This window comes from Salvia splendens, chromosome 19 (assembly GCF_004379255.2).
Source record: "Salvia splendens isolate huo1 chromosome 19, SspV2, whole genome shotgun sequence".
In the NCBI taxonomy this organism is placed as follows: Eukaryota; Viridiplantae; Streptophyta; class Magnoliopsida; order Lamiales; family Lamiaceae; genus Salvia; species Salvia splendens.
Genome location: NC_056050.1, coordinates 15,337,660 through 15,481,838, shown reverse-complemented (window position 1 = coordinate 15,481,838; position 144,179 = coordinate 15,337,660). Strand labels below are relative to the sequence as shown.

The window sequence follows — 144,179 nt, the reverse complement described above, 5'->3', positions numbered from 1 at the left end:
TGAGAATTTTCTGAGTCCCACACCGTTGTAACCTGCTCTGATACCATCTTAAAGATGGTAATCGAGAGAGGCATTGTATTGAAGATAGAACATGGTGGCAAAGATATAGGAATAGCTAAGATTGTATTTTCTATTGTTCTGTTTTTGTTTGATACAAGTCATTCCCTTTTATAGGGAGATTACAACTCTTAGGAACTCCCAATAATTAATTGTATGCCTAGGTAAATACCACCTATTAAATATAAATGTAATTACCAAGTGATTGGTACTTGGTACTAGCCGTTTTTCTCATCTTGGTATTTGACAAAAACCACCTTAAAACGTTAGATTTAATACTTAATAACATGAATATATATTTAGAAGCTTTGATTTCATAAAAACAGTCGCTAATACTTAGTAAAACCAATGAGTAAGAACTTTCAGTTAAGGTTGTTCAACCGTTCAACGACTAAACAATTATTACTAATTGTCCTAGGACTTAATAGAATCATAGCTAAATTTAGCATAGACAAATAAGTCGTGTCTAGTCATGATTTTATATTTTCAAGTTACGTCCCTTCAGCTTGGTTCATTTAGCTACCGAGCTAGTTCACGAACTAACAAGCCGGATACTTGGCTCGTTTAGCTAACGAGCTTCACTAAATGAGCTTTTATCAAGCCAAGCTTGCATTAGCTCATGAGTAGCATGTTCATTTACAGCCGTAGCTCTGGATGCATCTTTCTACAGCAGAATGTGTTCACATATGCTTAGAGAGGTCTGGTCCTCTATTCCAATTAGTTTAACCTTGCAATCACATATTTTGTGATTATTTTCCTAGAATCCTGAATTAAGAAACATAATATAGGTTTTTTTGATAGGTATCTGTAGCTTTCACACATAAGCACTAAGGTGTTGGTTATGCAGGTATCATTTGGCTCAGAACTTAGTAACAGAGCTCCTACTTTTGACATGGACTTGTCTGAATATTTGGAAGATGGACATCCTATTTCATATCAGAAAGCAAGAGACTATTTTGCTCAGGACCCGGCACAGAAGTAATCCCATTTTTCATGTTTAGTTTACTGTTACTTGTTCTATAAAAACTAGTTTGTCACCATCCTAGGTGGGCAGCTTATGTTGCTGGTACAATTCTGGTATTGATGACTGAATTGGGCATTCAATTTGTGGACAGTATCAGCATACTGGTAAAGATCTGACGTTATTATTATACTCCTAATTGGGAAATGCTTTGTTGCATAACAACTGCTACAGGGAATGTTGTTTTCTGCTTCTGTGAACTGATGGTTTGAGTAGATTTATGGTAATAATGTCTGGCATACCATTATCAATACTAAGACATTTTTTGATAGTACAAAACAAAATTGTAGTACTGTCGGGTTTCTTTCTTGTAGTAAGTATGTAGCTATGTTTTGAACAAGACTGGCAACCATCATGTGTAGACGGTTAATAGGAAAAATGATATTTTATTTGATATAGATTCTCTTTAGGAATAATACCACTAGCAATGGGGTGGTAAGTCACATTTGAATGTTAGTAGGCTAACCGCTCTGTCCCTGTAGTTTTAAGAGGGTTGGTTTATGTTCAATATTCATTTAAATTCGTAAGCAGTTTATTTAAATATATAGTAGCATAACTGCGTAAGAAGACAATGGAATAAAATTGGTTAATGGAAAAAATAGTAAATATTACAGGGTCGGTTTCTGATGACCAAAAAGATCCACATGGAGCTAGAGAATTTTGCAACAGAAAACAAAGTTTCTGATTTTGCATCATGCTATAGTTGCTGACGATTTCTCTACTATGGTTTATTCTCTGTTTAAAATAGATGGAAAATGTTGTTTTCAGTTGATTCTGTTAATTTTTGTGGCCTCCGTGCAAGTAGAACTATCAGCAAAAGCTAAATTTGAAGGTGTCCCGGAGGGCAAAGGTGTATCATCTTCCACTGCAGTAGAAGTTGCAACAATGTCTGCTGTGGTAATGATAGATGCTACTTCTTCAGGGGTCAGATAGGAATAGTATGATCAGTCGAAGTCGAAGTCTTCATATGTTAGGCAATAACAACTTCAGTATTTACTGTTTGAATCCAATAGATCATTCATTCTGCTTATATGAATTTTGCAAGTGATGGTATCTTTTAGATAAAGTAGGCTATGAGCTTAATATCAATAAATATATGAATCAATCTTATACTCTAGAAGCTACTCGATGGCACTGTGTACTAACACTAACTTGTACATCAAGAGACATAGATCCATAAAACCTGAGTGTAGAAGATTACTAATTAACCCCTCCACATGACCCGTGAGCTGATCAAATTTTTAATTTTTATTATAGTTTTTCCCAGCCTTGTGAACGAATTATTTGACTGCTGTTCAATTTTTCAGGATTAGATATTGCACCAAGAGATCTTGCTTTGCTTTGTCAAAAGGCATGCTACGCTCCTAATCAATTTTCGTTGGAGTTCCTTTAAGTCTAAATATTTACACTGCTATTTACCGCTTAACATTGATCGAGTATCTCATGTAAAAGGTCGAGAATCATGTTGTTGGTGCTCCGTGTGGTGTGGTGAAGAAAACAAACTACTAGCAATGTTGTAGTAAAGCATGCTCTGTTCATCATAAATTAAGAAGCTATTGAACAACTGAATTGTTGTTTTCTTGTTGCTTCAGCCTGCTCAAGTCTTAGGTCATGTGGAAATCCCTCCTCACATACGATTTTGGGGGATAGACTCACGGAAATACATTTAGTGATGTACTTCTTACATCATTTCTGTAGTTAATATTTTGAGTTTTGTGTTCATGAACAACTTTTTGGCGTTCCAATTGTGCCCTCTATTGTTATAAAAACTGCCGCAAATATTCTGTTGTCTGGTGGTATTTGAGAAATACTCCATATGATTTGAATTTATGAAACATGTAATAATCTATAAGTTAATATTTTCTGATACTCCAACAAATAATGAGAAGATGAGCTATTGAGATCAATTTTTGGGCTTCGCTACAACTCTTGAACATATTAATCTGTCCTACTTTTAGTAATGAACTAAGTTATATAATTCTTATAAATAGGGCTATGATCTCTATTAGAAATGAGTCACTCACCCATTTCTAATATGGTATCAGAGCGGGCTCAAGTCAGTGATGGATTTTATCTCTTTATCTCTTCTCTTGCCTACCCACGTGATGGAAGTCCGATGTGTCATTCCGGCCGACACGTGCGGGGGCCTGTTAAATGTCTAAATCTTGTCCCACATCGACTTGGTGAAGATATAAGTGTGGATAACTCTCTCCCCTTATGAGGCCTTTTAATGGGTGAGCGGCCCATTTCTAATAATACCTACTTTACAGCGTTTAGAAAAAAAGTTTAGTTCAGCTACTTTGTCATGGTCTTTTTGAAGGATGGTTTCCTAGTCACAGGAGTAATTATCTTTTTATTTTATTTATTTCGTATCTCTGTTTCTTCATTATTATCATGTCAATTATGCGATATGCTTCGTATGCGTATTAGCGAATGCATATGGTACGCCTGCCTGTCACTCCGTATCATATTTCTTAACAGTCATTTATTCCATCAAAGTTACGGATGGAAAGAAATCACTGTTTCCTGCTGAGATCTTAATCAAATTGTTACTAACTACATTTGAAAGTTAATTATGGTTGTCACCAACCAATAGTTGTGAAAATTTACTAATGATTTTCAGAAGGCATTGCAAAAGAATCTGAAGTATGCATTTTATAGTCTTGATATGGGAATGGTTGGGTAGAGATTGAGTTCTATTTATTTTAGGCGGCAATTGAATGTACTCCATTTCAAGCTTCTTCTCAAATAGACATCATATCCGTGATGCATATTGCAGTCACATATTATGACATATTAGTCCATCATCGACTTGGTAAAGATTGTGTTTTAGTAGTATATAAGATGGACAGCCCTCTCCTCTTATAAACCATTACAAGGATATAATGGGCCCAATCCTAAAATGGTATCAAAGCAGGTTAAAGTCGTCGATGTGGATATGTTTGGTCATGTGTGCTAATAGTATGTTTGTCTCACGTCGGTTTGGCGAAAGTCATGTTTTCTCCCACATTGACTTGGCAAAAATCCTGCAAGTTAGTTTTATTAATACGGAGTACATTTTTCACTAGCAAACAGAATGTTATGGCACGCACCGTTCTAATTCATTCCCTTTTTTACTATAAAATGCTACAGTGTGGGAGGTGCAGATTATGGATCTGTAAGAATTGGCACCTTTATTGGTAGAAAGATGATTAAATCCATGGCATTTCATAATAATGGAAAGGGTGAAGATGGCATGGAGTTACTTAAAGCTGAAGCTGCAATGGATTATCTATCCAACATATCCCCACACCGGTTATATTCACTTTACTTTTGATACTAACACAAATTATTTTCTTATGAAAATGTTAATGTGAGCTTATTAAGTTTTTCTTTTTTCTTACAAGGTATGAGGAACGTTATGTATCTGGCAATGAATTTATCGAGAATTATGGCCATCGTGATGATCCCGTTACAATAATTGATAGGAAGCTTAGTTATGCAGTAGGAGCAGACATCCAATCTATGGAAATTTTCGAGTCAAGGTCAGTAAGTTATACAGAATGCGCTTCCTGTATATGAATGAATATGAGAAACTCTTATCATTTCAGTATTGCATTTGTTTTGCCTATCTAAACAGTATGGAATCTCAATGAGAATTTCTTTAGAAAACCAGGTTTTCTTAACCAAATCACTTAATTAGAAATGTTATAGACACTCTATTTAGTGCCCCTTTGTGACTTTTTCGGTTTTAGTCTTTTACTCTGTTGGCAATTGAAACTAAAAATAATACTCCCTCCGTTCCACAATAGTTGAGTCATTTTTCAATTTCGGGACGTTCCATCATAGTAGAGTCATTTCCTTATTTAGCAAAAAGTAACACTTATTCCCTCACTTTATTCCCTCTACTTTTCTCTCTTTCCTACTTTATTATCTCTTCACTTAATATATTTAATATTTCTTTCTTAATCTCCATGCTGAAAAGAAGAGACTCTACTAATATGGCACGGAGAGAGTATATATAACTATCCCACATAGGTATAAAGATTAAATAGAGAACGGAAACCACTATATAAGTCTCATGTGCTATTACTCCTATCACCAATTGGTATTAGGATGGAACCCCATGAGTTTTTATCTTGGTATCAGAGCGTGGCGCCGACTATGAGCCAATTTAACTGTCCAAGTAGTATACTTGGACTGGAACTGAAAAATGACTAGCCCAATAACTGGGCCATAAATTTGGACCAGTTTGATAGGGTTTAGGGCTGGTCCAACCCGATCAGAAAAAAAGTCCAATCTCTTTAAACTTCACCTTAAAGGTTTTAGGGAGGGTGTTGACAATTAAAACTAGAATAACATATAACAATCCCATATCAGTTTAGTTACAACAGTATATCATATGCTATTTTTTTTATTTCTTTTAATGGTATAATCACTTCTTGGATCACATATGAGTTGATTATTATTACCTACACAATGTGGTATGATCCATTGATAATTTGCCATGTATTTCTGTTTAGGCTTTCAAAGCATTGTTATCTGCTGCTCCTTCCGATGATCAACTCTCTGCACTTGGAGAGCTCATTTATCAGGTATCTTTAACTATTGACCACATTCTTTTATTGATGCAAGGATTTGGAACTTCATTTCACATTGGGCATTTCCTCGTATTACAAAATCCCAACTGTTAATGTGAACAGCCCTGCATGTAGATCTATTGTTCTTCGCCTTATCAAAATAAATACTTTCTTTGAATGATACAAGCATATACAAGAAGTATGAAGTTAAATTTACTAAATTAGAATTGATCATTTCTTCACTAACATAAATCATACATACAATAGTGTCACTACAGCTACAATGGTTCAGATGGGACGGATAAGTTAGGACTCTATTTGGGGCGAAGATTACTGGCGGAGGTTCCGGAGGAACAGTTTGTATCTTGGGGAAAAACATATCAAGAAGTGGAGAGCAAATTGCTAAGGTATCTTTCAAGTATTCTTTTATACTAGTTTACAACATATCTAGCTGATTTCCATTCTTTACAAACTGCACGTGTGACATTTTATTGTCTCATTTTATGAACAACACTATCTTTACATGTATATGGTTCATTTCTTGGCTGAAGCTGTACTTACTACTACTAAATTGGTTCATTAATCATAAGCTGAAACCTTTGCAACTGTATACTCTTCCTGATAGAATTGGTGGTCCTATAAAACCAATATTCGACTGGCTCTGCCAATGATACTGCACCATTACCTTGCCCCCTATTTAAGTCTAAATTCGAGGTGGTTGATAGGATAAATTTCTCCTTCTCACTTACTTACGCCTGGAAAATACACCATAACACTGCCAAGTTTTTCTCTCTATTACAGTTGCTTAGTTTTCCGGATCCCAAAATGTTGGTATTATGCAATGAAGCAACTATGGTTAAGTAAAATTACCAAAATGGCCGTTGCGATATTGTTCTAACCTCGAACAACAATTAGTTTTGACCCTTTAACTTCCTATTTGTCAAGTTGCATGATGTGCATCACACATCAGGATGAAAAGCATTTGATATTTTGTTCTAGCCACCATTTTTTCCAAGTATTACAAAGTTTATGCCGGTGTGCAGATTCAGCAGAGGTACATAGCAAGCACTGTGATACGAGACATATCTCCCATATCTCGCATATATTAGTAATTAATATCTTTACATGATATTTTGCTTAGTTGGTTAAGATTAGATTAGATCTCTTTCTTTTAGGATTCCACATTATAAATATGTGGGATTGTTTCATATTATTCAATCAAGAAATATGAAATTATCTTTTTAGCTTTTATCGTATTTTATCTTTTTGCAATCCTAAATCTTAGTTTGATCGACCGGCAAAGCTCCGGCGACTGCCTTTTATCGTGTTAAGGGAACTTCACCCTTAACAATTGGCGCTTTCATTGACGAACTCACTGTTCAATGGCGAATTGTGGGGTGGAACGCACGGAACCGATCGTCAATTCATCCGCCGGCGTCTTCCGCGGTCATGATTCTGTGCTCGCGACGAGCGACTCCATGGATGCGCAGGCGCTGGCCTTCAACCATGTCCTTGCGTCGCTGGCCCGCATCGAGGCCCTTCTGGACGCGGCGGAACGGCGATCCGCCACCACGCAGCCGCCGCCGCGACCTGAACCTGATCCGCCGTATCACGATTGGCATAGAGGGCGACACGACGCCCCTCGTCCGTTGGTGACATCTTCAACTACGTGCATGAATCAACCCCAATTAGGGTTTGGCAGGCCGCATCTACCCATGAATCAACCTCATCGGCCGCATCTCTCGGATCCACATCCGTGGGGGAGTATCGGCATCAACAGCACCGGAAATCAGTGTAGGCATCCGACGACATGGGATAACCCCGCCCATCGGCAGGAGGATCACGGTGGTAGGAACGCGACAGCGTGGGACAGCCCATGGGGCAGACGTGACGGCGAGGGTTATTTCGACCAGCACCGTTATGATCAACCCCGATCGGAGAAGCCACGTTATGAGGAGATGAAGCGCAGGGTAGCAGCAACGCACTCTCTGCTCCGGCCCGAACCTGATCCACCCTCGCAGCCGCTGCCCCACCCTTCCTCCGACGATGAAGACGACTCCGGATCTGAAACGGAGTCTGAGTCCGACGCTCCGGAAGTCAGGTCACTCGCCGCGAAGTCAGTCGGAGAGACTCCGAAATCAAACAGGAAGACCAAAGCCAAGCCCGCCGTGGATCCCGTCACTCCGGGGAAATCCGCCGCCGCTTCGAAACGCCCCGCTGAGGACACGACCAGTAAGGATGCAAAGAAGCCGAAGAAGAGCCCTGCCGTCGAGCCGGAGATGGCGGAGAAAAAGTCGAATATGTTCCAGAGGCTGTGGAGCGAGAAGGAGGAGATCGTGATTTTAGAAGGGATGATAGAGTGTCAGAACAAGTTCAAAGTCGATCCGTTGGCGAATCTGGTTGATGAAGGGAGACGTTCAGCTGTTCGTTGTGCGTTTGATCCAGGAGGAGACGTTTCTCAACAATTTTTGGGGCTTTCAACTCTAGTCGTTGCTTCGTGGTTTCCACCTTGAGGACAAGGTGGATTTCAACCGTGGGGGAGTTGATACGAGACATATCTCCCATATCTCGCATATATTAGTAATTAATATCTTTACATGATATTTTGCTTAGTTGGTTAAGATTAGATTAGATCTATTTCTTTTAGGATTCAACATTATAAATATGTGGGATTGTTTCATATTATTCAATCAAGAAATATGAAATTATCTTTTTAGCTTTTATCGTATTTTATCTTTTTGCAATCCTAAATCTTGGTTTGATCGACCGACAAAGCTTCGGCGACTGCCTTTTATCGTGTTAAGGGAACTTCACCCTTAACACACTGGCTTCTTGCCTCATGTCTTTGAGGGCTCTTCACCCGGTGCTAGCAAGTTTGGCTATCTGAAAATACGCCTCAGATCGCGTTCGACCTAGAATATGGAACGTGGCTGCCTCGTTTTGCAAACATTAGTTTCGTGCCAGCACAGTTTGCAGATACGTGAAACTGCTACTGATGCCTCAACCTTTTGAATATTAATAGTCTGTGATTTAGATCATGAATAACTCTTCAATTGCATTATTATTTGAGTCAAATGATAACCATTGTATAGAATGATACTACTTCATCTTTACTTCATATTTTACCTTTTTTTCATTTCATGCGCCATTATTCAAAAACATTAGATTCAAGTGAGCGTTTGTATCTTTGACGGAAAATGGTGGAAACATATGTTTTTATCTCTTTTTGCATTCATTTCACACATTCTGTATTATGCATGATTGTTGATGATATTATATTTTTCATTCTTCGATTAGGAATCCCAGGCTGCCATTTTGGTCCGTCTGCAATTAAGTGTTTCTATTCATTTTTACTATAAATGGTAAATAGGTCACACATTCCGCTAACTTATTTCACACATATTTAATTATAAAATGAATACTCCTCTCTTCTCAGGGTAGTTGAGTTGTATTCCTTAATTCCTTTTGGGCTCGTCCCATGGTAGTCGAGTCAATTTTTTTTTAGAAAAAAACTTTATTATTTCTCATACTTTATTCTCTTTCCACTTCAACTTTTAAACATCAATTTCTTAAATCACATACCAAAAAAATGCCTCAATTGACTTGGGATGGAGGTAGTTGATAAGACCTATTTCATGAATCGGTTTAGGGGTAAAAAGTACGCTACTTGATCGGTTTATCGCGCAAAAGCAAGTGTTAATTGTGCAAGAATGCCACTTGACCAAGGCAACAATGCCAAACTGATCAAGCAAGTACGACAAGCGAAAAAGGCCAAAAATCGGGGGAGTTGATCAAGGGGAGTAATCAAGCAGTTAAGGAGGGGAACACGTGAGGCTAATGAGCTGGATGGCTAGAAGAGGACACGTGCTGATACATGAGACGCAAGGACGGAGCTGAGTCATCAATCTGTTATTGAAAAACGTCGTCATTTTAGAAGGAAAGCACGTAGCAATCGATGAGTCGCTCGCTCACACCGTGAGCGAATATCCTCTGCCAAGATCGTTATCCAGCTCGAGATTGCCTGAAGTGCCTATAAATAGAGGATGTGCCACCATAGCTGAGGGCGTTCTTTTTACAGTTCTTCTTTTAGTTTAGTTTTAGTTTAGCTCAGTTCCAGAGATAGCTTAGATATAGAAGTTTTTAGTTAGAAATGGCGACCGAAGGAAGCGCTACAAAATTCTCGATATCTGCCGGCGTAATCTCAAGTTTCTCACCGAGGACCTCTCAGTTTTACTTGCTTTCGTATTCTCCCAAGTGTTAGCTTAGTTTAATTCGCATGTTCGCTGTACTGTTCTGAGTTCTTAGTATAAAATCGAGTTGTTTTGTTTTTGCTCTCACGTTTACTGTTTTCAAGTTCAGTTTAGCTTTTTACTCTTTGATCAAGTGTTCAATCGTTTTGAGTGGCAAGATGCTTCATGTTTTCCGTAGCTTGCTTAGTTAGTTGAGTTCTTATTTTCAGCCTGTCATTACTTGATCCAGTAGTAATCAGTGACTTGATTCAGTAGATAGTTTACTTTTTGTCTAGTGTAAACTCAGTAGTTAAAACTCTCAAAATTAAAGCGTGGCAGCAACCGAACCTTATTCACTACGCACACAATCGATAAACCTGCTTCTCTATGGGATCCACCCCGAACTTGCCGCTTTACTGTTAAAGTAAAGCAAAATTGGGAGTTATATAAATTACATTGGTTGGCTAGCGAGAGTGTGAACGACTTGATCAAGTGGCAACGACATTTGCTAACTGATACATCTGGTTCAGTTATCTTCCATATAGCTTGATTCAATCCTAAATCCGTGCTCGCTCTCGTCCCCTTCTAAAATGGCGCCGTTGCCGGGGAAGCATGGTGTTATTTTATGTTTGTGTGTAGCGCATAGGTGTAAATAGTTTTGTTTTCTTATTTTTCTCATTTGTTTTTCTTTCTGTTCATGAGAAGGTACCAACGCGGTGGACACTGGAATCATCCCTTCGTATACAGAGATACGAACGCGCATTGGAGAATCCAGGAAGTCGGTGTTGTTACCACGCGATACCAAGCCACACTAGCAGCAGCAGCAGCTGCTGCTGAACAACTGACCAGCGAAGAAGAAGGTGAGCAGAACGTACCACCCCAGCCACCACCACTCGAACAAGCAAAAGCAGAGATGGCCCTCGTCGATAACGACTCAGGAATTAGCTCTCTGCACGCTCATGACGAAAAAGAGCCCCCCCATGCCATCGCCATTACTCCTGGGATGCGAACCATCTCAATCAAGTCAGGAGTACTGGCCGTTTTGTCCCATTTGTATGGCCTCTCGAAGGAGTGTCCTTACGCCTTCTGGAGGAATTCTGCAGATACTACGACATCCAACCTGTGCCGACTGGATCTACATCTGAAGACTATAGGCTGAAGGCTATCCCCTTCGTCTTGAAGGGCGATGCGGGAGTCTGGCTTTCAAGGTTGCCAGAGGGATGAATCAGGACCTGGGCCGAGTTCCGGATGATATTTTTAGATCGCTTCTTCCCAGCGTCGAAGACAAGTGCCCTCAAAAGAGAGATTACAGAAGCCAGACAGGAGTATGACCACAAAATGGGAGAAAAGAAAATCTACTCAACCTTCTACGGAGGACTCACTGTGGATAGCAAGAACGATCTAAACCTAGCAGCCCAAGGAGATTTCTCAAAGACCCCATTCAACCAAGCCAAAAACATCGTGGAGAGACTAATTGAAGCCAATAGGTCGTACGGGATGTCCTGTGGCCAGTACCGGAGAGGTGCAGTGCACGCAGCGGAGGCGCGCAGTGATGAAAAGTTAGAGGCTCGATTTGAGCAAATAGAGAAGGAGCTGCTGGAGGCAGTCGAGAAGTCTAGAGCACCTCCGCCGCCTGCACCGAAGGAAAAGCAATTTGTGCCGCCGCCACCGCTGCCAGAAGAGCACCACTATTATTATTGCGAGTTTCCCCCTGAAGTGGACCGCAACCTCAGGTGAATGCTGTCGGCCAATGGAATGCAAATGGTAACTGGATCCAGGGGAAGCAAAGGGACGCCCCATGGAGAGACCACCCCAACTTTAGGTGGACTGATCAGAGTCAAAGCAACCCGCCTCAATCATCGATAGAACAGATACAACCCTTTGAAGGGCAGCCCAACTGGGCCGCTCGAAATCCAGAAAGATCAAACAATAGAGGAAACAGAATGCAGGGAGGTCAAGGCAGTTGGTCAGGTGGACCTCAACAAAACTGGTCCAGTGGAGGGCAGCCAAACTAGTCAAGCCGACATAATGAAGGAAACTGGGGGTACAGACAACAAGGCCCCAGTCAAGCAACCAGGGCAGGCAACCGGGAAACCAGATGGTAAGTTATATCCCACCACACCAGAGAGGCAACCAACAGTACACCCAGCCGCATTACCAGCAAGAGCACTACGGACAATCCGACTACTCACAGCCCAACCACGCTGGGAGGATTCCGAATCAACGATATAATCGACACCCACCAGGAGATATGATAGTCCCGCATCAACCAAATGATGCGATGTGGGAAATTCAAGAGGCTCAGAAGGAGCAGAGGGCCGCGTTGGATATGCTCACGAAGCAACTGTCTCAAGTTGCGATGTCACTGGGAGATCTAAGGGACAATGAAGGAAAGATCCTTGCTACTGTGCAGCCCCCTGGCCGTGAAAACATCAGTGAAATGTCCCTGAGGTCAGGGAAGGTTTACCAAAACCCTAGCCCACCTGCAGTGCCCCCGATGTGTGTGCCCGAGCAGAGCCAGAGTGAAGAGGAAGGAGAATTCAGTGGGGTGGATAAAGCAAAAGGGAATGAGAAAGTCAAAGTGAAAGTGGGAGGTGAATCCTTAGAAGGAAGTCAGAAAGAAGAAGCAGAGAAAGTAAAGCTATATCCGTACCGAGGAACTGTGACAAGGAAAAGAGACACCACGATTGACGTCGCTAATATGTTCAAGGAAGTGGAAGTGAAGGTGCCGCTCTTGACGGCCTTAAAGATGCCCCAGATCAGTAAATTCGTCAAGGATTACCTGGCGGGAAAAATTAACGAAGAAGGGAGACTGATCACAGAGGAGAATGTCTCTGCTGTGATCCAGAGAAGCGACCTCCCTTCCAAGAAGGCTGATCCATGAATGTTCACGCTCCCAATTTCGATTGGGGAAATTCAAGTGGAGCACGCGATGTGCGATCTCGGGGCGTCGATCAATGTTTTGCCATACTCGATCTATAAGAAGTTGGGAGCGGCCAAGCTCGTCGACACTGACATCATGATCCAATTGGCCGACAGATCGTGTATTCACCCAGAGGGTTTCTGGAAGATGTGGTCGTTAAGGTGAATAACTTTCTGTACCCAACTGATTTTTTCGTAATCAAAATGACAGAGCCAGCAGCAAGGGAATCAAGTGGAGTCCTACTGGGGAGGCCGTTCTTGTCTACGGCCAGCACTATAATAGACTTCTGTAATGGGACGATAAGCCTCGACTTCAATGGAGAGCCGTTCACGTTCAATATCGATGAAGCCATGAAGAGGCCAGCCGACAGCGAGAACATATACTCAGTAGATGTGACGGAGCCCTTAGTACAGGAATTTTTGGAGGAAGAATTCCTAAAAAGGCAGTTCACTAACTCCACTGTAGATGAAGAGGTCGAGAAAGAAGTTGCAGAGTGGTATGAGACCATGAATGTTGGAGAAATGGACGACCAAGTCATCGCGAAAGCGATAATGGATTTTTGTGAGCACCCAAGACCAGCTGGGTCAAGTGGGAAAGCTCAAGTATCCAACCTAGAGAAATGACTTGATCAAGGAAAACTACTGGAGAGAGAAGCGGCAGAAAACCCTCTGCCTACTGAAGAGCCAAAGCCCGCGAAGGAATTGAAGCCACTTCCTGCACATCTAAAGTATTCCTACCTGGGAGAGGAAGAAATTAAGCCCGTCATCATCAACAGTCAGTTGACCCAAGAGCAGGAAGATAGATTGTTGGAGGTGTTAAGAAAGAATTAGAAAGCTATTGGCTGGAAACTAACAGACCTGGTGGGCATCAGTCCAGACTTATGTATGCATCACATCCGACTGGAAGAAGGAGCCAAACCACATCGCGACCAACAACGTAAGCTCAACCACAACATGAGGGAAGAGGTGCTCAAAGAAATTGTCAAATTGGTCTCAATCAGAATTATCTACTCCATTCTAGACAGTAACTGGGTCAGCCCAGTGCACATGGTGCCAAAGAAAGGGGGGATTCAAGTAGTGAAAAATGAGAAAAACGAATTGATCCCGACAAGGCCAGTTACTGGGTGGAGAATGTGCATTGATTATAGGAAGCTGAACGCAACAACAAAGAAGGATAACCTTTCACTGCCATTCATTGATCAGATGTTGGAGAAGTTGGCAGGGAATCAGTACTTCAGCTTCCTGGATGGTTATAGTGGCTACTTTCAGATAGCGGTTAATCCAGTAGACCAAGAGAAGACTACGTTCACATGTCCCTTCGGTACATACACTTAACGAAGGATGCCGTTTGCCCTCTATAATGCCCTAGGCACTTTCCAAAGATGCATGATGAGCATTTTCTCTGACCTGTTGAAAGACTGTATTGATATCTTCATGGACGACTTCACTGTCTATGGAGACACATTCGATCAAGGGCTGCATAGCCTGAACAGAGTGCTGGAAAGATGCCGCCAAAAGGACTTGGTATTAAACTTTGAGAAATGCCATTTTATGGTTACTGAAGGAATCGGCCTAGGGCATGTGGCGTCGAGCAGGGGAATAGAGGTCGACCAAGCGAAGATAGCGGTCATTGCAATACTCCCGTATCCCACCAACCAGAAGGAGATTAGAGCATTTTTGGGCCACGCTGGGTTTTATAGAAGATTTATCAAGGATTTTGCAAAGATAGCCCAGCCCCAAACGAGGCTACTCAAGAATGAGGTGGAGTTTGAATTCTCCGATGAATGCAAGGCCACGTTCCAACTGCTGAAGGACAGGCTGATAAGCTCTCCAATTATACGTGACCCCGGCTGGAGTCACCCATTTGAGGTGATGTGCGATGCTAGCGACTATGCTGTGGGGGCAGTATTAGGTCAGAAGATTGAAGGGAAAAGTTACGTAATCTTCTATGCTTCCAAAACTCTAAATCAAGCACAGAAGAATTACGACACGAATGAAAAGGAGATGCTATCGGTGGTCTACGCCTTTGAGAAGTTCAGGCCATACCTGCTTGGGTCCAAAGTGATAGTCTATACTGACCATGCGGCCATTAAATACTTAATGGCAAAGAAGGAATCAAAGCCGCGAATGATTACATGGTTCATCCTCCTGCAAGAGTTTGATTGGGAAGTAGTGGATAAAAAGAGGAGCGAAAACAGAGTGGCTGACCATTTGAGCCGGATTTTGCAAGAAGACAACGGAGAGGCGATCTCTGACGCTTTCCCTGAACAACATCTCTATCTGATCAAGTCAACGTCTGAATGTCAGTGGATCAACCAAGTGGAAGGGGTTGATCAAGCCAGCCAAGGAATGGATGCATTTGTGGTGGACGACATTCCACTACTCATGTCTAACTCTCGCCACTGAGCAGGTAAAAGGAGTGATCGGAAACTCATTGGTAGTCTGCTTTATCAAGCGACAATTTCTTAAACTATTAAATTGATCAAGTGACGTCCTAGGGGAACCCAGTCAAGTTCTTAGTAATTAGTGTAAATAGTTTTCATGTGTTAGTTTTTAAATCTTAGGTAATTAAAAAGTCGGAAGTGGAAGGAAACTGATCAAGTGGGACTATTTGAGTTTTCATCTGGAATTAACTGTCCACTTGATCAGTGCAATTTGAATTTAATTGGTGGTACAGTGTTTACATGGATCAGGGCAGGTGGTGAAAGGACGTGCGCAGTCATTGAAGAGGTTCAGGAGGCTCCAACTGCTGCATTGGACAAGACAGTACTGGAGAGAAGAGGCGTATCGGAGAAGTTAAGCCAGCTAGCATTCTGAAAATGCGCGCCTGTACGTGAAGAGTCACAGGGATCGCAACAGTCAGGATCTCAACAGTCGGGATATCAGTATAAAAGGCAGCCTTCAGATCCGTATACCATTTTTATCCAAACCGCCTACAGTACTTTCCTTTTACTCTCCCATACCGCTAAGAGATTCAAACCTTTGCCCAAGTTATCATCATTTTCACCGAAACCCACCACCATTCCAGTAAAAATATTGATTGAGCAACTGTCCACTTCATCCTCATCCTCCGACGCCGGCACCGTCAGTGGTGACCGGAAAATCCCTTCCCCAGCCCATACAGAAAACCCTAGCCCATCTTCTCAGCCCCCACCACAAACCAGCGCCGCCGCTCCACTGCCTGAAGTGGATGAAGAGGCCATAAGGCGTTTAGATAGAATCCTCTGGAGTATGCCCTCCGAGATGGACACTGCGACGGTGTACACCACCCAAAAAGCCCAACTTGGAATTTCTTGGTCGCGGAACCCCGTGACAACCTCCGCACCCCAAAACCCTCCATCTTCCTCCCAAACACAAGCCCCCCTTCATGCGCCTGAACCTGCACCCACGTTCCCACTGGTACAATACAGTGGGGATTCTGACGAAGAAGAGGGAGGGGCGCAGCCTGCCACCACTCCGGCCGACGAAGCAGAACCCGTGCCGCCGCCACATGCAGAGGGCACAACTGCTCAAAATGCCCCGTCACCACCGAGTGACGGGAGTTCTACCTCCCCTCTCCAAGGGCCGTCACAACCGATAGAGGTTGTGACCATAGACGATGACCCCGCGGAGGACCTTCAGCCGCCTCCCAGCGATATCCTACTACAACTGAGGGAGACTGACTTGGTTTTCCACCAAGCGGTGGAGAATGAGCCAGAGGAGAGGGAAGAACAGTTGCGCCGCCGGACGCGTCAGAGGCACATGGCGCGGATGATAGAAGAGGTAGAGGCCAGGACGGCCGATCTGATGAAGACGGAGGAGGAGCCGGAGCAGAGGCCCCGCGTAGTGCAGCGGCTGGTAGATAAGCCGGAGGAGGCAATCCAAGGAGTCGGGGAGGCCGGTTAGGGGAGAGGGGCTGTTAAGGACAGCCCCGTGAGAGTCGTGAGAGAAAGAAAGAGGAAGGGGAAGGGAATTGTTCTTCGATAAGGGCAACGAATCTGAGGCTGGAGAGCTTCGATGGGCCCAAACATCCCGTAGGCAACAAGAAAGGCCTGCAACACCCCCCACCGCTGATTATTCCAACACCACTGTGGTGCTGACCACGGACCTCCTCCAGCGGATGCTGGAATTTGATAACCCCAAGTGGAACGAGGAGGTCCACCTGAGGGTAATCCCTCAGAAGCGGCTAAAGGCCGACAAGAAACTCCACCAGCCAGCCCTGGAGACTATCCGGGTCGAGGTGAAATTTACCCAGTATATCACTGGGATTAGTTTTGACTGGCCGCTGGAGATTGAGGAGACCTTCGTGCCGGAGGCCCTGGCCAAGGAATTTTTCACTTCTTTCCGGTTCACCGGGAGCACAGACTTGGAGGCCAGGAGCGTCTCCTTTAGGGTGTTCAACCGTGCCCAGACAATGAGCTTGAACGAGTTCTCCATAAGAATGGGACTCCACACAGAGGAACAGGTCGCCAGCGGGGAGTGGTTCGGCTGTGACATTAGCCTTCCTCAAAGGAAGCCGGAGTTTAATCAGCAGGCCGTCTGGCAGGCCTTGTACAATGGACGTGCCCTCGACTTTAAAGCCTCTGAGTCTAGAGGTACCCACATTGCTAATCCGGCCCTCCGCCTTCCCAGGTCTAACGCAGCTGGTGGAGAACTCACACGCCCAGCTGGTCGCTCAGGCCAGGATTCTGGAGGCTATCTGCCAGCAGACCCTTGCTAGGCAACCACCACCTCCCTCTACAAGCTCTCCTCCATCCCGGCGCCCATCGTCCTCCAGGCCACCCTCAGCATCCCCCGGTCAACCTCCCAGGAAGCACTAAGTACAACCCCCCATCTCAGTTTATTTCGAGTTCAAACAATTTTACTTTTATTTGTTTTTGGTTTGTATAACTGATATTCTGCTCCACCTCACACTTAGACCTGTGTTGGGTATAAGTGTGAGAAGTTATGCATGCTTTTGTTGGTTTCTATCTGCCCTTACATTTTGGTTCTGTTTTTCTGTGTTTGTTGGCATGTTTTGATTGTTGGCACTATCTCCCACTTAGCCCAGTGCCTGGTCTAAGTGTGAAAAGTTTTCCTTGGTTTTGTTTGTGGTGCCGTTGCCTGTACCTAACCCTTTCTCCACTGCATCTAGTCCCTCGAGGACGAGTTCATATGCAGTGGGAGGGGGAGGGTTAGTTCCAGTTGAAATCATACATGTCAAGTTTAGAAAAAATATACAAATATCAGTTAGTAATAATTAGGGCAGTATGCATGAAATTGGATAAATGAAAGACTTGATTGCTTTGGGAAGAGTTAGAAAAATGACTCAGTATGCTTACATGAAGAAACTTGACTGCAAAAACTTGATCAGTTTGAACGACGCAAGTATGATGGAAACGCTCAATTTTAAAAACATCTGTGAAGCCTCTCTACATGTGAGTTATAATCCAAAAGCAGAACACTTTCTACTATTTTTACAAAGAAATTTTTTTTACGAGAGGCTACTTTTTAATATTTAGATGAAAATTGCACAAGTAGTAAGGACTAAAGGCATTAGGACTTAACCAATTGAGCCTTTTTTTCTTTCGCTCCACGAACCCGCCTCGTCAAATAAGGCACCCCCCTAGTTAAACAAATTGAGCCATATACACTCTTACTCGTTCCTTTGAAACCAAATCCAACTTCCATATACTTTTTTTATAAACACATGAGGAAAATGGGTTAGAGAGATGAGTCAATTTCAAAGAAAAGGGGGATACCGATAGAAAATCAAAATAAAAGGGTAGTCGGGTTGAGCAAGTTAGTCAATTAGGTTGATCAAGTTAGACATCAAGTCGAAAAAAAGTAAAAAAAAAAAACATGTCGGAAAAAAAGAGTTGAGAAAAGTTTGAGAAAAAGAGTGCTGGAAGAGGAAATTGTAGCCTGACCCAGTAAACCGAAAGTTAGAGAATAAAGATAAAAATTAAAGGCTAGAAGTCATCAGTTATCCAGTGGCAAAATAAATAGTTCAGATCTTTGGTCTCTTGACTCATGTGTTTAATAAAGACCTTAAGGAACTATCTTGTGCAGGCCGATTTGAGGTATTAAATTTGTGGCAAGACCGAGTGAACAATCCTAACATCTCTGGTGAGAAATGAGTGACTGAGTGAATCCAACAGTGGTTTAAAAAATTGAGCAATCTTGAAAAACTGACACCTTAATCAAGTGAACGCGAAAGGGAAGAAACATAAGCTGCTGGCAAATGGATTGACCTCGACCTCGGGTATGATTGTTGGAAGTTTATTCGGTCTAATGCATCTATGTGAATATGTGTTTTTGTTTTGAATATGTTTTTTTCTTGTCGTCTTCTTTTACTCTCTTGAAATGAGTAAACCATGCCTGAAATTTGCCTTACCTTTTTCTGTTCTTTTTCTTTATACTTGGGGACAAGTATGTTTTAAGTGTGAGCAGTTTGATAAGACCTATTTCATGCATCGGTTTAGGGAAAAAAAGTACGCTACTTGATTGGTTTATCGCGCAAAAGCAAGTGTTAATTGTGCAGGAATGCCACTTGACCAAGGCAACAAGGCCAAAAATCGAGGGAGTTGATCAAGGCCAAAAATCAGGGGAGTTGATCAAGGGGAGTAATCAAGCAGTTAAGGAGGGAACCACTGGCTTCCAGAAGAATGACACGTGAGGCTAATGAGCTGGATGGTGCGCATCATTTTGTTAGCAAGGACGACGTTATAGAAGAGGACACATGCTGATACATAAGACGCAAGGACGGAGCTGAGTCATCAATCTGTTATTAAAAAGCGTCGTCATTCTAGAAGGAAAACACGTAGAAATCGATGAGTCGCTCGCTCACAGCGTGAGCGAACATCTTCTGCCAAGATCGTTATCCAGCTGGAAATTGCGTGAAGTGCCTATAAATAGAGGATGTGCCACCACAGCTGAGGGCGTTCTTTTTACAGTTCTTCTTTTAGTTTAGTTTTAGTTTTAGTTTAGCTCAGTTCCAGAGATAGCTTAGATAGAGAAGTTTTTAGCTAGAAAGGGCGACCGAAGGAAGCGGTACAGAATTCTCGATATCTGTCGGCGTAATCTCAAGTTTCTCTTCGAGGACCTCTCGGTTTTACTTGCTTTCATTTTCTCCCAAGTGTTAGCTTAGTTTAATTCGCATGTTCGCTGTACTGTTCTGAGTTCTTAGTATAAAATCGAGTTGTTTTGTTTCTGTTCTCACGTTTACTGTTTTCAAGTTCAGTTTAGCTTTTTACTCTTGACCAAGTGTTCAATCGTGTTGAGTGGCAAGATGCTTCATGTTTTCCGTAGCTTGCTTAGTTAGTTGAGTTCTTATTTTCAGCCTGTCATTATTTGATCCAGTAGTAATCAGTGACTTGATCCAGTAGATAGTTTACTTTTTGCCTAGTGTAAACTCAGTAGTTAAAACTCCTAAAATTAAAGCTTGGTAGCGGCTGAACCCTATTCACTACGCACAAATCGATACACCCGCTTCTCTGTGGGATCGACCCCGAACTTGCCGCTTTACTGTTAAAGTAGTGCAAAATTGTGAGTTATATAAATTACATTGGTTGGCTAGCGAGAGTGTGAACGACTTGATCAAGTGGCAACGACATTTGCTAACTGATCCATCCGGTTCAGTTATCTTCCATATGGCTTGATCCAATCCTAAATCCGCGCTCGCTCTCGTCCCCTTCCAGTAGTATATAAAATGAAACTCACATTCCTGTATCTTTTCCACCTTCTTTCCTTTATATTTCTTAAAACTAATGTGGAACTTAACCGGGACACGTAATCACGGACATGGGGAGTACGTAATAGTTAATGCACACTAGTAACACCATTTCCAAATAGATTTTCCCAGTTAAGAATACAAATCAATCACTAGATCAAAATTTAAGCACACTAGTAACACCATCCGGGGAAGCATGGTGTTATTTTATGTTTGTGTGTAGCGCATAAGTGTAAATAGTTTTGTTTTCTTATTTTTCTCATTTGTTTTTCTTTCTGTTCATGAGAAGGTACCAACGCGGTGGACACTGGAATCATCCCTTCGTATACAGAGATACGAACGCGCATTGGAGAATCCAGGAAGCCGGTGTTGTTACCACGCGATACCAAGCCACACTAGCAGCAGCAGCAGCAGCACCCGCTGAACAACTGACCAGCGAAGAAGAAGGAGAGCAAAACGTACCACCCCAGCCACCACCACTTGAACAAGCAAAAGCAAAGATGGCCCTCGTCGATAACGACTTAGGAATTAGCTCTCTGCACGCTCATGATGAAAAAGAGCCCACCCATGCTATTGCCATTACTCCTGGGATGCGAACCATCGCAATCAAGTCAGGAGTACTGGAGGAATTTTGCAGATACTACGACATCCAACCTATGCCGGCTGGATCTACATCTGAAGACTATAGGCTGAAGGCTATCCCCTTCGTCCTTAAGGGCGATGCGGGAGTCTGGATTTCAAGGTTGCCAGAGGGATCAATCAGGACCTGGACCGAGTTCCGGGTGATATTTTTAGATCGCTTCTTCCCAGCGTCGAAGACAAGCGCCCTCAAAAGAGAGATTACAGAAGCCAGACAGGAGTATGACGAACCCCTCGGCCAATACTGAGATAGATTCCAAGGGTTGCTTCAAGCATGCCCCAACCACAAAATGGGAGAATAGGAAGTCTACTCAACCTTCTACGGAGGACTCATTGTGGATAGCAAGAACGATCTAAACCTAGCAGCCCAAGGGGATTTCTCAAAGACCCCATTAAGCCAAGCCAAAAAAATCCTGGATAGACTAATTGAAGCCAAGAGGTCGTATGAGACGTCCCGTGGCCTGTACCGGAGAGGTGCAGTGCACGCAGCAGAGGATCGCAGTGATGAAAAGGTAGAGGCTCGATTCGAGCAAATGGAGAAGAAGCTGTTGGAGGCAGTCGAGAAGTCTAGAGCTCCTCCGCCGCCTGCACCGAAGGAAAAGCAATTTGTGCCGCCACCACCGCCGCCAGAAGAGCACCACTATTATTATTGCGAGTTTCCCCCTGAAATGGAACCGCAACCTCAGGTGAATGCTGTCGGCCACTGGAATGCAAATGGTAACTGGATCAGGGGGAGCAAAGGGACGCCCCATGGAGAGACCACCCCAACTTTAGGTGGACTGATAAGAGTCAAAGCAACCCGCCTCAATCATCGACACAGGAGATACAACCCTCTGAAGGGCAGCCCAACTGGGCCGCTCGAAATCCAGAAAGATCAAACAATGGAGGAAACAGAATGCAGGGAGGTCATGGCAGTTGGTCAGGTGGACCTCAACAAAGTTGGTCCAGTGGAGGGCAGCCAAACTGGTCAAGCTGACAGAATGAAGGAAACTGGGGGCAACCAGGGCAGGCAACCGGGCAACCAGATGGTAAGTTATGTCCTACCACACCAGAGAGGCAACCAACAGTACACCCAGCCGCATTACCAGCAAGAGCACTACAGACAATCCGACTACTCATAGCCTAACCACGCTTGGGGAGCCCCCGAATCAACGATAGAATCGGCACCCCAACGAAGGACCAGGAGATATGATAGTCCTGCATCAACCAAATGATGCGATGCGGGAAATTCAAAAGGCTCAGAAGGAGCAGAGGGCCGCGTTGGATATGCTCACGAAGCAACTGTCTCATGTTGCGATGTCACTGGGAGAGCTAAGGGGCAATGAAGGAAAGATCCCTGCTACTGTGCAGTCCCCTAGTCGTGAAAACATCAGTGAAGTGTCCCTGAGGTCAGGGAAGGTTTACCAAAACCCTAGCCCACCTGCAGTGCCCCCGATGTGTGTACCCGGGCAGAGCCAGAGTAAAGAGGAAGGAGAATCCAGTGGGGTGGATAAAGCAAAAGGAAGTGAGAAAGGCAAAGCGAAAGTGGGAGGTGAATCCTCGGAAGGAAGTCAGAAAGAAGAAGCAGAGAAAGTAAAGCCATATCTGTACCGAGGAATTGTGACAAGGAAAATAGATGCCACGATTGACGTGGCTAATATGTTCAAGGAAGTGGAAGTGAAGGTTCCGCTGTTGACGGCCTTAAAGATGCCCCCGATCAGTAAATTCGTCAAGGATTACGTGGTGGGAAAAATTAACGAAGAAGGGAGAGTGATCACAGAGGAGAATGTCACTGCCATGATCCAGAGAAGCGACCTCCCTTCCAAGAAGACTGATCTAGGAATGTTCACGCTCCCAATTTCGATTGGGGAAATTCAAGTGGAGCACGCGATGTGCGATCTTGGGGCGTCGATCAATGTTTTGCCATACTCGATCTATAAGAAGCTGGGAGCGGCCAAGCTCGTCTACACTGACATCATGATCCAATAGGCCGACAGATTGTGAATTCATTCAGAGGGAATTCGGAAGATGTGGTTGTTAAGGTGAATAACTTTCTGTACCCAGCTGATTTTTTCGAAATCAAAATGACGGAGCCAGCAGCAAGGGAATCAAGTGGAGTCTTATTGGGGAGGCCGTTCCTGTCTACGGCCAGCACCATAATTCGTAATGGGACGATAAACCTAGACTTCAATGGAGAGAAGTTCACGTTTAATATCGATGAAGCCATGAAGAGGCCAGCCGAAAGCGAGAACATATACTCAGTAGATGTGACGGAGCCCTTAGTACATGAATTTTTGGAGGAAGAATTCCTAAAAAGGCAGTTCACTGACTCCACTGTTGATGAAGGGGTTGAGAAAGAAGTTGCAGAGTGGTATGAGACCATGAATGTCGGAGAAATGGACGATCAAGTCATCGCGAAAGCGAGAATGGATTTTTGTGAGCACCCGAGACCAGCTGGGTCAAGTGGGAAAGCTCAAGTATCCAGCCTAGAGAAGTGGCTTGATCAAAGAAAGCTACTGGAGAGAGAAGCGGTAGAAAACCCTCTGCCTACTGAAGAGCCAAAGCCTGCGAAGGAATTGAAGCCACTTCCGGCACATCTAAAGTATGCCTACCTGGGAGAGGAAGAAACAATGCCTGTCATCATCAACAGTCAGTTGACCTAGGAGCAGGAAGATAGATTGCTGGAGGTGTTAAGAAAGAATCAGAAAGCTATTGGTTGGAAACTAACAGACCTGGTGGGCATCAGCCCAGACTTATGTATGCATCACATCCGACTGGAAGAAGGAGCCAAACCACATCGCGATCAACAACGTAATCTCAACCCCAACATGAGGGAAGAGGTGCTCAAAGAAATTGTCAAATTGGTCTCAATCAGAATTATCTACTCCATTCCGGACAGTAACTGGGTCAGCCCAGTGCACATGGTGCCGAAGAAAGGGGGGATTCAAGTATTGAAAAATGAGAAAAACGAATTGATTCCGACAAGGCCAGTTACTGGGTGGAGAATGTGCATTGACTATAGGAAGCTGAACGCATCAACAAAGAAGGATCACTTTCCTCTGCCATTTATTGATCAAATGTTGGAGAAGTTGGCAGGGAAGCAGTACTTCAGCTTCCTGGATGGTTATAGTGGCTACTTCCAGATAGCGGTTAATCCAGAAGACCAAGAGAAGACTACGTTCACATGTCCCTTCGGCACATACGCTTATCGAAGGATTCCGTTTGGCCTCTGTAATGCCCCAGGCACTTTCCAAAGATGCATGATGAGCATTTTCTCTGACCTATTGGAAGACTATATTGATATCTTCATGGACGACTTCACTGTCTATGGAGACACATTCGATCAAGGGCTGCATAGCCTAAACAGAGTGCTGGAAAGATGCCGCCAAAAGGACTTGGTATTAAACTTTGAGAAATGCCATTTTATGGTTACTGAAGGAATCGTCCTAGGGCATGTGGTGTCGAGCAGGGGAATAAAAGTCGACCAAGCAAAGATAACGGCCATTGCAAAACTCCCGTATCCCACCAACCAGAAGGAGATCAGAGCTTTTTTGGGCAACGCTGGGTTTTATAGAAGATTTATCAAGGATTTTGCAAAGATAGCCCAGCCCCTGACGACGCTACTTAAGAATGCGGTGGAGTTTGAATTCTCCGATGAATGCAAGGCCGCGTTCCAACTGCTGAAGGACAGGCTGATAAGCTCTCCAATTATACGTGCCCCCGACTGGAGTCACCCCTTTGAGGTGATGTGCGATGCTAGCGACTATGCTGTTGGGGCAGTATTAGGTCAGAAGATTGAAGGGAAAAGTTACATAATCTTCTATACTTCCAACACTCTAAATCAAGGGCAATATTAGGTCTATTATTGAAGGTGTAGGCTCTCGGTGTCGTGTTAAGTAAGGGTGTATCCACCTGATCAGGATAGAAATCCCAGCCAACCTGAACCTGGTATCAATAATATTCCTCAACCCACTTCTACTGGTTAGTAGTGGAGGTAAGGGTCAAATCTCACAGAGATGGACGCGCTTGGGTAATTGTGGTGATAATCTGGAGGGGTTTGGTTAGCTACCACGCTTGGGTTGAGATTCTACCTAGACAGGAATTAAAGGTGGTACTCTACTGACTGGGTGGTGTGAAAGTGATTGACATGTAGCTGTGTACGTGAGAGTGGGGGATACAGTGTTTCAGGGATATATGGAAAGTAGACAGTTATTATAAAAGGCTAAACGGAATATCGGAGAATAGGTGGTGGGTTGGTGGCTGCACTGTCAGGTCTGTAGGGTACTAGCAAGAAAAGTAAAGGACAAAAGCAAAAAGTAACTAAAAAACAAAAATGGTCCCAAAATTGGATGTGGATGTTGTCGTCTTCAACAAGTATGCACAAAATCAAACAAACTCGGATGAACACTCTAAAATTCACATCCACAAATGAACCCTCTAGTATTCACAATTCAGATCCACTCTAGTATTCACAATTTAAACTCGGATGAACACTCTAGTATTCACAATTCAGATCCACAAATGAACACTCTAAAATTCGAAGATTAATCGAGTGAAATCAAGAATTACACTTATTGGGCGACATGCAAGGTGACAGAATTCACGTAAACTCGGATTTCGCACTTAATCACTTCGGAAACTAAATCTAAACAACAAACTTAACTAACAATCTCAGATCGAGCAACTCCAAATGAAATCATGCTTTCAACAATTAGAAATTACCGCGACAACTAGATCTAAGCTACCTAGGCAGAATGAAACAACTTCAAACCGAAAGAGATGCATAAAAACAACTTCATTGCATAAAACGTTTGGATCCCAACAAAACACTTCAAAAGATAACAAGTACTGAATATGCAACAGATCCAACGAAAGGAAAACAAGTAAAGATTAACTAGGAAAGCGAATAAAGATTGTTTTGCCACTCCGGGCGATGAAACTTCTACGACTACGAAATGAACTGGCTGGAATGATGGAATACGACTCTCCGGTGGACTTATGGAACTTCAGGTGACCATGGCTGTGGTGAGGGAAGAGAAGATTTTGGACGATGCTGAAAGAATTTTCTACCGAGAGAGAGGACTCTAACTAAGTGTGAATGTTGATGCACATTCTCTCTCCAAATGGCTTCCTTTTATAGGGAGGTCTGCCCTTGCTTTTTTAGGGTAGACTCTCTTCATGAAATGACTCTTTTGCCCTTGTTTGTGGTTGATCCTTCACAGCAATCCTTCTTTTCTATCTCGAGCCTTTTTTGGCATGCATCCTGGTCAGTATTGCACCTTTCTGGCGCTTTTTTCACCCCGAGTTATCCGAACTCTTTCGTACTGACTGGTACCCTTTCCCTACACACTTTAGCAACTATTTTGCAAATATAATCCAATTAAGCACGTTATACTGACCAGTAACCGAGGCCTAGAATTTGACTTATCAAACTGCTCACACTTACCACATACTTGTCCTCAAGTGTGAAGAACAAACAAAAAGAAATAAGTCGAATTCTAGCCTGGTTATACCCCTGACCCACCCTATTCTAAACTAGATTCTAAACTTTGACGCAAAGAAAAACACATAAATGACGGACAAACACATATAAACAGACACACAAGTACTTAAACACATTGATCGGGCTATATTTTCAACCATTCCTCCCCTTGGGATCGGGTGCAATCCGGCCTTAGACAGCCTTGAACTTTTGCCGCCCCCCTTTTCCTTCCCAATCAGTATATCTGCTCGTCAAGATCACCCAAACTCTCGGCCAGACACCAGATTCGCTCTGTCACTCATTCCTCACCGGGGATGTTAGGACTGTTTTCTCTCAAAATGCTGAACCACAGATGCTTCGGACTCAGATCTCACGTGCGGCTCCTGAAGGGCTTTAAGGTTATTAATGGGACTATTGGTTTGTAGTGTTTGGGGTGGATGTTCCTAAGGCTCTAAGGTTCAAAAACTACTATTTTATTTTGATGTGGGGAACTGTGTGCATTTGGGCTCTTGGCTGTTGCTTCTCTTCGGCTGGGCGTTTTCTGATATTGACCGCCATCTACTCAGTAGCTTCCTTGTGGCTTCGCCACCCTTATTCCTTCTTTTTGTGGTCAAGTGTTTTCGACCATTTTCTTCAACTTTCTCTTTTTTTTGGACCTGGAATTTTTCCTGGTCGATTTTCTCATTGCCTCTCGACTTCTTTCTCCAGTTGGTTTTCCTGTAAGTCCTCCTGGTCAGTCGCCTTCTTGCCTTATGCCTCGCGCGCACACAGTCCCAGTGGTTAGTGGGTTATATCTGAGTATAGATTTGGCTAGAAAGGGGGGTTCTAAGGGATGGTTTTTTTTTCGGATGGGGGTTTCCTATTGCCTTCAGGACTTGCTACACGCGGTTACCTTACCCTATGCATCATGTGGCAGCCACTCTTTTCTTTTCTAAACTGGTGGAAAGTGGTTCCACTTAGACTTACCATTTAAGAGGGCTTTTGTATCTGGCTCTAAGGATGGGTTTTTCTCTCACACTTGCATTATCTATACTGACTAGGAGATACTAGGGGGAGGGGTGGTTTCCATTGTCCAGCATGCCTTATCTCCCTCAATTCCCCTCACCGTCAGTTCGAGGCAGTTAAGTTTTAAGCCCATTCATAAACACATATATACAAATCATAGACTTAAACAAACACTAGCACATACAGTTAACACAGACCACACATATATACACGTCATACTGGCCATTGTCTCCCCCCTCCCACTTCACAAGTGTCTGCCCTCAGACATGGCTGTGAAGTGGAAAATGGGAATGGCTAGTATGGCCGACATACAGATGCATTAACAAAACATGAACAAAACATACTTAGTCTAAGAACTTCTCACACTTAGACTATGTAATAGGCTAAGTGGGAGGGTTGAAGACTTAAACAGAACTCAACAAACACAAACATATATATACATAAACTTTTCACACTTAGACTATGCAATCGGCTAAGTGTAAGTTAACATGCATACGATAAGAACACAGATATATACACATGCACCAAAGTAGCAAACCCTGTACTTCTCACACTTAGACTATTGGATAGGCTAAGTGTTGTGAATGGGGTTTGCACACACATACTACACATAATTACTCTACCTAAAACAAACAGAACAACAAATAAAAAAAACTAAAACTGAAAAAGATAAAAAAAACTAATTCGTCATTAGGGTGGGTGGTCACATATTCCTCCTACTCCTCCGCGGGTTAGGGCTGGGTGCAGGTGATTCCTCGGGTTCCTCCTCCTCGGACTCAGAGTGGTTCTCCTCAGACTCTTCTGGTACATCGATACCTTCTTCCTCCGGTTCTCCTTCTTCCTTCTCTGCTACCGGTGGTTCACCATTCTGGCCTCCATGGCCATTAGTTCCAGCTCCGTCAGCTGTCCTTCCTCTTGCTAACTCCTTCAGTATGCTCTCCATTACCTTCGCCAGACGGGTCAACTCTGCTCTTGCTTGCCTGCTCTCCTCTGCTAATCCAGCAACCACCCTCTCCAGGTTCGCTTGCCTCTGAGCTTGAACCTGTGCGCCTTGGCCTGCTGCTACTTGCCCAGCAGGGATAGCCTCTTCACCCATGGCGTAAAAATGCGGGGCTCCTTCCCTAATATAGACGGTGTTTGTGCGGACGAAGAAAGGTGTATCAAATGGGCCAGGAGGGTCCACCATGGACAAGGGAGACAAATCTTCGACTTCCACAATGGTTATGTTGTTCCTCATAAAGGCTCCCAATATGTGGCAGAGGGATAGATTCCTTGCAGGGTGTGTGGCAATAAGGTGGCATTTATAGGCGGTCCAGAACGCAAGATGCATTCTCCTCCCGCGTTTAGCGCACCAGAGTAGGTAGAGTTCGGTCATGGATGTCCGGACGACAGAGTTTGATTGCCCTAGTAGATTAAAATCCAGGTAGAGTTGGACGAAGCGCAAGATGGGGTTGTTGAAATGAATAGAGCGGGATATGGTAGACGCAAACTGCCCAGCAGCTGGGTGAGTCAGTCCCTCCCACGCTTCCTGGGGGTCAAATTCAACATGTCTTCGGGGAATCCCCCTCTCCCTACTCCTCCATTCTGGCCCTATTGCCTCTTCTAGGCTGCACATGCCCAACCTAACCGTCCACTCTATTAGGCTTATCCTCACTTTTCTCCCGAATACCCGAAAGGTTATCGACTCCTCATCCAGGTCAGTAGTAACCCTAAATCTAAAGATGCTAAAAAATTCTTTTGCTATCCTAATAGGTATACTCGGGTCCCTATTTTTCAACAACCAGTCAAACCCCAACGCACGCATATGTGACAAGAAGGGCTCGCGGGAATTCATTTCATCAAGAGAGGGGAAATAGAGTACCTTCCCGCTCTTAATTTGTTTGCTGCCATCGTCTTTATCATCGAATGCATCCTGAAGTTTTTTGGTACTGAAATGCTTCATGTCTTCTATCAGCTCGTCCGTGAGCTCCACTTTCCAATGCCTGTACTTCAGCCTTTCCACCAGAGGATGTATTAACTCACGGTGGTCGTGTGGCTGCTGTTCGCCATATTCCTCGTCTTCTAAGGAGACGTCGCTGTCTAACTCTGATTCCTCACTGGCGGTGTACTCTCTGTCACTTAGCTCCCATTGGCGTGGTGGGACTCTCTGTTTTGGCTTTTTTATTACGACGTCGGTGTTGCCCGTACGTTGTTTTTTGCTGCTCTGCTTCTTAGCGACAGAGGCCTTCCCCTTCCTTTTCCTCTCCTGGAGGTTTCTATCTTCATCTTCGTCTTCCTCTAGTCTCTCATTTGTTGGTGTCGAAGGCTCCTTCTGGGCAGTAGGCTTGGTCACCATGCAGATAATGGTGTTGTCATCTACTGGTTCTTCATGACCTACTAACTTCGATGCGAGGTCCAGACCCTCAGCCATCTCATCAGTTTCTTCTTTTCGGTCACTCGGCGTGGGTGAGATCATCTCTGTTGCTGTTGAGGTGTCTTGCAGGTTGGTAGCTGACAAGGATTTCCTCACTAGAGATCTCCACTGCCTCTACTGCCGTGTTTGCTCCTACCTTACTGGATGTCCATCTCCCCAGGCACATTTGCGACACTCTCTTTGGCTTCGGCCTTTCTGCCTTGGGATCATTCTTCATCACCAATCTCCTTTTTATTGCCTTTGGTTTCGACACTGGTGGCACCACTGGCTCTGGTTCCTTGGGTTGTACTTCGGTCTCCTTTTCTTCGATGTGTTTATCACCCTCCCCTACTTCTGACCGGGGGGTCACTGACTTCGGACTTTCTTCTTCGGTCTGCTTCTACTCCACATCGGCTACTGGTTGGTGGACTAGGCCGTCTGACTCGTTCACTATGCCAAATTCTCCACTTCCTCCTACTGCCATCGATTCGAGGTCCAGACCCTCAGCCACCTCGGCAGTGTCTACTTCCATCCTGTTCACCCCGTCTAAAAGCGACTAGAATTCGTCATCAGTCATAAGGCCTTGCTTCCTGGTCGTCTCGTTCAGATCTATCTCATCTCTTTCATTCTCTTGGGAAACGGGCTATGCGACTGGTGTGTTCTCTGAATTATCCCCTCCCCCTCGCTCTTCTTCTCTTCGCTTTCTTTTCCCTCGGTTTCCCCTAGGTCAGGGTCATGGTAGGCGGAAAGGGGGCTGACATCCAGTGGTTCGATTTGTTGGTAAATCGGGGAGGGTTTCGAGAATGCCGATGGTGTGGTTATCGAGGGAGACTGCTTTTATGGTGGGGGTGTTGAGGAAGTCGGGACAGAGGTTGGTGGGTTCACCGTAGCCAGAACATCTGTTTCTGGGGTTGGTATCACCGGTGTCCCTCTGACCATGCTTGATCCGCCTCCGGTTGACTAAAATCCGCCAATGAAGCCGCCCAATCTTTATTTCGGTCTTGTTGCCTGAGAAACTCCGCCAGTTTGTTTAAGGGAACCATCGCTGGAGCTTGAGGTATTGACGCTTGCGGTTGTGGTTGTGGGCTTGGCGGCCGCTCTTCAGTCGGCGGTTGGATTTCCGGGGTTTCATCTCGGAGAGATGAAGGGGGTCTCACCGAGGCTTGTTTGTTGGCCGCTTTCTTCTTCCCCATGGTTTGAGTCAGTGGCGGTTTTTGGTGGTGGTGTGGGTGTTGGTTTCGAGAATAATGGATGGTTACTTTGGGTGAGAGAATGCAGGTGAAGTGGGGGTCTTCGCTCGACTCTAATGTCGAATGACTAGACTCAGGAGTAAGCGAGTGTGCACATATGAGAATTAATGCAAAGCTCGGTCCAGACACAACGCTCCTTAAATCCACTGGATCACTGGGTCCAGGAACTCTAGAGAACTACAGTGTTTTTGTCGTTGGACACACTCGACTCCCCTTCAAAAATAAATCCCTCAACCAGAATACTATGAATTAGTATGGGGAAGTGGGGTCGATCCCACAGAGATGGATTCGCAAAGTAGTGCTAAGAGACTATGGAAACAAACGGCTGCTGCCACACAAAGGGGTTGAGATTTAAACTACCACTAGATCTAGGCAAGAAATGTAAACCCTAGACCTAGGACACAGAAAACTTACTGGATTCAGACATCAATACCGAAAGACACAATTACTCCCTAGACTAAGCAAACGACTACCTAATCTAGCTAAACAGTAAGCAAATAACAGTGGGGACCATATTTCCAGAAATAGCAAGTACGGTAAAAAGCTGCAGATAACCAACCCATGCTCCAGCTAACTACGACATGTACCTTCGCAACTAAACTAAACTCGCAGATGAAGAAAACAGAGCACACTCCTAGATTCAAACAGAATATAAAGATTTAGACGCCGGAAACTTGCTATGAATCGGAAATACATCAGATCTACATAAACTAGGCGAAATGAAATGAAAACACGTAAGCTAGGCATAAAATTAAAACACTCCTGCTCAGAATCACTTCAGACGCTTAATCCACTCCGGATCCAAGCCATCCGAACTCAACAACCAACAAAATCAACTCTATAACTCCGATTCTCACAGATCTGCTCCGATCAACTCCAAATTCCAACAATCACAAACAACTCCACAACATCAGCAAAACAAAACTCCGATTCATCCACAAATAAACTCCATTCTTCCAGATCTCACCATTAACCTGCAATAATCCAGAAAATAACCACGAAAACAACCAACTCCAACAATCCAACTCCAGAATTCAAGTAAACACAATCAATCAACAAAGCCTTCTAGATTCTTCGTAGAAATCCCTATTCTACCCTTCAGCTTGCATGCTTCTTCCTTTTATAGATGCGGACATAGCCTTCTAGATTCTTCGTAGAAATCCCTATTCTACCCTTCAACTCCGAGGCTTCCTCCGTCAAGCAATTTCTTTCATAATGTCCGCTCTTTCGCCAGTTTCCTAGGACTATGCAAGCGTCCTCTTCTTTTCCTGGATCTAGCGAAAACCTTCATACACCTGGCTTAAAACATGCGTTAGACCCAGTAATTTCACGAAATAAAACCCCTAGACCGATGCATGAAATTAGCCTTATCAAACTGCTCATACTTAAACCATGCTTGTCCTCAAGTATGAAAGACAAGAGAAAGAAATAAGGCGAATTTCAATGCACGGTCCCCAAGAACGACTCTACAAAAAAAAACAAAAACAGACTCCTGGACCTAGACAACTGGCAAAATAAAAAAAACAGACTTATAAAAGAAAACAACACAAAGAATCAAAACATAAACAAGCATGAACTAGGTTCGACTTTTTAGGCAACCGTCCCCACAAGCTTAAGTTCAATCCGATCGTCTACAGTCTTCAAATCTTCCCCCTTCCCTCTTCTACCTAAACGGTCCGTCAGTTTGTCAAGATAGCCTATTGACACCCCAGCTGTTAGGTTCGCTCGATCACTCATTCCTCACCAGGTATGTTAGGATCAAAACGCTCCCCAGTTAAAGTTATGCCACTGATGCGTTGGGTTATTAGAGTTTTACCCTTCTTACTTCTCTTTTTTTTTTCCCATTGATTTTCCTGGGTTAGGTTGAAATTGCTTCCTGCCCTTGAGGATACTAATATTATATTTATTTATTTTTTTATTTTTTTCTGTATTATATCCCCTTTTCCCCTGGACTTCGTCCAGCTTATACCTCCAAATTTTTTATTTTTTATTTACTCCCCCCCTGGACTTCGTCCAGCTAATTCCACCTTTTCCTGGACTTCGTCCAGCTTATACCTCCGAAACCCATTTTTTTCTCCTTCATACTATACTCCCTAAGCATCAAGTGGCAGCCCAATTTACATGTTAGCACAAAAAAGTGTTTAGGCTTATAACTCGCTCTTATAGTAGGGCTGCACAGCTGGGTTAACTAAGGCTTTTTCCATCGTCCCAACTTCATTCAGACCGCCTTTGGTTTATTAAGGAAGAAGGTGTCAAAGTTGACATGCATTCTCTCTTCAATCGCTCTCACTAAGGGAAACCTGCCTTATTATCTCACTAGCTCATGCGAAACACACATCCTAAAGACTCTTAAAACAGAAAGAACACAAACACCATACTTACACCCCCCCCTCCCACTTCACTCAAGCTTGTCCCCAAGCTATCCTAGTGAAGGGGGGAAAAGGAAGTAAGAATAGCAGACAACAGACACAAACACAAACAAAGCACAAAAACAAAACAAACTTCTCACACTTAGACCGAACATCGGGCTAAGTGGGAGAAAGCGCAACATACAAACCAAAACAAAACAACCCCTTCTCACACTTAGACCAAAAATTGGGCTAAGTGTAGGAAGGTATAACACATATATACAGAACGATGCATGCTGGCACATAAAAACACAAGCGAAAGAAAAACGAAAAGTAAAAGACAGAAAAGTAAAAGTTACTTGGTTCTGGGGGAAATTCAATTCGGGTACTGGCCCACGCGGGAGCCAGACTTGGGTGGCACTGTCTGTTGGGTCACTTTAACTTTCTTTCTTGCCGATGACTCCGGCGTCTCCTTCTGATCTTCTGTGGGTCGGGGCACGGTTTTCTTCAAAAGCACGGGCCTGGAGGAAGACGGGGTGGTCTGAGCCCTTTGGGCTTGTGGCGGCTTCTGCACAGCTAGACTCCCTTGACCCGGCGTCTTGGAACCGCTGCTAGGTTCAGGAAGTCCCTTCGGTGTCTCGGGGAACTTCGCTTGAAGCCACTTCGTCATCTTCATCATCAGTGTGACGGCCTCCGCCATCTTGTCGGAACGCCTTGACGATTCTGCCACTAGGTCGGTGATACGCCCCTTCAGGGCTACGACCTCCTCTCTACTTCTCCCAATTTCCCTCCGTATCTCCGTCACTTCTTTTCGTACACCGATTACCTCCTTCCTCACATTCTCTACTTCGTTTCTCACTTCCTCAACTAACTTTCTGACTTCTGCATCCTCAGCACTGTCCCTTCCTTTACCCCGTAGGGCCACAATCCCCTCCAAAACCATTTTCATCTCTGACCTCATCCATCCAACCTCTTTCCTTACTTCTTCTACTTCTATCCTGGCTCCGACTTCCATGTCAGCAGTATCCTTCGCCTCCACCATCTCAGGCTCCTGCTTCGTCTGCGCCTCCGACTGACCGACCTCATAAAAGCACACGTCCCTTCCCTGTGTAATGAGCAGCCCCTTATTGAAAAAGTAGTCCACGTTGAACACCTCCGGGGGTAGACACATCTTCACTTCTCTGCAGGACTTGTGGATTTTCATAATAACGTTGCGTTGCAGGTAAGCCCCTAGAAGGTGGCATGTGTAAAGATGTCGGGAAGGGTTGGCTGTCACTTGATGGCAGACTTGGGCTAACCAATAGCCCAAGTGAACACGTACTCCCTTGGCCATGCACCAAGTAAAGTACAAGTCGGGGGTCGTCAGAGCGTTGTTGGCTGTGCCCATCAGGTTGTAGCTAATGAAGGTCTGGGCGAATCGCAAGACCCTGTTCTCAATATGGTGGGCCTTCGACCAGCTGGTTTTTAACTGACCTACCCTAGGGTGAGCCACAAACTCCCATGCGTTCTGCGTCTTGAATCCAGCGTCAGCTTCGGTGGACCAATCATTCTCTCGCTCCACAAACCCTCATCATCCTCTGTGCGCGTAAGCAGTCCCATCCGTAGAGTCCATTCACGGATGCTCATCACATGCTCTTCATTGAAGAGCCAGAATTTGATGGAGTCAGCATTCAGATCGGTGGTGGACTTAAATCGGAAGGTGGAGAAGAATTCCCTTGCCAGGTCGATTGGAACTTCGGTGGTGCTGTGCTTGAGCAACCAATCAAAGCCGATTGCGTCGATATAAGTTCGGAATTCATCATTGCAAGCGATCTGCTTGAGCTCCGATGAGCTGTACATTTTTCCAGACTTAGCGTACTTGCCCTGGGCACTCTTCTCCTTGTGGATGGTTGCGCGTTTCGGGTCGTCAAACTTTCTCATCTCGTCCAGGAGCTCTCTTGTAATCCAGATCTCAGTTGGCTCAAAGTTGAGCTCCTCTTCTTGTTCTTCTTCAGAGTCATTAGACCCAGCAGAATCCTCGGGCTCTGCAGCGTATGGTACCTTGGCAGGTCGAGGAAGTGGGGATTCAGTGGATTTCCCTTTCGCCTTCTTGGTCTTGGAATGAGCAATTTGTTTCCCATTCCTTTTCTTCTCGGCCGCGTGGCGGCGTTCCTCTGCATCACTCTCCCCTCTGCTCGGTTTGGGAGATTCTGCCTGCTCAGGTGCTGTGGCTTCTGGACCCAGCATTTCTTCCTCCGTCTGCTGGACGGTTTCATCTATCTCATCAAGCAGGCTCCGACGAGCCTGTCTCCGCGCTTCCCTTGCGTTAACCGGTGAATCGGTCCCTTCGGGGACATCAGTCAGATCCACTATCAAATCCAACCCGACATCGACGGGTTCTTGGACATTCTCAGCACCGAGGGCTTCTCCTTCCTTGTTCAACAATGGGGTTGCCCCTGAAAAATAAACAGGGGTCACTATCCCCTCCAAACCTTCTCCAACGTGGGTTTCTATACCCACAGACTTCTCAGGGGTTTCCTCCTCTCTGACATCTTCCTCAGTAATTAGGGCTTCGCCGCCCCCAACCACTTCTGGGGTTTCCCCCTCCACATCTCTTTCAGCATCTAGGGCTTCGTTGCCCTCTGGAATTTCAACTCTATCAACAGGGGTTTCCCCCTCAACAAACTCCTCCAAAACAGGGGTTTCCCCCTCAACACGGCTATCAGTAACAGGGGTTTCCCCCTCAGAAACACCAACCACTCTATCCTATAAAACAGGGGTTTCCCCCTTAGTGGCAGATCCTAACCTGGGTGCACTTACGGCCAACAACTCCAACCCCGCGACCAGATCTGCTTCGTCTTCGCGAGTTTCTGCAGCGGTTGGTTCTGAAACGGCGGCAGTGGGTTCTGCGACGGCCTCCGGCTCAGCGGTGGTTTCTTGAACGGTCTCTGGTGGTGGTGCGGAGGATGTTGAGGCGGTTGGTACGGATTTCCCCATTACAGCCGCGAACATGGCAAACGCCTCTATCGCCTTTTCTGGTCCCCCAAATTTTTGTAGCATGTATGCCATAAACGCCGCCGCACTTGAATCGGCGGATCCTGAGGTGTTCCCGGCACTTTGCTTGTTATCCATGGAGAATTCTGCAGAAATTTTTTTTTTTGACAAAGACTTGGACGGAAACTTCTTTGATTAGGGTTAGAAAAGAAAACCTAGAGAGAATTTGCGATGTAGAGAGATAGAGTAAGTAAGTAAAAATAAAAGAACACGGTTATTGTCCGATAAGTATGGGCGAGGACTGTTTTTGCAGGCGGGTTGCAGGCATGACGCCAGCTACTGTACGGCTCCCATAAAGGTGTCTTTTGAAATCTGAACCGGTGCCAACTCCCTCCAAAATTTTACTTCTCAATTACCTGCCCAAGTAACTTCCTTCTGCAAAATCACACTTGGAGAAAAACATTAAACTAAAAAAAAAATGAAACGCCAGACTCCCCGGGTCTAGGGTATGACAGTATCAAAAACATTCCTTAAGGAGTCTAGTATTTCGAAAATATTTTTGGAAGATTATTTTTTTTCTGATTTGTTTGGGTTTTTCTTGATTTTAAAGAAAGCGATTAAATATTTACATTTTATGTTCAAGTGTTCTCAAGATTCCCTAGGTCAGGACATGTTAAAACTTCTTGGATGCTGGACCTAGGAAATTCTCTAAGAACACTCACTTCCCAGACCGATTAGGCGATATCAGGGAGTGCGCGTAGTGGCATTTCGTCCACTACACACATCTCCGAATTATCCCTAAATACCTTCACCCTATGGCCATTGACAAGAAATGGAGTAGAGATTGGAGCACTTCCCTGGATCTCTACTGCTCCATTTGCACGAAGACTCACAACAGTGTATGGTCCGACCCATTTGGACTTCAGCTTACCAGGCATCAACTTGAGCCGGGATTGGAATAGGAGAACTTTCTGCCCAACTTGCAATTCCTTGACTCGGAGGTTCTTGTCATGCCAAAGTCTTGTTTTCTCTTTGTACCACATTGCCGATTCATATGACTCCAGCCTTAGCTCCTCCAACTCCTGCAGCTGCAATTTCCTCTCTTCCTCGCAAGATTCGGGTCTCATGTTTATCTCCTTGACCGCCCAATATGCTCGGTGTTCTACTCCCACGGGCAAGTGACACATTTTGCCGAACACAAGCCTATATGGTGACATCCCAATAGGCGTCTTGTATGCCGTCCGGTAAGCCCATAGTGCGTCTCCAAGCCTCTTACTCCAGTCTTTTCTAGACGGATTAACCGTCTTTTCCAGTATAGCCTTTATCTCTCTGTTGGATATTTCCGCCTGGCCGTTATATTGAGGATGATAAGGTGTAGACAGTCGGTGGTGGACGCCATACTTTCTCATCAAAGCTTCAATAGTCCGGTTGCGGAAATGCGTCCCATTGTCAGATATTATAGCTCTGGGCACTCCGTACCGATTGAAGATATTAGCTCTAAGAAACTTCGATACCTCCTTAGCTTCGCAAGATGTGGTCGACTTGGCTTCTATCCATTTCGAAACATAATCCACTGCCACTAGTATGTATGTATTCCCGTATGAAGATGGAAATGGACCCATGAAGTCCATTCCCCAAACATCGAAAATTTCACAAACGATCACCGGGACTTGCGGCATTTCATCTCTTCTGGAGATTCCCCCAGTCTGTTGACACCTCTCACAATTCTGACAAAACTCGAACGCATCCTTATGCAATGTAGGCCAGTAAAAACCACTATCTAACACCTTCCTTGCGGTCTTCCTAGGTCTAAAGTGACCTCCACAAGCTAGGGCATGGCAATGATTCAGCACATCCCTCTGTTCACACTCCGGAATACACCTCCGGATTACTTGGTCGGCTCCCATTCGCCACAAATACGGGTCATCCCAAAAATAGTTCTTGGCCTCGCTTTTCAATTTCATCTTCTGGGCCCAGGAAATTACTTGCGAACTGGGCACCTCTCCAGTGACTAAGTAATTTGCCAGGTCTGCGAACCATGGCTCAGCGTTTTGATGACATTTCCCTTTTTCGGCATCCCCTGGACCTGTTAACACCATAATCTCTTCCCAGCTGATAGGTCGAGGATTTTTTTTTACGTAGTACAAATGTTCCTCTGGGAATGCATCCGGTATTGCTTCCTCGGTCTCCCCTTGAAATATCCTGCTCAGATGATCGGCTACTTTATTTTCTATTCCCTTTTTGTCTCTGACTTCCCAATCGAATTCCTGCAAAAGCAACACCCATCGGATTAATCTCGGCTTGGATTCTTTCTTTGCCAACAGGTACTTTATAGCTGCGTGGTCGGTGAAGACTATCACCCTCGACCCAAGCAAGTACGGGCGAAATTTCTCAAATGAGTATACTACCGCCAGCATTTCTTTTTCAGTAGTGTCATAATTTCTCTGAGCTTGATTCAGCGTGTTTGAAGCATAAAAGATCACATAGCTTTTCCCATCAACTCTTTGGCCTAGCACCGCTCCCACGGCATAATCTCTTGCGTCACACATAATCTCAAAGGGTAGATTCTAGTCGGGCGCTCTAATAATAGGCGCAGATACTAGCCTGTCTTTTAACAACTGAAAAGCCTTTTTGCATTCCTCATCAAAGACAAAATCAACATCGTTATGCAACAAGTGGGTGAGTGGCTGAGCAATTTTTGCAAAATCTTTTATGAACCTCCTATAGAATCCTGCATGCCCTAGGAATCCTCTCACCTCCTTCTGATTCGTCGGGTAAGGCAGTTTTGAGATCACCTCAATCTTTGCCTGGTCTACCTGTATACCTCTTTCCGAGACTACGTGCCCTAGGACAATTCCCTCAGGGACCATAAAGTGGCATTTCTCGAAGTTCACCTTCTCAATACTATATCCAAACTAGCCAAACATGAGTCAAATGAATTCCCGTACACAGTGAAGTCGTCCATAAAAATCTCGATGCAGTCCTCCAAAAGATCCGAGAAGATACTCATCATACACCGCTGAAAAGTGCCTGGCGCATTGCACAGGCCAAACGGCATCCTCTTGTAAGCGTACGTGCCGAAAGGACACATGAAAGTTGTCTTCTCCTGGTCCTCGGGATCCACATAGATTTGAAAATACCCACTATACCCGTCTAGGAAACAGAAGTATTGTTTGCCTGCTAGCCTCTCCAGCATCTGGTCAATGAAAGGTAGAGGGAAATGGTCTTTCTTGGTCGCTTCATTTAACTTCCTATAATCGATGCACATCCTCCACCCAGTAACTAGTCTGGTGGGCACCAATTCATTCTTGTCGTTCTTGACCACCTGTATTCCTGACTTCTTGGGTACCATATGGACTGGACTCACCCATTCACTGTCTGGTATGGAATAAATGATTCCTAGGGAGAGTAGTTTCAATACTCCTTTCAGCACTTCCTCCCTCATGTTAGGATTCAATTTGCGTTGAGGATCTCTGCAGGCTTTTGCTCCTTCCTCCAAGCGGATGTGATGCATGCACAAATCTGGACTAATTCCTACCAGGTCAGAGAGTGTCCACCCAATAGCCTTCTTGTTTCTTCGGATTACCTTCAGCAGTCCCTCTTCTTGTCCCTCGGTCAAGCTACTGTTGATAATCACAGGGAAAGTTTCGTTCTCCTCTAGATAAGCATACTTCAGGCCTGGTGGAAGTGTTTTCAACTCTTTCTTGGGAACATCTTTGTCCTGGGGCAAGGGATTTTTCTCTGTTACTTCCGTTGTCATTCCCTTCCTCGACCCAGCAGAACCTTCCACACTCGCCACATAAGGTGTATTCCTTGACCTAGCTAGCTCCGGATTTGCACAGAATTTTAGAATTGCTTCAGCTAGCTCCTCATCTGATAACTCGCTTGTGTTCATTGCTTGACACCAACTGGCCACTTCTCTATCAATGGCATGACTCATCCCGGAGTTCTGAATCTGTTCCTGCATTAATTCCGTCTCAAGGTATTCTTGGACCAAAGGTTTAATAACATCTGTAGCATGCAAATTTTCAACTTCAAGAGGTTTCTTCATTGCCTCATCAATGCTGAATGTGTATTTCTCCCCATTATAATCAAGGCAAATTGTTCCATAAAAAACATCAATGATAGTCTTAGCGGTACGTAGGAAGGGTCTCCCTAAAAGTACTCCGCCCGACTCTGCAGACTCATTATCACTCATCTTAATCAAATGGAAATCAGCAGGGTACAAGAAGTCATGTACCTTGACTATCACATTCTCAAGCACCCCTTCAGGACAGATGCATAACCTGTCCGCCAGTTGAATCACAACCCTCGCGTCTACCATGCCTACCCCCACTAATTTCTTGTATATGGAAAGTGGTAACACATTTATCGACGCACCCAAATCACACATAGCGTGCTCGATTCTCACATCACCAATAGAGATGGGCAAGGTGAACATACCTGGGTCATTGCATTTTGAAGGCATCTTCCTCTTCTGAATCACTGCGGAGACGTTCTCGCCTATCAGAATTTTCCCACTGGGCCTAGCCTTCCCAGCTATAAATTCCTTGATGAACTTGCTAAAGACTGGCATCTTCAGGGCCTGTAAGAATGGCAGATTGATTTCCAACTTCCCAAAAATGTCCATGAAGTCTACCGGTTCTTCCTTCTGTTTCTTGGCTTCCCCTAGACTCGGAAAGGGTTTCAGTCGCTTCCCTGCTCCGGTAGAACTTTCAGCTGATAACTCTCCAGTTTCTTTTCCCACTGCCTCATCTTCCAACTCCGGCTCTGGATCGAGGAAGAATGGTTCAGTTGATCTAGGCAAAGGTTTCCCTAAATCTCCTGTCTTAAGGTCATCCTTGACCAAGGGACTTCCTCCCTCCAAGTGTCTTGGCCTAGGAATTGTATCCTCTTCTTCCCTGTCTTCCTTGGGATCTGTCACCTCCTTTGTTCTTACCACTGGCCCATCATATCCCTTCCCGGATCTCAAGGTAATCTGACTTATATTAGCTCTGCCCGGTGGCCTTACGGAGGCGGGAATCTTCCCTTAATTTCCCCTCATATCACACAAAGAAGTAGCTATCTGGGACAATTGCTTAGCCAGCATATCCATGGCTGCTTTCTGCTCCTGTTGAGCATCTTGAAGCTTGTGCACTACGTCATTGTTCGATTGCAGGTTGTTTTGCATATGTTGCTGAGAACTGACGAGGTCGTGCACCATATCATCGATACTTTTTGGTGGTTTCGGTGGCTGACTGGGTCCTGGGCCGATACTTAGAGTCGGTCCACTTGCTTGATTCTGACGAGCGTTTCCTTGACCGCCTGAAGAGTTATTGTATTGATTTCCTTGGCCCTGGTAATTGTTCTGAAAATTCCTTTGGTGTGGGGGTACATAAGAGTTCCCTTGACTGCTCTGATTCCTGTTTCCCCAGCTCGAGTGGTCTCCTTGGTTCCGATTAATCCAGTTACCCTGCCCCTCTTGATTCCTTCCTGACCAATTACCTTGTCTTTCGGGCTGAGGTGCAAACTGCTGACTTTGTTGCGGTGCCGGCTGATTCTGTTCATTGTCAGTCCATCTGAAATTTGGATGGTTTCTCCAGGGCGCATCTCTCTGTCTCCTTGGATTCCAGCTCCCATCGGGATTCCAACTTCCCATTGCATTGACCTGGGCCTGATAATCTCCTTCCGGGGTCCCGTAATATTGTTGAATTTGATTATCTCCTGGACCAGGAGATTTCTCCTTCCCTTGTGAAGCCAGTGGAATCGCCTTTTCAATCGCGTTCAAAAGAGCCTTCTCGAGCCTATCAATCCTTGCTTCGACTTTGTCATCTTCTTGTTCTCTCACAGCATGCACCGATCCTCTTCTCACTGCATTCCTAGGGTTATCGTACGCCTTCTTAGCGTCAATCAACTTCCCTAGGATCTCTCTTGCCTCACTTCCCCTTTTTCTTATGAAATTTTCCCCACTCGAGGAATTCATTAAGTCCTTTGACTCGGGAGTGGCTCCTTCGTAAAACAGAGAGTAGGTCTCTGCCTCTATCATTCGGTGATTCGGGCATGCATCCAATAACCCCTTAAATCTCGACCAATACTGACTCAACGATTCATCGTAATCTTGCTTACACTCTAGTATTTCTTTCTTAAGTGCATTCGTCTTGTTGGATGGGAAGAAATAATCTAAGAATTCTAACTTGAAGTCCCTCCACGTGCGGATAGAATCCGGAGGCAACCTCAATAGCCACGTATTAGCTTCTCCCTTCAAGGTAAACGGAATCGCTCGTAGGCAATAATCCTCCTCTGTTGCATCATTCGGCCTCTTCTGAATACCACATAACTTACTGAATTCATTTAAGAACTCATACGGACACTCATTTCTACGCCCAGAGAACTTCGGCAAGATGCCGAGTACGTTTGTCTTGATGACGTCCAAGATTCGTCGCTAGTAAATTCACTCGGAAACGGACCTCCCGTGGTGAACCCTGATCTGGTGGTCACAGTAGAGACTGTATCCTTAACCCGCCAATCAAACTGGCCGTGTTTCCACCCATATGAGTTGCTCCAGTAGGTAGGTCTTGAGCCTCTGCTCATAAACTGCAAACAAAAGAGAAAGAAAACAAATCAAAACTATTTACACCACAGACTCTGAACACTAACACTAAGCACGCCATCCATCCCCGGCAACGGCGCCATTTGAAGTGGGGGTCTTCGCTCGACTCTAATGTCGAATGACTAGACTCAGGAGTAAGCGAGTGTGCACATATGAGAATTAATGCAAAGCTCGGTCCAGACACAACGCTCCTTAAATCCACTGGATCACTGGGTCCAGGAACTCTAGAGAACTACAGTGTTTTTATCGTTGGACACACTCAACTCCCCTTCAAAAATAAATCCCTCAACCCGAATACTATGAATTAGTATAGGGAAGTGGGGTCGATCCCACAGAGATGGATTCGCAAAGTAGTGCTAAGAGACTATGGAAACAAACGGCTGCTGCCACACAAAGGGGTTGAGATTTAAACTACCACTAGATCTAGGCAAGAAATGTAAACGCTAGACCTAGGACACAGAAAACTTACTGGATTCAGACATCAATACCGAAAGACACAATTACTCCCTAGACTGAGCAAACGACTACCTAATCTAGCTAAACAGTAAGCAAATAACAGTGGGGACCATATTTCCAGAAATAGCAAGTAGGGTAAAAAGCTGCAGATAACCAACCCATGCTCCAACTAACTACGACATGTACCTTCGCAACTAAACTAAACTCGCAGATGAAGAAAACAGAGCACACTCCTAGATTCAAACAGAATATAAAGATTTGGACGCCGGAAACTTGCTATGAATCGGAAATACATCAGATCTACATAAACTAGGCGAAATGAAATGAAAACACGTAAGCTAGGCATAAAATTAAAACACTCCTGCTCAGAATCACTTCAGACGCTTAATCCACTCCGGATCCAAGCCATCCGAACTCAACAACCAACAAAATCAACTCCATAACTCCGATTCTCACAGATCTGCTCCGATCAACTCCAAATTCCAACAATCACAAACAACTCCACAACATCAGCAAAACAAAACCCCGATTCATCCACAAACAAACTCCATTCTTCCAGATCTCACCATTAACCTGCATTAATCCAGAAAATAACCACGAAAACAACCAACTCCAACAATCCAACTCCAGAATTCAAGTAAACACAACCAATCAACAAAAATCATCACGAAAATGAAACTTGCATAAAAGTAGAGAAATATCCAGAAACAAAAGAGGACCGAGCTTCGAACAGCGAAGCTCGGCGAATTCAGCAGAAACAACAAAAACAGAAATAAATTATTTCTTCGCCCCAAAGAAGGACGGTGTTACAACCCACAAACACTATCGAAAAGCTAAAGGTGAACTCCAGCGCGAACCCGAGATCCTGAAAAGTGAACTGAGCAACAGGCTGTTCGTGAGGCCTCCACCGAGAAGGTCCCTCCAGCTTGCATGCTTCTTCCTTTTATAGATGCGGACATAGCCTTCTAGAGTCTTCGTAGAAATCCCTATTCTACCCTTCAACTCCGAGGCTTCCTCCGTCAAGCAATTTCTTTCATAATGTCCGCTCTTTCGCCAGTTTCCTAGGACTATGCAAGTGTCCTCTTCTTTTCCTGGATCTAGCGAAAACCTTCACACACCTGGCTTAAAACATGCGTTAGACCCAGTAATTTCACGAAATAAAACCCCTAGACCGATGCATGAAATTAGCCTTATCAGCAGGTAAGGGTTGTGAGGTGAACGGGAATAGGCAGTTGGGCTTTTAGAGTGGAATTGGGCAGTTGAGGGTTTTGACCGGCAGTAGGCGGTTTCCAGGTTGCGACGCTTCGGGTGGAAGACGGTTGAGAGAACTCGCTTATGATCGGACGTCGCCTGTCATGTCTCTGCACCACGCGCCATCCTAGTCACTGTCCCCTCCTGCAAAGCTACACCCAACGCCAAATTCAAATTTCACTCTATCTTTTCCAAATCTCTCCCTTAACATTTTCCCCCCTATATTTTCTAAGTATGGAAATAAAGAGAAAGGACACTTAAATACAATTAGGAGTTTCACCGAATTGGTATTCTTGTGGTCAGTACGTACTCCAAATTAATATTTAAGGTTCGAAAATATTTTTTGGATTTTAATTTTTTTAATTGCATGCAGAAATTTAACTATTAACTACCAAGTATTTACAATATTTACATTTTACTGTAGGTAATTTGGAATTCCACTTGGCCATCATATGCAAACTTTGCCAAAAAGAAAACTAGCCCGGTGGAACTCCAAATTCTCATCCTACTGGTCATTACGCGACCTTAGTATGTGATTGTAGTGGAATCTCTTCCACTACACACATATCAGTATTATCCCTAAACACCTTCAGCCTATGTCCATTTACGATTAAAGGTTCAGAGTTAGGAGTACTCCCTGAAATCTCCACCACTCCATTAGAACGGAATGCGGTTATGACATATGGTCCTGTCCACTTCTACTTGAGCTTCCCAGGCATTAGCTTCAATCTTGACTGGAAGAGTAGTACTTTCTGGCCAACATGGAGGTCTTTGGTCCTTAGATTTTTATCGTGCCACAATTTAGTTCTCTCTTTATACCACATAGCAGAATCGAATGACTCCAATCTAAGTTCCTCTAACTCCTGTAGCTGCAGCTTCCTTTCCTGCTCACAAGCCTTATGTAGCACCCCGAAAAATTGTGATTTTTTTAATTTTTTTATTTGATGGCTTATTTTTTTATTTAATGTGGATGTTGAATAAGAATTTCTTTTGTGGAAATTGAGTCTCTATGTGTTTGAGTTAATTATGTAAAATTAGTTGTTGTGGGTTATGTGAATTAATGTGATTAAGCTTCCAATGTGTGAATTAAGTTAAGTGGGATCATGCATATATTTCTAGCCATATTATTTGGAATTTTCGGCCCTCCTATCCATTGGGAATAATACTTTCTTTCTTGGATTTAATTAATTGCTTTGGGATATTTATCTAAATTAAATCCAAACCAAATTATCCCTATGCTATTCTACATAATTTTCGCCCATATGTCTTTCAATTACTTGTGGGATTAATTTATTTGTTACCTATTTTGTGGGAGTCTTTTCCTACAAGAAATTACCAATTTATATCCTATTTCTATTTAATTGAGGATTTAAATATATATTTTTTAAAATACTCCCCTGGTACATGTCCCTTTTCCCTATTTTCACTCCACAATTTGTTTTATTTTTTATTTTTGTTTATTTAAGTGGGGAATTAATCCTAGAATATAAAAAGGGAGAAACCCAAACCCTAGCCCCATTATTTCAACGCCTTTTTCTCTCCCTCTCATCTCTCCCACACGTTTTTCCCTTTCTCCCTTTCCTTCTCCACCAATCCTTCACAAATTCTCCAATCTTGCTTCGTTTTTGGAGTTGGAGGAAACCCAAGAATCATTGAAGAATCGAGCCATTCGTTGTTTCTACCGATTATTTTTCAAGAGAAAAGTATACTTTGAATCATCCTTTTCATTCTTATCATTGAATCCATAAATTTTGAACCTCTCATGCATATAGTGAGTGTAGAGATCATAGATCTCAAAGTTAATCGGTTGGGATTGAGGGTTACATGAGAAAATATATGTGTATGCGTTTATTGATGTGGATGAATGAACTTGTGGATGATTCGTTGGTGAATAATATGTTAATATATGAGAACATGATGGTGAGATCTTTTTAAAGCATGATTATGTGTTGGAAGCATGAATATATGTGTTTGGATGAATGATAGATAAACCCTAATTGTGAAGCATGAAAACTGTGGTGTTCGGACAGTAGATTCCGACGTGTGTTTGACTGACCAAACGATCTTATTTTGGTACGAATTTTTAACTTATTAAAGTTTGAGATGTCTTCTGTGTTTTGTATAAATTTCAACCTCTTTTGACGAAAGATGAATTTTAAATGAATTTTTAAAGTTAACTACGCAGTTCTGTCAGAAATTGTATTCTCGTCCAGTGAGTTTCGTTTTTGATTTGACCGACCTAAAGATGTGATTTTGATGTGAAATTTTAATTTTATAATTTTTGATGTGTCTACTGTGTTGTGGTAAAATTTCAGCCCCAACGGAGGTCGGATGGATTTTTAATGATTTTTACGAAACGACTGCGCAATTCTGCCAGATTTCTGTCATATTAAAATAATACTTGTTGTCAAGTTTTGAGTGAATAAATGATACGTGTGTGATTAAGGAACGTATCATATGGCGTGGTTATGTGTTATACGTTGAGGTATACTATGGGGTGTTTCCTTATGTTGGTGAACGTTTGGGATGTGTAATTTAAGAAAACGATGAAAGGAACGATAGGACATGCATGATAAATTGTATTGATGGAAGGCTGATTGTATTGTATTATGTGGTTATGATGTTGATAAAGGTTGTGGTGCGTACGTGGGTACGAAGAGCATGGATTTCAATAAAGTTGTGAACCGTGTTTGTAAGCAATCGAGGTGGGCTTTCTTTACTAAACTCTTTTACGTTTCAAAAGTATGATTGTGTAGCTATAAGGGTGGTTTAAAGTGTTATGTCATGCCGTGATTGTTTTGATGTTGAGATTGTTGCCTGATGCCTAGTTCATTTGAGCTTGCTCCGTTAGGCTATAGGGCTATGTGTGAAACGAATTCGGGTCTGAGTACCGCAAACCCTATCAGGCTGTGTAGACAGAGGGGATCGTGAGCCGTCCTTGCTAGTCGACCAGTCTCGTGGGCGAATAGTGTGACCACACTTTCGTCGCAATATGGTAAGAGGATGTGAATGATTGATTGTTGAGAAAATGGGGAGATTGTTTTGCCTGGCCAGGCTAAGAAAATGTTTTGTGATACTCGATGATATTTCTTTTCTAAAATGTTAAAACTCGAGTTCACTATGGTATGGATGACATAACTTTTATCAAATATTTTGGCGTGTGTTCACTGAGTATATCAAATACTCAGCCCTGCATATGTTTTCTTTATGTGCAGGTTGAGCGGGGTGTTGCGATGGATGTTGAGTCGGCTTAGGAAATTTGGATGCGTTGTGTCTTCATACATAGGCGTCATCCTATGACTCTCGTTGATAACTTATTTCCGCTGCTACTTTTGAAAACCGAAGTCACAAGAGTTTACTTCACTTCGTATGACTTTATTGTGTCAAATACTTTGAGACTTTATTCCGCTGCTTACTTTTGATAAACAAAAATGTTTTTGTAGACTAAAGTATTTTCTCTTTTGGAAGTTAATCAAATTTTTGCATTAAGTGTCAACTTTCATTGTTTTCCCCTTCTTCTTCCCCGCTCCTTAGTCCCTTCCCTAGTCACGATTTCCCCGTCCTTGCTATCCTTAGTAAGGGCGGCCGTGACACCTTAGCATCCATATTAACTTACTGTACTGCCCAGTATGCTCGATGGTCGATCACCACTGGTAAATGGCACATCTTCCCAAAAATGATTCGGTATGGGGACATTCCTATGGGTGTTTTGTAGGTTGTCCGGTACGTCCAGAGAGCATCTTCTAACCTCACACTTCAGTCCTTCCTGGAAGGGTTGATAGTTTTTTTCCAGAATGTTCTTTATCTCTGGGTTAGAGATCTCCGCTTGACCATTCGCTTGTGGGTGGTAAGGGCTAGATAATCTGTGGTGAACACCGTACTTCTTCATCAAGGCTTCGATAGTGCAGTTACAAAAGTGGGTTCCCTGATCGGATATGATGGCCATTGGTACTCCGAACCGGCTAAAAATATTGCTCTTGAGGAACTTGGCCACCTCTTTTGCCTCGCACGTGCTCGTGGCCTTGGCTTCTACCCACTTAGAGACGTAGTCGACTGCGACTAAAATATACAGGTTTCCATAGGACGAGGGAAAAGGACCCATAAAGTCCATCCCCCATATGTCGAACAACTCACAAATAATAACCGGTACTTGTGGCATTTCATCTCATGCAGAGATCCCACCGGTCAGTTGGCAACGTTCACAGCTTATACAGAATTCATAAGCATCTTTGTTGAGAGTTGGCCAATAGAATCCCCTGTCCAGAATCTTCCTTGCCGTTTTCTTGGGACCGAAGTGTCCTCCACATGCCAAGGAGTGGCAATGTGTCAGTACGTCCCTCTGTTCCCAGTCAGGAACGCATCTTCTTATCACTTGATTTGCTCCTACTTTCCACAGGTATGGGTCGTCCCTAAAGTAGTATTTCGCCTCACTTCTGATCTTCATTCTTTGAGCCTTGGTGACGTTTGGAATTTTTAGAAGTTCTCCTGTCGCTAGGTAGTTGGCTACGTCCGCAAACCATGGCTCCTGCCCTACTTTTTCTTTCCCTTTTGTTGTTATATCCTGGCCAGTGAGCTTCATTACCTCTTCCCAATCAATTTTTCTAACGGAAAAAATCACTTCTCATAAGTGTTCCTCCGGAAACCGGTCGTGCACCTCCTCGCTGCTCCCATCTTGCACTATTCTGCTCAAATGATCCGCTACCTTATTTTCGACTCATTTTTTGTCTTCCACCTCCCAATCGAATTCTTGTAGCAGGAGTACCCATCGGATCAGTCGGGGCTTTGATTCCTTCTTGGCAATCAGGTACTTAATTGCAGCATAGTAAGTATAGACGATGACCTTGGATCCTAACAAGTACTGCCGGAACTTCTCGAATGAATACACCACGGCCAATATCTCCTTCTCAGTGGTGTCATAATTCCGTTGAGCCTGATTCAAGGTCTTGGATGCATAGAAAATCACGTACCTTTTTCCTTCGATTTTCTGACCCAGAACAGCTCCCACTGCATAGTCGCTGGCATCACACATCACCTCGAAAGGATGATCCCAGTCAGGAGCCCGGATGATTGGCGTGGATATCAGCTTTTCTTTGAGAAGGTTGAAAGCGGTTTTGCACTGTTCATCAAAGAAGAACTCCACCTCGTTTTGTAGGAGTCTGGTAAGGGGTTGGGCGATTTTGGCGAAGTCCTTAATAAATCGTCGATAAAACCCTGCACGCCCCCAGAAAGCCCCTTATTTCCTTCTGGTCAGTAGGGAATGGCAACTTGGATATGACGTCCACTTTGGCTTGATCCACCTGGATACCTCTCTCCGACACCACGTGTCCTAGGACGATCCCTTCTGTGACCATAAAATGGCACTTTTCGAAATTCAAGACTAGGCTCTTTGCTTGACACCTCTCCAGGACTACGTCCAAGTGATGAAGGCATGAGTCTAAAGAGTCTCCGTAGACCGTAAAGTCATCCATGAATATCTCTATACAATCCTCGATCAGATCGGAAAAAATGCTCATCATGCATCGTTGAAATGTACCCGAGGCGTTGCACAGACCGAATGTCATGCGTCTATACGCGTAGATTCCAAATGGGCAAGTGAAGGTGGTTTTGTCTTGGTCTTCAGGGTCCACGTAGATTTGGAAATATCCGTTGTACCCATCTAAAAAACAGAAGTATTTCTTCCCAGCCAGTCGCTCCAACATCTGATCGATGAATGACAGGGGGAAGTGGTCCTTCCTGGTTGCGGCATTCAGTTTGCGGTAGTCTATGCACATCCGCCAACCAGTGACTAGCCTTGTTGGTATCAGCTCATTCCTCTCATTTTGAACCACTTGGATCCCTGACTTCTTTGGGACCATGTGAATGTGGCTGACCCACTCGCTGTCGGGCACAGAATAGATAATTCCCAATGACAGCAATTTCAAAATTTCCTTCAGTATCTCCTCCCGCATGTTAGGGTTCACCTTCCTTTGCGAGTCTCGATGTGCTTTCGCTCCTTCTTCTAGCCTGATGTGGTGCATACAGACATCGGGGCTTATTCCCACCAAATCTGTAAGGCGCCATCCAATTGCTCTTTTGTTCTTGCTCAGCATAGTCAGTAGTTTCGCCTCTTGTTCTTTCGGAAGGCTGCTGCTGATAATCACCGGGTATGAGTCTTCCTCCCCGAGGAAGGCATACTTTAGGTTTGCTGGCAGTTTCTTTAAATGAACTTGTGGAGGAAGTGTGTCTGCGGGTAGAAGGTTTTTTGCAGCATCCCCCTCTTTTTTCTAATTCACCATCTGAGAATTCCTCTGTACTGGCTGGTAGTTGAGCCCATGCGGCTCCAATAAATTCTGATTTCTGACAAACGTCCTTAATCGCTCCTTCTATCTGTTCATCAGTCAACCCTTGGCTGCTGATCAGATCGCACCATGCAGCTGCTTCTACATCAGCCTGTCCATACACATCCAACGCTTGGAGTTTTTCCAGCAATAATTCGGTCTCAAGAAAATCTTGGTATAGGGGGTCAATTACATCAACATATCATAGATTTTCAGAATCGATAGGCTTTTTCATGGCCTCATTGCTATCAAAAGTGAATTTCTCTCCATGAAAATCAATGCAGATTGTCTTAGTTGTTCTAAAAAACGGTCTCCCTAACAATATACCGCTAGACTCCCTAGCTTCAAACTCACTCATCTTGATCACATAAAAGTCAGCAGGGTAAGTAAAATCATGCACTCTCACCAATACATTTTCCAACACGCCCTCAGGATTTATGCATGACCTATCAGCCAGTTGGATTAACACCATAGTGTTTGACAACTTTATTCCCTTCAACCGATTATAGATTGATAATGGCATAACATTTATGGATGCTCCCAGATCACACATCGCATGCTCGATTTTTACATCTCCGATAGTTATAGGTAAAGTGAACATACCTGGGTCGGCTCTTTTGGGCGGTAGCTTCTCCTGCACAATTGCTGACGCTATCCCTTCCACCATAATTTTTCCATCTTCCTGGGCCTTCCCGGCTATGAACTCCTTGATGAATTTCCCAAGCGGGGGTAGCTTCTCTGTATGGAGAAATGGTATGGTGACATCCAGCTTCCCAAAAATGGACATGTAGTCCACTGGGTTCTCCTTCTTCCTCCTTGTCACGAAACGGTAAGGAAATGGTTTTTTCCCTTTCGCCTCTTCTACCGATTCTTCAACAGCCTTCCTGGAGACTTTCTTGGGCACATACTAGGCTGGAGTCTCTGTCGTGCTGATAAGGTTCATTTCATGCATCGGTTTAAGGGTAAAATGTATACTACTTGATCGGTTTATCGCGCAAAACAAGTGTTAAAATGTGCAGAAATGCTACTTGACCAAGGCAGCAAGGCTGAACTGATCAAGCAAGTACAAAAGACGAAAAAGGGCCAAGAATCGGGGGAGTTGATCAAGGGGGAGCGATCAAGCAGTTAGGTGGGGATCACTGGCTTCTAGAAAAAGAACACATGAGGAAATGAGCTCGATATGGCGCACCATTCTGTTATCAAGGACGACGTTCTAGAAGGGGACATGTGCCGGAATATGAGAACGCAAGGACGAAGCTGTTATACGAATATGTTACCAAAAAGCATCGTCATTCTAGAAGAACAGCACGTAGCAATCAATGAGTCGCTCACTCTCAGAATGAGCGAATATTCCCTGTCAAGATTGTTATCCAGCTAGGAGTCGAATCGAGCTTATAAATAGATGATGTGCCACCACAAGAAGGGGGATCCGACACTTTACTTTCCGTCTAGTTTAGGTTAGCTTAGTTATCTAGCGTAGTTCAGCTCTTTAGCTTAGTTTAGTTAAGCTCTCTAGCTTAGTTTAGTTCAGTTCTCAAGCTTAGCTTAGATAGCTTAGTTAAAAGGGCGTTCGAAGGGAGCGCTGCAGAATACTCATTTCAATTAGCGTTATCTTAAGTTCCCCGTTGAGATTCTTCTCAGTTCTTACCGCTTTCTTAGCTTCCGAAGTGTTAGCTTAGTTTAAATTTCACGCTGTACTCAGTTTTTAGTTTAATCAAAGTTATTTTCGTTTACATTCTCGCATTTACTTTTCTGCTGTTAACTGCAATTTACTTGACCCAGTAGTTAAAGTTCCATTGATCAAGCTAGCTAGTTGAATTCTGCCTAGAGTAAAGACAATAGTTAAAAACTCTCAAGTTAAAGCGTGGCAGTAGCCAACCCCCCTGTTCACTACTCACACACTCGACACACCAACTTCTCTGTTGGATCGACCCTGAACTTGCCGCTTTACTGTTAAAGTTGTGCAAAATTGGAAGTTATAAATATTTTCTTGCGTGAGTCGGTTTGAGGATTGATTTGATTAAGTGGCAACGATAATTTGCTAACTGATCCGACCGGTTCGGTTATCTTCTATATAACTTGATCCAATTCCAATCCGTTGATCTCGAGCTCACCAAAATGGCGCCGCTGCTGGGGAAGCATGGTGTTATTTTATGTTTGTGTGTAGTGCGTAGGAGTAAATAGTTTTATTTCTTTCTTTTCTCATTTGTTGTTCCTGCTGTTGATGAGAAGGTACCACCAAGGCGATTACTGAAATCATCCCTTTATATACAGAAGAACTAACACTCAGTGGAGAATCCAGGAAGCCGGCGTAGTTACCACTCGTTACAAAGCCGCACATGCAGCAGCAGCCATCGAGCAGAACACAAACCCACCACCACCCGAACAAGCAGAAGTAAAAATGGCCCTTGTCCCTGACGAGTCGGGAAACGACTCTCTACACGCTCATGATGAGAGAGAGCCCACACATGCCATCGCTGCTACTCTTGGGATGCGAACCATCGCAATCAAATCAGGAGTACTGGCCGTTTTGTCCCACTTCTACGGCCTTTCGAAGGAGTGTTCGTATGCTTTTCTGGAGGAATTCTGCCGATACTGTGATATTCAGCCCGTGCCAGCTGGATCCACATCCGAAGATTACAGGCTTAAGGCTATTCCCTTCGGTTTGAAGGGGGACGCGGGTGTCTGCTGTCTATGCTGCTAGAAGGATCCATCAGGACTTGGGCCGAATTCCGCATGATTTCCTCGATCGTTTCTTTCCAGCATCGAAAACAAGTGACCTGAAAAGGGAAATTACAGAAGCCAGATAGGAGTATGATGAGCCCCTCGGCCAGTACTGGGATAGGTTCCAAGGGCTGCTTCAAGCATGCCCTAACCACAAGCTGGGAGAGAAGGAGATCTACTCGATCATCTATGACGGACTCACGGTGGACAGCAAGAACGACCTCAACCTTGCAGCTCAAGGGGATTTCTCCAAAACCCTATTCAGCCAAGCCAAGAATATCCTGGAGAGGCTAATTGAAGCCAAGCGGTCGTACGAAATATCTCGAGGGCAGTACAGGAGAGGAGCAGTGCACGCGGCTGAGGCGCGCAACGATGAGAAGCTAGATGCTCGTTTTGAGCAAATGGAGAAAAAGCTGCTGGAGGCAGTGGAGAAAGCCAGGCCGCCACCACAACCTGCACCGAAGGAAACGCAGTATGTGCCGCAACAGCCCCCACCAGAAAAACATCACTATTACTATTGCGAATTTCCCCCTGAGGTGGAACCGCAGGCCCAAGTGAATGTTGTTGGCAACTGGATCCAAGGGAAGCAGAGAGATGCTCCATGGAGGAACCACCCCAACTTCAGATGGACTGATCAGAATCAAAGCCAACCACAACTAACCGTGACACAACAGGTACAGCCCTCTGACGGGCAGTCCAACTGGCCAGCTCGAATCCTGGATAGACCAAACATCGGAGGGAATAGAATGCAGGGAGGTCAGACAGGTTGGTCAAGTGGACCTCAAGGGAACTAGTCAAGTGAAGGACAACCTAACTGGTCAAGCCGACAACAGGAAGGAGAATAGGGGTACCAACACCAAGCCCCTCAGTATAGCAACCAGGGAAGGCAACCAAGTAATCAAATGGTGAGTTATATTCCGCAGTACCAACAAAATCATCTTTCCCAAGACCAACCAGGACAGTATGGACCATCCAGTTTCTACCAACAAGGCCATGTGGGAGGCCGATTTAATCAGAGAAATAACAGGCAGCAAAATGAAGGTCCAGGGGATATGATGATCCCACACCAGCCCCATGATGCTGTGCGAGCAATATAGGAAGCCCAGAGAGAACAGAGAGCTGCATTGGAAATGCTTACGAAGCAGTTATCTCAGGTCGCCATGTCACTGGGCGAGCTGAGAGGTAATAAAGGAAAGGTTCCGGCTACAGTGCAACCTCCAGCAAAGCTAGAGAATGTCAACACAGTCTCTTTGAAATCAAAAGGAGTTTATCAGAGCTCGACTGCAAGTTTTCCAGCACCCAGGACCAGTCTTAATAAAAGCCTTGAATCCAGCGCCCTTGATCAAGTCACAGCAAAAGAAGAGTCTAACATTTGTAAACAAGGTGCTGAAAAGAGGAGAAGGGTCGAAGCAGAAAAAGTGACCGGTATGATCCAATCTGGTGATCTCCCCCGCAAGAGAACTGACCCAGGGGTATTTATGCTCCCAATTTCCATCAGAAACGTTCAGATAGAGCACGCAATGTGCGACCTAGGGGTTTCCATCAATATTATGCCATATTCTATATATAAGAAACTGGAGAATGCTAAGCTCGTCAAAACCAATATGGAAATACAGCTAGCAGACGGGTCATGCATTTACCCCGAGGGAGTTCTGGAAGATGAAATCATCAAGGTGAATAGATTTATGTATCCCGCCGACTACTTTGTTATAAAAATGACGGAACCAGGAGCGGATGAGTCTATTGGAATCCTTTTGGGGAGACCTTTCCTATCCACCGCCAACACAGTCATTGACGTCTGCCATGGGACAATTAATCTGGAGTTTAAAGGAGAGCGACTTACAGTCGGCATTAATGAAGCTGCAAGAAGGCGCCACAGGACAGAGAGAGCATACAAACAGTAGACGCTATCAGCCCTCGGAAACAGAAGTATTCGAAAAAGGAATCCTTCAAAGAGCCACCCTCTGTTCCGCTGAAGGTGAACAGCTCAAGAGAGAGGCAGCAGAATGGTTTGATACGACAATGACTGGAGCAATGGATGATCAAGCCATTAGAAGGGCAATTATGGAATTTTGCCAGCCGTCACAACCAGACGAGGCAAGAGAGATTACTCAAACGAGAAGGGTCGAGAAACCACCTGACCAAGCCACCCCATTAAAAGGAATGTTGAAGAAGGATCCCTCGCTTACAAGATAACTACTTTCCGTACCAGGATCGCCGATGGCTTTCAAGAACCTGTCCAGCCAGACAGATCACAAACCAGTCGAACCAAGATTGCAGAAACAGGAATAACTACTCTTCCAACATCAACTCCAGCTGATGTCCAAGAAGCGAAGTTCAAACTGGTCGGACCCTCGAACAGTCATGGCAAGGCACACACATGTGGCAAAACTTCCATACCCTATTAACCAGGAGGAGATCAGAGCCTTGTTAAGGCACGCTGAGGCCCATGGAGGACTCATCAAGGATTTCGCCGGGAGAGCCCAGATCCTGACGAAGCTTCCCCAGGATGACGTAAAGTTTAAATTTTCTGATGTCTGCAAGGCCGTGTTCCCATTTCTGAAAGATCAATTGATGAGTTATTCTATAATGCACGGCCCTGACTGGAATCACTCCTTTGAGGTGATGTGTGAGACTAGTAACTATGCTGTGAGAGCAATACTAAGTCAGAAAATCCAGGGGAAAAGTTATGTTGTCCTCTACGCATCAAAAACATTGGGTCAGGCGCAAAGGAACTATGATGTGACCGAAAAAGAAATGCTATCAGTAGTCTTTGCATTTGGGGAGTTCAGACAGCACCTACTTGGTTCCAAAGTGATGGTGTATACAAACCATGCGGCCATCAAATACCTATCGTCGAAGAGGAGATCAAACCCGCATTTGATCAGATGGTTGCTCCTTCTACTGGAGTTTGAGTGGGAAGCAGTTGATAGGAAAGGATGTGAAAACATAGAGACGAGTCACCTGCGCCGAATTCTGCAAAAAGAAAATAGGGAAGCCATTCCAGACAAGTTCCCTGAAGGGCACCTGCATCTGATCAAGTCGAAGTCTGAGGGACAGCGGATCTGCCAGGAAAGAAGGATTGATCAAAGTAAACAGAGAAGCTGGGAGCAACTTGCACCTAAAAGGGCAAAGTTCGCAGGAAGGACCGACAGTTTGGAGGAAAGCGAGTTACCCGATAGGAACGGAATGGAGGCGTTTGTAGTGAACGACATTTCACTACCAATGCCTAGCTCACGCCAGTAAACAGGTAGAAGGAGTGATCGGGTATTCATGGATAGTCTGCTTGATCAAGCGACAAATTCTAAATCTCTTAATTTGATCAAGTGACATTCCAAGGAAACCCGGTCAAATCCTTGTTAGTGTAAATAGTTTTTTTTAGTGTGTTAAGTTTTTCTTAGTTAATCAAAAGTCGGACGTGGAGGAAAGAAACTGGTCAAGTGGAATTATGTGAGTTTTCATTGGGATTTAATGGTCCACGTGATCAGTGCAATTTGAATTTAATTGGTGGTGTAGTGATTGAATTGATAAGAACAGGTGATGATAAGACGTGCGCAGTAATTTGAGAGGTGTCAGGCGGCGCCGACTGTTGAAATGAAAGGACGTCCTGGAGAGAGGAAGTAAGCGTATCGGAGAAGCTTTTCCACCTGGTACTCTAAAAAGGTGCGCCTGCACGTGAAGAGTCGCACTAATCTGAACAAACGCAGAGATCTCAAACAGGCAGGAATCTCAACAGTCGGGGCTGCAATGTAAAAAGGGGCTTCCGGATCTCACTTTCCATCATCTACCTTCAGAACCTTTGTGATATCCTCATCTAATCTCTCCAAATTCAAATCACCAGCAAACATAATCAGAAAGAAATGCAGGGCAATCAACTCGAGACATCCAATACATCTTTTTTTTCTTCAGGAGCCGGCATCAATAGTGATAATCAGTGGTCCTTGTTACCATCCAGTCCACCAACCACCAGAACCCCATTATTGCCTCCTAGATTCATCGGCCCGCTCCAATATGTGGACCTGGCTAACATAAGGCGTGTGGACTCCGTACTCAGAAGTTTTCCGCCGGCGCTGACCCCATGGAGATTTACACTGCCCTAAAAGCTCGCCTAAGAATTTCTCGGTCTAAGGACCCTGCTCCGCCACCACCAACAGAAGGGCTACCTCTTCCAAGTGATTTCCTTCTACAACGAAAGGAGGCAGAATTTAACCTTTCTTCGACTATAGAGGAAGACTCCATCCCGAGAAGGACGCGCCACCAGACAATGAACCAGCTGCTTCTTGAAGCTGATGGTTCAAGGCAGCAAGCGGATGAGGAGAAAACCAAGGGACCGGAGCAGTCATTGAAGCAAGCAAGACTGTGGAGAGCAACCAGGTGAGAGCAGAGGAAGGGAACAAGAGGAAGGGGGAAGAAAGTATCCTTCCTTCCCCTAAAATGGGCCACCATACCAACCAAGGTATGGGGCTTACTAACGCTGCCAGCATGCTTCTCCCCACGAAGGAGAAAAAGAATTAAAATACCAAGGAGAAGGAGCTCTGATAAACGCGAAGCCTTAGAGGCAATAAGGAAGGCCTGTGTAATGGAGGCGATAAGGAAGACGCGCAACATTCCTCTGATTCAACAATCTAGAAGGCAGTAGTATCACCCTTAACCCTATTTCTTTGTGTAAATTGTATTTTTGACTCCGTTCTCACACTTAATCCTGTGTCTGGACTAAGTGTGAGAAGTTTATGGAAGTTATTGTTTGTTTTTCCTATGTGTTATGTTTTTTCTATATTAGCATGTGTTGATTGCTGGCACTGTCTCACACTTAGCCCAGTATCTAGTCTAGGTGTGAGAAGTTTCCCTTGTTGTGCCGTCGCCTGTGCCTAACCCATTTTTTCCACTACATCCAGTCCCTCGAGGACGAGTTCATATACAGTGGGGAGGGGGAATGGGTTAGTTACAGTAGAATCATACATGCTAAATTGTTTTAAAAATAACAAACTCCAGATAGTAATGAGATAGGCAATATGCATGAAATTGGATAAATAGAAGACTTGATTACTTTTTGGGAGAGTTAGAAAAATGATTCAGTATGCTCACATGTAAACCTTGATTGCAAAAACTTGATCAATTTGAACGACGCAAGTATGATGGAAACGATCAATTTCTAAACCAACTGTGAAGCCTCTCTATATGTGAGTTATAAGCCAAAAATAGAAAACTTTCTACTATTTTTACAAAAGAAAAAATTTACGAGAGGCTGACTTTTAATATTGAGATGAAAATTGCACAAGTAGTAAGGACTAAAGGCACTAGAACTTAGCCTTTTGAGCCGTTTTCTTCCTTCGATTCCACAACCCCGCCTCATTAATCAAGGCACCCCTTAGTTAACCACTTTGAGCCCAAACACCCTTACCCATTCTTTGAAGCCTTAAAACCAAATACAAGTTCATATCACATGAGAAAAGAGGGTCGAAGAGATGAAGTTTGTCAAGGAAACAAAAGGGGATAACAATAGAATGATCAAAATAAAGGGTAGCCTGGTTGATCAAGTTAGACAATCGGGTTGATCATATAAAAAAATGATGAAAAGGTCTAATGCATATATATGAGAGTACGTGTTTTTATCTTGAGGTCTTGTTTTTTCTTTTCGTTTTTTTCCTTTTACTTGTGAAATAAGTAAACCATGCCTGAAATTTACCTTATCTTTTTCTTTTCTTTTTCTTTATACTTGAGGATAGGTATGTTTTAAGTGTGAGCAGTTTGATAAGGCTCATTTCATGCATCGGTTTAAGGGTAAAATGTATACTACTTGATCGGTTTATCACGCAAAACAAGTGTTAAAATGTGCAAAAATACTACTTGACCAAGGCAGCAAGGCCGAACTGATCAAGCGAGTACAAAAGGCGAAAAAGGGCCAAGAATCGGGGGAGTTGATCAAGGGGGAGCGATCAAGCAGTTAGGTGGGGACCGCTGGCTTCTAGAAGAAGAACAAGTGAGGAAATGAGCTGGATATGGCGCACCATTCTGTTATCAAGGACGATGTTCTAGAAGGGGACACGTGCCGGAATATGAGAACGCAAGGACGACGCTGTTATACGAATCTATTACCAAAAAGCATCGTCATTCCAGAAGAACAACACGTAGCAATCAATGAGTCGCTCACTCTCAGAATGAACGAATATTCCCTGTCAAGATTGTTATCCAGCTGGGAGACGAATCGAGCTTATAAATATATGATGTGCCACCACAAGAAGGGGGATCCGACATTTTACTTTCCGTCTAGTTTAGCTTAGCTTAGTTATCTAGCGTAGTTCAGCTCTCTAGCTTAGTTTAGTTCAGCTCACTAGCTTAGTTTTGTTCAGTTCTCTAGCTTAGCTTAGATAGCTTAGTTAAAAGGACGACCGAAGAGAGCGCTACAGAATACTCATTTCTGTTAGCGTTATCTTCAGTTCCCCACTGAGATTCTTCTCAGTTCTTACCGCTTTCTTAGCTTCCGAAGTGTTAGCTTAGTTTAAATTTCAAGCTGTACTCAGTTTTTAGTTTAATCAAAGTTATTTTCGTTTATATTCTCGCATTTACTTTTCAGCTGTTAACTGCAATTCACTTGACCCAGTAGTTAAAGTTCCATTGATCAAGCTAGCTAGTTAAATTCTGCCTAGAGTAAAGACAATAGTTAAAAACTCCCAAGTTAAAGCGTGGCAGCAGCCAACCCCCCTATTCACTACTCACACACTCGACACAACAACTTCTCTATGGGATCGACCCCGAACTTGCCGCTTTACTGTTAAAGTTGTACAAAATTGGGAGTTATAAATATTTTCTTGCGTGAGTCAGTTTGAGGATTGATTTGATTAAGTGGCAGCGACAATTTGCTAACTGATCCGACCGGTTCGGTTATCTTCCATATAACTTGATCCAATTCCAATCCGCCGATCTCAAGCCCACCACGTGGGTTCCGTTTCTTTGGGAGGGTCTTCCCTGGTCCGTACGCCCTTGGTTTCATCTTTTTCCAATGGTGCTTCATCCAAGAAAAATGGATCCTGCATCTGAGGCAGAGGTCTGTTGAGCTCTCCCACCGAGATGATGTCGCTCAGTACCTTCGTTTCACTGGGCTCTCCACTGGGTTTCTTCGGTTGGGGTCCATTATAGGCAGTTTCGGACCGCAGTGTGACCTTACTCACGTTTGCCTTTTCAGGTACATAGACTGTAAATGGGAGTTTCCCTGAATTCCCCTTCAATTCACCCATCGAATCCGCCAGCTGGGCTAATTGCTTATTCATCATATCCATGTTCTCCTTATGCTCCTTCTGGGCATTCTGCATCCCCTGCACTACTTCATTATTGGACTGCAATTCACCTTTGATACTCTTATGCGAAGCGAGCATTTCTCCCATCATGTCCTCCATAGATCTCATTGACCTGTTAGGATATTGGAACTGATTTGGTCCTTGGTGCTAGTTATACTGGGGGTTTTGGTTGTGCTGGTAATTCTAGAAGTTTTGCTGATTCGGGTTAGGTGGGTGTTGGTAATACTGGGCAGGAGGGTTGTATTGGTCTTGGTGATATTGACTCTGGTTCTGGTTCTAGAACTGATTCTGGTTCTGTTGGTGTTGGGGACCTTGATTATGCTGATTCTGGTAATTTTGGTAGTTCCTCTGGTGTGGTGGCACATAAACAGGGTTTGAGTTTTGGTTCTATGGGTTTTGGTTGTGGGGTTGTTGGTTCCTCCCTGACTAGTTGTATTAGTTCTGACCTTGACCTTGGTTTTGATTTTGGTTCCCATCTCCCCTTCGAAAATTTGGATGGTCCCTCCATGGTGTTTCCCGTTGTCTCCCTGTAATCCAATTCCCACTAGAGTTATAGTATCATGCAGCATTGACTTGCTCCATATTGACCAAGTCATTCGGCTGATCGTAGGTTTGCCCTTGATTTCCCTGCTCTGCACCCTTGTAGCTCCCAGTTGGGGAAGGCGGTGGCGTGTTCTTCTCGATCGCGCTCAGGAGCGTCTTTTTCAGCTCTTCCATCCTCAAGTCCATCTTCTGCTCTATCTTCTGCTCCTGGTCAGTGGACGAAGCACTCGTAATCCTTTCTCTGCTGTATCCATCCCTAGAATTGTCGTACTCCTTCTTCGTGCTCAAAAGCTTCCCTAGGACCTTTTTCGCTTCACTGACCCTTAGTTGCGTGAAGCTTCCTCCTAACGATGAGTTTGCCAGATCCTTTGTTGCCTTATTTATCCCCTCATAAAAGGTGTGATGTATCTCCATTTCTGCCATATGATGGTTTGGACACGCATCCAAAAGGCTCATATATTTTGCCCAATAATCACTCAGGGGTTCATCGTACTCTTGCTTCACACTGGTTATCTCTCTCTTCAGCGCACTCATCTTCGATGACGGGAAAAATTCACCTAGGAAGGCTGACTTGAAATCGGCCCAACTCTCAATGGAGTTGGGTGGCAGGGGCATGAACCATGTGTTGGCCTCCCCCTTTAGGACGAAAGGCAAGGCCTTCAATCTGTAGTCACCCTCGGTCGCCCCCGTTGGCCTTCTCTGTGCCTTACAAATCTTACAGAACTCATGAAGGAACTCGTAGGACCCTTCATAGCTCTTCCCACAGTACGTGGGTAGAATTGCGATAGCATGGGGCTTCACATCACAGGCTGTCTGTCCCGGGGTGACAACTATGGCTTGCGGTGGTTCTCCGTCGGCATGCACGTTCAGCGATCCGATCTTTGGGTCATCGTCTACTTGGGCATCCATCCTCTTTGGGTTACCTTCCAATTGTAGCACCGGTTCTGGTATTCCTCCTTCTATGGTGTCTTGCTCTTCGTTACTACTCGTGCCTAGGTCAGACATGGCTTTCGACAGGCCAGAACGAGTGGTCACGAGTATAGTCCCTCATTGGAGTATCTTCGGCTTCCAATGGTCAGGAGCCGAACTACTTCACATAAACTGAAATAAAAAGAAGAAAAATTATGCACAATATATACACCAAAATATCACGCACAATAGCAGTTAATAACGCCATCCATCCCCGGCAACGGCGCCATTTGAAGGTGCAGGCTCTCGGTGTCGTGTTAAGCAATGGTGTATCCCACCTGATCAGGATAGAAATCTCAGCCAACCTGAACCTGGTATAAATAATATTCCTCAACCCACTTCTACTGGTTAGTATAGTGGAGGTAAGGGTGGAATTCCACAGAGATGGACGAGCTTGGGTAATTGTGGTGATAATCTTGAGGGGTTAGGTTAGCTACCATGCTTGGGTTGAGATTCTACCTAGACAGGAATTAAAGGTAGTACTCTACTGACTGGGTGGTGTGAAAGTGATTGACATGTAGCTGTGTACGTGAGAGTGGGGGACACGGTGTTTTAGGGATATATGGAAAGTAGATAGTTACTATAAAAGGCTAAACGGAATATCAGAGAATAGGTGGTGGGTTGGTGGCTGCACTGTCAGGTCTGTAGGGTACCAGCAGGAAAAGTAAAGGACAAAAGCAAAAAGTAACTAAAAAGCAAAAGTGGTCCCAAAGTTAGATGTGGATGTTGTCTTCTTCAACAAGTATGCACAAAATCAAACAAACTCAGATTCCATGGATGACACTTACAGATTAACAACTTCACAATTCAGATCCACAAATGAACACTCTAAAATTCAAAGATTAATCGAGTGAAATCTAGAATTACACTTACTGGGCGACATGCAAGGTGGCAGAATTCACGTAAACTCGGATTTCGCACTTAATCACTTCGGAAACTAAATCTAAACAACAAACTTAAATAACAATCTCAGATCGAGCAACTCCAAATGAAATCATGCTTTCAACACTTAGAAATTACTGCGACAACTAGATCTAAGCTACCTAGGCAGAATGAAACAACTTCAAACCGAAAGAGATGCATAAAAATAACTTCATTGCATAAAACGTTTGGATCCCAACAAAACACTTCAAAAGATAACAAGTACTGAATATGCAACAGATCCAACGAAAGGAAAACAAGTAAAGATTAACTAGGAAAGCAAATAAAGATTGTTTTGCCACTCCGGGCAATGAAACTGCTTCGACTACGAAATGAACTGGCTGGAAGGATGGAAGGCGACTCTCCGGTAGACTTATGGAACTTCAGGTGACCATGGTTGTGGTGAGGGAAGAGAAGATTTTGGACGATGCTGAAAGAATTTTCTACCGAGAGAGAGGACTCTAACTAAGTGTGAATGTCGATGCACATTCTCTCTCCAAGTGACTTCCTTTTATAGGGAGGCCTGCCCTTACTTTTTTAGGGTAGACTCTCTTCGTGAAATGACTCTTTTTCCCTTGTTTGTGGTTGATCCTTCACAGCAATCCTTCTTCTCTATCTCGAGCCTTTTTGGCATGCATCCTGGTCAGTATTGCACCTTTCTGGCACTTTTTTCACCCAATTTATCCAAACCCTTTCGTACTGACTGGTACCCTTTCCCTGCACACTTTAGCAACTATTTTGCAGATATAATCCAATTAAGCACGTTATACTGACCAGTAACCGAGGCCTAGAATGCGACTTATCAGGTACTCATGGGTAGTCTGCTTGATCAAGCGACAATTTCTTAAACTATTAACCTGATCATGTGACGTCCTAGGGGAACCCGGTCAAGTCCTTAGTAATTAGTGTAAATAGTTTTCATGTGTTAGTTTTTAAATCTTAGGTAATTAAAAAGTCGGAAGTGGAAGGAAACTGATCAAGTGGAACTATTTGAATTTTCATCTAGAATTAACTGTCCACTTGATCAGTGCAATTTGAATTTAATTGGTGGTACAGTGTTTACATGGATCAGGGCAGGTGATGAAAGGACTTGCGCAGTCATTGAAGAGGTGTCAGGAGGCGCCAACTGCTGCATTGGACAAAACAATACTGGAGAGAAGAGGCGTATCGGAGAAGCTAAGCCAGCTGGCACTCTGAAAATGTGCGCCTGTACGTGAAGAGTCGCAGGGATCGCAACAGTCAGGATCTCAACAGTTGGGATATCAGTATAAAAGGCAGTCTTCAGATCCGTATACCACTTTTATCCAAACCGCCTACAGTACTTTCCTTTTACTCTCCCATACCGCTCAGAGATTCAGACCTTTGCCCAAGTGATCTCATCCTCCGACGCCGGCACCGTCAGTGGTGACCGGGAAATCCCTTCCCCAGCCCATACAGAAAACCCTAGCCCATCTTCTCAGCCCCCACCACAAACCAGCGCCACCGTTCCACTGCCTGAAGTGGATGAAGAGGCCATAAGGCGTTTAGATAGAATCCTCCGGAGTATGCCCTCCGAGATTGACACCGCGACGGTGTACGCCACCCTAAAAGCCCGACATGAAATTTCCCGGTCGCGGAACCCCGCTACAACCTCCTCACCCCAAAACCCTCCATCTTCCTCCCAAACACAAGCCCCCCCTCATGCGCCTGAACCTGCACCCACGTTCCCACTGGTACAGTATAGTGGGGATTCTGACGAAGAAGTGGGAGGAGCGCAGCCTGCCGCCACTCCGGCCGACGAGGTAGAACCCGTGCCGCCGCCACATGCAGAGGGCACAGTTGCTCAAAATGCCTTGTCACCACCGAGTGACGGGAGTTCTACCTCCCCCCTCCAAGGGCCGTCACAACCGATAGATGTTGTGACCATAGACGACGACTCCGCGGAGGACCTTCAGCCACCTCCCAGCGACATCCTACTACAACCGAGGGAGGCTGACTGGATTTTCCAGAAAGCTGTGGAGAATGAGCCAGAGGAGAGGGAAGAGCAGCCGCTACGCCGCCGGACGCGCCGGAGGCACATAGCGCGGATGATAGAAGAAGTAGAGGCCAGGACGGCCGATCTGATGAGGACGGAGGAGGAGCTGGAGTAGAGGCCTCGCGTAGTGCGGCGGCTGGTGGATGAGCCGGAGTAGGCAAACCAAGGGACCGGGGAGGCCGGTGAGGAGAGAGGGGCTGTTGAGGACAGCCCCGTGAGAGCCTAGAGAGAAAGAAAGAGGAAGGGGAAGGGAATTGTTCTTCCTCCTCCGAAGAGGATGCGCCCTACCACCCAGGGCATGGTGATTGCTGACGCGGACCAACCTTCCGCCTCACAAGAAGGGGATGAGGGCAGTGAATATGAGGCTGGAGAGCTTCGATGGGCCCGAACATCCCGTAGGCAACAAGGAAGGCCTGCAACACCCCCCACCGCTGATTATTCCAACACCACTGTGGTGCTGACCACGGACCTCCTCCAGCGGATGCTGGAATTTGATAACCCCAAGTGGTACGAGGAGGTCCACTGAGGGTAACCCCCCAGAAGCGGCTATATTCCGGCAAGAAACTCCACCAGCCAGCCCTGGAGACTATCCGGGTCTAGGCAAAATTTACCCAGTATATCACTCGGATTGGTTTTGACTGGTTGCTGGAGATTGAGGAGACCTTCGTGCCGGAGGCCCTGGCCAAGGAATATTTCACTTTTTTCCGGTTCACCGGGAGCACAAACTTGGAGGCCAGGAGCGTCTCCTTAAGGGTGTTCGGCCATGCCCAGATGATGAGCTTGAACGAGTTCTCCATAAGAATGGGAGTCCACACAAAGGCATAGGTCGCCAGCGGGGAGTGGTTCGGCTGCGACATTGGCCTTCCTCAAAGGAAGCCGGAGTTTAATCAACAGGCCGTCTGGCAGGCCATGTGCAACGGACGTGCCCTCGACTTAAAGCCTCTGAGTCCAGAGGTACCCACATTGTTGATCCGGCCCTCCGCCTTACCCAGGTCTACCTAGCCTGTAATCTCCTTGGCCAAGCCAATACACTGGCGATCATTACTCTGGCCGAGCTCTACTTTATGTGGAGCATGAAGGAGTAGAGGAGGGTGCTCCTTGGCTACTGGCTTGCTTACTCGATAAATCAGATCGCCACTCGCCCTGCCCGCCACCTCAATGTCTGCCACCTGCTTGGAGCCTACTTAAGGCGCAATTGGACCCTGGTTTTCCAGGAGGAAGTAGAGCATCCCAGCTGTTGCCCCAAGCCCGAATTATTTGACCTGGATTTCTTTGTGAGAATACAGGTATTTGAACGGCTGCCCAGCGGGAAACTTCACTTCTACTCAAAGGCTCGGCAGGAGAGGCTGAAGGAGCGGCAGGAGGAAAGGAGGAGGCCAGCTGATCGCCCGGCGAGCCCCGAGAGGTAACAAAGGCAAAGGCTGGAGATGGTGCCCATACCGAGTACAGAGCCAGAGGAGGCTGCACGCGCTGACCGCGGATGGAAGCTCCGCATGGAGCAGATGCTAACGCAGCTGGTGGAGAACTCACACGCCCAGCTGGTCGCTCAGGCCAGGATTCTGGAGGCTATCTGCCAGCAGACCCTTGCTAGACAACCACCACCTCCCACTACAAGCTCTCCTCCAACCTGGCGCCCATCGTCCTCCAGGCCATCCTCAGCATTCCCTGGTCAACCTCCCAGGAAGCACTAAGTACAACCCCCCATCTCAGTTTATTTCGAGTTCAAACAATTTTACTTTTATTTGTTTTTGGTTTGTATAACTGATATTCTTATCCACCTCACACTTAGACATATGTTGGGTCTAAGTGTGAGAAGTTATGCATGCTTTTGTTGGTTTCTATCTGCCCAGCGCTTGGTCTAAGTGTGAGAAGTTTTCCTTGGTTTTGTTTGAGGTGTCGTTGCCTGTACCTAACCCTTTTTCCACTGCATCCAGTCCCTCGAGGACGAGTTCATATGCAGTGGAAGGGGGGAGGGTTAGTTCCAGTTGAAATCATACATGTCAAGTTTTGAAAAAAATAAAAATATCAGTTAGTAATAATTAGGGCAATATGCATGAAATTGGGTAAATGAAAGACTTGATTGCTTTGGGAAGAGTTAGAAAAATGACTCACTATGCTTACATGAAGAAACTTGATTGCAAAAACTTGATCAGTTTGAACAACGCAAGTATGATGGAAACGCTCAATTTTAAAAACATCTGTGAAGCCTCTCTATATGTGAGTTATAAGCCAAAAGTAGAACACTTTCTACTATTTTTACAAAGAAATTTTTTTTTTACGAAAGGCTACTTTTTAATATTTAGATGAAAATTGCAGAAGTAGTAAGGACTAAAGGCATTAGGACTTAACTAATTGAGCCTTTTCTATTTTCGCTCCACGAACCCGCCTCGTCAAATAAGGCACCCCCTAGTTGACCAAATTGAGCCATATACACTCATACTCGTTCCTTTTAAACCAAATCCAACTTCCATATACTTTTTTTTATAAAACGTGAGGAAAAGGGGTCAGAGAAATAAGTCAATTTCAAAGAAAAGGGGGATACCGATAGAAAGTCAAATTAAAAGGGTAGCCGGGTTGAGCAAGTTAGTCAATCAGGTTGATCAAGTTAGACATCAAGTCGAAAAAAAAAAGTAAAAAAAAAATTGTCGGAAAAAAAGAGTTGAGAAAAGGTTGAGAAAAAGAGGGCAGGAAGAGAAAATTGTAGCCTGACCCAGTAAACCGAAAGTTAGAGAATAAAGCCAAAAATTAAAGGCTAGAAGTCGCCACTTGACCAAGTAAGTTATCCAGTGGCAAAATAAATAGTTCGGATCTTTGGTCTCTTGACTCATGTGTTTTTCTTTTTTTTACAGTTTATATATTTTAAACTTAGAACTCTAGGACCTTACCCTAATACACTACTACCCTTAAGCCCCATTACACCCGAAATAAAGACCTTAAGGAACTATCTTGTGCAGTCCGATTCGAGGTATTAAATTTGTGGCAATACCGAGTGAACAGTCCTAACATCTCTGGTGAGAAATGAGTGACTGAGTGAATCCAATAGTGGTTTAAAAAATTGAGCAATCTTGACAAACTGACACCTTAATCAAGTGAACGCGAAAAGAAAGAAATATAAGCTGCTGGCAAATGGATTGACCTCGACCTCGGGTATGATTGTTGGAAGTTTATTCGGTCTAATGCATCTATGTGAATATGTGTTTTTGTTTTGAGTCTGTTTTTTTTCTTGTCGTCTTCTTTTACTTTCTTGAAATGAGTAAACCATGCCTGAATTTGCCTTATCTTTTTCTTTTCTTTTTCTTTATACTTGGGGACAAATATGTTTTAAGTGTGAGCAGTTTGATAAGGCCTATTTCATGCATCAGTTTAGGGGTAAAAAGTACGCTACTTCATCGGTTTATCGCGCAAAAGCAAGTGTTAATTGTGCAGGAATGCCACTAGACCAAGGCAACAAGGCCAAACTGATCAAGCAAGTACGATAGGCGAAAAAAGGCTAAAAATCAGGGGAGTTGATCAAGGGGAGTAATCAAGTAGTTAAGGAGGGGACCACTGGCTTCCAGAAGAAGGACACATGAGGCTAATGAGCTGGATGGTGCGCATCATTTTGTTAGCAAGGATGACGTTCTAGAAGAGGACACATGCTGATACATGAGACGCAAGGACGGAGCTGAGTCATCAATCTGTTATTGAAAAGGGTCATCGTTCTAGAAGGAAAGCACATAGCAATCGATGAGTCGCTCGCTCACAGCGTGAGCGAATATCCTCTGCCAAGATCGTTATCCAGCTGGAGATTACGTGAAGTGCCTATAAATAGAGGATGTGCCACCATAGCTGAGGGCGTTCTTTTTACAGTTCTTCTTTTAGTTTAGTTTTAGTTTTAGTTTTAGTTTAGCTCAGTTCCAGAGATAGCTTAGATATAGAAGTTTTTAGTTAGAAAGGGCGACCGAAGGAAGCGCTACAAAATTCTCGATATCTGTCGGCGTAATCTCAAGTTTCCCGCCGATGACCTCTGGGTTTTACTTGCTTTCGTATTCTCCCAAGTGTTAGCTTAGTTTAATTCGCATGTTCGTTGTACTGTTCTGAGTTCTTAGTATAAAATCGAGTTGTTTTATATTTTGTTCTCGCGTTTACTGTTTTCAAGTTCAGTTTAGCTTTTTACTCTTTGAGCAAGTATTCAATCGTGTTAAGTGCCAAGATGCTTTATGTTTTCCATAGCTTGCTTAGTTAGTTGAGTTTTTATTTTCAGCCTGTCATTACTTGATCCAGTAGTAATCAGTGACTTGATCCAGTAGATAGTTTACTTTTTGCCTATTGTAAACTCAGTAGTTAAAACTCCCAAAATTAAAGCATGGCAGCAGCCGAACCCTATTCACTACGCACACACTCGATACACCCGCTTCTCTGTGTGATCCACCCCGAACTTGCCGCTTTACTGTTAAAGTAGTGCAAAATTGGGAGTTATATAAATTACATTGGTTGGCTAGCGAGAGCGTGAACGACTTGATCAATTGGCAATGACATTTACTAACTGATCCATCCGGTTCAGTTATCTTCCATATAGCTTGATCCAATCCTAAATCCGCCCTCGCTCTCATCCCCTTCCAGTAGTATATAAAATGAAACTCACATTCCCGTATCTTTTCCACCTTCTTTCCTTTATATTTCTTAAAACTCATGTGGAACTTAACCGGGACGCGTAATCACGGACATGGGGAGTACGTAATAGTTAATGCACACTAGTAGCACCATTTCCAAATAGATTTTCCCAGTTAAGAATACAAATCAATCACTAGATCAAAATTTAAGCACAGATAAATATTACAAGAGCAAATGAGAATATCTATCAACGTAAGTAAATTTTGTGATATATAAATTGATGGATTTGGAATCCTGAGATTATCCTCTTGATGATCGCATGTCACTTTCGCTGGCATATGATGATACGAAATCATCATTGAATTCCTTGTCTTTGATCTCCTCCACCATCTCAACCACCTCTTTAATCTCTGGCCGCCTCTCGAGGTTGGCCTGGCAGCAGCTCAACCCTATTTTCAATAGCTTCATCATGTCACCCATCACAGCCATCTCCTGATCAAACACCGACGCGCTAGTGCCGGAGGTTTTCAGCCAGGTGGCGACGTCGACATCAGGCTGTTGGTCTATGACGGAGGATCTCCCGGTGAGGATTTCGAGTATCAAATGTCCGAAGCACCAGACGTCGGTTTTCTTGGTGAGTTTGGCAGTTTCCTTGTACTCAGGCGACTTGTAAGCGATCATGTGGTGTTTTGCATGGTCTTTCTTGAGTATGGGGATTAAGCCGTAGTCGGTGAGGAGGGGGTTGAAGTCAGCGTCGAGGAGCACGTTGGACGCCTTGAGGTGGCCGTGTGCTGGAGTGAGGCTGGGTAGCTCATTGTGCAGGTAGAGAAGCCCTTTCGCCACCCCTTTCACGATTTTCAGCCGCGTCCTCCACTCTAGTGATTGATTTCCTGATCATAAAAATTTACCGAATTAGGGTTGGTCGTCGATTATAGGTGACACGCTTTCCTTTTTTTGGATATGTCATTCTAATGACACATTTCCTTAAATGGAAATATCATCACTACTTTATTCTCTCTTCTTTCAACTCACAAAACATAACTGTATAAAATCTCGTGCCCAAAAGAAAATGATCCACTTAGAGTGAGACAAGAGAGTAGTTTTCTTTTATTATTTCAATCTATTCCACAAAATTTTCACCACATATTAAACTATTAATAAGGTGGGTCCACCACCTACTAACACTAGTTCAATTACTTTTCTCTTTATCTATCATACCTTACCAATTTCGCATTAAAACTCAGTATTCTTAGATATACAAACATACCGTGTCTTGGAGTGGCGATATTGCCGTTGTGGACAAAGTCGGCTACGAAGAGCTTCTCCTCCTTCTTGTAGTAGAAGGCGAGAATAGGGTGCACATTGCGATGGTTGATACGGCCGAGCCTCCTCATGTGCTCGTTGAAATCTTCCTTGCTTAGTTGGTTCATGTGCTTGAATCTCTTGACAGTCATCTTCTTCCCCTTGAGACCCGCCTTGTATGTCGATCCGAACACGCTGCTGCTTAGAATCTCGGCCGACGACTTCAGCAGCTCCTGCATGTCGAACCTCTCCGTCTCTTCTTTCAGGAAAGTCAGCAGCCTCACGCTTGGCTTCCCGCCTTCGGGCGATGCACTTCCAGTGCTTCTTACCATTTGGTTTAACTCCGGGCTGCCCCTTTCCATTCGGTTTAACTCCGGGCTGCCTCTTTCCATTTGGTTTAACTCTGGGATGCCTCCTTGCTGTTTCTTGCGACACATAAGGAAGATGCAAACTTCTAAAAGGGATACGAGGGCTGCCCCGGCGACGACACCAATTGTCGTCTCCGGGAACAGGTGCTGGAAGCTCTCGTCGTTGTTTGCGGAGCATGATTCAAGCGGCGCTCCACACAGCTCTTTGTTTCCTGATTGCCACAAATATAACGTTATTATTTCATTCTATTATCGTTAAAAGGAGTGAATGAACTAACTCCCCCTGTCAAACGATTAAGTATCATAAGTTGACTCAGACTTGGGTTTCAAGAAATATAATGGAAAGTAGATAGAAAAAATTAGCAGAGCGTGGTCTTACTATTTTATACTCCATTAGTTTTATAATAAAATGTGAGTGGGATATATAGTCAAATGTAGAGTTCATTACCAAAAGTAGTAAAAATTAAATGACATTTCATTATGGACAGATAAAAAAAACCTTGAAGACGCTTAATCGTAAACGGAGGGAGTAATTTATAAAATTACTATTCTAAAGCTAAAAATAGATATGCTTACAAATTTTATACTCTTATCGTTGCAAGGTTCAACAATGCATTCCCAAATTACATAATAGTAATATGAAATTTGAGTTTTGTTCTTGGGACATTTCCCAAATGGCCAAATACTAATAGAGTATTAGCTGCTTGCTAGCACATTTTCTAATTTTTTGGATGGTTTGAACCCAACAATTCACAAGCACAAGCTTTTTAGTTATAAATTGCTTGCCATATTTTGCTTTGTAGTATGTAGTCATGATTCATGAATTTAGAACAAACCAATACTTTTATCCCTAAAATTGCTTCGTTTTTAAAAAAAATCTTTGTAGCTATATATGTGCTATATTTATACTACCAAAATTCATATTTTGATATCTTTGCTCTTATTTCTAAAGGTAAAGGAAAATGAAAACAGAAGGAAGAAAATTTTACCAGAAAACGAGGAAGCATGTAGACGGCTGAGGACTTGAGGGATTTGGCCAGCCAATCTGTTATTTGATACATTGAATTTTATCAATCCTTGCTGCTGGAAATTGGGTATTTCTCCTTCAAACTCATTGTCTTCGAGCGCCAATTCTACCAACCTAGGCACCGTTGCCAATGTAGCTGGTATATGGCCGGAGAACTTGTTGTTAGCCAAGTGAAGCTTCTTCAATGACCGCATTCCATAGAAGGCATTGTCCGGGATCTCGCCAGAAAACTTGTTGTTGGACAAAAATACGGTCTTTAGCGCGCCATGGAGCGTGAGGTTGGGCAAGGAGCCCTTGAAATCATTGTTCTTGAAGCTCACACTTCTCAAATTGGGCAATTTGGCTAGGGTTTCAACATCGATCACGCCATGCAAGCCCATATTCTCGAGCTGCAAGCCCCACACGTGGCCCCGGTCGCACAAGACGCCTTTCCAACCGTTGCATGGGGGTTTGGAGACGGTCCAATTGGCCAAGGCGGCCGTGTTTTCAAGGGAGGCTTTAAACTTGAGGAGGACATTGCTATCTAATTCACCGTGTGAGGTGGCGAAAAGGAGGAGGAAGAGGAGAATCGGGGTGGCCTGCAAAAGGACGTCGCGCTGAACCATCAAGAGTTGTGGTGGCGGCGCGCACTTCTCATGAGTGCGCGCCCTTGTGAGTGGGACGCCTAAAACTCAGAATGTCCTCTTTGAGGGCAAAAAGAATGAGGAAATTGTAATGAAATTTGGGAAATATGGTGGTTAAAATTTGTGGATGGGAGAGAGGTTACCAAGAATAGTGTGTAATGTAATGTCCATTATCTCATTGCATAGTTTTTGCATGAGATATTTGCGTTTTGCCTTTACTTTTGTTTAGATTAGGGTTTAAGATTGGTTGGAATGAATGATTTATATCCAGATTGTTTACTCGATTTTCTTCAAATTAAAGTCCACACAACGTCACTTTTAATTTATTATGCATTTTGCATTAAAATCTTCGAAATTTGTTTTTTCTTCTGTCAATAAACTTCAGTTTAGAATCATAAATAAAAAATCACAATATAAGAATCGTCGTGTCTTAGTAACAATAGAGAAAGGTAGAGAGAAAAAATATTTTAAAGTATTATTAGTGGAGAATAGGTCCGACAAATTCATGTTTTAACCGGTGTAATTGGTGTGTCGAGGGCTAAATGTCGAGTTTGTCACTCGAAATTGTCTATGCCCAGCCAATTATTCTATCTTTTAGAGCTTTATGTGTTTGTTGAGTGTTAGGAAAAACAGATGAAAAAAGAGACAAAATACGACTGCGAGTGCAAAAGGGGTAGCAAGCCCTTAAAAAGCTTCACCTGGCCGGGTGAATTTCACCTTATTAATTTCTCCAAGCCAGGTAGAGTGGTTGCAGCGTTGGAAGTCCAGAATGGGGTTGAAAAGCTTCACCCGGCTGGGTACGGTGTTTTGGCGAATTTATTTTGCTGAAACACGATTTTGAAGAATAAGAAGAGAAAATGAGATCTAGGTTTGATCATTCTACAACCTACCACCTACCACACTCACACACACTCCCAAGAACACTTTGGAAGATAGATTTGAAGATTGAAGACTACAAATCGGAAGATTGAAGTTTCCATTCCATAGGAGTATCTAGTTTGCTTTTATTATGTATTTGATTGAATCCTTTGTTTGGTTTTCATGAAGAACATGAGTGGTTAAACTTATTGTGGACTTTTGGTGAAGACTACAATGGATGTTTTGATTAATTCAATAATTTTTTTAGATTGCTTAGCTCTTGTGGTTTCTTTGTTCTTTCTTGTGCTTCATTAATTCAATTGCTTAGATACCAATTGGGTTTGTTTATCTAGATAGTGGTAATCGAGAGATACCTAACTAGGGGTGATAAAAGAGTGAACCTCACTTAGATAATCTACACTCGAGAGAGAGGATCCTTTGTGAGGGCTTGGGTCTTTTGTTCCGTGGAGTTAATTTAAACGTATTAGAAGGAGACTTCAATATCAAGGGTTAATCAACAGGGTGAGTGCACTTGAGAGCGGGCTCAACCTAGACTAGCGACTTTCCTAGTAATCCTAGAGACAAAAAATGGGTAATCGAAGTTGTTGAACTAATTGCATGACATTTCCGTTGTAGTTGGATCCAAAACACTACCTTACTTCTTTTTTGTTACTTTTGATTCCTTTTACTTCTTATATAATACGATACTCTTGCTTGCTAGTTGCTACACTAGCCTTATACACTTGCGGGTATTACTTGTGGATTATGAAACCGTAAGCTTGACTGAGAATTGTAGTGCAATCATCCAACAAAAGATGCCGGCAAAAATGAAAGATCTTGGGAACTTCAATATTTCTTGTGTGATTGGGAACGATAGGCAGACTAAAGCCTTGTGTGACTTGGGGGCAAGCATTAATCTCATGCACCTAAGCTTCTTCCGGAAGTTGAAGTTCAGTGTTTTGAAGCCGGCCACTATCATTCTTCAAATGGCGAATAAAACAGTCAAGTTCCCTAATTGAATCCTCGAGAATGTATTGGTGAGGGTGAATGATTTTATCTTCCTCGTGGATTTTGTAGTTTTGGGTATGAATGAGGATCCAAATGTCCCTCTCATCCTTGAAAGGTGATTTCTTGCTACGGGGAAGGCTCTAATTGATGCTACTACGGGAGAACTTACCCTTCGACATGGAAATAACACAACCATCCTCTCTAGTTGGACAAGATGAAAAGCCAATAGATTGAAGAATCCAAGTGGGTGGAAGTTAAGTCTTTTGAAGTTGAAGAATGCAAGGTGATACATGTACCTTATGTGAAAGCTAAGGATGAGAAAGTTGAGAAACCTTTGGAGGAGGTATCTAACCCCAAACGGTTGTTGGAGCTTGAGGATAGACCCAGTGTGGAAAAGCAAAAGAAGGAGGTTGCCACCTTGGCATGTGGTGCATCCAAGGAGATTGTGGTTGAAAAAAAATGTATCGCCTATTTGGTGGAAGAAACGCATGAACAAGCTTTATTTGGGCACACGAGCTAAGACAGGCCCCGATGACATTATCCAAATAAGGTTGGACCATTGATATAAATCTTGGAAGACGTCGAGCATACGACTGTAAAAAGTTGCGCTATGGGGGAGGCAACCCCTAGTAGGTAATTTTATTGGTTTTGTGTGTGGATGTGTTTTATTGTTATTGGCATGTTTCCCTTTTTCCTTTTGCATATGTGCATGTGTTGAGTTATATCCTTGTTAGGTTTGAGTGTGTTTTCTCTCTAGTTCGTATGTTATTTTCTAGCTTTTAATAGAAGTAAACCTTGATTTTGGTGCAGGGATTTGAAATTGCATGGCTGGGGCAACAAAAAGACAAATTTAGCAGAAATCGCCAAAAGACCTGGTCGGGTGAATTTTCTAATGAACAATTCCACCCGGTCGCGTACTCAACTAGAAGAAGAAAAATTCCAAAACAGGACTCAGCAGGAGTCTGGATTAGACTATTATGGGACCAAGATACAACGGCTGCAAACTCAGGGCCATGCTAGATGGGCAGAGGAGCATGCCTTCTATCGGTCCTACTATGTGAGGTTCTCTTCAAACTTATTCAAGGTCTCACCTCATTAAAGATAAAAGAGTTTCCAAAATTAAAAAGTACATATTCTTGTAGAACGAAGGGAGTATCTTAGTTAATACGACCCCACGTGACGGGCCCATGACAAGGTTCATGATGAGGCGGCTACGAGAGGGGCTTTCCATGCTCATTCAAAAGGCCATGAGGGAGGAGTCTTTGAAGACGGAGGGGCCAAGGCTGAGGATCGTGTTGGAGAATGAAGGCTGACCCGAGGGCGCATAGAACAGCGAGGCAGAAGGAACGCCCGATCGGGCGTTTTGTCCTTGAAAATTGCCCGATCGGGCAAACTGGCGGAGTGCTCCAGAAGGAACGCCCGGCTAGGCGTTTCTCACTCTAAAAAACTCCCGACCGGGCGAAACGGTGCTGCATTCCAGAAAGTTCGCCCAGCCGGGCATTTCGCGCCTCTCAGAATGCCCGATCGGGCTTTTCTCCCGAACTTAGATTTTGTGGGACATTTTCCTTGGTTTTTGAGCCTAGACTATAAATAGCAAACTTTATCTTTTTATTCCTTAGATTTTGCTGTAATTAAGTGCTTGAGAGATTTGTTTCCTCTTGAGTAGTGTTTTTTCCAATTCCTAAGTTTAGGTTGCTTGATAATCAATTGATCCAATCAAGTATAATCAAGTAAAGGTAAGCATTAAAGGTTTTGTGAATTCCTTTGAGTAGTGGAGCCATTAGTTGAATCTAGCATGTTGAAGATTGCTTAGAGTGTTTTCTATATCAATGGATTTAGCTAATATCAAATTCACTTTTCTTCATCTCTTGTCTTCCATCAATTCCTTTTGGGCCTAGTTTTTGAAGGTTATATCTACTCTATCCTTTATTGTTTTTGTGTTTTTATGTTGCAATTGAAGATCAAACATCATCAAAGGATATAGCTTGAGATAATGGATCACAATAAATATGGATCCTTATCATTTGGTATCTAGAGCCTAGTACCAACTAGGTGTTAGATCTTTTGTGCCTTTGAATTTTTTTTCTTGTTTTAGCCTTTTGTGTGTTTTCCTTGTTTTTGGTCTTTATGTGAGTGATAAGTCGTATTCTAGGTCTTGGTTACTGGTCAGTATGATGTGCATATTTGAACTTTATCTGCAAAACAAGTTGCTTAAGCGTGCAGGTTGAGTGTTCTAGCCAATAGGCAAAGCTTCAAATACTTCAGGTGGAAAGGGCGTCAGGACGATTATGTACTGACCAGTATACATGCAAAAATGGCTCAAGATTAAGGGCAAAGAAGTCATCTCACCACAAGGTTTTACCCTAAAATCAAGGGTAAGCCTCCCTATAAAAGGAAGCCACTTGAAGAGAGAAAGGAGACATCTATTTTTTTCATCATCATCACTCTTAGGTAGAATTCTCTCGGTAGTTCAGTCCTTCAGCCCAGTCCAGAGTCTCGTTCCTCGCCACTGCCATGGTCACTTCAAGATCAAGAAGTTCCCAGAGTTCCAGACGTTCTCATCCAGTCAGCAAGATCGTAGTTAGAAGTTTCATCGCCCGGCGTGGCAAAATACTTTTATTTCGCTTTCGTAGTTAAATTGCTTGTTTTTCCTTACGCTGGATCTTTGTTTAGTTTTGAATTTCACTGCCTAGAAGTACTTTGTTTGAAGATCCAAACATGTTTTATGCTATGAAGTTGTTTTCTGTTCAGTTTACTTCGCCGATCTCTTTTCCTTCTGCCTAGTTAGCTTAGATCTAGAGTTTCTGGTCGTTTTGAGTATCGAATCGTGTGTTTCCAGTTAGTAGTTTATTTCTTCGAGTTAGAATAATCTGCTTACTTTCATTTCATAGAGGTTGTTTCATGCAAGGTGCAGTTATGTGTTTCTTGTTTTCTTCCATGCTGATCAGTAGGCGGGATTTCAGTTTCGATGTTTGATTTTCGATTTGGATTTTTTTTATTGTAGATCTGTGTTCGTGAGTTATTAATCTGTGTTTTTGTGGTGCTGAATCTGGTTTGTTTTTCTGATTTTAGTTTGTGTTTGTTGAAGAAGATGATGTCCATATCCAAGTTTGGGACCACTTTACTTTTTAGACGCTCTTTGCTTTTTGTCCTTCACCTTTAGTACTCCCTGCAAATCTGTCAGCCTAGTCACAACAACTACCACTTATTCTCTGCTTTCTGTTTAGCCTTTTATAGAAACCTAGTACTTTCCGCATATTTTTTGTTACACCGCATCCACCATAATTCCACGTACACCACTACATGTCGACCACCATTCACCCTTCCTAGTCAGTAGGACACCATCTTAATTTCCCGTCTAGGTAGAGACTCAACCCAAGCGTGGTAGCTAACCAAACCATCCAAAATATCACCGCAATCTGTCCAACCGTCACCATCTCTATGGGATTCGACCCCTACCTTCACTATACTACCCAGTAGAAGAGGGTTGAGGATTCTTTGAAAGAAGGTTCTAGGCTTGCGGGGATTCTTATACTGATCAGTAGGATAGATCCTTGCTTGAGCGACACCTACGCAAATCATGCTCTTTCAAATGGCGCCGTTGCCGGGGATGGATGTCGTTATTTGAAGCTATTGTGTGTGATACTTTGGCGTATATATTGTGCATAACGTTTTCCTTTTCTTTTTATTTCAGTATATGAGAAGCAGCTCAGCTCCTGACCAGTGGAGGCCGAAGATACTTCAGCGAGGATCTATATTCGTAACCACTCGATCCGGTTTGTCGACGGCTCTGTCTGACTTAGGTTCGAGTAGCGACGAAGAGCAATACACCATAGAAGGACCAATACCAGAAGAGATACCACTGTTGGAAGGCAACCCAGGGGAGATGGCTGCCAACGGAGATGATGATCCAGAGATCGGTACCCTGAACGCGCATACCGAGGGAGAACCAACGCAAGCCATTGTAGTCACCCCGGGGCAGACTGCCTGTGATGTGAAGCCCCATGTTATCGCAATTCTGCCTACATACTGCGGAAAGAGCTATGAAGGACCTTACGAGTTCCTGCATGAGTTTTGTAAGATTTGTAGGGCGCAAAGGAGGCCAGCAGGGGCGACCGAGGATGACTATAGATTGAAGGCTTTGCCGTTTGTTCTAAAAGGGGAAGCCAACACTTGGTTCATGCGTCTGCCACCCAACTCTATTGAGAGTTGGGCCGATTTCAAGTCAGCATTCTTAGGCGAGTTTTTCCCATCGTCGAAGACAAGTGCGCTGAAGAGAGAGATAACTAATGTGAAGCAAGGGTATGATGAGCCTTTGAGTGATTACTGGGCGAAATATTGAAGTACACCATGACTTTTATGAAGGGATGAACAAAGCAACAAAGGATCTAGCGAATTCCTCGTCAGGAGGAAGCTTCACGCAGCTAAGGGTCAGCGAAGCCAAAAGGGTCCTAGGGAAACTGTTGAGCGCAAAAAAGGAGTATGACAATTCCAGAGATGGTTACAGCAGAGAAAGAATTGCCAGCGCCTTGTCTACTGACCAGAAGCAGAAGATAGAACAGAAGATGGATTTGAAGATGGACGAATTGAAGAAGACGCTCTTGAGCGCAATCGAGAAAAATACGCCACCAACTTCTCCAGCTGGAAACTACAAGGGTGTAGAACAAGGGAACCAAGGGCCGAGCTATGATCAGCCCAATGACTTCGTGAATATGGAGCAAGTCAACGCTGCTGGGTATTACAATTCTAGTGGGCATTGGATCCAAGGGAGACAACGGGATGCACCATGGAGGGATCATCCGAATTTTCGATGGGGAGATGGGAGTCAAAATCAAAACCAAGGTCAAGGTCAGAACCAATACAACCCCCACCCGAACTAGAATTTCAACCGTGGCCCGGAAAATCCAAACAACCAGTTCAACTGGTCAGGAAGGAACCAACAACCCCACAGTCAACAACCTCAAAACCAACACCCACAAAACCCAAACCCTGTTTATGTACCACCCCACCAGAGGAACTTTCAAAATTATCAGAGTCAACCTAACCAAGGACCACCACCTCAGCAAAATCCAACCAAGTTCCAAAACCAGAACCAGAACCAATATCATACTGACCAGTACAACCCTCCTGGCCAGTATAACCAATACCCTCCTAACCCAAACCAGCAAAATTTCCAAAATTCCCAGTATAACCAGCACCAAGGGCCGAATCAATCCCAATATCCTAGCAGGTCAAGGAGATCTATGGAGGACATGATGGGAGAATTGCTCGCATCGCAGCAAGGTATCAAGGGTGAGTTACAATCCCATAATGAAGTAGTGCACGGGATGCAGAGTGCCCAGAAGGAGCATAAGGCGAACATGGATATGATGAATAGGCAGTTGGCCCAACTGGCCAGTTCGATGGGTGAAATGAAAGGAAACTCAGGGAAACTCCCGTCCACAGTCCATGTGCCTGAAAATGCGAATGTGAGCAAAGTCACACTACGATTCGGCACTACCTATGAAGGACCCCAGCCAAAGAAGTCTAGTGGAGAACCAAGTGGAGCAACATTATTGGGGGACGTTGTCTCGGAAGAAGAGCTACGCAGACCTCTACCCCAGATGCAGGACCCATTTTTCTTGGGAGAAACACCATGTGGAAAAGGCGAGCCCGAGAACGTACTGGTCAGGAAGGAACCCCATCAAGAGGTAGAATCCAGAACGAAGGAAACTCAGACCCAGAATCTGCCCAAGGAAGGTCCCAAGAAGGTTGCTGAGGGACCGGTAGAGGAGAGAAAGGGGGAGAAACCATTCCCTTACCGTTTCGTAACTAAGAGGAAGAAGGAAAACCCAGTGGATTACTTGTCAATTTTTTGGAAGCTGGATGTTACCATACCATTCCTCCAAGCCGTGAAGATACCCCCACTTGGGAAATTTATTAAGGAGTTCATAGCCGAGAAAGCCCAGGAGGATGGAAAAATTATGGTAGAAGGGATCGCGTCAGCAATAGTGCAAGAGAAGCTACCGCCCAAGAGGGCCGATCCAGGTATGTTCACCCTGCCTATAACTATAGGAGATGTGAAAGTCGAGCATGCAATGTGTGATCTTGGCGCTTCTATTAATGTCATGCCTTTGTCGATCTATAACCAATTGAAGGGGGTTAGATTGTCGAGTACTAGGGTGTTGATCCAACTGGCTGATAGGTCATGCGTAAGTCCTGAGGGTGTTTTAGAGAATGTGTTGGTCAGAGTGCATGAGTTTACCTACCCTGCTGACTTTTATGTGATCAAAATGAGTGAGTCCGAGGCTAGGGAATCTAGTGGAATATTGTTAGGTAGGCCATTTTTTAGAACGGCCAAGACGATAGTAGACATGGCTGAGGGACCAATTTGCATTGATTTTCATGGGGAGAAGTTTACTTTTGATATTAATGATGCCATGAAAAAGCCTATCGATTCTGAAAATTTATTCCATGTTGATGTGATTGACCCCTTAGTCCAAGATTTTCTTGAGACCGAACTATTGCAGGAAAAGCTCCAAGCTCTAGATGTCTATGAGCAAGCTGACGTAGAAGCCGCTGCATGGTGTGATCTGATGAAGAGATAGAAGGAGCAATTAAGGACTGCCAGAAATCAGAGTTCATTGGAGCCGCAGGGGCTCAGCTACCAGTCAGTATAGAGGAATCTCCAGAGGGAGAATTAGAGAAAGGAGGAGAGGCTGAGAAAAACCCTCTACCCGAAGACACGCTTCCACCCCAAGTTGAGCTGAAGCAACTGCCATCGAATTTGAAGTATGCCTTCCTCGGAGATGAGAACTCACATCCAGTGATCATCAGCAGCAGCCTTACGAAGGAACAAGAGGCTAGGCTACTGACCGTGCTGAGCAAGAACAAGAAGGCGATTGGATGGAGTCTCACAGATTTAGTTGGAATTAGCCCCGACGTCTGCATGCACCACATTAAGTTGGAGGAAGGAGCAAAGGCACATCGAGATGCTCAAAGGAAGGTAAACCCTAACATGCGAGAAGAGATATTGAAGGAAATCTTGAAGTTATTGTCGCTAGGGATTATCTATTCAGTGCCGGACAGCGAGTGGGTCAGCCCCATTCACATGGTTCCAAAGAAATCAGGGATCCAAGTCGTGAAGAATGAGAAGAATGAGCTAATACCAACGAGGCTAGTCACGAGTTGGCAAATGTGCATCGATTACCGTAAGCTGAACAATGCGACCAGGAAGGACCATTTTCCCTTGCCTTTCATCGACCAAATGTTGGAGAGATTAGCTGGGAAGAAGTACTTCTGTTTTCTGGATGGGTACAGCGGTTACTTCCAAATTTACGTGGATCCTGAAGACCAGGATAAGACCAGCTTCACTTGCCCATTCAGAACCTATGCATACTGACGCATGCCTTTCGGTCTATGCAACGCTCCAGGTACGTTTCAACGATGTATGATGAGCATATTTTCCGATTTGATTGAAGACTGCATAGAGATATTCATGGATGACTTCACGGTCTACGGAGACTCTTTCGATTCTTGCCTTCATCATTTGGATATAGTTCTAGAAAGGTGTCAAGCAAAAAGTCTGGTGTTGAATTTTGAGAAGTGTCATTTTATGGTCACCGAAGGGGTTGTTCTGGGACACGTGGTTTCAGAGAGGGGAATCCAGGTGGATCGAGCTAAGGTGGATGTTATATCCAAATTACCGTTCCCTACTGATCAGAAGGGGATAAGGGGTTTTCTGGGGCACGCCGGATTTTATCGAAGATTTATCAAGGATTTCTCCAAGATTGCCCAACCCCTTACCCGACTCCTTCAGCATGAAGTAGAGTTTGTTTTTGATGAGCAATGCAAGGCTGCGTTTAACCTTCTCAAGGAAAAGCTGATATCCGCACCTATCATACGGGCTCCTGACTAGGAGTATCCTTTCGAAGTGATGTGCGACGCCAGCGATTATGCAGTGGGAGCCGTATTGGGACAGAAGATCGATGGAAAGAGGTACGTAATTTTTTATGCATCTAAGACTCTGAATCAAGCCCAGCGGAATTATGATACCACTGAGAAAGAGATGCTGGCAGTGGTGTATTCTTTCGAGAAGTTCCGGCCATACTTGTTGGGATCCAAGGTCATCGTTTATATTGACCATGCAGCGATTAAGTATCTGATTGCCAAGAAGGAATCCAAACCCCGCTTGATCCGATGGGTCCTTTTGTTACAAGAATTCGATTGGGACGTGGAAGATAAGAAGGGAGTCGAGAACAAGGTGGCGGACCATTTGAGTAGAATAGTGCAAGAGGGAAACAGCGAAGAAGTGTACGACAAGTTTCCAGAAGAGCATTTATGTGAGGTAAATTTTGAGGCCGGGAAGATTGACTGGGAAGAAGTGATGAAGCTTACTGGCCAGTACAATACTGAAAAAGGAAAAGAAAAGGTAGGACAAGAGCCGTGGTATGCAGACCTGGCCAACTACCTAGTGACTGGAGAACTTCCAGAGGTGCCAAGTATTACCAAGGCCCAGAGAATGAAAATCAGGAGTGAGGCAAAATACTACTTTTGGGACGACCCCTATCTGTGGAGAGTAGGATCCGATCAAGTGATAAGGAGGTGCGTTCCTGACTGGGAGCAAAGGGACGTTGTGACACATTGCCACTCTTTGGCATGTGGAGGACACTTCAGTCCTAAGAAGACGGCAAGGAAGATTCTGGACAGCGGCTTTTATTGGCCAACGTTCAACAAGGATGTGTATGAGTTCTGCAGAACTTGTGAGTGCTGTCAACTGACCAGAGGAATATCTGCCCGAGATGAAATGCCGCAGGTACCCGTCATTGTTTGTGAGTTGTTCGACATATGGGAAATGGATTTCATGGGTCCGTTTCCTTCGTCCTATGGCAATTTGTACATTTTAGTTGCAGTGGATTACGTCTCCAAATGGGTGGAGGCCAAGACCACAAGCACGTGTGAAGCAAGGGAGGTGGCCAAGTTCCTAAAGAGTCATATCTTCAGCCGGTTCGGAGTACCAAGAGCGATCATATCGGACCAAGGTACACATTTCTATAATCGCACAATTGAAGCATTAATGAAAAAATACGGCGTACACCACAGACTATCAAGCCCCTACCATCCGCAAGCTAACGGTCAAACGGAGATTTCTAACCGCGAGATAAAGAAGATCTTGGAGAAGACTGTAAATCCTTCTAGGAAGGATTCGAGTGCAAGGGTAGAGGATGCTCTATGGGCATATCGTACAGCCTACAAGACCCCCATGGGAATGTCCCCATACCGGATCGTTTTCGGGAAGATGTGCCTTTTACCAGTTGGAATTGAACACAGGGCATACTGAGCAGTACAGAAAGTGAATATGGATGCTACAGCCTGTGGAGAAGAAAGGAAGCTGCAGCTGCAGGAGCTTGAGGAACTTAGATTGGAGTCGTTTGATTCAGCTATGTGGTACAAGGAGCGAACCAAATTGTGGCACGACCGGAATCTGAGGACCAAGGATCTCCATATTGGGCAGAAAGTACTACTCTTCCAGTCGAGGCTGAAGCTCATGCCTGGGAAGCTCAAGTCGAAATGGACAGGGCCTTATGTCATCACCTCACTCCGTTCCAATGGACCAGTGGAAATTTCAGGGAGTTTTCCTAACTCTGAACCTTTCATAGTAAATGGACATAGGCTAAAAATATTTAGGGAGAATAGTGAGGTGGGTGTAGTGGATGAAATTCTACTGCAACCACTTACTACGGTTGTCTACTGATCAGTAAGATAGAAATTTGGAGTTCCACGTGGCTAGTTTCTTTTCTGAAAATAGTTTGCATATAGTGGCCAAGTAGAATTCCAAATTGCCTAAGGAAGATGTAAATATTGTAAATACGTAGTTAATCTCTGCATGCAAGATAATTTCTAAAAAAAATCCAAAAAATTTTCGGGCCTTAATTTTAATTTGGAATATGTATTGAAAAAAATTGCCTATCTGGTGCTATTTCAGATTTTATTTAAGGGCCCTTTTGATTTATTTTCCTTATTAGGTAAGTATAGGGGGGATTATGGAGGGGACGAAAATTTGAATTAAAGTTGGTGCAGCTTTTGCAGGGTGGCAGCGGCTGGGAGTGGTGCGTGAGCAGAGAGAAGGGACACACTTACCAATCAGAGGCCAGCAATCTCAACCGCCTCCCATCTGAAGCGTCGCGACCGGCAACCCCTGATAACCGGTTACAACCACCTGCAACTGCTCTCTCTCATCCAAATTAAACTCACCGTCCCAACCCTTTTCCCTCACAAACCCTCATTTACACTTTCTCTCCCAAAAGTTTCTTTCCCATTTCCACCAGTTCAAACCCTACTTTGCACCACCATATCATAAATTTCCGATCATGGGGAAGAAAGCGTTCGCCAAGAAAATCAAACCTCGCCGCCAAGAAACTCCGAAGGCACAACCACAGCCAAATCCACCACCACCGGCACCGACCGCTCAGCCGCCACCCATGATTTCCATGGATGCCATGATGGCATTTCTTCGCCAACAAGACCCGACAAGGGACTAGACGACAGCGCTGACCAGTTTCGGCCAAATGGGGGGCGTAGGAACCCCGCCCAGTGAAATTCTGCCTGCGCCGGTCAGCCATACAGCAGTACATTCAGAGGAGGGAACTCCATCGGCGACCGCGTCATCGGAAACCTCAATACCCAATTCGGCGGAACTTGACGCTGTCACTGCCCATTACGACTCTAACCCTGAGGAGCGTGAGGCCAGAACGAGTCAGGAACAGGGAGACAAAGAAGGGAGCGGTGAGACAGAGAAGAAACCGATAGTAGAGCCGGTTCCTCAAGGAGTAGCAAGAGAGACCATAGATCTAAATGAGACGGCCAGGAAGCAGGGCCTTATAACGGATGAAGAATTTCAAGCGATTCTGGAAGGGGTATATCGGCAGGAAGAAGACTCTGCCAGGATGGTTGAGGGACCGGACCTCAAATCCGGGGTAGCAGAAGGAATGGTGGAAGACAAGTCAGAAATTCCCCAGCAAGAAAAAGGGGCAGTTGAGGAGCATACTGCTCAGAAGGAGACAGCGGAGAGTTTAGAGGAATCTGAACAAGTAGTACCACCCGTGATAAAACCAAAGGCAGTTAAGAGGAAGTTAGTGTTGAAGGGAGACCAGAAGGAGGTACAACCGAAGCCGCAAAGGGTATCACAGCGATGCCTGGGCAAATGGGCAGCTAGTAAGGCGAAGCCGAACACAGAGGCAGATCCCGTGGAGATCTTGAGTGAAGAAGAAAAGACCACTCCCACAAAACCTGGGGAGGAGCCTTTACCTGTTACCGACCTAGAGGATACTGCAATGGAAACCGGAGCGGTATCTCCAACACTGAGTGGCCAAGGTGAAGAGGCTGACGGGATGGCTGAGGGTCTGGACCTCGCATCCAGGTCAGTAGGCCACAAGGAGACCAGTCCTACTATCCAGGATCCACTTTCAACACAAGCTGAGAAGGAACCCGAAGAAGAGAAAGACAAAGATGACGGAGAGGAAGTTAGATACCGTGAAGAGAGAAAACGAAAGGGGAAGGTCCCTATGAAGAAGAAGCCCAGCAACAAGAAACCACCGTACAGTAAACACTAGCATAGTCATTACTGAGTCAGTTCAGCGAGTCCAGGAATACCGGAGGGAGCGAAGTGATAGCGAATACGCTGCCAGCGAGGAATCAGTCTCCGACAGCGATATCTCTTTGGAGGATGAGGAGTACGCAGAACAACGGCTTCAGAATGATCATCGAGAGTTAGTCCACCCACCGGTAGAGAGACTGAGGTACCGGCACTGGACAGTGGACCTTACTGATGATCTGGTGGAGGAGATGAAGCTTTTCGACTCGAAGGAGCTACAGAAAGCTTTCGATAGCAAGGATGAAGGGAGTAAGCAGGTGAAGAGCGGAAAGGTACTTCACATTCCTTCTTTAGATGAGTTAGGTGCCCGCGAGCAGTTTCTATCTTATTTGCACGCGTTAGGATTCGAATGGTTGTTGGAGAATGGGGATCCGAGTGTCCCGGTTAGATTAGCGAAGGAGTTTTTCACGACCTTTAGGTTTAAGGTCACCACTGATCTAGATGAGGAATGTATCAGTTTTAGGCTGTTTGGCGGAGAGATACAGATGAGCTGATTGAGTGGATCGTGCGTCTGGGAATGTGCAGTTTAGAGGAGGCCATAGGGCCTGAGTGGAGAAGTAGGGAGCGGGGAATTCCCCGCAGACATGTGGAATTTGAGCCCGAAGAAGCCTGGGAGGAACTTACTCACCCTGATGCAGGGCAATTCCAGTCCACTATTTCCCGCTCCGTTCATTTCAACAACCCTATTCTGCGTCTTGTACAGCTTTAACTGGATTTCAATTTATTGGGGCAGTCGAACTCCGCTGTTAGGACATCGATGACGGAGTTATATCTTCTCTGGTGCGCCAAACAGGGAAGGAAGTTGCATCTGGGTTTTTGGACCACCTACCAATGCCATCTAATTGCCACCCACCCAGTGAGGAACCTCACTCTCTGCCATGTCTTGGGAGTGTTCGTCAGAAACAACATCATCATCACGGAGGCCGAAGATTTATCCGACCAGATCATGGTGGATCCTCCTGGTGTTTTTGATACACCTTTGTTCGTCCGAACGAACACCGTTTACATGAGGCAGGGCGCACCCCAATTCTACGCAATGGGAGAAGAAGCTATACCGACTGGGAGATCAGCAGCAGCCCGGGAGGGATCAACACAAGATCAGGAGCAGAGACAGGAAAAGCTAGAGAAGGCTGTGGACGAGATAGCGGAGGAAAACAGACAGATGAGATCAGAAATGACACGGTTAGCATCAGTAATGGAAGGGATCCTGAAGGAGTCTGCAGGACAGACGAGGCAGAGTCAGAAGCAAGAAGCTTTGGAGACGATTGTTACCAGGCTTAGAGAGGAGAACCAGCGGTTGATAACTGAGATGAACAGGATGGCATTTGTGATAGATGAGATATTGGAGGAAGTAACCAGCCAGAGGAAGGAAGAAGCTACAAGAGACAGGGGCCATGAAGCCCAACATCCCGGACCAAGTGTACCAGTAGAACCCGAGACAGAGAGTGCAGAGGCCGAGGAGCCGGCGGACGTAGATAAGGAGCAAGCTGGGACCGAGAAGGAACAATCTCCTGCACCACCTGCCCCGTGAAGGAGCAGGCGACACAAATAGACCACACCCCCGACCACAAGTTAGTTTTTTCTTTAGTTTTTCGTATTTTTATTGTTTTTTGTGCTTTTAGGTAGTATAATTTCTGTTTGTGCGCAAACCCCATTCATAACACTTAGCCTATTTTATAGTCTAAGTGTGAGAAGTTAAGGGTTTGTCTTTTTGGCGCATGTGTTTGTGTTTTCTGTTTTCTTTTTCGTAAGCATGTTGGCTCACACTTAGCCCATTGCATGGCCTAAGTGTGAGGAGTTTTGTATATATGTGTGTTTTGTTTGTTGGTTTCTGTTTAGGTTTTCAAACTCTCCCACTTAGCCCATTCCATAGTCTAAGTGTGAGAAGTTTTAGTTTTAATATGTTGTTTTTGTCTGTTTGTCTATGTGTCCATCATACTGGCCATTACCTTTTCCACTTCACAGCCCTATCTGAGGGCAGACACTTGTGAAGTGGGAGGGGGGATGCAATGACCAGTATGATGAATGTGTATATGTGTGGTCTGTGTTTGTGCTTGTGTTAGTGTCCTGTTAGGTATAGTTTTTTTATTTTGTGTGTTGATTGGGCTTAAAAATCAACTGTCTTGAGCTGACGGTGAGGGGAATTGAGGGAAATAAGACATGCTGGAAAACAGAAACCACCCCCCTTAGTACCTCCTAGCCAGGATAGATGATGTGAGTATGAGAGAAAAGCCCATACTTAGAGCCAAACACGAAAGCCCTCTTAAAATGTGAGTTATAAGCTTTAAGTGGAACCACTTTCCACATGTTTAGAAAAGAAAAGAGCGGCTGCCACAAATTGCCTAGGGTGAAGTGACTGCGTGTAGCAACACTGAAGGCAGTAGGAACCCTCCCCCCCCAAAAAAAAATCCACCTTTAGAACCTCTTTTCTAACTCTTTATACCCAGATAAATACCCCTAGCCACTGGGACTGTGTGTGTACAAGGCATGAAGCGAATGAAGCTTACTGGCTAGAAGGGTGTACAAGAAAGCAGAATCCAGCTGGACAAGAAAGTTTGGAAGAAAATCGGCCAGTGAGTCATCCCAGACCCAAAAAGAAGGTATAAGGGTGGCGAAGCCACGGGGGAAAAAGAAAAAAAAAAGAAAGAATATGAAGAAAATGGTCCAAAAAAAAACTCGGCCACAAAAAATTGAAGAAGGAATAAGGGTGGCGAAGCCACAAGAAGCTACTGACCAGTTGGAGATCATAGCCAGAAGCGCCAGCCAAGAGAAACGACAACCAAGAGCCCAAATGCACACAGTTCCTCCACCTCAATGAAGCAGAAATTTGAACCTAGAGCCTTAGGAACATCCACCCCAAAACATTACAAGCCAATAGCCCATTTACAAGCGTTTAAGTCCTTCAGTCGCTGCACGTGAGATCTAAGTCCGAAGCATTTTGCGGTCCAGCAATTAGAGAGAACAGTCCTAATACTCCTGGTAAGGTATGAGTGACTGAGTGAACCTAGTGTTCGGCCGAGAGTGTGGGCGATCTTGACAAGCGGATGTACTGACTGGGAAACAAAAAGGGGGCGGCAGAAGTTCAAGGCTGTCTAAGGCAGGATTGCACCTGATCCCGAGGGGAGGGATGGTTGAAAATATAGCCCGATCTTTGTGTTTTAGTCTTTTTATGTTTGTTTGTGTGTTTTTTTCTATGTTTGTTCAAGTGTTTTTCTTTGCGTCGTAGTATAGAGTCTAGTTTAGGTAGAGTCGGTCAGGGGAGTAACCAGGCTAGAATTCGACTTATTTCTTTTTTTTGTTTGTTCTTCACGCTTAAGGACAAGCATGTGGTAAGTGTGAGCAGTTTGATAAGTCGTATTCTAGGCCTTGGTTACTGGTCAGTATGATGTGCATATTTGAACTTTATCTGCAAAACAAGTTGCTTAAGCGTGCAGGTTGAGTGTTCTAGCCAGTAGGCAAAGCTTCAGATACTTCAGGTGAAAAGGGCGTCAGGACGATTATGTACTGACCAGTATACATGCAAAAATGGCTCAAGATTAAGGGCAAAGAAGTCATCTCACCACAAGGTTTTACCCTAAAATCAAGGGTAAGCCTCCCTATAAAAGGAAGCCGCTTGGAGAGAGAAATGAGACATCTATTTTTTTCATCATCATCACTCTTAGGTAGAATTCTCTCGGTAGTTCAGTCCTTCAGCCCAGTCCAGAGTCTCGTTCCTCGCCACTGCCATGGTCACTTCAAGATCAAGAAGTTCCCAGAGTTCCAGACGTTCTCATCCAGTCAGCAAGATCGTAGTTAGAAGCTCCATCACCCGACGTGGCAAAACACTTTTATTTCGCTTTCGTAGTTAAATTGCTTGTTTTTCCTTACGCTGGATCTTTGTTTGGTTTTGAATTTCACTTCCTAGAAGTACTTTGTTTGAAGATCCAAACATGTTTTATGCTATGAAGTTGTTTTCTGTTCAGTTTACTTCGCCGATCTCTTTTCCTTCTGCCTAGTTAGCTTAGATCTAGAGTTTCTGGTCGTTTTGAGTATCGAATCGTGTGTTTCCAGTTAGTAGTTTATTTCTTCGAGTTAGCATAATCTGCTTACTTTCATTTCATAGAGGTTGTTTCATGAAAGGTGCAGTTATGTGTTTCCTGTTTTCTTCCATGCTGATCAGTAGGCGGGATTTCAGTTTCGATGTTTGATTTTCGATTTGGATTTTTTTTATTGTAGATCTGTGTTCGTGAGTTATTAATCTGTGTTTTTGTGGTGCTGAATCTGGTTTGTTTTTTCTGATTTTAGTTTGTGTTTGTTGAAGAAGATGATGTCCATATCCAAGTTTGGGACCACTTTGCTTTTTAGACGCTTTTTGCTTTTTGTCCTTCACCTTTAGTACACCCTGCAGATCTGTCAGCCTAGTCACCACAACTACCACTTATTCTCTGCTTTTCTGTTTAGCCTTTTATAGAAACCTAGTACTTTCCGCATATTTTCTGTTACACCGCATCCACCATAATTCCACGTACACCACTACATGTCGACCACCATTCACCCTTCCTAGTCAGTAGGACACCATCTTAATTTCTCGTCTAGGTAGAGACTCAACCCAAGCGTGGTAGCTAACCAAACCATCCAAAATATCACCGCAATCTGTCCAACCGTCACCATCTCTGTGGGATTCGACCCCTACCTTCACTATACTACCAAGTAGAAGAGGGTTGAGGATTCTTTGAAAGCAGGTTCTAGGCTAGCGGGGATTCTTATACTGATCAGTAGGATAGATCCTTGCTTGAGCAACACCTACGCAAATCATGCTCTTTCAGTGAGTGATGAGCAGAGGGATCTATTGTTGTTGGATTGGGTTAAATTTTTGTATGAAGAACCTTTGGTGTGTTAGCTAATTACCGACAAAATTTTAACCAAAAACAACCCGGTTTGCCTATAATTCTGATCAATTATATACATATACCGTATTTTTGCATAGCTGGGGAAAAGGGTAAAATCATACACTGTTACAAAATCTGAATGTTGGGACTTACTTTACCCTTGAAATACACTTGATATTGAGTCTCTCTACAAAGTTTCATCCGTTTTGGGGTTGGGTAGCTATATATAAAAAAATTCCCAAAATCAGTCAATGCTTATTACTTTTTCGGCTCTCATATATGCATTGTGTGTGTTGCTCTAAGTCTTGAACCTTATCTTCAACTTGCTTAGTATGTTTGTTTTTTAATGACTATACTACTTGCTTCACAAGGTTGAGAGGTATACCTTAATTGATCATGCATATGCATCTATAGTTAGGAGTTGGAGCTTGCGAGTGTGAGTGAACCCACCTCTCATGATATTCTAAGCCTTTGTCGAGAGATATTGGGGAGTGTTTTGTGGTGGGTTTGAGACATTGTGGTTGAGTTCATCTTCTTAAATTCTCTTTTCTTTTATTACTAACCTCTAGGACTACTTCCTAGTGTGCGTTTTATTTGTAGGTACTTATTCTATGCCTCCTCGAACCCGGTCCAACAAGATGGGGGACATCCATGAGGATGGAGGTGATAGAGGGGGAGCTCGAGTGATGTCGTGCCCGGAAGTGACTACATGGGAACAATAGTGAAGATGATGGCGGAACTCAAGGGCGAGCTCAAAGAGGTCCAAGCCCGGGTGGATGCAAGTCTCAATGCACACTATGAGGATTTAAATATGATCCGTGAGGAGATGATGGAGGGGCAAACACGCACTGATGTCAATCACAATGTTCTCTTCCAAGAGCTCAACACATTGAAAGCGGATCATCCATCAAGGACCCCTACTCCAAGAAGTGGATCTATACATGTTCACGTGCCGGAGGGGCACAATGGGGGAGAAGGGAATTATGGGTGGCCATATGTTGTTGAGGAACATGGTTGGGGAAATCGTTTCGGGAATGGATATGGGGAACATGAATATGTTAGGGGAGGGAATCACCATAGGAGGAACCATGGGGGGAACGATTGGCGTAGGAGGGGTGAACAATTTGGGAGAGATCCGAGACCGAGGTTTGATGACCCTTCTAAAGCCATCAAGTACACCTTCCCCGAGTTTCATGCCAAGTTTGATCTGGACTCCTACTTGGAGTGGGAATCTCAAGTGAGCAAGATCTTTGCACTCCACAATTTTTCTGAGTTTGACAAGGTGAAGATAGCTATTGCCGAGTTCCACGGGAATGCCAACACGTGGTGGAGTGATATGTTGCGAAGGAGAAGAATGAGAGGAGCGGGGGAAGTGAACTCTTGGGAGGAGTTGTGTGAACTTTTGAGGGCTACCTTTGTTCCGAAATCCTACTATCTTAAGCTCCGGGGAGAACTCCAAGATTTGAGGCAAGGAACGAACAGTGTAATGGATTATTATTATGATTTGCTATCCTTGATGAACAAGGTGGGAATAGAAGAGTCGGAGGCGGCCACTCAAGACCAGTTTATACATGGTTTGAACATTCATTTGAAGCATAAGGTACAAGTAGAAGCCTTAAGGGGGATCAACTTGAGTGAAGTAGTGGGGTTTGCCGAGACCTTTGAAAGACAAGGAAAAGAGTTGGCCCTTAGCAAAGCAAAATTGACCTCTAACCAACCCGGGGAGGCACGGGGACAAGCAAGTGGAGTGCTCCGCCCAAGAAACTAGAGGGCTCTCCTCCTATTCAAGGGTAGACTCCTTACAAGGCCTTACCGGGGCCCAAGCCAACAAAGTCATTCAGCCCGTGGAGGACAAAAATGTACAATGCTTCAAATGTAAGGGGTATGGACACTATGCGCGTGAGTGCCCTAACCAAAGGGTAATGGTGATTGGGCAAGAAGGAGGCATATATAGTGAGGATGAGGGAGATTGTGAACAAGAGGGAAAAGAGGAGTGTGTGGATCTGCATATGGCTTATTCTAGTGGAGAGAAGGAGAATGAGGTGAAAACATTAGTGGTGCTTAGGATGCTTCATGTCCAACAAGAGCTTGAGGAGCATAAGGAGCAAAGGTGCAATATCTTCCACATGAATTGTAAGGTGAAGGATAAAACTTGTTTGGTGATCATTGATGGTGGGAGTTGTGCTAATGTTGTGAGTGAGCAAATGGCTTGCCACGTCTTGTTGGGTAGGCCTTGGGAATTTGATAGGAAGGTCTACCAAAATGGGTTCACTAATGAGTATTTTTACATGCTCAATGGCTTGAAGATTAGATTGAAGCCTCTTTTTCTTAAAGATGTATTTGAAGCACACCAACATCTCCAAAGGGAAAGGGATAGAGAGAAAAGGCTAGTGAATGAGGGTGAGCTAAAAAAGCCAAGTGAGAGTGGGGGTGGTGAGAGCAAAAATGAAACACCCAAACGAGAAAAACCACAAGCAAAGAGGGAAAAGGTTGCTTGTTAGCTAGGATTTCTGACCTTGGGTGGGCTCTAAATAGCCGATCAACCATACTTCTCATGGTCCATAATGATTTATGTTTAAATGCTAACACTAACCCTTGTCCTTAAGTGATTGAAAGTGTTTTTCAAGGTTTCAAGGATGTCTTCCCGGATGAACTACCCGATGAGCTCCCACCATTGAAAGGTATTGAGCACCAAATTGACTTTGTGTCGGGCTCTTCTCTTCCCAACCAGGCGGCTTACAAGGCTAATCCCATGGAGACTCAAGAGTTATAAAGGCAAGTCGAGGGACTCCTTGCCAAAGATTTGATTCGAGAATCTCTCTCACCTTGTGTCGTTCCCGTGATTTTAGTCCCAAAGAAAGATGGTAGTTGGAGGATGTGTGTTGATTGTAGGGCCATAAACAAGATTACTATCAAGTATAGGTACCTCATACCTAGACTAGATGACATGCTTGAATACTTATGTGGCTCTACTTGTTTTTCTAAGATTGATTTGGCTAGTGGCTATCACCAAATTCGCATGAAACAAGGGGATGAGTGGAAAACCTCATTTAAAGCCAGGTTTGGCTTGTATGAACGGCTTGTGATGCCTTTTGGGTTGACCAATGACCCATCTACCTTCATGCGTTTGATGAATCATGTGCTCCGTCCCTTTATTGAAAATTTTGTGGTGGTGTATTTTGATGACATTTTGATTTATATAGTAAAAGTGTTGAGGAACATGCTAGTCATCTTAGGGATGTGCTTGAAGTGTTGTGATTGCATGCTTTGTATGTCAAATTGCCTAAATGCACTTTTTGTGTTGATGAAGTTGTGTTCCTTGGGTTTGTCGTGGGAAGGGAAGGTGTGAAGGTGGATGAGGAGAAAGTGAGGGAAATTAGGGAGTGGCCAAAACCCAAGAATGTAAGTGAGATTAGATCCTTCCATGGTCTAGCAAGTTTCTATAGGAGGTTTGTGAGGGATTTTTCTACTAAGGCCTCCCCTTTAAACCACCTTGTGAAGAAAAATGTAGAGTTTAAGTGGGGAGAGGAGCAAGAAAAAGCTTTTAACACCTTGAAAAATGATATTTCCCATGCTCTTTTGTTAGCTCTTCCCAACTTTGATAAAACCTTTGAGTTGGAGTGTGATGCTAGTGGGGTAGGAATTGGTGGAGTTCTCATGCAAGAAGGGAAACCCATAGCTTATTTTTCCGAGAAGCTTGGCCAAGCCCAATTGACTATCCTACCTATGCTAAAGAGTTGTATACCATTGTGAGGTGTCTTGAGAATTGGCAACACTACCTCATGCATAGAGAGTTTGTGATTCACACCGACCATGAGTCCATTAAGTTCCTAGGGGGACAACATAAGCTTGATAAGAGACATGCTAAGTGGAGTGCTTTTCTAGAAACCTTTCCTTATGTGATCAAGTATAAGAAGGGTAAGGAAAATGTGGTTGCCGATGCTCTTTCTAGGAAGCCTCATTTGCTTTTGTTGGACAATGTCTTAGATGAGAACCATGTTATGTGCTTGATGAAACAATTGCTTGTCATGTGTGCTTCCAAGTATGTGGGTTTTGAATTCATTAAAGATTTGTAAGAGCATGATCATGACTTTGCCACCATGTATGAAGCTTGTGAAAAAGGTTCCTTTGATAAGTAGTTTAGATTGGATAGATATTTGTATAGGGAAAACAAGCTTTGCATCCCTATTTGCTCTCTTCGTGACTTATTGATTAAGAAATCTCATTTGGGTGGATTGATGGGAAATTTTAGAGTGTTGAAAACTTTTGATATTTTGAGTGAGCATTTCTTTTGGCCTTGCACGAAGAGACATGTTAAGAGATTTTGTGGCCAATGTATAGAGTATAGTATAGGCAAGCTAAGTCTAAGTCTAGTAACTTTGGGCTTTATATTCCTTTGCCTCCACCTACACACCCTTGGGTAGATATCTCCATGGATTTTGGGCTAGGCCTACCCATGTCTTCTAGGAAGAATGATAGCATTTTTTTGGTGCTGGATAGATTTTCGAAGATGGCTCATTTTATTGCATGTAGGAAGACAAATGAAGCTAAATTCATTGCCAATTTATTCTTTAGGGAGGTAGTCAAGCTACATGGAATTCCAAAGACAATTGTGAGTGATCAGGATGTCAAATTTTTTAGTTTCTTTTAGAAGACTCTTTGGGGTATGTTGGACACTAAACTTCTTTTTTCTACTACCGCCCACCCCCAAACGGATGGTCAAACGACAGTAGTTAACCGGTCCTTGGGTGCTCTCCTTCGTGCCCTTGTTTTTGAGAATAAAGCTTCTTGGGAAGAGTGCTTACCCATTGTCGAGTTTGCCTATAGTAGGATCATGCATTCTACTACTTCTTTATCTCCTTCTGAAGTTGTATATGGTTTCAATCCTCTCACCCCGTTGGACTTGTCCACGGTATATTTGCCTTTGCCTTATTTGATGGATGTAGAACTTTCACGTGCAAGTGCAAGAGCGGATTTGCCCGAAGGGTGAACAAGTGGCTCGGCAAGTAAACAAGGGGCGCAAGAAGATGGTTTTCCAACCCGGGGATTGGGTATAGGTACACTTGAGGAAGATACGTTTTCCCGACAAGACCAAGGAGAAGCTTGCCCCGAGGGGAGATGGACCACTCCTTGTGTTGGAGCGCGTCAATGACAATGCCTATGTGATCGACTTGCCCGGTGAGTACAATGACAATGACAATTTGAGTCCTTTTGATTTTGTAGGAAGCCCGGATTTGAGGACAAATCCTTTCCAATAAGGGGAAGATGATACGACCCCACGTGACGGGTCCATGACAAGGTCCATGATGAGGCGGCAACGAGAGGGGCTTTCCATGATCATTCAAAAGGCCATGCGGAGGAGTCTTTGAAGACGGAGGGGCCAAGGCTTAGGATTGTGTTGGTGAATGAAGGCCGACCCGAGGGCGCACGGAACAGTGAGACAAAAGGAATGCCCGATCGGGTGTTTCGTCCTTGAAAATCGCCCGATCTGGCAGAGTGCTCCAGAAGGAACGCCTAGCCGGGCGTTTCTCACTCTGAAAAACGCCCGACTGGGCGAAACGGTGCTGCATTCCAGAAAGTTCGCCCGTTCGGGCGTTTCGCGCCTCTCAGAACGCCTGGCCGGGCATTTCTCTCGGACTTAGATTTTGTGGGCCATTTTCCTTGGTTTTTGAGCCTAAACTATAAATATCAAACTTTATCTTTTTATTCCTTAGATTTTGCTGAAATTAAGTGCTTGAGAGATTTGTTTCCTCTTGAAGAGGGTTTTATCCAATTCCTAATTTTAGGTTGCTTGATCATCAATTGATCCAATCAAGTATGATCAAGTAAAGGTATGCATCAAAGGTCTTGTGAATTCCTTTGAGTAGTGGAGCCATTAGTTGAATCTAGTATGTTGAAGATTACTTAGAGTGTTTTCTACATCAATGGATTTAGCTAATATCAAATTCACTTTTCTTCATCTTTTGTCTTCCATCAATTCCTTTTGGGTCTAGTTTTTGAAGGCTAGATCCACCTTATCCTTTATTATTTTTGTGTTTTTGTGTTGCAATTTGAAGATCAAACATCATCAAAGGGTATAAATCTTGGGATAATGAATCACAATCAATATGGATCCTTATCATTAGTAAATTTTTTTCAGTCATCTTTACCTACATACACATCATATATACGTATAATGTATATAATAATTTAAGCGTAATTTTTTGGAATGTCAATTGTGAAAATGACAACCGGCATATTCTAATAATTTGAATATACAGAAATAAGGGTATTAGCAATGGTGTCCCATCTCCGGAGCCCATCTCAGGACATATCTCCATTTTCCCCTGCCACGTCAGCAGGCCCATCTCAGAGCATATCTCCCTGCAATGAGAATCCATCTTAGAGCCTATCTCAGAGTCCATCTCATTTCCACATCATCACTATTTTTATATATTTCACTTTTAATTTTTGGTGTAAATTAAAGACAACATAATATATGGCAAAAAACAAATTTTATTTAAAAACAAAATAAAACTCAAATAAAACATCCTACATTGTAAAAACAAAAAAAAAACAAGATAACAATAAATAAAACATAAAAACAATAGAGGCACAACCTCAAACGCACTCAGGTTCCAGCTCGTTCTCCCCCGACACGACCCATTAACCCTATGAATTTGGGACAATCCTTCAGTTGCTGATATATTTCCCAGTACTTGAACCCACTCGCATTGCCATCGTAGAAATTGTGAAATTTAGCACACTCGTACACCAGGCGTTTCCAGTGCTTGCGTAGATCGTCGGGCTGGTGTGTCAGGGCCCCTGTGGGCTTTACTAGTTCGTATCTTTTCGTGATACGCCCTCAAAAACCGCCCTCGCGATTGTTGGCTACTATAGATTTTTGTCCAACAATGAGCAAGAGCAATCGACTCCTCTATGGAGTAGGTACTCCTCGTCCGCCCTGCCTCAGGCGCCTCCCCAACTGTCTCCTTCTTCTTCCCCTTCATGTTGGGCACCTCGTTGCTGAAGTTCATATCACCATGGAGAGAAGTAAAATTGAAATTGAGATTGGAAAGGGATGAATGTGAATTGATGGGGAATGAGGTATATATAGTGGATTAAAAATTGAATTAAATTAAAAAAAAGGGATATCGACTCCTCGATCGGCCTGAGCCCCGCAATGGAGACCCGTCGCAGATCCGATAAAGGCCAATATGAGAATCGGCTCAGCCAATGCATCGGCTGTTAGGCTGAGGCGATGGGGCATGGAGATAGGCCCTCTCTCCACAATAGTGACCTTTGAGAACCCATGTGGTGGCCGATTGCTCGGCCCTTGCGATCGGCCACCACTGCTAATGCTCTAAATGCATATATGTTGCACTATTATAAATTATACTAATACTCAAGTTCAGGGATTTGATATGCTACATCCTTACGTGAGCATTATCCTCTTTTCATGCTCGTTTAATGAGTTTTTTTGTTTTGTACTCTGTATATTTAGTTTGATCCTAATACAAAATGAATAACTCGATCATTGATTTTTATAATTTTTGTAAAGTTAAAATAATTTTTTTAATATATTAGTAGAATCAAGCTAAACATATAAAATAAAATAAAATAAATATTACTAAACGAGCATTAGGATAATGATCACATAAGATCCTATATACATAGAGTGTACGTAGCATATCATTTCTCATCATTTCTCATTAAGTTCAATATACTATATAATAATCTAAGTTCAATATAAGTGCGCTTTCGAATTTATACCTATTAAATAACAATGGTAACAATTTACATATAAGAAGGTTCGTAGCAACATGATAATATCCTAAAGTTCAATACATAATGTAAAATACGTTCATTGCATATAGTGAATTGTATTTTTATGTTCCAGTCAAACATTTTTACTCTATAATTGCTATGTCTTGTATGTGCACACGAATTGTAACTAAACTACACCATCCATTTTATATGTAGTGGACCATATTTGACCTTAATTAATGAATAATACTCCCATATAGTATATACATACATAAAACGTCCCATTTCTATTTATCAAACTTGACTTTAAAAAAAAATTAAAATCCTAACGAATTCGATGACAATTCTCACGCTTTCTTCATAGTTCTTGACTCCAGTTTGCATACGCTTCGCTTCGTTCGTTAGCTTCTAATCCTGCCGAAGGCACTGGACTCCATTCCTCAGCAAACAATGCAACTTCTTGTATAGGCCGTGGGTTGCAGACTTCGGTCCACTCCACCGTGGTTCTTCTCAAGCATTGTTTGGATTCAAAGCGAGGATAGCATCAATTACGAGTGACCAAATCCAAGCAGAACATATGTTTATTAGAATATAGGACAAAACAGATGCATTCATTGCATTTATAGTAACAGGCACTTAACACAGCATAGCAATTGAATAAACTTCTTAGCAATTTCCCTACATAAAGGGCAAGAGTATCATTTCACAATTTCCCTCAAATCTCACCAGATTTGAACTGGCAGGAAGCGTCCAGTCAGCGGCTCCCTCGTGTTGAGTTAGGCAAAGTTTGGACAGCAGCTAGGGGATTTACTTGGTATGAGAATGCAAGTTGCCACAGGTCCAAAAAAGCCTTCCTAAAAGAGAGAGCATGCTTAACAAGAAACCTGCATCAGCACAACAAGTCCTTACTAATAGTTAACTGAAGACTACGGTCATAGTATGATATATGTGATTAAACAGATTCTGTACAAAATTTAAGGAAAATAAAATATGCATCTCTTCTCTATTGTATCAACTGACGGAGATTGTAAAATTGCCCAAACATTCGCAAACAAATTCAGTTAGCACTACGAAAAACAAGGTTCCGTACAACTAGCTATAAGTCGAGAACAAGGAATACGAAAATACAATAATGTGAAGACCCAAAAAACTACAAATGTTTACACTTGAAAAACATCCAAGTTGTATAATATGCTGATTTTTCAAATTTATAGATATTACAGTCGATGTCAATGTATGGTTGAATCCTCAGTCAAGTAATGATTGCACAAATATGACTTTTAGTTGGGAGCAGTTATAAAGAGATTCCTTCGTTTCAATTGAAGCAGAATTAATTATACTGCCCTTCAAGACTATCACCTTTTTAGCTGTGAGCTAGAGAAAACTATGAAATGGATAGAGCAAGTATTGCAAAAGATTGCAACAGTCTGTCAGCGAGTTGATAACTATTGAAATAGAGAATCATGATAAGTAAAATCTAAAAATGATGCCAATGATTTCCACCAGTGAGGCCAAGAGTATTCTCACCTCTTCAACATGGCTTGCTTTTTTCTTGTGATGTAAAACATGATCAATAGCAGAGATGCCAACAGAAATTTCCCACTTGGTATTGATAATTGAACATTTCCTAACTTCACACTAAAAGTAGGAAACCACGAGAAATATGGAACTCTATTACGAGAAAGTTTCAGAATTTCCGCCTTTGCTGTATTATTTTGTTCGTGAGTAGGGAATCCTGGTGCATTATCTTTCTGATGTGCATTATATGGTGTTTGGTCTTTTAAGAATTCAGGTTTGTATATAGAAGTTTGAGATGAACTGGTAATGGAAGAACTCATTGATTGTAAGCGCCTCAGAAGAACCTGTGAGACAATAGCAGAAGCAATTATGTAACAGCAGAAAGTTTCTACTGAAATTACATAAATTAGTTACTTATGGATATTGTTCATGAGCAGCAATGTAAGTATATAGATCTAATAGAACAACCCAGACAAAATGAATATTAATTTCGAAAGAAGCCCCAGTATCAAATAACCCAAGGGATCCACACACACTCAGTCAGTGTGATTTGATCCAACAAATTGCATTTCATGGTATTTTAATCCGAGAGTTGAAAAATAGAACGATGACCACACCAACCATTATAGTGTTCGATACTGACTTCCCACAAAATCCTTAGCTTCTACTTGTCAGATATCCATTTTAAATTACAGAAAAATGGGCAAACAGTTTAAGATGATTCTTAACTTTAGTGAGGATGCCTTGTCTTACGCAAATATTTAAGAAGATATATAAATTTGACCAAGTTGTTATATACACGACCATTGGTCAATAGTAGTGATTGGTTGATGGAAAGGATGATGGCATAATGCATAACAAAGTCACTCTGAAGAGTTGTGAAATTAAAAATGACATAAGATATTGGACGCTATGGAATTAGAAAAAGGATAAGACATTTCTTATGTTACCTGACGCTTCTCAATGGGCAGAAGAACAGCCTTTTCTACCCAGGATATAGCCAGGTTTTTGTCTTTCAAAGTTGTAGCAAGAAGTGTCACAACATAGAGCTCGACAACTTCTAAATACATGTCAACGGTGATAAGAAATGGATAGTGAGATCCTCCTGTATCAGCTACCCTAGCTTCTTCACCTAAAAGAGGATGGTATTTGTCACCCACATAAGTCCAGCTGTTTACAAATTCCTCAAGATAACCTTGAGCAATAGTTGAGAGGCCATCTGACAATTGGAAGCACACCCTGTGGGGCAATAAAACAGTCACCCTTGCTGACATAATGACATTTAACATAAGATATCTGATGTAGCAGATGACGCACTTGAAAAAGGATAATGCATGATTAGGCTTCCCATCATAAAAACATATATATCTCTCAGATCGAACAACTGATATCTTCAGAATCACCACTTGCCTTCATTCTATACAACGAACATAGATTCCAGATGTATCAGAGTCAACTGTAAAGTCCCTATGGAAGACTAATTCTATCCGAAAACCACGAGATTCAGAAAATTGGAGAACTCAAACTAAGGGGTTTGGGAGGATAAGGAAATTCTCTAATTATCCTTCTCTTGACAAATGTATATATTTTATTTCCTTCAACACCACAATAAAAAACTGCTGCTATTGCATAAAACTAATAAGCACATTCACAAACATAGTGCTCATGTATTTCCATGCTCCCTTTTGTACTATAGATTATCCGTTGGCTTATCAGCTATAGAATTGCATTGGAGAAACATTTTTCCAAATAAGACAGAATCTCTAGTTAAGAAGTAAGAGGCTGTTTTATAAGCTGTTTAGGGGTCTTCAAAAATGTACGGGAAAATAAGCTTCTAAACCACAACAAGTAGAACCTAAAATTCAAATTAAATATTGCGGAAAACGTACCCCGTAACGAAAACCTGAACAGGAATGAGATTGAGTGAACCAAATAAGAGTTTGAAGTCCTTCAATATCTCCGACGTCCTGCAAATAACCTTGTCAATTGAAATATAAGCAGAAATAACAAACAGCAGAAATTAAAGAATTGACCTTGTCAATTGTTTCATGGATTGTACGAGAACCATGCCAGCTGATTCCAGCATATCAAATTCCGAAACCTGATTATTGATGAGCAGTTGTTTAAGAATAGAAGAAGACAACGAGGCCGCCTCATCGAACAAGCAGCAGACGAGGTAACTGCATACAAAATTACAGTAAATGTGAAGATGAATCCGGGAAATTTCATGAATAGCAGCAGTTGTTACTTTTCAGCGATGTCAATTTGTTCCCAGATTGACGACCTTTCATCCCTAATATCCATTTTCCCTTCCAATTCTTTCTCTGCTTCTCTGTCTGTATTTCTTATTTCGGTTCCAAATCCAAATAGGTCGAAAATTTGAAAAATACTTGCAATTTACATAATTTCTTCTCCCTTCAAAAAATAGTTATAGATGGACAATTCGTATTTTAATGGAAAACTAAAATATGAGAGAGAAAAGAAAATGAGCGAATAGAAGAATAGTGTTTTGTCAATAATTTAAGAGAAACATTTCATTACTTGAGATTACTTTTTAAGGATACACTAAAACAAAAAAAAATGAAAATATTTTTTATGGACTATAAAATAACTGTATTTGCCATGAAAATTAATTTCAATAGAAAAAATGTAAAATTGCTTCGTCCAGACTATGAAACTAGGTCCTCTAATCCTAAAAGCATCAACAACGGTGGTGGCCCAACCAGCATCCGTCCAGCGAGCAGGACACGTGGCGCGCGTGCCTTTGATTTTTTTTTTTATTAAAAATCAGTTTTTCATTAAAAAAACCGATTAAAAATAAAAAAAAATTCACTTCCCAAAAAAATATATCCGTTTATTACCGTTTTTTACCACTTTTTTATTTATTTTTTTATTTTTTTCCCCCAAAAATACACACTTTCATCTATAAATACCCCACTTTCACACCCAAAAATTCACATCAAACTACACAATTCTCATCTTCATTCTCCCATATCCATTTTCATCTTCATTCTCCCATATCCATTTTCATCTTCATTCTCTCATACCCTACAACATAACAATGTCCAGCCAAGACGATGACCACCCGCCCTCTCACGGTTGGAACCCCGAATGGTTCGGTTCACAACCGTTTCCTAGTCCGGAAATGGAATATTCGGCTTCTCCTCAAACCCAAGATTCGGGCGTTCCGGGTGGCTACCGGCCATACCTATTCGACGACCAAGGTGCCTCCGAAGGGCGATACGGGTGGACACCGGAACCTAGGCCGACCGCCCCCTCTCAAACTCCGCCTCCTCCTACTTGCGGTGTCCGCACACCGTACACTCCTGCGGAGATGGATAAATTGTTCAAGGCGTACTTGGAAATCTCCGAAGATGCGGTGGTTGGCACGAACCAATCCGGCGATCACTTTTGGTGGCGCGTCTCTCGCCGGTACAATGAAAATCGGCCGCCGGGAACGATCGAAGGCAATGAGAGTATGGTGCGCAACTCCATCAGCCGAGCCAACGAAGAAATTGGCAAGTTCAATGGCTATTTCCTCCAGGAGATGCGGAATGCCGGGAGCGGCCGGAGCAGGGTCGACATCATCACTGCCGCGCTGAGCACCTACCAATCCATGAACGGCAAGTCGCCGAAGCTAACTTGGGTAGCCCCGACGCCGGACCAAGTGGTTCCCGACGCCGACCGCAAGGAAGGAAGAAGGCGGCGGCCGATCGCCGTCGCGCCACGACTCCATCTGCTCCCGAACCCGCTCCCTATGCGCCACCTCCACCCCCGAACAACTCGCTGTGGATGCTCTTAGACCAACTCAATATGGCCAATAGGTCAACTATGACCCCCACGCAACTTCAAACGCACGAGACCATGATATTGGGTCTCCAAAAACAATTGGGGTTAGTGTCGTCGGATGAGTAGTCTTCCTCGAGTAATATTAGCCAATAATTATGTAATTTTTAATTTTTAGGAGTTTAATTATGTAATTTTTAATTTTTAGTATTTTAATTATGTAATTTTTAATTTTTAGGATTTTAATTATGTCTTTTTTATTTTATTTGTAATTTGTAATATATTTATAAGATAGCTATGAAATTTTGTTAGTGGTGTGCAACCTTCCCTAGAAGGAGTATCAAAACAGAAACGAAATTCCTAGATGCTAATATTTATGGTTAAAGCTTAGGCAATATTTGGCGGCCATGCCACCTTAGTGGTCTCTGGATTATTCGTCGATATTGTGACCAGGAAATTGTTGGAATCCGAATTTGTATGACCTCCCTAGAGGCGTACTTATTTTGGTTTTGATAGTTGTGAGATACATACATTGTTTTGTGGTTGTTTGCAATTATGTATCAAGCATAGTATGTGATAAATAGTTTTATTTCTTCTCAGCCAAATTCTTAATAATGTCTGCGAACCTTAAAGAAATCAAACTCGAAGGCCAAAATTATGTAGACTGGAAATATTAAATGGATAAGATTCTCATTGCTGAAAACTTAAAGTTTGTACTCACTAATTCATGTCCTCCATTTCCTCGACAAAAATCTACAAAGAAAGTTTGAGAATGCATTTTATGCATGTACTCGATAAGTTCTTTGAGGAAGAAGGTCAAACTACTTTCTTTTAAGTAGTGAGACAAGTCTTGGTTTATACCGATGATAAAGGAATATCCAATGAGGATGTTGTCCAGATTCTATTGAAACATCCAAAAGAGATAGAAAGTTTTGATGAATCTTCTGATTCAGTTACTCAAATAGTTTCTACACTCAGTTCATCGCCAAATGTAATAGGAAGTGATTATATCAAGGTTGTTACTGAAAAGTTGGAAACCTTTGGCATTATATTCACTTTATTACTATTGGAGAAAGATAACATGATACTTGACGAATTCATTAAGGTTGTATCTTTCCTATGTCTTAGTTCAATCGAAAAGAAGACTAGCAATGGAAAGAGGGAAGAGCTGAAATGTCATCAATGCCTGCTGAAAGCAAGAAAGGCAAGAAAAATTTGGTGAAAAGGCAAAGAGAAGATGCATTGTAAGTCGGATTGACATCTTATATAGAAGGACAATGGCTTAGATAACAATGCAACTTCTAAAGGAGAGATCTACATCCAGTTGGGCAGTTGTTGCACTGTGAGCTATTTATTTATGCTCACTTTATTATTTTGTTTTGATGTTAGAGATTTTGTTTTATTGGTACAGTCTTGTTTATAATGAATTTATATTCAGTTTCTAAACTCATTTATGATTCTACGAAGTTCAATTTCATTTTATAAAGCTTGCATTATTGAGAAATGTGGATCGAATATCTATCATAGTACCATAGAAAAACAAATTATACATCATAGTATCTAAACAATATAATTGCAAAAGGATTGAGTTTAACACGACAGTTCAACTTCTTAAACAATGAATGATAAAATATTTATGGTACTTAAACATAAGGCCAAGAAAATACTTAGTAATTGTTCAAACTAATTTTGTCTAACTCAAGTGACTATCAAGATTTTAACAAACTTGTTTGTTAAATAGCTTAAAGGTCGAGTAAGTCTGGTTGATGCACTATAAGTTAGAATCCTTTGGTGGTTCAAGGGATTCAGAATACTTATAGAGATGCAACATAGAAAGACTAGTAAGTCTCAATGGTTTACACCATAGGAGACGAGCAAACGAGTTAAGATCAGTAGTGGGAGTTAAATCCTAGTTGACTACTCCAAGCATTCTTCTAAAGAATGAGATAGTCATATAAGAAGATATTGAAGTCTCTCGAAGACAAGTTCGATAAGTGAACAGTTTTACTCAATAACACCTTATCATTGATGGGATATACGTTGGAAACAATGAGTTATACCTTAAAAAATTACCATAACATCAGTACCTTCTACACCACGCGAGTTGTGGACTAGATGCAAGTCTAGTCCAGCAATCACAAGGTGTGGAGTTATTCCAACACATGTTTTGGAAAAGGTATCCAAGTAATTGGAGTTGTGTACTGAGGTATGTTTTAAGGTTGTCCCAAATGATAGAAAAGGTACTGGTTCTAACAAACATGATAATTCTCAATATAATGAGAATATCTATTTTCCATCTTAACCAAGAAGTCATACCATTAGAAACTTATTCACTAAGAAAATCAACGTTTGTACCTAAGATTGTAAGAGTCGTGTCGTAGTGGGAGCGTTCTTTGCGAACATAATAAGTTCATGGGTCGAAAAGAGTCTTAAGACTTAGTCTTAGATCAACTTGAACATAATCCTTGTAACTAAAAGAACACAATGACTTATTCGGATAATCATTCTTGATAAGATGATAGATTCTGAATAACAATCTTAAATAGACAAGAATGTTTGCAAGACTTGCGATACTACCCATAGACTATTTCAGTCAGTGGGAGCTAGTGGACCTGCAAGTGTAAGCATGGATCTCAAAATGCTAGAATAATGGCAAAGGGTTATACCCAGAGAGAATTATATTCTCGCCTGCCATTTTTGCCTAAGTCAATCTGTATATTGTCTATTGTAGCCTACATAAATTAGGATGTATGTACTATGATTGTCAAGACAGTTTTCTTTAAGTAGAAGTCTTGAGGATCTTAATGGTTATGTAATACAGGGCAAGAAAGTTGAAAGTGCACTATATTTGGTATTCTTGGTACTCTACGATGATGACATCTATAAAAGTTGATAAACAACTAAGAGGGTTATCTAGCGTAGGAAACTGGTCGTCTACCCAGTTTAAGGATGATGGATTTAAGATAATCTAGTTACATTCTAAGCATCTGTGTCATTAGATTGCTAGAAAAAGAATGTATGTTTTCTTAAAGAATCCTACATCTACACAATACTTAGACACTTTAGCATTGAAAATTCCAAGAAAAGGTTTTTCTTTTTCTAGACGGAATTATTTTGTCTCAAGTCAAGTGTTTTTCGACATTGAATGAGATCAAGAAGAATGAGACAAGTTCCATAATTGGAAGTCTCATATATGCTATGATGTGTATTAAGTTAGATATTAGCTTTGCCGTTGGCATAGAAGCATGATATCATTTTAACCATGGGCAAGGACATTGGATTGGGTAAAGAATATACTATAGTACTTGAAGAAGACTAAACGGTATGCTCTAGTTTACCAGACATCCATGTTATGTCCTTTAGGTTACATCGACTCGATTTTATAATTGATTGATGATCGAGTTATCCTCTGACTATGTGTTAATGTTAGGAGTTGAAAACTGAGTCATGAAGGAGTGTGATTACATCACAGACTCTATCATGAAAATTACAAGTGTGGTTTCATCAGAAACTACTAAGGTAGTTGTTAATCTCAGTAACTTCCTAATGGCTTTGACCGTGATTCCGAGTATGTGTATGAGTATTATATTTTGTTATAATTACTCTAGTCAGGTGTCTAACTTGAGGGAAACACGATCTGATAAAGCTAAGCAATCACATAGAGATGAAGTATGAAATTAATTAAGGATTAAGTGCGCAGCAAGACGTTATGGTTTCCAAGATATCATCAGAGAACAACCTGGCAGAACTTTTCACAGAATGCCTATATGGCAACATGTTTTACACATGAGGTGAAAAGTACGGTAGTTCGATGTATCATAGCCCGAGACCTGCTTAGAGTATAAGTGGGAGAGTTTTGGCATTGGGTATACTCGAAAGCATGATTTTGAGTATAAGTGGGAGATTGTTAGAATTGGTATACTGAAAAGCATATTTCGAGCATGTTGCACGGATAGAATTGCTTGTATACAATGAACTCTACAATCCACTTTTATCCCAAGGCGAGAAGAAGTAATTTTGTCGCATTGATGTTTGCTTGTGCATTTTTAAGATGTATCTCAAACATTTAAATGTATAAGAAGCAAATAAATCTAATTCTTCTACATAGTAGACTGGTCGTGAATGACGTTCACAGAAGGTGACGTAGTCGGTTCTTTGTAGAAGAGAAAAATAATTTCACAACCTAGATAGGCTTTGGCTACCTATCGTGAAAGGTTGCAATGTCAGTCCGCATGTTTCCTTACCTTTGGAAATAAACGACACTGGTGTGGAATAGCACTGAAGGATCTAACAGTTGAGATAAGTCTTTCTTGCTATTTACTAAAAGACGAGGTCTCGGTGATTGTTATTTCTTAATCATTGTTGACATAACATTGAGCATACGATATTGATTATGCACTACTTTGATTTATCAAATGGTGCGGATTTTTCGCAATCCAAGAATCTTGATATCTTGGGTAGTGGTGATTAATGTCTAGAGGTGCTAGTATTGTTATTGCAATGAATCGTGTACTGGGTGAGTCCAGTTTGATAATATCCTCAAGAGGTGTTCGAAAAAGGTTTTATTATTCAGAAACCCGGCCGGTTGGAATTTATTCCAGAATAATAAATAAAGATTTTGAACTAGACAACTCTTGAAAAAAGATATTAATTAATTAAAGTCAAATAGCATACTTAAATTAATTAATGGATATTTATATCTTAAACACGGGAAATAATAAATTAAAGAGGTAAAGCCCGGATTACTCGTAATTTGGGATTGGACGGACAGTCAATATTATTATACTATAGTGGATGATAATAATATTCTATTGGACTTGTATTAAATTGGGGCTCAGTTTAATTAGTAAAAGTCCAACAGGTTTGGCCAAAGTCCAACCTCAATGGATCCCTAATCTGGCCCATCATAACTCTATATAACGAAGACTAAATAGAAGACAAAATTAATGATTTTAATCATAAAATTTCGTGCTCCCTCTTTTCCTGAGGAGACGGAAATTTTCATTCCCTTCTGGGGGGAATTCTGTCTTCTGCCTAGTCAAACCCTTTTCGATTTTGACAAGCTTTGCCCACCCAAAGGTCATTATAAGAGTTCGGGATACAGATTAGAAGGTTTGTGGTTGAGTATGAAGAACATCACGTGGAGAAGGCGCAAGCAATCGTGATTCTTTGGAGAATCAGATCGGTAATTCTAAACCGTAGGATTTCATGATTTAGGGTTAAATTCCTTAAGCATGAATTAATGTGCGTTCTAGCATGCAATTGATTGTTTAACATGTGAATCAACTAATCCCATAATCGGTCAAATAGATCTGTAGATCTGATTTATTTGTTTATGCATGTCTTCCGCTGTACAAGGGGCTCCAAACCCCAACACCCACCCCCACTAACCATTTTCCATTCACATTTTATTAGTATAAAACTAATATATAAAAGTAGGATCCTCGTTCCACTATTTTTTTCCACCAACTTTCCTTTACATTTCTTAAAACTCGTGCCGAATTTAAATGAGACTCCTAAAGTGGCACAAATGGAGTAATTGTTTAAAATTAGAACAACATCCCCGCCATCTGCAAAGAGACTTTAGACTAAATCTGCAAACTCAGTCGAGCATGATTAGTCGGATACCGCCAAGTGCGGGTTCAGAACACTCATGGTCAAACAATGAAAAAGAAGAAAGATAATGTACATAAATAGATAAAAAGGTAACAGAGAGAGAAAAACATAAAGAATAAAGTAGAAAATCTATAAAGTAGAGAGAATAAAGTAAGAGAGAGTAAAGTAAGAAAAAGAAAAAAAGTTACTATATATTGAAATGACTCAACTACGAGGGAACTTCCCGAAATAGAAAAATGACTCAACTATGAGAAATTAGAGGAAGTACATTTTCTATCCTTAAATTTTAAATTCAATTGAATTAAATTACAATTCATTTTTTTGTTATTGGTTATGTTAATTATAACAATAAAGAGGAAATGGTGTTAACACAAATTTTTCACAATATTTACAATATTCAATAAAAATAAACTTTTTCTTAAATATGTTTATATTTAATTTAAAATTTTAGTTCTTTCCTAAATTGTGGTAGAATGCTTAGAATGCAATTTATTTTAAACTAACTAATTTTTATATATTAATTTTTAATGTAAAATCTTGAAAAAGTTTAGTGTATCTACATTTATCACTAACAAAAAAAAATTAAAACATGTAATTATTTACTATTAATTACAACACTTGGGGTACTCATCCTTAACAACATACACACTTTAATAATAATAAAAAAACAATAATATGAAATCAATTGAAACACAATTTAATATAGTAGTATAACTAAAAAAGCCAAATCAATGTCAGAATGAGTTTAACATGAAAAATATTTATTTTGTATGTGTGGTTTATCCCGGCGATAAGATGAATTGGTTTATAATTATTTATATGTTCATGTTCTATTATCACTGGAGCTACTAATCAAACGTAGTTCTTTTTTTTTCTTCTCAATTAAATTTAAAGTAGTGATTCTTTAGAATAATGAGTTCTTTAAACACTTGTTGATGTACATTTTGCACCCAATTTTGTTTTTTAAACAAATTACGAAAATACTCCTTTAATCCTCCTTTTTTTGTATTTTTTTAGCATTTGAATTCAGCATTACAAATTACGTTTTTTTATTCTTTCTATTTTTTCATCTTTTCATTTTTCTTCAGTCAGATACAAAATACGGTTCCATTATTGAGAGAACTTTTTATGAATAAAAAATAAGTACTAATAATTGTAAATATTTAGGATTTATAATATTTCTGGATTTGATAGGATATGTTTTAAATTTATTTTAGCAATTACTCTTGTACCCAAACAAATTATAGTTTCCGTTATTTAAATAAATTATGTTTCAATAAATATCCCAAAAAGTATGCAACACAAACAAACTTTTTACCAAAATAATTCTTCAAACTTGAAAAATAATGATTTGCAGCTTCATTCAACAAAATTCATGAATTCTCAGCATAAAAGTTATTACCGGATATAATAATTTGTAAAGATAATTATAAATAGTAGACAAAAACCTATATTTAAAAATTTCTTAAACATGCAGTAGTAGATTTATTTATTAAAATTTTAGAGGCAAGGTTGAAGAAGAAAATAATTAATATTCAAGAGGACAAACTATTTGTAATAAAAAGAAAATTATTTAATTAGTTCAATTAATATTTCCTTTAGCAAAATCAATTTACATATTTCAATGGATGAATTTTTTCAGGAAAATGAAAATAGGTTGAGAAAAATAAAAATAAAAATAAAAATAAAAATAAAAATATACTCCATCTTGTATAAATAGAATTTATATACGTATTTCAATATAGAATTTGCTTAGTCGCCGATTTCTTCCTTGCTCTCCTTCCGATTCTTCCAAACCCGCTGTGTTGCCGTCTGCTCCTTCTCCCCCTACCAGTTCGCATTTTAGCCGTTGCTGCCGGGATTCCAGCCTCTGACCGACGCTCAAAGACTCCAGCAGCCGCCGTCGTCGGTAAGGTTTATTTTCTTATTTTTTATCTTTAAATTCAAGATTTAAAACTTCAGATTTTCACTAAAAAGTTTTTAAAATGGGTAAATCATGAAATTTCCGTTAAAACGCCGCCGCCGGGCAGAATCTACGGTTCGAGGTGAACGTCCTATTCTTCTACTTGTTTTCTTATTTAGGTGATCCCATATGTTTATTTTTCAAGTTGAACACAAAATACACTAACTTCGAATTTGAATGAACAAAGTTGGAGTTTTGATGAAAACAATGAGCATACTTGGTTATGATTTTGGGGCAGAGGCTATGTGCTAATTGATTTTAAAACAGCATGCTTGGAACAAAAGATTTTGACGAGAACTTGCTTAAAGTGGTGAAAGGCTTGTTGAATTATAATATGGACAAGTCTCTCTTTTCTTTAGAGTTGCACTAAACATTTTACGGAACACAGATTATAAATTGGAGGTTATTTGAACCCTAAATCGTAGCCATTTCCGACTATTCACGGCTATTTATCCATATTGCCAGGAAATCATTCAAGAGCTAGAAGAGAAGATGGTGAGCGCGCCCAATTAGATGCCTCTTTTCCCCCTCTCTTTTCAAAATTGGGAAAAATGATGTTACAATGCTGCGGCGGTTCTTTGGCACAAACTTCAACTCCATCTTTTTCACCATGTAAGCTTCACAGCCTTCGCTCCACTACGGGCTCGCTATTTTGGAGGTTTAGTTGTCACCAATACCATGGTAAAGACGTGGTTTTTCTAGGGTTTAAGCTCCAGTGTCTTTCCAAGGACTTATATTTGTCCCAAAAAAGCTTGAATAAAGGAAAAAGGAAGAAGTACGGTGGCGTTTTGCCGGTGATTTTGCGGGAATTGGAGGGCAGGAGAGATGTTGAAACCCTTCTCGATTCCTATTGCGGGAAGCTCAATCCCAAGGAGCAAACTTTGATTCTCAAAGAGCAGAGTAGGTGGGATAAGGTAATTAGGGTGTTTAATTGGTTTAAATCCCAGCAAGATTATGCCCCAAATGTGATACATTACAATGTGGTGCTTCGCTCATTGGGTAGGGCTCAGAAATGGGATGAGCTGCGCCTCTGCTGGATCGAGATGTCCGAGAAGGGTGTTGTGGCCACGAACAACACGTATGGGATGCTTGTGGATGTGTATGGGAAGGTAGGGCTGGTGAAGGAGGCTCTTTTGTGGATCAAGCACATGAAACTAAGGGGGGTCTTCCCCGACGAGGTCACAATGTCCACTGTCATTAAGGTGTTGAAGGATGCGGGCGAGTTTGATAAGGCGGATAAGTTCTATAAGGATTGGTGTGTTGGGAGAGTTGAGCTGGATTATCTAGATTTTGAGAGTGATGAGGAAGCTTTGAGTTTGAAGCAGTTCTTGCTGACTGAGCTCTTCCGAAGTGGGGGGAGATCGCGAGATTTTGGTGGCGTGGAGGAGAGTGATGTGACAAGGAAGCCGCGCCTGACGACTACTTACAACACGCTCATTGATTTGTATGGGAAGGCGGGGCGTTTGGAGGAGGCTGCTGGTGTGTTTTCTGATATGTTGAAGGCCAGTGTGCCATTGGATGCTTTCACTTTTAACACTATGATTTTCATATGTGGGAGTGAGGGGCATTTGTCTGAGGCAGAGGCTTTGCTTGATGCAATGGAGGAGAGAGGTATTAGACCGGATACAAAGACGTGTAACATTTTTTTGAAACTTTATGCTGATTTAGGGGATGTAGATGCAGCTCTAAGGTGGTTTAGGAAGATTAGGGAGTTTGGTCTTTTCCCCGATGATGCAACACATAGGGTTGTGATCAAGATTTTGAGTGAGCGTAATATGGTTGAAGAAGTTGAATTTGTGATCCAAGAAATTGAGAGGTTCGGGAAATGTGTTGATCAGAGTTCTCTGCCATTGCTTGCTAAGATGTATGTTGGTGTTAGGATGAATGAGAGAGTGAAGTTGTTGATTGAGAGGGTGAAGTCCCGTGGTGGATTTTCATCGAGGATTTATGCAGCTCTCCTCGATGTTTATGCTGAGAACGGGCTTTGGGCTGAAGCTGAGGCTTTGTTTTATGGCGAGAGGGATGGATTTGGGCAGAAGAGGGATGTGTTGGAGTATAATGTGATGATCAAAGCTTATGGTAAGGCTCAAATGTACGACAAAGCAAACTCTCTTTTCAAGAGCATGAGGAATCAAGGAACGTAGCCGGATGAGTGCACGTACAACTCTATTATCCAGATGCTTGCTGCAGGTGGTTTAGTGGACAGAGCAAGGGAATTCTTGAATGAAATGATGGATGCAAGACTTAAGCCTTCATGCTTGACGTTCTCTGCCGTGATTGCTAGGTTTGCAGAGAAGAAAAGCTTCTCTATTGCAATTGATGTGTTGCAAGAGATGCTTCTGTTAGATGTGAGACCTAACGAGATCGTGTATGGCTCGTTGATCAATGCGTTTGCAGAGGATGGGAAGCTTGAGGAAGCAAATGTGTACTTCAAGACCATGGAGGACTCTGGGATTTCTCCTAACCAAGTGATCTTGACTTCAATGATCAAGGCTTATGGTAAAATCAGATCCGTTGAGGGGGCGAGGGGGATGTATGAGAGGATGCAGATGCTCGATGGGGGCCTGGATATCGTGGCATCTAACAGCATGCTGAATGTGTATGCTGAATTGGGGATGCTTTCTGAGGCGGAGGCAATGTATGATCATCTGAGGGAGACGGGTTTGGCCGATGGGGTCACCTTTGCTACCATGATGCTCGTCTACAAGAACATGGGGATGCTCGACTCAGCCATTGAGGTAGCGGAGCAGATGAGGGAGTCGGGTTTCTTGAGAGACTGTGTTGGTTACAACAAAGTCATGGCATGCTATGCTGCACATGGACAGCTTGTCGAGTGTGGCAAGCTTTTGCACGAGATGGTGGTGGTGGGGAAGGTCGCCCCAAACAAGAAGACATTCAAGGTCCTCTTCACGGTCTTGAAGAAGGGCGGTGTCCCGGCTGAGGCTGTGCGCGACCTACAAACATCCTACTACGAGGGCAGGCCGTTTGCCAAGCAGGCGGTGTTGACTTCGGCTTTCTCCATTGTGGGGTTGCACGCCTACGCTCTCGAGTGGTGCGGGATTTTTAGGAAGGAGGAAGTAGGGTTGAGGTCGAACGCTTCTGCTTACAATGCTGCTATCCGGGCCTACGTTGCTTACGGGAGGATAGATGACGCATTGAAGATGTTCATGAGGATGCAGGACGAAGGGGTCGAGCCCGATGTTGTGACGTTGATCAATCTCGTGCATTGCTATGGGAGAGCTGGGATGGTCGAGGGGGTGAAGCGCGTGCACAGCCAGTTGAAACACGGGGAGGTCGCGCCTAGTGAGGCGCTGGTGAAGGCGGTGGTCGAGGCTTACAAGAACATGAAACGGCTTGATCTTGCGGAGCTGATCACGCAGGAGATGAAGCTTGTTTCTGAGTTTGAGCAGTTTGCAGATTGTGGAAGCGAAGATATTGATGAAAGAGATATATCTTTAGCTTGTGGAAGTGATGGTGATGATCTAAAATATTGATAGAAATACATGTTGTAATTGTTATTTAAGAATTTTGTGTATTTGTAGCTCAAATTTTACTATTTCACCTCAGCACAATGTAGATTTACCTATGTATAGATTGTGAAAGTAATGCAATGATTTTGAATCTTGATGGAACAGGATACATTTTTTCAGTTTCAACTCTTTCTGTAATATTTTGCAGGAAAATGACGGACAAGGTTGTCACATTCAGAACAAGGAAGTTCATAACAAATCCCCTCCTCTCGAGGAAGCAATTCATCCTCGATGTGTTGCATCCTGGAAGAGCTAATGTCTCCAAGGTCTGTTTTTTTGGTTACATTGTTAGTTTGCCTTCATTAATTTTGTTTTTGCTACATTATATAGGTCAGAAGTAATATGAATATATATATTTGTAAGTTAGGAGTTCTTTTAGTGTAGATTGATGTTACAGAAGATGTACTTAGTATAATGTTATGATGTTATACGAAAATAGCTCTTCTATGTTTTGGGCCTGGACTAATGTTTGTGTGCTGAGACTGTATCTGTTAATTGCAATAGTGTTTCCGTTATCTTGTTATGTTGATGAGTATGTTAATGGAGCATGAGAAGCAATAGGATTTTTGACAACACAACTACTATTTGAAAACAACATTGTATGTAGGAAGTATTTTCTTAATCTTAGTTGTCTGGAGAAGCTGTCCAGGATGTACGAGGTTAAGGATACAAATACCATCTTTGTGTTCAAGTTCAGGACACACTTTGGTGGTGGCAAATCCATTGGAAAATGGTAAGAAATTTGAGCCAAAATACAGAGTAATAATCAGGGTAATTATCTATTTTTTTAACAGTGCTTATAGTATCATTTCGGGAACATGTTTTGATAACTGTCAGCTAAAATAATAATCAATTTCGTATCAGGTGGTGGATTTTTGTGGATTATATGATGCGTGTTTAGTTACGTTATTTTCGATCTTTGAATATTAAACCTTGTTGTTACTTCCAATAGTATACTGTTTCAGTCGAAGATGTATGTTTTAAGAATTTTCTTCTCATGTTAAACATGTAAACTCCAACCAAAATCAGAGCATAAGTCATGTTTAACAGGCAGACAGTTTCTCTCTTTGTGTGTTGAAAATAAGTTGTTTCCTATATCTATCTAACTTTACTTATTTTTGGAATTCTGAAAGAACGCAAGAACAGAGCGAGAGCGAAGAAGATTCGTGGTGTCAAGGTCCTTTCATTGTGATTAGCCCTCTAAAATTGCATTGCCATGCTAACTATGGTTTTACTTGCATCATTGTGTGGAAAGAATTTTATGTATTTTGGTTTTTGCAATCTTGAAGATCATCGTTAGTTTTTATGATGTTCATGTCTGAAAGCTGTGATGAATCAATCAAATTTACCATCTATCTTAGATTATGTATTTTTGGCTGAAGTGATTCACAACCTTTGAATTGGTCACTATTATGCCAACGCATTTTTGTTGTCGATATTTGAATTTCGGACTCTTGAATAGACGTTTGTATCAGATTCAGTTTATTTATTTCATAATTAACAGTCAGCTTGCAAAATAGCTTGCGTTGAAAATCATACGATATGAACTTGATTTGGAGTTTAAGAAAACATGGAAATGCTTGATGCCACGTTAAATAACAAGGTTCTAGATACATCATACCTCTTTGTTGGGTATGGGAATCGATACGATAATAGTGGTTTAGGGTACTTTGGTATTTGGAGAGAAATATGATATAGATATATTTCACTAAATAGTGAACATGGGTGTTGGAGTTGCAACAAGATAGATAAAAATTAACAAAAAAAAAAAAGGTGATATAAAGCTTATAAATAGTTAAGAAAAGAAATTAATTGAAGGATGGGTTGTGGATTAAAAGAATATTGAAACTGACAGATTGCCTTTTGGCCAATCAATTAAATAAATAAACAAAATTGAAGTTGACGCATTGCATTGCATTGCATTGGCTTTTAATTTGGCCAATCAATTAAATAAATACTAGTATCTGTATATCAGATAAACATAACACTCCAGAGTAGCACTTATCAAATCAATTCAAATTTAACTGAAGTAGTTGTCTATCCAAATCAATGCAAAATCCATAGAAATCACGACACAATTTTATATTCCATGTCCGATGCACCAAATCTGCAAATTGTATTTTAAATTTGAATTGCAACAATACGATTAGTTTTTGTTATCTAATAGACAGAGACGCTTTTTTTTTAATTTTCAGCTGAATAATTTACATTAATACTCTAATGATCCAATCAATTTATGATAAAATTTGTAGTTATATTTCACATAACATTAACCGTGGGTGATAAGAGATAAACCACAATTTGAAATTATGCCTATGGGCAGATGAATATTCACAATTTATTAGAGTAGATGTAAAAATTTGTACATTTATAGTCGCAATACTTTGTTGAGATAAACACCAAGTGCCCATATTGGGAAAATATTTCTGTAAGCTGAGTAGCTTATCATGCAGTTTTTATTGAACACACCGATTATTTCCTGCAAACAAAAATTAAAACATAGAATAATTATATGTGGAACGTTCCATATATGTAATTCATAGCTTAACGCAATCAGATTATGAACACAGCCATGATCAAACCGGAACAAGCAAGAAGACTATACAATCGGTTGAAATGAGTAAAACTAAGAACAAGAAAAACACATGGAGAAACAATGATCCTTCATTCAATATGTGGGAGAAACTCTTAGCTGATGGATGAAAATCCTTTCTCTCTCTTTCAGCTCGAAATCAAAACTCAAATCTAACTAACTTCCCTCACTTTTCATACTCAAATATTGGGAGGGAAATTCAAAACAGAAAGTTACAAGAATTGCATATCAGTCCCTAAACTTTATTAGTTGTTCAGTTGTGCCCCAATTCCATAACAAATCTCCACCTTGGGACATAACTGGACAATCATCAGAGCATTTCCAATTACTTTCATTCACTTCAGCTGGATCAGATTCACCAATTCCATGCAATACTTCAGCTTTGATCCGGGTAAGACTTTTGTGAGCATATCAGATGCATTGTGCTCAGTTGCTACCTTTTCAATCTTTACTGAGCCCTTTTCCACTTCATCTCTCACAAATGCAGTTTAACATCCACATGCTTGCTCCTTTCATGAAACGTTTGATGCTTTGATAGACATATGGCACTATTTGAGTCACACAACACTGCCACAGTGCCTTGATCAACTCCAAAATCAGAGCAGATTCCTTTGAGCCATATGCTTTCTTTCACTACCTCAGACAAGGAAATGTACTCAGCTTCGGTTGTTGAGAGTGCCACCACAGATTGTAAACTTGATCTCCAGCTCACTGCAGCACCATACAGACAGAATACATAACCAGATTGGGATTTCCTTGTATCAATGTTTGTTGCAAAATCAGAATCACAATATCCCATTAGGGACTGCCTCACAATCTCCTTACTCCCATCAAACAATATTCCATAATCCTGAGTACCATTAAGATACTTCAATATCCATTTTAAAGCATGCCAATGCTCCAGACCCGGATCTGCCATGTATCTACTCACAACACTTATAGCTTGGCTGATATCTGGCCTTGTACACACCATGGTGTACATGATACTTCCCACTATGTTTGCATATGGGATCTTGTCCATCTCTCTTCTCTGATCATCATCTTTAGGGCTCTGATTCACACTAAGCTTAAACTGCTGGCTCAGAGGCATACTCACTGATTTGCTAAGATCCATCTGAAACTTCTTAACTACATTCTTGATGTAATCTTTCTGAGTCAGCCATATCCTTTTCTGATCTCTATCTCCTATGATCTCCATCCCAAGGATCTTCTTTGCATCTCCAAGATCCTTCATGTCAAACTCTGCCTTCAGATCTGACTTCACCAGCTCCACCTCTTCCTTATGCTTGGCAGAAATCAGCATGTCATCTACATATAATAGTAGATATGCCACAGCAACTCCACCTCTTCTCTTGATGAAAACGCAATGATCATACAAAGATTTCTCAAATCCAATCTTCTCTGGACTTCTTAATGCTTCTTTATAAGTTGAAGGCTCATGATATTCCATCTCTTCCATCTCTTCAGCTACTGCCAAGGCATAGTGCATCATATCAAAATCATGAATCTGGAAGGAAGCTTGATGTTTCTTCTGGTTCTGTCTCTAGCATTTACTCTCTCTGGAGTCTTACTGTCACTCTCATGCTCAAAGGATATATCAGTGTTGACTCCTCTTGAATTACTCATAGCATCTGATGGAGCTTCTCTCTGATCCTCCACCTCAAATCGAACTCTCTGAACATCTTTGTTGAGGAAAGGCATCTCAGATTCTCTGAAAATGACATCTCTACTAATAACCACTTTCTTGTTTCCTTCCTCACAGCACCATAATCTGTAGCTTCTAACTTCCCTCTGATAGCCAATCATCACACACCTGTGGGCCCTAGGTTCCAACTTTCCTTGTTTTATATGAGCATATGCTCTACATCCAAAGGGTCTCAGTCTTGGATAGTCTCCACAAGATCCATACCACCTGCTATCTGGGGTCTCATTCTCAATGGCAGCAGAAGGAGATTTGTTGATCAAAATAACAGCAGTGGAGGTTGCTTCAGCCCAAAATGGCTTTGACATTCCAGAGGATATTAGCATACACCTCACTCTCTCTAGGATGGTTCTATTTGCCCTCTCAGCAACCCCATTTTGTTGTGGGTTGTGAGGTACTGTCCTATGTCTCTTTATCCCCTTATTTCTACAGAATTCATCAAACTCATAGGACAAGAAATCTAGCCCATTGTCAGTCCTAAGGCATTTCAATGGCTTTCCTTTCTCCAATTCAACCTCTGTGCACCATTGTTGAAATCTCTGGAATGTTTCTGATTTCTCCTTCATGATCACTATCCATATCTTTCTTGAAAAATCATCAACAAAGGATAAGAAATACATGCCTCCTCCAATGCTATTTACTGGTGCTGGGCCCCATATGTCACTGTGAACATATTGGAGAGGCTCTGTTGAGGTGTGTTTGCCCACCCCATATGGTAGCTTCTTACTCTTTCCAAGGATGCATTTTTCGCAAGATCCAATGACCTTTTGTATCTCAGATTCAAGCATCTGTATCATGTCTTGTTTCACTAACTGCTTCAGCCCAGTGTCTCCAATGTGCCCGAGCCTTGCATGCCAATTGATGGATTGTTGAGTGGAATTCACAGATCCATCAACTGCCTCAGCTTGTAGATAGTAAAGCACATTGTTTCTGATAGCTCTCGTCACCACTTGGCTATTCTTTGTGACAAGCATCTCTCCAACAAAAAGAGTCAATTTGTAAGCTCTCTTCTCAAGAAGACCTAATGAGATCAGGTTTCTTTTGATGGATGGGATGTATCTGACATCAGTGAGTGTCCTCAAGGACCCATCATCCAACCTCAAGCATATGTTCCCCACACCTTTAACTTCACACACATGATCATCTCCCAACAATACCGAGCCATCTGACTCCTTTAAATCCCAGAACCATTCAAGATTAGAGGACATGTGGAAGCTGCAGCCTGAATCCATGATCCACAGCTTGGCTATTGGGCTATTCTGAACCACATTGAGGGCTCTGGCTTCTTCAACTTCTTCAGTGATAGCCGCTGTTGTCCCTTCTTCCTTGTGATTTTCAGCTTTCTTCATTTTCCAAGCAAAACAATTTTGTTTGATGTGTCCTGGTTTCTTACACCAGTAGCAGCTTCTTGATTCCTTCTGATCTCCTTCCTTTGTGGCTCGTGGCTTCCATTTATCAGATGAGGGTTTCTTGAATTTAAATGGTTTCTTTGATGCTGCTTTCACGTTGAGGCTCTCAGCAGCTTGATCAATGTGCTTGCTGGTTGATTTCTGCATCCCCTTAAACTTTAATGCAGAAAATACCTCTTCCAAGGTCACCTTTGAATCTCTCCCCAGAAGTATGGAGTCCTTGAACTGCTCAAGACTCTGCGGTAGAGCATTCAGTAACATCAAAGCTTTATCCTCATCCTTCATGGCATCATTCACGCTCTCAAGATCATCGATGCTTTTGCAAAATTCTTCCAGTTGATCTGCAAGATTCTTGGAGTCAGAGAACCTGAAATTGAACAACATTTGCTTGAGATGCAATCTATTGGAAATCGACTTTTCCATATAGATCTTCTCCAATTTCTCCCATACTCCTGCGGCATCATCTTCTTTCTGGACTTCCCTCAAAACTCTATCACTGAGGCACAAGACGATGGAGCTATACGCCTTATATTCCATCTCTTGCGATTTCGCCGCATCCACCTCCTGTGTCCCCTTCTTATCCGTCTTGGATTTCACATAACGCCTTGCTGCATCAGAACAGCTCTCATCTTCAACCTCCACATGCCGAAATCATTTTCGCCGGTGAATCGCTCAATGTCGAACTTTGCGGTGGGCATTGTTGAATGCGTCGTCTTCCTTCGTTTCCACAGACGGGCCAATTTGTAATTCGTAGCTTAACGCAATCAAATCTTGAACAAAACCAAGATCAAACTGGAACAAGCAAGAAGACTATACAATCGGTTGAAATGAGTAAAACTAAGAACAAGAAAAACACATGGAGAAACAATGGAGATCCTTCATTCAATATGTGGGAGAAACTCTTAGCTGATGGATGAAAATCCTTTCTCCCTCTTTCAGCTCGAAATCAAAACTCAAATCTAACTAACTTCCCTCACTTTTCATACTCAAATATTGGGAGGGAAATTCAAAACAGAAAGTTACAAGAATTGCATATCAGTCCCTAAACTTTATTAGTTGTTCAGTTGTGCCCCAATTCCTTAACAATATATTAGTACAATTAATAAGAAGCAATCAATCCAAATAAAACATTATATAATCCTTCGGTCTCCAAATAATAGAGACTTTAACCCGTAAAGTATGAGAGAAAGAGAAATGTAAGTGGGTAGTAGTGGGAACCATCTTATTAGTATTGTAATATGTTGTGTCGTGAAAAGATTTCCAAAAATAGAAAGTCAAATAATTTTGTGCGATGAACTAAAATGGCAAAATGAGACTATTTTTAGGGACTAGAGAAAGTATTTTATACCTGTTGCGGGAAATCTCCATTTGGCATTTGCGAATTAAGGAGCACCTTAGCTGCACGATGAAGCGGAGCCGGGTCCCTAGTTACTTGGCCTGCTTCAACAAGTGCTAGTAAAGCCCATGCAGTGCTAACTATGTGGGATTTGTTGTTGCCAATGTTTGTGTAGACATATATATATATATATATATATATATATATATATATATATATATATATATATATATATATATATATAATGCAGTTGCAACACTATTAGTATTAGTATTAGTTAGCAATTAGAAATGAGTAAGTTTTGCAATACCTTGTTTTGGCTAGAGAGATAGGATTCAGCCCAGCCACCAGAGGCAAGCTGTTTGGAGAGTAAAAAATGAAGAGCTTTTCTGAGAGATGGGCTGTTGTGATAGGTCTTGCCGCCGGCTATCAGTCCACTTATTCCGAACCATGTTCCGTAGGTGTAGCACACACCCCAGTTTCCATACCATGATCCATCACCTAACTGTATGCTCTCAATAAACTTGACACCTTTGTCTATGCATCTTTCGATCTCCTTTGCTCGATATCCTGGATGCATTTTCTTGAACACCTTCAGGCCTTGGATTGCTGCTGATGTGCATTCCACATACCTATTTCATTATTTATATTTATTAGCTAGCTAAACAATTCAATTCAATTCAAAGTTGGTGTTGCATTTCTAATTATGTGAATGTAGATAATGCTCACTGGTAGTCGATAATGATGTCCCCGAACGTCTCTGCTGGATTGATCATCTCTAGCCAATGGTATGATCTCGTTAGTTCGTACGATGCAAAGCCTCCACTGCTATTCTGCAAGAAGGGATCAGTCTAGTATATATCAGTATGTGCACAAAATTAGTTGAATAGCAGCTGAAGCATAACCTGAAGGGATAAGACTAGGTCGACTGCCTCGTACAACTTCTCCGCTTCTAATGCTTCTCCACTTATATCCGAACCCACCTGCGCCAGTAGAAGGGCTGTCTTGAGCCCTTCTGCTGTACAATTTGAGACTGGCCACCCATTGTCTGTGGTTGAAAATGGCCAACCGCCTTTAGACCTATGCCGGTACCAACAACTCAAGCTTTCCTCTCTCATCTATCATTCACACACATACTATTCTCATTATAGTAACATTTTTCATCTCCTTATACTTCTATACACACAAATTCTTACATACTTGCGAACGTTTGATGAAGTCGTGAGCCCTTCGAAGCATCACACCATATTCACTAGAAAGATTGGTGTTGATTATTGCTTGGACTGCCAAAACACAATCCCAAAACTGACTCCCATTGTATCCCTGCCATCACCAATTTAAACAACATGCATATATACATTCGTCTTAATAAATATGCGCAAGCACGCACCTGCATCTTCATGCCATCCTCAGCTAGCCACAGATAGTCCTTCAGTCTCGAAACGTGCCTTTTCACTGCCAACGAGTTGGGATTGTCAATCCACCTGCACAACATGTTTAGCACCTTATTCACAGGTCCAATGCATAAATAATTTATCGTTTCGTCTTCATGCTGGATATGGTCCATAACATAGCGAAGCGCTCTATGTCTCATCTTTGAGAGAGGCCATCGCGTAAGAAGAGGCTCTGCAAACGTGTCGAGACATTTCTAGAGAATATCTTGCATGAGTGGATGCGGGGAGTACATATCCTCCTTACAGCATTGGAATCTAACTGAATTCCACTGAATGAGGTGGTAGGGCTGAGGATATAACTCTTTCCTGAGAGATAGAACAATGGCATTAATTGGCCCTACGAACCTCTTAGCGAATAGATACGATATGGGAAGATAAACCATGCGACAGTGGCACCACATGCGGCCCGGATGGATTGGGAGGATATAGGGAAGATGCCAGAGCTCTGGAGGCGTAAGGTTATTCCCATCCCATTCATACACACCAAGGACAAAGAGAAAACACTTTCCCCATGAGGGAATGTAGGTAGCGCCACCATGCTCGAGAATCCACGTCCTGTCCTTGCTCATCGCGCCATCTCCCTCATCCATTCCTTCTCCCATCAGCCTCAGGCTCACGTAGTTAAGGGCAGTGCAAAACATGCCACTCTGCCCTTCTATATGCAACCCCCACCCTCCATCAATATTCTGCACTTTCACTTTCATTCATTCAATATCTACCTATATACATATCATATAAACTAAAATAACTTCACGAATCTACCATCTACCTTTAGGAGCGTTTTGCGTTTTAAAACATACACAACAATGTTATAGGTTAATTCATTAGTAGCATATATAAAATTGGGAGGTAGACTAGTGATTAATAAATAACCGTGTAACAAACATTTTTAGATAACACTGTTTATTTTATCGTTTTAGTTCACATAAGGGATAAAATACGAAGTTCATTTTAAAATCGTTTTACGATATATTATTAAAAGGACATCGTCCACAATCTAAAAATAACACGTGTTATCTAAAAATGACCCCAATGTTTAGTTATACGATTTGTCACTAAAATTTAGTTATATATAGATCAGGGCCCTATGGATTACACACCTAAAATAAGAAATCTATGTTAACTAATTTTATGTTTGCACAAAATAGATCAATTTTGTAATCGAGATAAACAGAAACCTAAAGAGACAAAGATTTACGTGGTTCTGGCTACGTCCACGAACAGGAAACAGATTGTATTCAGATTGTATTGTATTCAGATTGTTTTCGGATTACAGAGTTATATGCCCTACTTCTATATAAATAGACACACAGACGACTAAGCCCAATAAGACAATTAGGGCATAAAACAGAAACATAGCCCCGTTTAGCTAGCGTCAAACTATACATATTCAAGGCAAACTAACATCTATGTTAACTAATTTTATGTTTGCACAACAATTAAATTTTATAAAAATAGGCCACTTGTATTGAACCAACTCAAACACAATGAATTATGTATATGCCCTCCAAACTAATTATATAGGTATTTTTTTCGATTTTAGGACATCCCAATTATATCGACTTGAGCGCCCATTACGAACAATGATATAATCTGCGAAAAAATTCAATAGGAAGCTCGTTGTTATGTTGCATGATTTTTTTACTGTGTGTGTTGTCCTAGGGGTAGTGGTTAATACATAGAGGCCAAAGTTGTTTGAGTGTTGCGGTCTTGAAATTTATGTATATTTTATGAATTAGAAAAGAAGAAGACGAGAGTTTGTACCAAGAATGGGAGGAGAAACAAAGGGCCGGCATAATCACCGGACCAATGTCCATCCTCGGCTTGAAGAGTGGCGTAGAATCTCAGCGCCCCTCGCAACGCCACCACCACTCTCTCCTCACTCACTTCTTCTCCGCTTCCTACCTTCGACAGATCCATCTCACAAATGTTCTTCTTTGCAAACTAATATAATCATGGATAAATTATCAATATCTCAACATCCTTCATCTCCTATATATACATTTCAAAAAAAAATTAGTACTACTAAATAAGACCTGAATGCGCATTAAGAGATTAGAACTATGTCTGACCTCGTAGCGAGTCGCTACGAGCCTTGTCAATGAGCAGTTGCTCTTCTTCTGCCCCGGGGTCGATTCGAATTCCCAAAACTGTCTTCCGGTGTGATTGTTGAAGCTTGTGAGCCATGGATCATCATCACCTTTAGAGAGTTTCAGTCTCCACATTTTCGATTTTTTTTGTCTTATCAACTTACAACTATATTGAGTTTCACTAATTAATCATCGTGATACTATATGTAGTGACAAACGGCCTTGTTCGCTTCGGATTAGAAAATTACAATACTCAAGTGATGGAGACAGAAATATTTGTTGGGGTGGATAATAATATTAATAAAATGCAATAAGTGACTTGAATCTACAAGCTAATGTTAATAATGCAGTCATAATCTTTTTTTTGTAATCAACACAACAATAAAAATATCAACATATGAAATTGAAATGAAGCCACTCCACGACATGAAGCATTTATTAAAAATGGTGCAACCAAAAATTTGAACCAATATAATTATAAACGACAGTACTACCTTTTTTCTATTAGCAATTTAGATAGAAATTTAAAGGTTGGGCCACGGTGAATTCAAATTCGAGACTTCGGCATTTGACGTTAATTACTCCCTTGTCCACAATAGATTATACTCCATCCGTCCCATTAAAGATGACTCACTTCCTTTTTAGTTTGTCCCAATCAAGATGACTCATTACTAAAAATGGAAACACCTATTGTCTCTACTTTATTCCCTATTTCTTACTTTATTCTCTCCACTTTAATCTCTTCCTTGGGACGGAGTTACTTGATAGAAAATAGCATTTTTTCTTTTGTGAATGAATAATTTAAAAATCACATGTCAATGGACTCAAACGTGAGATATTTTATCTCAAATATTAATTATATAAATATATATACTCCCCCATCTCTTAAAATAGTCTCTTTTTTTTTTATCTTGGTTCGTCCCAAAAAAATAACCCTCTTTCTATTTTTGAAAGGTCTTGTTTTTTTCTTATGAGGTTACTTTTTCTATTTACTTCTCTCCTACTTACAAATTTCACATTAAAAATCGTGTCATTCCTAAAGTCCTTATTTTTATGGGACAGATGAAGTACATGCCATTAGAACAAAACGCTGGGACACATAAAAATGATCTTGATGTGTAAGTTTTAATTAATAATTTTTTTACGAAATCAAATGAATAACAACAATAAGGAAATTGTACGAATATTTTAATTTAGAAATATTAAGTTTCAGTTGCACCCATTCGTCCCATGTCCATGGTCCCTGGTTTAGATGGTCCATTCATTTAGTGGTGACTTAGTAGCTTAATTACATATAATATGAATAATGTGTACTCAACTTGTAGGCCAATGGCGTGTATCTATCGAAGTTTAGAGATACTAATTAATTTCTGTCACAACATGCATAACTTCTATTGTTATGTAGCATTCATGAACTTTAAAATAGTTGTACGTATTTGAAAGAGAACAAGCGACTGACTATGAGGACCACGTTGAAATAAACAAATATAGGTATATTTTACATATATCTCGATTTAATGAAGGGGAAATATTCCCAAATTATTAAATAGAGAAAGATGATCTCAGCAAGGCTTTTGATATGAAAGACATTGGGTGTGCCAGTAGAATCCTTGGCATGGATATTGTGAGAAACAGAAGTAAGAAGGAAGTATGGATCAGCCAATCTAATTATGTCAGTAGAGTGATTGATAAGTTCAATATGAAGGAGACTAAGGAGGTTGGAACTCCATTGGCATTACACTTCAAGTTGTCAAAACGGCAGACACCAGAGAGTGAAGAAGAGAAACAGGAAATGCAGCTAATACCCTATGCTAATATTGTTGGCAGTATTATGTATGCTATGATTAGCACCAGGCCCGATGTAGCTCAAGCCATTAGCGTGACAAGCCGATTCATGGCAAGCAACACTGGTTGGTACTCAAATGGACCCTGAGGTATCTGAAAGGTGCAAAGGAGTATGGTATCTTGTAAAGGGGCAATGAGGAGTTGAAGGGGGAAGCTTTGGTGGGGTACTGCGATAATGATTTTGCTGGCAACATTGACAACAGGAAATCGCAGATAGGTTATATTTTCACTTTGTTTGGTGGGGCTATCAGCTGGAAATCAACATTGCAGAGTGTGGTGGCCTTGTCCACCACTGAGGCCAAGTAAATGGCCATCACTGCTGCGGTGAAAGAAAGGTTTTGGTTGAGGGGCATTGCTGTAGAGTTTGGGGTGGAGCAGAGGACTATTCCAATCGGTTGTGATAACAGTGGTGCAATAAGATTGGCGAAGCACCAGGTTTTTCATGAACAAAGTAAGCACATTGATGTGCGTTACCATTTTGTGAGGGAAGAGATTGAAAAGGGAAATATATTGGTGTTTAAGGTGAGTACAGCAGATAATCCGGCCGACATGCTCACAAAGCCATTGAACAAAGAAAAGTTTGAGTAGTGCAAGGAGTTAGTTGGCATGAGGAAGAAAGGATACTGATCTTGAAGCCATACAACCAAGGTGGAGATTTGTGGACTTTTTTTTTTTTTTTTTTTTTTTTTTTTTTTTTGGACTTGTGGCTGCTAGTTTGAGCTCAGGAAGTAAGCTGACTCGAAGAAGGAAGTGGGAAGAAGTCACGTGAGCTAAAATGTGATTTTAGCACAAGTGTGAAAAGTAATTGCTAGCCGTTAGATGAATCTTAGTAAGATGGATTAACTCTTAGCCGTTCCTTTCTTTTGCTTTTGTATCAGTAGCCGACTTTACTAAGTAACTTGCTGAGAGTTTTTCCCCAATTCAATTTGTAATCTGTAATCGAGAGTTCTTAGCAATACAAGATTCCTCTTCCATAATTTTTGTTCTAGTTTTTCACTTGTTACTCAATCAATTCCAGACGTGCTTGCCAACATAAATAAAGTAATTGGATGCAGCAGCAACCAACAAATATCTTAGAGATTACTACGAGTGCATTTATAAGTTACAAAATACTATAAAAAGGTTAAGAGGGTCCAAAAAGGTGTCTCGTACTCAACCTTTAACATAGAAAATTATAATAAAAAACAGATAGAACATAGATAATGAAGATGGAAGATAGTTTCATTAAGCTGAATCAGGGATTCAGGATTAAGATTAAATACATCACCAACCAAATCTACCAGCCTAGTACTAAAGACCATTGAACTCTAGACATCCTCACTATGTAGACAGTAAGCTAACCCTTGTACAGCACGGTGAAGAAATGCAGGATTTCCTGGATCCAGAGGGAGTCTTCTCAAAGCACTTATGGCTGCATATTGCAGATTGCTTCGGATGACCTACTGATGAATTACCATCCAGAAGAACGATGAAAGTGATTAATGTACTTAGTTAAAACAGTCCCAAAAACACAGAAAAGCTTAATACATCAGTTTTGGTGAGATGCAAGCCGCTGATAAAAATGAAGTTTAAGATCCAGTGATAAACCACCCAAAGTTTCTTAAACTAAACATACATTTAATAAAAAATGGAACAACTAATGCAAAGGATGGAATGGACGCACTAAAAGTTTAGGAAATCTATACAACAATTAAACTAGAAATCTTAAGGACTAGTGAATTCTTATAACCAGCTAATGACATCCTGGTGGATAGATGATAAAAATCATAATAATATAATTTCAACTAAAATTGAACAACAAAGTAGGGTGTAGGAGTATGAAATATCCTTAAAAAGTCATTTATTAGTCCTTTTTTACCATCTCTCAAGGCAGAAATATATTTACAATTTAACATTGCATACAGCTGAGACAGAGACAATAAGTTATGACTGGTCTGGATGCATATAATAACTCAAATTAAGAATATCCAAGTATATCACAGTAAAAGATGGAGATTAGCACTATGATTGGTAGCCAAATGGATGTAAATTAATAGTCCGAGGTAACTAGAAGTCAAATTCATGCAGCCCTAAGATGACAAAACAGTATCCCAGCCTCAGAGTCGAATGTAACACAAAAGATACGTCTAAGGAATAATCAGAAGGTGCACCAAGCAGGAAAATCAACAGGAGAAGACGTCAAGAGAAACATTGTCATTACCTCCTTATCACCTCCCTTTAATCCGAAAATTCCCTTCTGAGGTTCACCAACCTGGCAATCAAAAACTTCTATTTGAGTATTCAGAGTTAGTTATACAGTTCTCTTTTTTCATTTAAGAGATAGGTAGAAAGTTATAACTAAACAAACCTTTTCTAGAATGCTGAACACAATTTCATACAACTTGGATAGGATTTCGCTTGAAGGAGCATAAGTAAGAGCCTTCAGCGCTTGCAGCCTACGTGGATGAACTACAAGAGAAATTAAAGAAATAAATTGCAAATCTTCAGTTGAAGATATTACAGAACTTTGTTTGATATTTCAGAACCAAGAATAGCTACATTTAGACAGCATTTTTTCACAAATTGGTGAATTACAAACTAACACACACCAGAACCTTTAAGATCATGTGAAACTTGAAGATTAAAAAATTCAATTCATAAATAAAAAAACTTTACATCCACCCCCAACCCTATGCAAGCTAGAGGTCCCAGAAGACCAGACCAATGGGAATTCTCATTCAGAAATGCGCCTTATTATTTTGGTGTGCTAGAAGTAATGCCCCTCCCATATGGTACTTTATTGACCAAATACAACTACTATGCTGCATGTTAACAACTCAAAGTGAAGGTCAAGAAATCAAAAGGTTTTTTTACAACAAGGCAACAAGACCGCAAACTTCTACACTATTGAAGGATTAGAAAGGGGGGTGGCCATATTTGAATACAAGGATGCTCCAAAAATCCAAGCCTGTAAAGAATTTAAACCTTGATATTTTCACTATCAATAGACAAAAAACACAAATTCAAGAAAAAGGTAAGCTATAAACGAGATAGATAATAAGTTGTTAAAATATGTGAGAAAGTGTCATTACTCACATTCAACTTCTTCATTTAAAGCTTCAGAAGTTAATCGCTCAACTACGCGGGGAACAACATCAGCTCTCGTCACACCACCAACTGCATCAATGTCAGCCAGAGCATCCCAATTTAGTGTAGGCATCCCACCACCAGGGCTTAAACATTGTGAACCAGAATCTGATAGAATTCTTGCCTGGTAATAATAGACATACTGCAGTACAATCTTATCCTCACACTGCTGGTCAAGCTAGAGTTTGGAATAAACAAAAGGATAAGTCACTTCTCATTCATAGAAAACAAAGATTGACCAGTTTAAGAAACTTAGTGAAAGTAACTTGAATACTGAGTAAAGTGCATCACATCACAACATCAACGTATGGCCATGGTTTATTCTGGAAGACTCTTGAATCATGACATAGATGAATGCTCGAATGTATAACAAGAATGTTTAGAGCTAAATCTTTAGCTTCTTTTCTAATAGTGTTATTGATTGGGACCATTAAGACCATTCATCTTATTATTTTATTTCACTTGGACAGTGGACCCCCATCCAAGAGATTTTGGATATCCGAATCTTTTAAACATAAACCAACCATCGTAGATCCCTTTAGACAAGCAACATTGAATGAAACTTTCAGTTTGATCTTAGAACCTGACTACCCCTTTCCGTTGACTGAAAAACAGATGAAAACACTAAAGGATCATAAGTTGTACCCCAGTTTCCTTATTCGCATACTGTCATTTTTAAATATTGTTTAGGGAAACAAGCACAGTACCAGAAAACTACGGATATGCAGCCAACATCATGAAAAATGCACTGGATGACTAACAATAAGTAGGGACTTTTGGGACTGCACCGGTTTTAATGGGAAATTGGTAAAGTACGGAGGAAAAGAGAAAAGTACTTGAAGTAGTATTAGTGGTCAGTGGAACCTGCCTTATATTAGTGTAATGTGTGGTGAAAAGGTTTCCAAAAACAGAAAGTGGACTAATTTTGTGGGACAGACTAAAATGGCAAAAGGAGATTATTTTTGGGTATGGAGGGAGTAAGTAAAGAATTTGTTATAAAAACAAATTTAAGTTTCAATAGCTCTTGTTTTTTCTTCTTGAGCTTAAAAAGCTCCATTCGTTTCATCACTGCAACAGCAAATCATGTCAATTTTTATTGATATTTTTCCAGGGAATTACTGATATTTTTCCCACTGATAGCAGATCTTGTGAATTTATTTGCTTACCATTTCTGCATAAACACATGGGTTTATCTCTATGTTCAAACAGTTAGTGAAATGGAATCAGTAAATTTTTCAGGGTATGATGAATACATCCTTAACAGTAAAGAGATTTAATGGTAAAAATTAAAATAACTACTATATAACTATATAACACAGTTGATTATAATGGAAACTTTGGATCAGACTCAAGAGGCACACACCCCTCTCGTCAAACTCCTACTATTATACCACTACCAAGCAACTTAAACATCATCCCCTGTGAGATTGCTTCAACCAGCAACATCATCCGCATTTCCCGAGCATCTACAATTTCCCATCGGTAACCACTGATAAGCTTCTGTTCCCACAGCGCCTGCTCTTCTAGCTGATTTCTACATTGCCTTTAATAACTTTGGATTACAATTATCATATAGGTTCAAAAGCCAGTTTCCTCATTTCATTTTGGTTAGTATGGCATTGTATTTGAGAAGGAGTCATTGATAATATAAATCAGCTATATTCACAATATTCAAGTTCATTACCATTTTTATGGTTGTTGCTTGTCTTAGTTAGATCTCTTCTTGCCTAGTTATGATGGTTTGTTCAGTGTTAGTTGATGTACACTTCAGTAGTTAATTATCTGGATGTGTACGCTGTAGAAACTAATTTTTTGATACCATATCATAGGACAAGACCAAAGTAAAATTCTTACACAACAAACTAACTAACTTGGTAAAGGAACTTTGGGAAGCTCAACTTGATAGCAAAGTCTAATCAAATAGCCAAAACTAAGCTCTAGGTTTTTCTTCACACAAGCATCTGGTTCTTATAGAAAAATCGTACCAATAAAAGTGACAGTGCCAAAGACGGGTCCACAGAGTTGTAGACAGCGAGCTTTGGAAATACATGGTGCACCAATTGCCTCTGTGAACTTTTCTACAAATATACACCAAGAACATGGAAATCAGGAGAAGAACTTATCTAACACCTTGAAGGCCAACAATAAATAGATAGAGAATAAAAGCAAACAAAATAATAATACTTGATCTGACGAGGCTGCTAGCTCGTGAATACTCCTTGCAAGTTGGACATAAGATACTGGCTGTTACAACCAGATAAAAGCATCAGCAGCTAAAAAGTCGTACCATTAGGAAAAAACAACGACTATGTAACAGCTTATGCAATTTCATATGATCATAACTAAGTGCAAGTTCATCATGGAGAGAAATTGAGTAATGCAGTTATAATTCAAGGTAGATCACTAAGCTGTTTACGATTCATGAAAAAAATACCTCAGGCGAATCAAATCCTATCTCATATCACCACATATCTCAAAATCAAGTGGGGTGGAAATACAAAAATTAAAAATCAAGAGCTTCTTCTTTTTCCTTTGGGGCATAATATTGGCGCGAACTGGATTGAAAGCAGCCTTGGCAGCAGAGATGGTATCACTCTGGATCTGCATCAGAGTCCCCTTCTTCGACCTCCGTTCCACCACCACCGGCGGGGTAACTGAGGCCGCGGAATCAATTGGCGGCGGCGCCGTGGTCGACGCCGCAGGTGTGGGCTTCGACGAGGAACTGTCCGAGGTTATGAGATCCATGAGCGTGGTACCCGATGACTCCTGAAAAATTGAAAATGAACAATTAAACAGGATTGATTTCCCCAGTATAGGAAGGGACGTGAAAATTGGAAACGGCAAATCCAAATTGGGAAGTAGATAATTGAGTGAGGAAAAAGGGAAAGGAGATCCTTGAGACCAACCGCCATGGACAAATCTCGGCGAAGTAGCAGGAAGAGAAGAAGCGGTCGACTTGTTTGTGTAGTGATCGGAGCCTTGTTTTTTTAACTTTTTAGGACTAAAATTTTGGAGTTAAAATATGGCACAAATCTGAAATTAAAATTGAAGGAACTTTTTTCATTTTAAAAAAATTTAATCAAAATGTCATAATAGTGTCTTACCTGCTAACATTGTATCTCTATATAATATTTCAAATTATTATACCAAATATAGAAATTTAAAAAGTCATTTATTAACCAGGGCAGTTTCAACAATCTCCAATAAGATTGAGTGTGTTAAATAAATAAAATAAAGTAAAGAGAATAAAGTAAGAAAAAGTAGAGGAAGAAAGATAAAAAAGTTATTATTATTATTTTGGCCATCCACAATAGGAATAGCCCAGCCATAGCCTAGCCACAAACTCCTCCTGCCACATCATCAACACTAAAAATCCTCCTGCCACATCATAAATAGCCCAGCCATAGCCTAGCCATATCATAAATAGCCCAGTCACATCAATAGCCATATCACTCAAAATTATATAAAACAAATAATTAACAATCACACAAAATACGCAATTTAATTTACGATACATATACGAGAAAATTCAATAATATTATTAAAATTTAAAAAGTACATTAATTAAAAAAAATTACATAATTAACAAAAAAAACTATTGTCGTGCAGTCCTCCGCGCCCATAACTCTTCAATTAAATCATTTTGGAGTCGAATATGAGCCTCCGTTTGGCGCATGTCGGGCAAGTCGCGTATATATAGTGTTTCGGAAACAAAAAAAAATTAAAAATTCGCGCTAGGCGATCCGGACGCTGCAATAGCGCCTAGCGGATCGCCTAGCGCCACGGAACCGCCGAGCGCTAGGCGGTTTTTTTTCCCGAAAATCGCTAGGCGGCTGCAATAGACCGCCTAGCGCCGTCGCTCGGCTAGGCGGTGCGCTAGGCGCTATTGTGGATGCTCTTATGAAAATGACTTAACTATCAGAGAATTTTCTGAAATAAAAAAATGAGTCAATTATATGAGGGAATAGAGGGAGTACTCTTTATAAACTATTAAGAGTTATGAGTCCAATTGCGCATGCGAGCCCAATTTAAAGGAACATAATTGTTAACAATGTGTTTATTGCAAATTTTATTCACGGTGTGGATAATTATATGCAAATTCATTTTTCAACCGAACTTTAAATTTGTATTATAATTAATGTAAACGGCTAGATGCATTATAACGTGTACTCACATGAGTTTCACCTGCAATTTAGTAAAATTTAAAATTGTCAATTTTTCAAATCTAAAATATACAATTACCTCGAAACAAATTGGATTTACAAAATTTAAAAAATATAATGTAGACTTGTAATATTATTTGTTGAACATATTTTTTTAGCCTCAAAGGAAACAAAAATCATATTTAAATCAACATTATCCCATTGGTCTACATACAAATATATTGAGACTGTATTCTGTATTCACCCCTTGCGCACAGCTCAATTAATTTTCTGAAAACTAATTAACGTCACTTTATCATTACATGAACTTGAAATATTATAAATGTACATAATAGCAAGAGTTTGTGCAACAGAAAAGATATGATTAAATAAAAAAGTATACATAAATTGATCATAAAGGATTGTATATCTACTATAAGGAGAACAATCACACTTTAAGACGTTATATTATTAAAAAGAATCCACATCAAACTCGTATACATAAAAACATAACATGGGAACAGTAAACACATGGTAACACACATTTTAGATACAAATAGTGGTTGTGCTTGGGGTTCTAGTAATAGTAATAGTAATAGTAATAGTAATACGTCCAGAGCACCTTCTAGCTGACTTGATCACCTAAAGATGCAATTGCCAACACATGAAATCTCTTTGGACTATTAACTTTTTACGTGTTTGGTGCCCCTTGAATCAGTTGTCTAGTGTTGGTGTTACTTTTGAGGACGAGATACTTGGTTTATGGTTACTCAATACTTTGCCGGACTCTTGGGAGACATTTCGAGTCTTGCACACTAACTCTGCTCGTTAAGAAAAGATGCCATTTGATTATGCCAAGAATAGAATTCTCAATGAAGAGATTCAAAGGTAGACTCAAGGTAATAGAGGAAAAGTAGAAGCTAGTCCAGATCGTCCAAAGACAAGGATGTCGACTGTCAGTATTGCCACAAGCCATTGCCACAAGCCAGGTCAAGAAAAATTGTTGGTCTTTGAAGAACAAGAAGAATGAAAATAATAAGAATGCGGAGAAGTCTAAAGAAGATAGTACTGACCGTGTTGCTGCTGTTACTAGTGATGATCTTGTCATTGTTACTGATAACCATGATATTAATTTGGTCTCTTCTGATATATGCAGTGGCGGACGCAGAAAAAATATTCGCTAGGGCTTTGCTGTATACTCCTTTTGTCCGTAAAATGTTGTCCATATTTGACTCGGCACGAGTTTTACAAATATGAAGAAAAGTAAGTAGAAAAAGTTAGTAGAATGTAGATTCCATAATTATATACTCTCTCCGTCCCAAGATAAGCAAGTCATATTCCTTTTTGAATATCCCACTATAAGTGAGTCATTTTTCTTTTGGAAAAAAATCTTCTCTCTTTCTTTATTCTCCATGTACTTTATTCTCTCCGCTCCTCTACTTTTCTCTCTCTCATATTTTATTCTCTCCATTTTAACTATTTAAATATCAATTCATTAAATTCTGTGCCCAAAATAAACGCTTCGCTTATCTTGGGACGAAGGGAGTATTTGTTTTATAATAGAATATGAGTATAATGAGTTAGTAGAAAGTGAAGTACTTCTACTAAAAATGAAAAAAAATAAATATAAACATTATTTTATAGATGGACCGAAATAACAAATATGCTATAATATTATATAGACAAAAGAAAGTATACTATATCTGAAAACATTAATATACCATACAAAAAATCACAATTACAATAATAAAATACATAGTATCACATAAAACTAGTCTAACACCTTATTAAAAGAATAAAACATTTCATTTATATGTGTGTTTATTTTCATGAAGTGATGACAATTAAATTCTATGTGTTCTATTCTATTACAAAATTGATGAATTTCTTTATTATTAATAGTTTGAAAAATATCATTATTGATAAGCACATTTAATAAAAACGCTATCCACTTGACGTTTCTTTGCTACTTTTTAACTCTTAATACTCTCTCCGTCCCGTGTTACTTGTACTTATTTCCTTTCTGGGCGTCCCAAGTTATTTGCACTCTTTCCATTTTTAGTAAAAATTATCACCTACAGCCGCAATTGTTGACTTTGCTAATCACTCATTCCTTAATCTCCGTGCTGAAAAGCAAACGTGCGAGTAGCACGGGACGGAGGGAGTAATATTTTATTAGTTAATTTTTTGTTCTCTATCGTCTTCTTCAAGCATCAGGCAGCCATGGTTTATTTTTCAGCAAAAAATTTAATTTCAGCCCCTCCACATCATTTAATTTCCTACAATTTAGTCTTCAACAATGTTAGATTATGCGGGCCAACCCGGTCGGGTTACGGGCAGCCCGTTGGGTTGAAGATTTGAATAAAAATATATATTAATTTTAATAATAATTAATATAGGGTTTATTTAATGCTAGGGTTTCTTACCTTATTTAATGCTAGGGTTTCTTACCTCTGATGTGATGATATGTATAAATCTGAAAAGGAGATGCTAAAGATTAGATTGAATAATGTTTGGGGGATGTTGTGCTTAACTTCTGATGTTCGGACGGCGTGCACTAATTTGGGCTATATTTGTTTGACTATGCATTATGTGGATGATAAAATAAAATTGGACAGCAAAATACTTGCATTTTGTTCTATGCCTCCTCCACATACTGGACCCGCATTAGCTCAAAAGATTTTTGATATATTGGTAGATCGGAAGATAGAAAATGAAGTTTTTTCTTTGACTTTGGATAATGCATATGCCAATAATACTATGGTTCAAGTTTTAAAGTCAAGACTTCAAATTCAAAACTCACTGTTGTGCAATGGTGAATATTTTCATGCAAGATGTTGTGCACATATCTTGAACCTTATAGTTCAAGAAGGGTTAAAAGTTGCTAGTGATGCTTTAGAAAAGATTAGAGGAAGTGTAAAATATGTAAAATCATCAGAAGGAAGAATGAAAGTTTAAGGAATATGCTAAAAAATTTGGTATTGAATTTACTTCTTCACTTTGCTTGGATGTGCCTACTCAGTGGAATTCCACATATTTGATGCTTTGTAGTGGAATTAAATATCGACATGTTTTTTATATGTTACAATTTGAAGATTTGAATTATAAGCAATGTCTAACACATGAAGAGTGGGAAAGAGGAGAAGCAATGTGTAAATTCTTAAAGCCGTTTTATAATATCGCCACTTTGATTTCTGGATCATCATACCCTACTTCCAATCTCTACTTTATAGAAATTTGGAAGATTGCATGTTGATTGGATAGAAATTCCAAAAGTCAAGATGAAGTGGTGAAGTCTATGTCTAAAATTGAAATTTGAGAAATATTGTACTGTTTGATCCGAGAATGAAATTGGATGTTTTAGAGTGTTTTTATTCAAGAATTGATCCTTTTTCAAGCAAGGATAAAATTTTTAAGCTAAAGATGCAATTGTATACTCTATATGATAAGTATAAGAGAAAGGGTGTTGGGGTGTCTTTGTTTAAAGTTCCTCAAGCTAGTAGTAGAAGTTCTACATCTCAAGTTAGAGAACTTGAATTCAAGGATAAAGAAGAAGCAAGGAGAAAAGAAATGAATAAAGTGTTAATCTGGGAAGAAGATGAAATTGTTGTAAGTTTTTTTATTCATACATTTCATGTATTTGTAGTTATACTTATTTTATTTATGTTTTTGACTATTCACTAATGTTTAATTTGTAGATATATAAGACATACAAAGGTGCAATATCTGAAGCAAAATAATCGTTGCATATGTATAGATGGCTGAAAATGTTGAACTCGATTTACTCATGTATTGGAGAGGTAATGCATCCCGTTTTGGAGAACTTTCTAGAATGGCATGTGATGTGCTTAGCATTCCTATAACAACGGTAGCATCTTAAGGGGTTGGCAGCGGAAGCGTGCATACAAATAAATCCGATAACGAAAGCGATCTATTTAGCAGATTATTTAGAACAATTCTATTTGCGCAATTATCACATGTATCATGCTCATAACTCAAATAAATCATGCCTTAAGAATAATTGAAACCTAAAACATGCTTTTCTACGGATTAGCTATTTTACCTTGATGATTCTTCAAAGAATCGAAGATAGTTAGCCCCTTCTCCGCGTGAAGATCTTGAATACTAAACCACGGATTTTCTGACTGATTCTCGGACTGTAAACTGATATCAGGGTGGGCTGATCTCACCAGAATACGAGGACTTAAATAAAGAAGACGAAAAACCTCTCTCACGGAGGAAAGAAAAATCGTTCCCTATTAGGAATAGGAGGGAACGAAATTTTTGATGAAAATAAAATGTATTTTTTGTCTCTTTTATTCTCCTATTTATATTATGTTACATGTTGGGCCCAGACATGGATTTATGGAAGGTTTTGGATATGAGCTCCCCCAATTAGCTTTTTACTAGTTAAATTGAACCCATAATATAATATAAGCTTTAATTGGAATATTACGAGCAGCCACTACATAAGTATTATTGAACTCCTCATCCAAATCTGAAATTATAAGTAATCCGGGTTTCCGTTGTTTGTCATTTATTTCCCGCGCTTAAGATAGAAACATCCATTAATTAATTATTGTTTGCTATAGACTTATATTGAAACCTTTAACGATAGATAGTCTAAGCCTATCTGGGTTGTGAAATCCTTACTCCCTCCGTCCCGTGTTACTTGCACTTATTTCCTTTCTGGGAGTCCCAAGTTATTTGCACTCTTTCCATTTTTAGTAAAAATTTCACCTACAGCCGCAATTGTTGACTTTGCTAATCACCCATTCCTTAATCTCCGTGCCGAAAAGCAAACGTGCGAGTAGCACATGACGGAGGGAGTATTTTTCTTTGTTCAGAACTGACCGTGTTACCTTAAAGTGGACGATGCCCACAACCGGTCTACTAAAACAAAGACTTAGACTTTGTTAAGTTACTTATACATTTAAACATGTAATAAACATCCATTAAATGTAAAACATAACAACATTATGACAAAAATAATCTATTTTATTCCTTGGAAAATAAAATAAGAGTTTTTACAGTATTCAATTACTCGAAAGGTGATTTCTAGTATACAAACTCTAACAATCTCCCACTTATACTCAAAACAGCTTTCGAGTATACAAAGAAATGTGCACTACGTCTAATTTTCCCACTTATACTGAAAGCGAGTTGAGGTCTTGAATGAGTCGAACTCCCATCCCTTCGACATGGCACTCGAATGGTTTAACCGCCAATGCCTTTGTAAAGGGATCTGCCAGGTTGTTCTCTGGCGCAATCTTGACCACTTGTATGTCTCCTCACTGCACTATATCTCTAATGATATGATACTTCCTCTATATGTGTTTGCTCACTTTGTAAGCCCGTGGTTCTTTTGAGTTTGCCAAACCACCAGAATTGTCACAATAAATGGTGATGCTCTTGGGTAGATTCCTAACTACACCTAAGCCCAAAAGGAAGTTTTTAAGCCATACAGCCTCCTTTGCAGCCTAAGCGACCACATATTACGGCACCACCTCCTAAGGTAAACACATATCCAGAAGTAGATTTTCTCGAGTCCTGATCAGCTTGAAAATCTGAATCAGTATATCTGAAGTTGCCGCTTTCTTGCGTTTACGCACGGAGTAAACAAGTGTGCACAGTGAAAATTAATGCAAGTGCTCGGTCAAGACACCGCGCTCCTTAAATCCACTGGATCACCAGGTCCAGGAACTCAAGAGAACACAGAGTATTTTTGTCGTTGGACACACTCGACTCCCCTTCAAAAATAAATCCCTCAACCCGAATACTATAAATTAGTATAGGGAAGCGGAGTCGATCCCACGAAGATGGATTCGTGAAGTAGAGCTTAGAGACTCTGGAAACAAGCGGCTGCTGCCACGCAAAAGGGTTGAGAATTTTAACTACCTCTAGACCTAGGTACGAAATGTAAATGCTAGACCTAGGACACAGGAAATGCAATAGAATCAGACTTCAATACTGAGAGACACATTTTACTTCCTAGATTAAGTAAACGACTAACTAACTAAGACTAGACAGGGAAAATAAAACAGTAGGGACCATGACTCCAAATATAGCAAGTACGGCTAAAGCTGCAAATAACAAACTCATGCTCCCACTAATAATGACATGCAATTTCCTAACCAATTCAAACACGCAAATGGAGAAAACAGAGCATATATCTAGATTCGAACATAATATAAAGATTTGGATGCCGAAAACTTACTATGAACCGGAAATACATCAGATCTACGTAAACTAGGCGAAATGAAATGAAAACACGTAAACTAGGCATAAATTTAAATCAATCTTGCTCAGATTCACGTCGGATGCTTAATCCACTCCGGATCCAAGCGATCCGAACCCAACAACAGACACAACCGACTCCATAACTCCGGTTTTCACAGATCTGCTCCGATCAACTTCCAAATTCAAACAATCGCAGACAACTCCACAACACCAGCGAACTCAAGCCTCCGATTCATCCACAAACAAACTCCGATCACCCAGATCCAACCACAAACCTGCATAAATTCAGAAAACAACTGCGAAACGCATCCAACTCGAACAATCCAACTCCAAATTTCCGAAAATCAACATAACAGACGTAACAGAAAATCAAACTTGCATTAAAATAAGAGAATATTCGGCCAAAACAAACAGAGGTCCGAGCTTCGAACAGTGAAGCTCGGCAAAATCAGCGAAGTATGAAAGCGAAAATTAAATTGTTTCTTCACCCCACAGAAGGACGGCGTTACAACCCACAATAGCTTCAAAGAAAACTAAACGTGAACCCCGGTGCGAACCCTGAATCTCCCCACGAAGAGAACCCAAGTGTGTGAAAAGTGAACTAAGCTACAGGCTGTTAGCGAGGCCTCTAACCGAGAAGGTCCCTCCAGCGTGCATGCTTCTCCCTTTTATGGACGCGGACATAGCCTTGTAGAGTCTTCGTAGAAATCTCTATTCTACCCTTCAACTCCGAGGTTTCCTCCGTCAAGCAATTTTCCGCATAATATCCACTTATTCGCCTATTTCCTAGGTCCACGCAACTGTCCTCCTCCTTTCCTGGACCTGGCGAAAATCTTCACATACCTGGCTTAAAACGTGCGTTAGACCTAGAAATTTCACGAATTAAAACCCTAGACCTATGCATGAAATTAGCCTTATCAAACTGCTCACACTTAAACCATGCTTGTCCTCAAGTATGAAAGACAAGAAAAAGAAATAAGGCGAATTTCAATGCACAGTTCCCAAGAACGACTCTACAAACAAGACACTAACACAAAAACAGACTCCTAAACCTAGACAACTACAGACTCAGAAAAAGAAAATAACACTCAAAGAACACAAAACACAACAAATAAGCATGCACTGGTTTCAACTTTTAGGCGACTGTCCCCACAAGCTTAAGTTCTCTCTGATCGTCTACAATCTTCAAATCGTCCCTCTTCCTTTGTCGACCTAAACGGTCCGTCAGTTTGTCAAGAAACCTATGGATTTCCTAGCGGTTAGGTTCACTCGATCACTCATTCCTCACCAGGGATGTTAGGATCAAAACGCTCCAAAGTTAAAGTTACACCACTGATGCGTTGGGTTATGAGAGTTTCTCCTTTCTATCATCCCCCTTTCATTCATATCCCCCTCTTTTTTTTTTTGGACTTCGTCCAGCTTATACCTCCGAATTTTATTTTATTTCTCCCCTGGACTTCGTCCAGCTTATACCTCCGAACTTTATTTTATTTCACCCCTGGACTTCGTCCAGCTTATACCTTCATTTCCTGGACGAAGTCCAGCTTATACCTCATTTTCCTGGACTTCGTCCAGCTTATACCTCCAGAAACCCCTTTTTTTTCTCCGTCAGACTCTTCTCCCTAAGCATTTAGTGACGGCCCATTTTTTACATGTTAGCTCAAAGTGTTTAGGCTTATAACTCACATTTATAGTAGGGTTGCACAGCTAGGTTATCTAAGGCATTTTCCATCGTCCTTACTTCATTCAGACCGTTTTTAGTTTATAAAGGAAAAAGGCATCAAAGTTGACATGTATCCTTTCTTCAATTGCTCTTACTAAGGGAATTTTTGCCTTATTGTATCCACTAGCTCATGCAACACGCAACACACAAAAAAGAAAAATAAAACAAAACGAATACTGCACCTATTCCCTCCCCCTCCCACTTCGCTCAAGCTTGTCCCCAAGCTATCCTAGTGAAGGGGGGAAATAGGGAAGTATAAACAACACAAAACAGACCACAAAACAAACAAACAACATGCTAAAACAAAACAAACTTCTCACACTTAGACCAAAGATTGGGCTAACTGGGAGAAATTTCAACAACCAAAACCAAACATGCAAAAACAACACACCCCTTCTCACACTTAGACCAAAGATTGGGCTAAGTGTGGGAAGGTGCAACATATATATACAGAAC

At 41.9% G+C, this 144,179-nt stretch overlaps 5 protein-coding genes, 1 long non-coding RNA gene and 1 pseudogene across 9 annotated transcripts; 4 read left to right on the top strand and 3 right to left on the bottom strand.

The window, feature by feature from the left end:
• Positions 1–8,553, top strand: part of LOC121779072 — an 18,482-nt pseudogene extending 9,929 nt beyond the window's left edge.
• Positions 8,554–22,335: 13,782 nt separating this feature from the next.
• LOC121779071 lies at positions 22,336–23,085 on the top strand. The gene has a single exon (XM_042176417.1). It carries the CDS (start codon positions 22,336–22,338, stop codon positions 23,083–23,085), a length of 750 nt encoding a protein of 249 aa, XP_042032351.1.
• A 47,306-nt stretch (positions 23,086–70,391) lies between these two features.
• Positions 70,392–73,591, bottom strand: LOC121778399 (pollen receptor-like kinase 1). The gene is made up of 3 exons (XM_042175748.1): positions 72,878–73,591; positions 71,486–72,100; positions 70,392–71,108 (listed from the first exon to the last, which is right to left on the bottom strand). Exons 1-3 carry the CDS (start codon positions 73,518–73,520, stop codon positions 70,519–70,521), a joined length of 1,848 nt encoding a protein of 615 aa, XP_042031682.1. The 5' UTR covers positions 73,521–73,591; the 3' UTR covers positions 70,392–70,518.
• Positions 73,592–99,854: 26,263 nt separating this feature from the next.
• Positions 99,855–103,664, bottom strand: LOC121778411 (protein APEM9-like). Of its 3 annotated transcripts, XM_042175763.1 has the most exons (7): positions 103,417–103,664; positions 103,202–103,348; positions 103,058–103,135; positions 102,119–102,407; positions 101,178–101,512; positions 100,377–100,534; positions 99,855–100,156 (listed from the first exon to the last, which is right to left on the bottom strand). In XM_042175763.1, exons 1-6 carry the CDS (start codon positions 103,470–103,472, stop codon positions 100,405–100,407), a joined length of 1,035 nt encoding a protein of 344 aa, XP_042031697.1. In that variant the 5' UTR covers positions 103,473–103,664; the 3' UTR covers positions 99,855–100,156; positions 100,377–100,404. The 3 variants fall into 3 exon arrangements, with proteins under 3 accessions (XP_042031697.1, XP_042031696.1, XP_042031698.1); XM_042175762.1 differs by having other exon boundaries at positions 99,855–100,534; positions 103,417–103,663; XM_042175764.1 differs by having other exon boundaries at positions 99,855–100,534; positions 103,453–103,663.
• An 8,667-nt stretch (positions 103,665–112,331) lies between these two features.
• Positions 112,332–116,182, top strand: LOC121778393 (pentatricopeptide repeat-containing protein At1g73710-like). The gene is given in 3 exon segments (XM_042175741.1): positions 112,332–112,479; positions 112,999–113,145; positions 113,236–116,182. Coding segments are annotated over 2 exon segments (2,853 nt in total). The 5' UTR covers positions 112,332–112,479; positions 112,999–113,084; the 3' UTR covers positions 116,028–116,182.
• Positions 116,183–116,218: 36 nt separating this feature from the next.
• LOC121778429 lies at positions 116,219–117,423 on the top strand. The gene is made up of 2 exons (XR_006045673.1): positions 116,219–116,329; positions 117,197–117,423. It is a non-coding gene; the product is annotated as an uncharacterized LOC121778429 (long non-coding RNA).
• A 12,272-nt stretch (positions 117,424–129,695) lies between these two features.
• LOC121778421 lies at positions 129,696–134,643 on the bottom strand. Of its 2 annotated transcripts, XM_042175776.1 has the most exons (8): positions 134,525–134,643; positions 134,053–134,384; positions 133,803–133,862; positions 133,604–133,696; positions 131,568–131,796; positions 130,840–130,940; positions 130,693–130,743; positions 129,696–129,931 (listed from the first exon to the last, which is right to left on the bottom strand). In XM_042175776.1, the coding sequence occupies exons 5-8, from the start codon at positions 131,689–131,691 to the stop codon at positions 129,800–129,802; spliced, it is 408 nt and encodes a 135-aa protein (XP_042031710.1). In that variant the 5' UTR covers positions 131,692–131,796; positions 133,604–133,696; positions 133,803–133,862; positions 134,053–134,384; positions 134,525–134,643; the 3' UTR covers positions 129,696–129,799. The 2 variants fall into 2 exon arrangements, with proteins under 2 accessions (XP_042031710.1, XP_042031711.1); XM_042175777.1 differs by having other exon boundaries at positions 131,568–133,696.
• Positions 134,644–144,179: the final 9,536 nt, after the last annotated feature.

Coding starts and splice junctions, on each gene's coding strand:
- LOC121779071 (XM_042176417.1), top strand. CDS start 22,336: ATGCGGGAAATTCAAAAGGCTCAGAAGGAGCAGAGGGCCGCGTTGGAT.
- LOC121778421 (XM_042175777.1), bottom strand. CDS start 131,691: ATGCCTACACTAAATTGGGATGCTCTGGCTGACATTGATGCAGTTGGT. Junction 130,941..131,567: donor TTTAAATGAAGAAGTTGAAT/GTGAGTAATGAC, acceptor TTTCTCTTGTAG/TTCATCCACGTAGGCTGCAA. Junction 129,932..130,692: donor TAAAGGGAGGTGATAAGGAG/GTAATGACAATG, acceptor ATTCATCAGTAG/GTCATCCGAAGCAATCTGCA.
- LOC121778411 (XM_042175763.1), bottom strand. CDS start 103,472: ATGGATATTAGGGATGAAAGGTCGTCAATCTGGGAACAAATTGACATC. Junction 103,349..103,416: donor CAAATTGACATCGCTGAAAA/GTAACAACTGCT, acceptor TTTTGTATGCAG/TTACCTCGTCTGCTGCTTGT. Junction 101,513..102,118: donor TGCCCATTGAGAAGCGTCAG/GTAACATAAGAA, acceptor ATTGTCTCACAG/GTTCTTCTGAGGCGCTTACA.
- LOC121778399 (XM_042175748.1), bottom strand. CDS start 73,520: ATGGTTCAGCGCGACGTCCTTTTGCAGGCCACCCCGATTCTCCTCTTC. Junction 72,101..72,877: donor ACATGCTTCCTCGTTTTCTG/GTAAAATTTTCT, acceptor TGTGGCAATCAG/GAAACAAAGAGCTGTGTGGA. Junction 71,109..71,485: donor TATCGCCACTCCAAGACACG/GTATGTTTGTAT, acceptor TTTTATGATCAG/GAAATCAATCACTAGAGTGG.